The sequence below is a fragment of the Anser anser genome (genome assembly GCF_964211835.1).
Source record: "Anser anser genome assembly, contig: HAP1_SCAFFOLD_34, whole genome shotgun sequence".
NCBI lineage: Eukaryota > Metazoa > Chordata > Aves > Anseriformes > Anatidae > Anser > Anser anser.
Genome location: NW_028154129.1, coordinates 72,569 through 190,584, shown reverse-complemented (window position 1 = coordinate 190,584; position 118,016 = coordinate 72,569). Strand labels below are relative to the sequence as shown.

At 46.8% G+C, this 118,016-nt stretch overlaps 5 protein-coding genes and 3 long non-coding RNA genes across 15 annotated transcripts; all 8 read right to left on the bottom strand.

The window, feature by feature from the left end:
• Nucleotides 1–3,877: 3,877 nt before the first annotated feature.
• LOC310890742 lies at nucleotides 3,878–12,293 on the bottom strand. 2 transcript variants are annotated; one of them, XR_014577290.1, is made up of 5 exons: nucleotides 11,449–12,293; nucleotides 10,649–10,711; nucleotides 9,856–10,390; nucleotides 7,840–9,505; nucleotides 3,878–7,423 (listed from the first exon to the last, which is right to left on the bottom strand). It is a non-coding gene; the product is annotated as an uncharacterized lncRNA (long non-coding RNA). The 2 variants fall into 2 exon arrangements; XR_014577291.1 differs by lacking the exons at nucleotides 9,856–10,390; nucleotides 10,649–10,711; nucleotides 11,449–12,293 and having other exon boundaries at nucleotides 7,840–9,849.
• Nucleotides 12,294–12,458: 165 nt separating this feature from the next.
• Nucleotides 12,459–38,221, bottom strand: LOC310890739 (zinc finger CCCH domain-containing protein 11A-like). Of its 4 annotated transcripts, XM_083853064.1 has the most exons (11): nucleotides 31,691–33,155; nucleotides 30,891–30,953; nucleotides 30,098–30,632; nucleotides 28,082–29,747; nucleotides 23,569–27,665; nucleotides 23,039–23,097; nucleotides 22,700–22,831; nucleotides 15,097–15,290; nucleotides 14,758–14,877; nucleotides 13,852–13,975; nucleotides 12,459–13,407 (listed from the first exon to the last, which is right to left on the bottom strand). In XM_083853064.1, exons 8-11 carry the CDS (start codon nucleotides 15,148–15,150, stop codon nucleotides 13,304–13,306), a joined length of 402 nt encoding a protein of 133 aa, XP_083709190.1. In that variant the 5' UTR covers nucleotides 15,151–15,290; nucleotides 22,700–22,831; nucleotides 23,039–23,097; nucleotides 23,569–27,665; nucleotides 28,082–29,747; nucleotides 30,098–30,632; nucleotides 30,891–30,953; nucleotides 31,691–33,155; the 3' UTR covers nucleotides 12,459–13,303. The 4 variants fall into 4 exon arrangements, 1 of the variants encoding a protein (XP_083709190.1); XR_014577286.1 differs by lacking the exons at nucleotides 12,459–13,407; nucleotides 13,852–13,975; nucleotides 14,758–14,877; nucleotides 15,097–15,290 and adding exons at nucleotides 20,740–22,388; nucleotides 36,212–38,221 and having other exon boundaries at nucleotides 31,691–35,795; XR_014577288.1 differs by lacking the exons at nucleotides 12,459–13,407; nucleotides 13,852–13,975; nucleotides 14,758–14,877; nucleotides 15,097–15,290 and adding exons at nucleotides 20,740–22,388; nucleotides 36,212–38,221 and having other exon boundaries at nucleotides 30,261–30,632; nucleotides 31,691–35,795.
• A 2,610-nt stretch (nucleotides 38,222–40,831) lies between these two features.
• LOC310890748 (zinc finger CCCH domain-containing protein 11A-like) lies at nucleotides 40,832–47,544 on the bottom strand. The gene is made up of 5 exons (XM_083853073.1): nucleotides 44,030–47,544; nucleotides 43,469–43,662; nucleotides 43,130–43,249; nucleotides 42,224–42,347; nucleotides 40,832–41,779 (listed from the first exon to the last, which is right to left on the bottom strand). Exons 2-5 carry the CDS (start codon nucleotides 43,520–43,522, stop codon nucleotides 41,676–41,678), a joined length of 402 nt encoding a protein of 133 aa, XP_083709199.1. The 5' UTR covers nucleotides 43,523–43,662; nucleotides 44,030–47,544; the 3' UTR covers nucleotides 40,832–41,675.
• A 143-nt stretch (nucleotides 47,545–47,687) lies between these two features.
• On the bottom strand, nucleotides 47,688–53,474 carry LOC310890747 (small nuclear ribonucleoprotein E-like). Its single transcript, XM_083853072.1, is given in 6 exon segments — nucleotides 47,688–50,839; nucleotides 51,151–51,282; nucleotides 51,490–51,527; nucleotides 51,530–51,548; nucleotides 52,020–52,046; nucleotides 52,242–53,474. Coding segments are annotated over 6 exon segments (408 nt in total). The 5' UTR covers nucleotides 52,419–53,474; the 3' UTR covers nucleotides 47,688–50,824.
• A 5,520-nt stretch (nucleotides 53,475–58,994) lies between these two features.
• LOC310890751 lies at nucleotides 58,995–60,984 on the bottom strand. The gene is made up of 3 exons (XR_014577296.1): nucleotides 60,140–60,984; nucleotides 59,340–59,402; nucleotides 58,995–59,081 (listed from the first exon to the last, which is right to left on the bottom strand). It is a non-coding gene; the product is annotated as an uncharacterized lncRNA (long non-coding RNA).
• A 980-nt stretch (nucleotides 60,985–61,964) lies between these two features.
• Nucleotides 61,965–75,130, bottom strand: LOC310890750 (zinc finger CCCH domain-containing protein 11A-like). Of its 4 annotated transcripts, XM_083853075.1 has the most exons (7): nucleotides 72,336–75,130; nucleotides 71,807–71,864; nucleotides 71,468–71,599; nucleotides 63,789–63,982; nucleotides 63,450–63,569; nucleotides 62,544–62,667; nucleotides 61,965–62,099 (listed from the first exon to the last, which is right to left on the bottom strand). In XM_083853075.1, exons 4-7 carry the CDS (start codon nucleotides 63,840–63,842, stop codon nucleotides 61,996–61,998), a joined length of 402 nt encoding a protein of 133 aa, XP_083709201.1. In that variant the 5' UTR covers nucleotides 63,843–63,982; nucleotides 71,468–71,599; nucleotides 71,807–71,864; nucleotides 72,336–75,130; the 3' UTR covers nucleotides 61,965–61,995. The 4 variants fall into 4 exon arrangements, 3 of the variants coding, with proteins under 3 accessions (XP_083709201.1, XP_083709200.1, XP_083709202.1); XM_083853074.1 differs by having other exon boundaries at nucleotides 71,468–71,864; XM_083853076.1 differs by lacking the exon at nucleotides 71,807–71,864.
• Nucleotides 75,131–81,245: 6,115 nt separating this feature from the next.
• LOC310890741 lies at nucleotides 81,246–84,855 on the bottom strand. Its single transcript, XR_014577289.1, has 2 exons — nucleotides 82,846–84,855; nucleotides 81,246–82,429 (listed from the first exon to the last, which is right to left on the bottom strand). It is a non-coding gene; the product is annotated as an uncharacterized lncRNA (long non-coding RNA).
• A 2,642-nt stretch (nucleotides 84,856–87,497) lies between these two features.
• On the bottom strand, nucleotides 87,498–98,346 carry LOC310890740 (zinc finger CCCH domain-containing protein 11A-like). Its single transcript, XM_083853065.1, has 6 exons — nucleotides 97,782–98,346; nucleotides 90,664–97,470; nucleotides 90,103–90,296; nucleotides 89,765–89,884; nucleotides 88,859–88,982; nucleotides 87,498–88,414 (listed from the first exon to the last, which is right to left on the bottom strand). Exons 3-6 carry the CDS (start codon nucleotides 90,154–90,156, stop codon nucleotides 88,311–88,313), a joined length of 402 nt encoding a protein of 133 aa, XP_083709191.1. The 5' UTR covers nucleotides 90,157–90,296; nucleotides 90,664–97,470; nucleotides 97,782–98,346; the 3' UTR covers nucleotides 87,498–88,310.
• Nucleotides 98,347–118,016: the final 19,670 nt, after the last annotated feature.

Sequence of the window (118,016 nt, the reverse complement as noted above, 5' to 3'; positions counted from 1 at the left end):
CCACAATTTGGCCGTTCCTTCCCCTAACTTTGGGCTTCAACCCTTCGATTTTGGGGGGGGCTCCCCCCCTCTTATTTTGGCCTTCCGCCCTAATATTAGGCCTAACCCCTAAGAACCTTGACCCCTAAGCCTATGGCAACCACGGATCTAACCCTAACCCCTACCCCAACAAACCCTAGAAACCCTAACCCTAAAAACCCTTGCAGCCCTAACCCGATAAAATTTACCACACTAAACCCCTGAAGACTGTTCTGGGGGGTCCACATTCAATTCTGGAATTTCACACTTCCATTTAAGTGTTCTTCCCCCCCAATATGGGGGTTCGCCCACCCAATTTTGGGGGTTCCTCCCCTAATTGGGGGGGACACAACCAATTTTGGGGGGGACACAACCAATTTTGGGGGGGACACAACCAATTTTAGAGTCCCCCACCCTCCTTTTTTGGGTTTCCCCCAATATTAAGAGCTCTTCTGCTCAATTTTGGGGGACCCCACAATTTTGACGTTCCTTCCCCTAACTTTGGGCTTCAACCCTTCAATTTTGGGTGGGCTCCTCCCCTCTTATTTTGGCCTTCCGCCCTAATATTAGGCCTAATCCCTAAGAACCTTGACCCCTAACCCTATGGCAACCACGGATCTAACCCTAACCCCTACCCCAACAAACCCTAGAAACCCTAACCCTAAAAACCCTTACAGCCCTAACCCGATAAAATTTACCACACTAAACCCCTGAAGACTGTTCTGGGGGGTCCACATCCAATTCTGGAATTTCACACTTCCATTTAAGTCTTCTTCCCCCCAATTTGGGGGTTCGCCCACCCAATTTTGGGGGTTCCTCCCCTAATTTGGGGGGGACACAACCGATTTTAGAGTCCCCCACCCTCCTTTTTTGGGTTCCCCCCTAATATTAAAAGTTCTTCCGCCCAATTTTGGGGGACCCCACAATTTTGACGTTCCTTCCCCTAACTTGGGGCTTCAACCCTTCAATTTTGGGGGGGGCTCCCACCCTCTTATTTTGGCCTTCCGCCCTAATATTAGGCCTAACCCCTAAGAACCTTGACCCCTAACGCTATGGCAACCACAGATCTAACCCTAACCCCTACCCCAACTAACCCTAGAAACCCTAACCCTAAAAACCCTTACAGCCCTAACCCGATAAAATTTACCACACTAAACCCCTGAAGACTGTTCTGGGGGGTCCACATTCAATTCTGGAATTTCACACTTCCATTTAAGTGTTCTGCCCCCCCAATATGGGGGTTCGCCCACCCAATTTTGGGGGTTCCTCCCCTAATTGGGGGGGACACAACCAATTTTGGGGGGGACACAACCAATTTGGGGGGGTCCCCCCAATTTTTGAGTCCCCCACCCTCCTTTTTTGGGTTTCCCCCAATATTAAGAGCTCTTCCGCCCAATTTTGGGGGACCCCACAATTTTGACGTTTCTTCCCCTAAATTGGGGCTTCGACCCTTCAATTTTGGGGGGGGCTCCCCCCTTAGTTTGGCCTTCCACCCTAATATTGGGCCTTACCCCTAAGAACCCTGACCCCTAACACTACGGCTCCCACGGATCTAACCCTAACCCCTACCCCAACAAACCCTAGAAACCCTAACCCTAAAAACCCTTACAGTCCTAACCCGATAAAATTTACCACACTAGACCTACGCCTAAAAGCCCTAACCCTAAAAATTAAGACCCTCTAAACCCTAACCCAAAACGTAAAGATTCTCAAAGCCCTACCGCTGGAGACCCTAACCTTAAAAAAAAAAAAATAAGACCTTAAAACCCTAACCCTAAATACCTGACCATAACTAAAACCCTAAGACCCTAACCCTAAAAACCCTATCAACACTAAAACCACAAAATACTTTAAAACCTTAACACACTAACCCCCAAACCCTAACCCTTATAACTCCAACCCTAACAACCTTAAAATCCTAACCCTAAACCCTGGAAACCCTAACCCTGAAACCCAACCCTAGTGCCTTAGCCCTGAAACCTTAAAACCCTAACACCTTATTAGAAACACTCTGTAACCAATACCATAGGCTCAGGCAAGTATCTCAGTGAGGTAGCATTTTTATTCACGATTGCAATGGCAGGCGTCCCACAAGCCACCTACTAGTTCCATAACACAGTTTATATAATTTTTTTTTTCCTCTCGGTGACCAGGACCCTCCCCAGTTTCCCCATTGACTGAGTAATCCATGTTCACGATCTATCCAGTGCTTCACAGAAAATACACAGCTGCTGGCCTGTTACTAGTCAATTTTATTTTTTTCTTGACTGTTTTCCTCTTTGAGGTGGTAATGTTTCTTACACCGTGATTTCCACCCAATTGCTCTAAGGATTCTGGTTGTCTGCATTTTACAAGGTTGTCTGTTAAGCTTTCTTATCACTGCAAGCATATATCAATACCACCTTCCTTCCCTCTAAACGATGTAACTCTGTGCAAAAACATTTTTATTCCCACAACCTTGATCCCCTTACCCTAAAATCCTTATTCTCTTTAACCGTAACAACTCTAACCACAACCCTAACCCTTCATATCAACCCCCCGACGCTAATGACACTGACTAATGATCCAAACCCCAAACCCCAGGCAACCAACAAAGAAACAGACACAAAGCTGAAAACTACAAAAAAGGCAAAACCCTGGATACAGACCCCAAATCACAAACACGCTACCAAAATGCTACAGAAAAGCCCCAGACGCAGGCCCCAAGCACTACAGCTAGGCCCCAGAAGCTCTAGACACATCCCAAAGCCAAAATGCAATCCCCAAACACTACAGAAAAGCCCCCAAACACCAGACACAGGCTGCAGAAGTCTACAAGCAGGCCCCAGCCACACCCGGATGCAGACCCCAACTGTCCACAAGCAGCTCCCAACCCACCCCCCCCCATGAACTGGACCCCCCCCCCCCCCACCACCCAGATGCATGCCCCAGGCCCCAGGCCTCAGCCCCAGCCCCCACACCCCAGACTCAGGCCCCAAAGGTGTACAACCAGCTCCCAACTGCCCCCCTCAAAGGGAGGCCCCAAAGCCTGCCAGAGGACCCTAGAGCGTACAAGCAGCTCCCAACCCCCCCGGCACAGGCCCCAACCCCCCCCCAGACACAGGCCCCAAAGGTGTACAAGCAACTCCCCATCCTCCCCAGAGGCACGCCCCAAAGGTGTACAAACAGCCCCAACCCCCCAAGACCCAGACCCCTACAGCGTAGAAGCAGCTCCCAACCCCATGCCCCCAAGGCACATGCCCCAACCCCTCCCCCAAGGCAGGCCCTAACAGTGTACAAGCAACTCCCACCCCCCCCCCAGACGCAGGCCCCAAAGGTGTACAAGCAGGCCCCTACAGTATACAAGCAGCTCACAACCACCCCCCCAAAGGCAGGCCCCAAGCCCCTCCAGATGCAAGCCCAAAAGGTTAAAACCAGCTCCAACCCCCTAACCCCCCCCGCCCCGCGCAGACGCAGGCCCCAAAGGTGTACAAGCAGTTCCCAACCCCTCCAAGGCAGGCCCCAAAAGTGTACAGGCAGGCCCCTACAGTGTAGAAACGCTCCAACCCCCCCAGCTTCCACCTCGAGGGAGGCCCTCCCCCCCCAGTATACACGAAGCTCCCAACCCCCTCTCAGAGGAATGCCTAAAAAAGTATACAAGCAGCTCCTAACACCCCCCCCCCAAAAGAGGCAGTCCCCAAAGGTGTACAAGCAGGCCCTCAAATCCCTTAGGTGTACAAGCAGGCCCTTCAAATCCCTTAGCCCCTGTGCCAGCTTTATTGGCGAGCAGCGAGGCTGGGGGGGGAGGGGGGCAAGACAGCCTTAAATAAAATACAAATATAAAAAGTGTTATAAATGGCTGTTATAAATCCAAATAGGATTACAATCAAAGTTTACAATTTATTAAACGAATAGAGGCAAGCAAGCAGCGCTGGGTGCGCCGGGAGTCTCTGCTCCCCCAGGACGCACGCCTGTTACGTAAGGCGGCTGGTTTTGATGCTCCCAGGCTAATACATATTCATTACTACTTCGAGAAGAGGCAGGGTTATTAGAATTGGTTTCCGGAATCCGAAACCCCTCCCAGGGGCGCCTGCGTACCGGTCTCTGGTGGTCTCTCGGGGCTTGCTCGGGCTGAATGCTGGTTGTCTTCCTCTCAGGCTTTTGTCCTTCAATTGTCCTTCAGCTCCCCCTTCCTCCTCGTTTGGGAGCCTCTGCGCCGGATTTCAGAAACTCTAGCAACATCCCCTGCAGTAGTCAGCACTTTTCCCTAAAAACCCCTTTGTTCTCTTATCACCTAGACCCGGGCCTCGATGGTAACCCTTCAAATCCCTTAGTGACACGAATTGCTGGACCATTCCTTACAAAAGGAAGGATAAAATATGTAGAGGAGCAATGGCACCCGCGAAAGCCCGGCGCCGCGGGCAGAGGCAGCGAAGGTTGACGGCAGAACAGTGCTCGGTTTGAACACGGAGAGGGAAAGCGAGGGGAAGGTGGCCGAAGCCGGCCGCAGTCTCTGAGCTCTCCTCCTCCTGATTGTTTTCTCTCAAAGCCATTTCTGTCTGTGTGCGGGCACCCGGAGCCGGCAGAAGTCCCCGTGAAGTCCTTCGGCAGGACGGAGGGCTGCGTGGGCTCCAGTGAGAGAGGGAGTTAGGAGAATCTTATCAAGTAGAGATAGAGCGCTGACAGCGTTAAACTAGGATGCTACTTAGTGTCTTTGCTAACTATGGTGCATTGTGCCAATTAACTAAAGCAAGAAGCCTTGGGCCCCTTACCAAGGTCAGTCTCCTAATAAGAGAGTGAGCCTGTCTTAAGAAACTGGGAGAAACTGGTCTTGCAGATGGACAAGAGCCAAGGAGCAACTGAGTCTGTGCAAAGACAAGAGGTCAACTAGCGGTGACGAGGAAGAGTCATCAATCTTCATGCCCACGACCTCCCATGCTGCCCAGCGCTGAATAAACATACCTACTTTACAATCTCACTGATTGTGGAGTCCCTTTTCCGCAAGTCACTAGCAGCGGTTTCTTCCGCAGAGGTTTTCCCAGAGCCGCTTCAAAGCTCCCCTCGCGGAGCTGGGGCGTCGCAGGGGATCGTCAAAGCACGCACGCGTGCACACACACACACACACACACACACACACATACACAGGCGTTGTTGTCCAAACAGAAAGTATTTACAACAAATTCGACAAGCGGTTTTCCTCTGCCAGCAGCAAATGCCTGAGGGCCCCTACAGCTTCACAAATCATAGCACAAAGAGCCTAAAGTTCCTCTAAAATTTAGGGAAATGATTCAAAATAGATCTGCTAGGGGAAAACGATCACTGGCGGCAGGGTACACAATACACGCGAGTCTCAGCTCTCCTCCGCAGGGTCAGTGCCCACGCCCAAGTGCGACGCTGATGGCACCCGAACATTTGCTGTAGCAGGCAGCAGAGCCAGCAGCTCAGGGGAGCAATTTTAAAAACCAGGAGGCACTTAAACCAACCCTTAATTGACCCAGTTACTGCAGGAGAGTCCCGACTACTCGCCCTGGAGTCCTACTGTCACCAGCAAAAAGCACCAACCAAAGCTTGGGGGAACTTTGGTACAGCACAAGAGAAGGGAGTGGGGGTAGCGTAGCCGTATCGCAGAGCTGCTGCTTTTCACACCATTTTATCATCCCTGATAATTGAAAGTAAGGCCGGGTGGGCTGACCCCACCACCACCACTCCTGGCAGCATGTTTGGTCCACAACGCTAGAATAATTATTTTGCTCCCTCCCGCCCCTACAGCTTCATCATCTGAAAAGATTACAGTCAAAACAATGGCATACACAAATAAAAGTCAAGAGTTGACATAGTAACTCCGGGATTTGGGTATCAACTGTCCGAGAAATCAGAACACCCAGGCTTCACAATGTGCCCAACATCGAGCTGTGCCAAGGGGGGGCGGAAGGAAGAAGCTTTCCGTTTAAGCCTTCAGAGCATCGCTCCATCACTACGTCAATTCACAGCCACCACAGCGTGCCGATGGACATCTTTCTGTGCCAAAAGAAACAAGTGCTTTGTCCTCTTGATATCAAAGGTAGCCACCTATAGTTACGGAACCATGCACAAGACCTTAACTCTGACCAGCAGGAAAACTTAGGACAACTGAGTGCAGATCCTGCCAATTTCTACCAGTTCCAACTGTGCTTTAAGTCTCATTGCAAAGCCTCAGTTAGAAAAAGGATCACCTCAGGGTATCCAACAAGAAGAAGAGTTGTTTTCTTTTTTTTCTTTTTTTTTTTTTTTTTTTAATATACCATAGGACTATGCAGTTCAATCATCAATCATCTTGGAAAGCTCAAGGAGGAGGTCATCCTCATCCTTCCCTGGGTCCAAGTCGAGCTCGGCTTCCAGTATGCCGTCTGAGAGTTCCCAAAGTAGCATCTCTAAATCCTCGTCTACAGATACGGGCGCGTTGCCTGTGGAACTCAGCCGGCGTGTCCTTGCTTCTTCTAGCTGGGAAGAAGCTGAAGTCGAGCTTGAGAACTCCATTGGCTCCACGGATTCTGCCTGGCTTCCAAGATGTGCTTCAGGTCTTGGCAGAGCAAGGAAGAGAACAATCAGTATATGCCATTTCTTAATGGGAAATCCCTTTTCTGCAAACCGGCTCTTAAAACCGTAGCCAACCCCTCCTGCACTTCAATCTTACCCAGGGATTGTTATTCAATTAACCCAGGGCTACATTTAGAGCCCAATATATTAGCAGGTACATTTTTCAGTTTGGGGGTTTCTCTGTGAAGCCAGAGCACCCGGAGTCTAGCAGAGATGGTTCAATTTTTGTAGCAAGAGGCACTTTGCCACCTTGCTTAATTTTCCTGTAAAAATGTTAAGAAGTCTCCATCTGCAAATATCTGTTTACTAAGTTAGTCATTTTTCCCACGGCACACTCAGCAGAGTTTGCTCCCCACTACAGGAAGCTGATCTGCAGCCATCACTTCCCTCTGCTCTCCCTGCACTCTTGTCACCTTGTATGTTTGTTCGGGTGGCATTCTTGAGGACCAAAAGGCAGAGGACACTACTCATCATTTATCACCTCACGAGGAAGTAGAAGAACTTCACCTCATCCTCATTTAGGTATTCAGACAGAGCAAGAAGTCACTGGAAAGCTGTACCGACTTGCAGCATTTAAAGAAAGTAAGTCTAATTAAGCATTCCTGCTAGCTGCTAGAAAGTCATTTCACGTGACTTATTTATCTTATAAGATAAATAAGTGACTTATCCTCTGATGGATTTGGGCTTTAATTATCTCAGAACCCTCCTTTTTTCCCCACCTGTGACAGAACTTATGTTTCACTGGGGATATACACCGATTGAGAAAAAGAACAAGTTGTGGTCATCACCTGTTTTGGGGATTTTCTTCAAGTCTGGTGGCTGGGACGTGCTCCAGCGTGGCTGGAACAGCCTAGAAAGCAGCAAAACAGTGTTTAGGACTCATGGGTAAAAGATTCCTTGCTAGCTTTTTCCTCCATGCTGCTTCTCCTCTGGCATTGCGGAGCCTTAGCCAAAATACAAAACCAAGGTGCTCCTGAAGAAAGTTAATATTCACTTGGAGGTTACTAATGATCTTGTGTCTTTTAAGAACACAGCATTAATGGACAAAATCCTCCACACCAGAGAAATCACAGAATCACAGAGGACTAAGTAAATAGTGCCATTAATCTAATAAATATGGAAGGGTACTACAAGAATTCTGTAGGCAGCTACTGGATTTAAAAGGAAACAGAAGGCCTGTAGAACATTTGAGTTTTCCATCTTTTCTCCTAGAGGAGGGTATAAATTTTACAAGGGATCCATTTCTGCATTAGCCCCTGTCCTTACCATAGCTGCTTTTTTGGCTGGAGGTCCCATTGTGTCTGCATCGGAGGCAGTCCGTGGTTTCACAGCTGCTACAGCAGAGGGAAAACTGCCAGGTGCCTTACGTTTCAGTGCCTTCTTCTTGGGGGAAGCGACTTTCCCATCCCAAGGCTTCGCAAACATGTTAAAGTTGGCTAGAGTAAAAGGAAGAGAGAACTGATACAGTCTTGCTCTGCCTCATGAAAAATCCACGTTCTCTTCCTCATTTCCACGGCCCTTCTACACAGTTAACTGTATTTGGCCAGCAGAATTACACTGCCATTGCCTGGATTCTCAGCAATATCTTCCACATAGTAAACTCCGTCTACCAACAATCCATACAAAGGAACAAAGAAAGTGAATGGCTACAGTAAATCATAATCCAGGACGAGGGAAACTCAGACACAGAGCGATCCCAAGTGCAAGCAATACTCTAAGACGTTGTATGAAGTCTAGTAAGATTCACAAATGTTGACAGCTTTTGTATTTAAAGTCTTGCTCCCTCTAGGAAAGGAAAAGCAGCAGGTATAGTAAGACAAGAGAGTGTATGCAACTGTTGTACCAGCTTCCTCTCCCCTGCAGTGATGTCCCACAAAATTTATTAAGTTGTTCTACAAAATCCAAATTTGTAGAGTCATATTCTAGTCTCCCATTCCTGACCTAACGTCTGGCTGGCAGGAGAAGAAACGAAAGAAAGCTGGGTACTTGTTTTCTTTGTGTGTTTATTTCCTCGTGTCCCGTGAGACAGAGAGAAAGGCTACAATGTGCAGTGCATGCAGCCTTTAAGCCCTCCTTATCTCCCTCACACAATCTCATTTTACAAAGTTGATATAATCTTAACAACGAGGCCTTTGATCCTCTGTCATTTTTGACAGAAACTGGCCCCCCACATTAAGATGCTGATGCATGCTTTACAAACACATACACGTGTCAAGCTAAGCAACACATGCCAAAGAGGAAGGTGAACTTGAACTCAACACAGGGAGGACTTCATACCATAAACAGATGGCAGAAAAAAACAGAATACCAAAATTAGACTAAAAAGCCCCTCAATGTGTTAATTTTCTAGTGGGAAATACAGAATACCATCACGTAATTAACGAAAACAGACATGGTTGCACGTTCTGGCCCTTCTTTGCCTTTGAACTTTGTAGCCTTAAACTCTTTTATCCTCCGCATTGAAGGAAAAAGCAAAGCAGATCCTGAGCAAATGGAACTTGCTCAATATGGGAAGCACCTCACCGGGGCAGGTATTAAAGCATCTTATTACCTGATAGCTTTGTGTTCCATAACGATTTCTGCCCGGCTGGGGCAGGTCCAGGTTGTGCTGGGGGAGCTGGCACATTTCCTCCACTCTGCTGCATCCGCAGAGCTTTCTCGCGCTTTATTTCTTCCAGGGTTTTAACACGCACTTCTCCTTCTGGCTTGGCTTTACCTGCCGGCTCCTTCGACTGCACTTTGCTGGGCCCGGAAAGAGTGAGCACACTCTGCTTCTTGGGCTCACCCTCAATTTTTGCCCCTGCGCTGGGATCTTTGGTTTTACCATGCCATTCAGCCTGGGCTTTGGCTTGACTTTCTCGAAGAGCTCTCTCACGATGGATTTCCTCCAGTGTTTTCACATGGATCTCTCCCTTTGGCTTAGCAGCCTTCCCTGTCATCATCAAGAAATGAGAAGCACCAGCATTTAAAGAGAGTCCAACAATAGTTTAAGTCTCCAAAATTTGTCACAGTACTAAGGAAAACTAAGCCTGAGCGTTCCCAATAACCCATCTTAGGACAATAGCCTAACATTCTCCTCCTCCTCTGAGCCACTTGTTGTATTTTGAAGACCAGCCCTATCCAGAGAGAGTTGCTACACAGAAATGCTAGTTTACTTGATTACTTTTTCAGACTGCATTTCAAATTCCTGCTCCCGGCAGTGGCTCTATTCTAATTGTATATGATGGTTCACAGAAGCAGCTTAAAACCTTGACAAGGCACAAGCGGAAAATAAACACACACCTAGAGGCAGATTTCTGATAGTGGCTGTCAGAAGAGCTTCAGCACTCGAGCGAGAGGAACCAGTTCTTTGTTTTCATTTGAATTCCTTTTTAGGGCTGTATGAAAACGGTCTAAGTTCACGGAAAGGAAGAAGGAGAAAGTATATTTAATAGCCAGTTGTTACCTTTCGCAGTACTAGTCCGTTGAGAAGGTAATCCTAGTCTCTCCTTCACAGACTTGGGAACTTGAACTGCAAAACAGAAAAAGACCAAATTAGGGAGGCTGCATAAACGTCAACTTTGTGTTCACATTCGAAAACAAGGCAGGAAAGGTAACTTTGAATCCCGGTGATTAAGACCTCAGCCAACATGCAAAAAGAAACATCGCAGGAAAAGGACAAACAGAGAGCCTAAATACAAAACCCGTGAATCACATCCAGATGCCTGTTTAGTAGCTGTACCTCTCTTTGGTGCTTTGTCAGCATTTCCCGGAACCTCCACCTTCTTCCCCAGCCTTTCAGCAAGGCTGCGCTTCACGGGAAGGGCGCTTACATCAGCTTCAGACAGAGAAAACAAGGAATATTTTAAGAACATTTCTTTGCAGGAAGATTTGAGAACAGTCAACCACAAGCTTCTATTTTTCAAGCATATTTTCATAAAATTGCCTTTCAGCTGCTAAATGGTTTTTTTGCCATTTCTGCAGTCAACACAGATCTCCACTGCAACGCATTTTCCTCTCACACGTCAAAAATACTCTTCGATGCAGTCATATAGAGAAGGCGGCACCTAAATAACAGCTCATAAAAAGTTCTTACCCACGGAGGCTTTCCGTTTTCCTTGTTTCTCAGCAAGATCTAGTCGAACCACAGGTTCCTCCCCTAAAACAAAAGTAAAATTTTTCTATTTCATAGAGACCAGTAGCCAATAGAAATAGTATACTGTTAGCCCATGTCCAAAAAAACCCAGCAAGACACTGTTTTGACAGCTAAACCACACAAACTCATATTACAACTATAATTAACTTAGAAAAAGTATCCATAGTCTCAGTGTTTGCCTCAAATTCCAGCTGAATGTAGTCGAGAATGAATCTGAGTCTGCTTGACAGCTATACTTTGTGCAGAACAGAGCTGCATAAGCAAGCAGAATATTATTAGGTACCAATGCTGAGAAATATTCCTTTCTAAGGTGAATGTCTATGAGTAAAAGTACTTCTTCACTTCTTTCCCTTTCAAAGGAATTTGCACAACTCTAAACAATATAATTTATACACAGACTCCTATCGCACTACTGTCCACACGTGCCACTGTCAGCCTCTTTAAAGCTTCAGAAATTGCTTCTTACATAGCACTGTCCTCTAGAGCTCTTTCTTCTCGTTACTCTCCTGTTTTTCAGTTATCCCCCTATTTGCATACTGACACATTTTTTTCTTTCTCCTGCTACTGCACTTAACCTGAGCACCAAAGCTTTCCAGTACAACCAGGGACTTTCAGCATAAAAGCATGTTTTGAACAGAAGGCGGCAGCACCAGGAGGCTAACAGGGGTGAATTGCCTTCCTTCTTGCTTAACCTTCCAGTTTAGGAGTAATGAAATCAAAACAAAAGCATGAATTATTACCTTCCTCTGTAGACAGTGTCACAGTTCTCACCACTGTCCGGACATTTTCCTTTTCCGGAGCAGGAAAAATCATAGAATCGACGGGAGGAAGAGAAGATCTTGAAGGACCTTCTGCTCAGAGCAAGCAAAACATAAGGAAGTTTACCAAACAGAAAAAACTATCACGAAGAACAAAAAACTGTAATTATTCATTACTGTCAAACATACAGTGACCAGAGCATGCAAATAAGAGAGGTGACTAATTTGCCTCTGGTTGCCCTTGGAATTCCCATCTAGAATACCAGCTGGCTGAGAATCAGGTTGCTCGATGCCCCCAGCTAAACATGGAAGTCCATCCCTCAAGCAGCTCCCAGCCACCATCACCTGCCATTCTGAAGCCAATCAAATTTCACTTCTTTGGCAAATAGTTGGATTCACCAAAGCATAGCCAGCTACCCGGTATTACTGGAAGAATTTTTTTTTGAAAGAAAAATCATCACACAGGATGAAGGTGAAGAGGGTAAGAAAGTAGGGAATATTAACTCACCACCGTGTCTCTTAGTTTTTTCCTTCATTTTCTGCAATTTGATTTCTTCAAGTGTTTTTATTCCAAAATTCAGACCGTCCTCTGAAAACAGAAAACAGTTAATGAGACTAAGGCTTAGAGGCACTCACTGAGGACCACAGATCCTCAGGCTTCTTAGTGCTCAGGAACTTTCAGAAGTATTTAGAATAAACCCTGTCAACACTCCTCACAAGTGAAACAACCATAGAATCAATGGCATTTTGCCCCTCCTTTCACCCTTCAGGGTAAAAACTGTAGTTTTAATTTTAATCCATTTACGTGATATTAGATCCCTCTATCGTTAGATATGGCTTTCAACAGTGGTTGCCAGGCTGCACGTGCAGCCATTTAAACTCCATGCTGTGACCCTGTTTTGTTCTCCAAAAGGAAAGAAAAGGAGTTCAACTTTCTGACCCAATGGGCACATGATGGTATCAGGGAGAAATGAGATCATGGAAATAACCGAGTCCATTCAGCACCCCTACATTCTGTTGTGTTTTTACGCCACATTGCTTTTGAGTTAATTGTCAAGTTCTCCTTCCGATTTATCCTACTACAGGTGCTGGAATACCTTGTTTAGCAGTAGTAGCACTGGCTTTCCGAGTGGAAATCATCCGTAATCCATTTTGGCCTTCCTCAGCTGGTTGCTGGACGGGAGTTTTAGTTTCTTCTCCTTCCGCAGAAAGCTGGTCTGAAGGGGAAAAATCTATTCAGTTATGCATAGGCCAGATTGTTCGTGATTATGTAGCTCATGCAATGACACTTCAGTCCATGGTTCCTATAAAAAAGCTTTTTTTTTTTTTTTTTTTTTTTAATACAGCTACACTGACCTGATGAACTCGTAAGTAGACTACCCTAGGACAAAACATCTAGGACTCTAGATTCTCTCTGCAGCTTTAACTACTACACAACATATTACTCTTCAGACAAAAAAAAAGGAATTTCCTTCCTAGTTTCACATAGAGCTTTACACAACAGACCAACTAAAGCCAAGAGTGGTTCTAAGCTTTCCTCCAACATTTCAGGTTCTGTCCACTGACTGCCAGACAAAGCCACCAGTGACCTGACCAGACTGCCTGCCCTATCGCTAGTCAGACCTCAGGTCATCTGTGATTTATACATTGATTTACAGCACAAATTCCTTCCAAGAACCAAAGACTTACACAATCATTTACAGCACAAATTCCTTCCAAGAACCAAACCATGCTCACCATCATCATCTTCATCATCATCTGCAGCATTGATTACAACTGGAGGGTGTGTAGGGCTTGGGACATTTTCCGAGTTTTCCACTTTCATCACCCGCCTTAGCTATGGAGAGGGATTGGACTGGACAGAAAGTTTGTTTTGCTGCAGTGACATCTGAGCCACTTTCAAATCATCGTCCGCGGACTCAGGCGGACTTGGCAGTGTAGCTAGAGGAAGAGGAGGATCATCAGTAATATGGCAGTTTAAAACTTTGACCACAATGCACGAAGATGGTAGCTAAGGCAGATAACCTGCACAGACAATGAATTCAGCATCTCCTTTTGCCCATCCCGCCACTGTTTACACCGTGAACAATGACTTGCCTTCAAACAACAACACATCTCCCTACCACCCAGCAGAGGACGAAACAACAGAAAGCAAACTGCAAGGCAAATATCACACAAAGCAGAGAGAAGCTGAGCATGAAAGCAGAAAACAAATACCAGCAGTACAGCAGCAGTACACTCGGTTTAGCTGACCACCTAGGACTGCAGACCTTTTCCTGCACTCACAAATGGACGGTTACCTGATGTCTCCTACACTATTGGCACCCACTAAGTAATATGCAAAATTAATTCTTCAATACTTAAAGAAAAAGGACCTAAACTCACTCTTGCTTGGTGGTAAGAAGACTCCATCGATGTAACGTCCCTTTGCGTGATGAAAAGCACAGTTGGCTTTCTGACAGCCTACTGGCTGCTTCTCCCAGTAGCAGGGAATCTCACCGCGCTTTTTCTGAAGACAGAAAGAAAGACAAGCTCGTGATAACATGCACCTAAGGTTTGCAAAGAGATGCACAGTTCCAGGTCACGACAGCGATAGGGCTGTCACAATACAGTGCTGAAACATCATTCCAAAGGTCAGTTTATCACGGAAGTATAGTATTTCCGGGCATATTCACAAAGTTTGCAGAAGCTGTAACCGCTATGCACGTTTAGCCCTGTCATCATTCAGTTTGAGAAGACAGGCACTCTCAGACATCAGTTTAGGGTGGGTTAAACTAATACACCTAGGATTATACTAGGATTATTCAGAGGGAAAAAGAACATCTTAAATTGCCTACGTTAACTCTATCCAGAACTACTTCTTGGAGACTTCGTTCTTCTGCACCTTTAACTTTCCCCACTGCTTCCTAGCCCAGGCAGCTAGAACAGCATTATCTGAAGGACTCCGGGACACAAGAGACCTGATAGATCATTATCAAGCCTGCTCTCAGGAGGCTAGTACAGCCTGTTTATTACCCCCCTGCTCCAGCAGGTTTTAGCAGTCTAGTTAGCGGTTATTCTGCATCTGTTGAGACAATACTGTCGGCGTCTAATAAAAGAAAATCTTGCTAAGACATACCTAAGGCATTGATTTTATTTCCCTCTCCTTCCTCCCACCCCCTCCCCTGCTAACAGAAACCAGTGTAATTCCAAAGCAAATGACTCTATCCTGCAAAAGCACAATCAGCACACCTACAGCACTGAAAAATGCTTTTGTTGATTTATTTTGAGAACACATCTTTAGGCACTCACGTCAATTTCCATGTGTCTGAATCGGCAGACATTCCTGAAACAACGACCCTCCTGCCACAGCGTGCAGACTGTCTCGTTCCCCAGAGCAGCTTCGCAGTGGCGGAAGGAACAGTTGTCTCCCTGTAACCAAAAGGAAACCAACAAGGAAAATATAGTACAGCCTCAAAAACGTCCATGCTACTGCCTCAGGTTGCTACGATTGAATTCAGAATCTATCTGGTTATCACGTTAACCAAAGACCAGTGTGCCTCCTCCTCCTACTCTACCCCTTCCTGAAAAAAATGAAAAAAAAAAAAAACAAAAACAAAGCAAAGCAAAGCAAAAGAAACCCAGCCATACCTTGGTACAGGTAGAATAGAAATAGAAGTAGCAATCGTCTCCTTGTTTAGACATGCCGACAAGTTCTGATAACAAGCTCGGGTTCTCTCCACAGGGACTTCCTCTGCTCTTGGAGAGAGCTGTCTTCACCCTTGCTTGGGCTGAAAGTCTTCCACTGGCTTGTGATCAGTGAAATCTTCTTTTTAAAAGTAACCCTAAACAAAGTACCAACAAGTGAAAAATAATGAGTAACAAGCATTTTTCCAGCTTTCTTCTGTTCATCAAATTAGTCTCTTGAGGAGAGCAATGCCTTGAAATCAGCTGTTACGGGAACTAACACAATATTAAACTAAAGTTCTGTAAAGCTGCCAGGAGCTTTGTCAGCAAGTGTTCTCTTCCACGTCCTCAATAATATGCCTTGGAGCACACCTGGAAGCCTGAAAATGGAGTCACTTCTTCAAAAACCACCTGATCATACATGCAAGGCAATGATCAACTATGGCTACGAGTAACTTCTACAGAACGCAGTATGACGCATTAAATAGCATGTTCCAGTCACTGTGGGTCTTCGAGTTCACCTACCTGGACAACCTCAGCAAAGTTATTGATCTTCAAAGACTTCCAGTTAACTTCTCCTGGAGGCCGAACCAACACTGAATCCGTGAATTAATGATAAAGGGGTAGGAAGAATTTGCCTCTCCACTTTGCCAAGGGAACCTCTCATCCACAATTCAAACGTAGGATGTGCTTTTAAACAGCTTATAACTAATGGAGGAAGCAAGTCCATCTGAACACTCTCTCAGACTGGAGACAGCCAGGGTTAGTTAGCTCTTCAAAAAATAAAAACCAAAAAAAAACCCCCACAAAACAAAACAAAAACAAAAAAAAAACAGTGCATTTAGAGATGAACTCGTGATTCAAAGTGGCTGCAAAAATGAGGATCCATCTTCCACAGCCAGACAATTTGACTTTTTTTTTTTTTTTTTTATTCAAAATTCAGTATGTTCCAATCTCTGGTCTTCAAGATTTCTTCACCTATTAAGAAAACACTAAAACCTTTCCCCGTCTTTATTACCTGTACAGCAAAAAACACACCAGTGCATAGAAATACACAAATGTGCATACGCATACACACATATGTGTTTAGACACACACACGAGGAGTGAGTGATAGAAAGTTAGCGAGAGCGACAGTGGAAATCAGAAGTTTTGCCTTTTTGACACAGAGAGCGCGTAAAAACTCTCTCATTTTGAGGGAACTAGAAAAAAATGGAGGATCTACCAAATATTTTGATGAGTATGCCTTCGAGGCCAATGCTTTATACCATGAGTGATCTGGGGGCCAGCACACAAATATGCATACATATGTACATGCATACAGGATAAACATATCTATACACACAAGCGTGCACAGTATATGTTGTATGGTATCCATATGGAGAACAACTCGTAGCCCTGATCAGACACGTAGAGTTGCAATCAATTAACAGCAGGAAGACAGCAGATCAAGGATACAGCAAGCTTTGAGAGGCAGGGCAATGCTCACTTTGCCAGTGGCATGGCTGCATGATACCAAGAATTTTGAATTAGTTTGATTTTTTGGAAGCAATTTGTTTTCTTTCTGCGCTGTAGCAAATACCACAGGTTTGCCATCACGTGCTGTTCCCTAATCCATATATCCATCATCATCCATTGCTGCAAGATCATGAAAGGTTAGAAAAGATGACTAAGGTCCAATTTAACAGCCAATGATTTTTCAATGACCAGAGCTGCAACAGATTTTATTTAGCCACAAGCAGGTTTTTTTTTCTGATGTGAAGTCAGATATTTTGATTTTTTTTTTAAGACACTAAATGTCATAAAACCTGCAACCAGACCAGATAAAGTTCAAATTAGAGTGATTCTGAATCCTTTCATTAAAATGCTGCACATTTCTGTGCAAATTATTTCTGACTCTTCTGGACAAAAGCGGATGAAATAGTTCTTACAAATTAATAATAAAAGGTTGGAACCTTTTACTCACACAAACACTAGTGAATTTTCCAGGAAGTATTATTTTGGCAGGGAATTTTCCCAAATCTAAAGTAAAGAGGGGAAAAGTTGGGTTCTCGTATTAGTTGTTGGTTTTGACTGCTTGACAAAGGGAATAAAAACAGTAGTTAAGTGCAAGGTTTCCTTCTCTTCTTTAGTATTGAGAGGAATCGTCACTTCCGACCTTTAGCACCTTCAGAAACACGCTTAGTGCCATGCAGATTCCTCTGCATCTACTTCTAAAAATTACTGGTGCTCCTTAACATGGAAGTTGGACTTGAAATCTTTTCCAGATTGAGCTCTTTTGAATGCCCAAGGAGCTCATCATTTTGCTTGTTGCCTTCCATTTTCCTGAACAGACCCAGAACGCTGTTCAGGATATGAATGGATCTGGTCTAAGGAATGGGAAGAAAGCAAAAACCAAGGATACCTCACAGCCCTAAATGCCATAAAAAGCAGTCTCATTTTAAAAAAGATCTCCAAAGCTTTTTTTTTTTTTTTTAACTGACATCTGCCAATATGGCGATCCAAGTGCTGAACAGAAACCAACTGAACTAGCCCCTGAAAGCCTGAATAAAAATGAGTAACTCTGGTGCACTCAGCAGGTCTGTAATAGAAGTTGGCAAGAGTTTTAGATTTCTTTTTTCTCCAGGGTGCTAGTAAAGTTTTTGCGTTACGAGATTTTGAACTCTTTTTGTACAAAAGAATTACAGATGCACTACAGTCACGGTAGCTGGGGGTCTGGAAATACATGCCAACAAGTGTCATAAACTTTGCCTTTGCTGAAGGAAGATAACTAGTCCAAAGAAAACCTGTCTAGTTTGTTTTACAGGCTTGTCTTTCTCAGTATGGAACAAACTGACCTCCCTGGTCTAACTTTCCAGTTGGCTATTCTGCCTTTGTCCTGGAGAGAAGAGCAAGAAGGGAACAAAATATTTTTGCACTCCAAAAAATGCATTAGGGAAGGATTATCACACCTACCTAAGGGTAATTTCTTGTTTGTTTATAAAGCACAAAGTCTTTCTCTTGGACAGTCTCTGTTGCTGGCCTGTTTTGTGCCTTCCATTTATAATAAAGGTATTAAAGATGCTTACCCCGTTTTGGTGGTTTTTTTTTTTTTTTAGAACAGTGTAAGCAGACAGTCGGATGACAAGCAAGAAAGAACAGCATAAACTCCTTGTTGTGACCCTGCTTTTCAATCACCCAGCATCAGCCTGGCTGCAAAAGGTGCATAGGTAAACCATTCATCTTCCCATGGTCGAAGCACAGAACAGCCCCCTGCTAGCACAGCTCATCCTTGCTGTAACTGCTTTTAAACCTATTTGTTGGTAAGAAAAGAGCTCAGTACACCACCTTCACAGGGCAAAAATTCACATGGAAGAGCAGAAAAACCCAGAAGTGCTTCCTGAACTTCACGTTACCAACAGCACCATCGGATTTAGATCCTGGCCTGGCATCCAGGATGCACGGCCTGCAAGCACTGCTGCGATGTGGAAGTGCCAAGGCAGGTTTTTGGCCTGCCCTAAAACACTTTTTTTTTTTTTTTTTTTCTTTAACAAACAATACAAAGAGTGTGCCAGGTATGCTGTAATGCCCGTGTGCCAGGTCAATAGAGGATATCCAAACAACAGAGGCGCTTCTCCTAATTTCCCGCGTGAAAACACTTTCACAGCGTTCTTTTCACGAAGAAACCCCTCTCTATCTTCTCCAATGCTCCAGGACCTGCTGCAGCTGCAGCGGCTGCGCTGGTACAACCCGCATCTTTGACAAATCTTTTCAACAGTTCTGCTTTACCTCGGCACAGTTGAGGTCACTCCTCTTCCTCTTCCAGCTGAGGAAGCAGCTTGCGGGCTCTGCCACACGGTCGGTGCAGAAGCGAAAGCTGGGAACACAGCAGTCAAACTCTCACTGCTAACGAAGCCACCAGGGCAGAGGGCTGACACAGACCCGCCAGAGGCGAACCGTACCCGCTCTCCCTCCCAGCTGCGAGGCTCGCCGCAGCAGCCCCGACCCGAAGCGCTCACAGTGCTTTGCTTGGTGATGTCACCGATGAGTCAGAGTCCCCAGATGAGCATCTGCCTTGCCACTCTTTAATGTTGGTGTTGTTTTTTGGTTGGTTGTTTGCTTGCTTTTGAAACTTATGCAGGTTATGGTAAACCTTCAGGTAAACCACAGATCAATGGGGAAGAAGTCCCACACGAGGGAAGGCCGTGCTTTTCTTCCAGGCAATGGCGCATGCTTTAACATGCTGCATTCGACAAAGAAGCTCTCTCCATTTTGCGCAGTGGCAACAGGCACGACTGCAACACACGCACGTGTAGGCAGCACCTGCAGGTCCCAAACCCTTAACCAATTTTTAGATAGCACCAATTTTTTATGTAGTTGCTTTCCCTTCATCCATAACCCCTTTTTTCCTTTCTTTGTATCGGGTGGCTCTCCTCCATTGTTCTCTCTGTCATTTTCCTCCCCAGTGTCTGAGCAGGCACTGGGAATCGTTTCCAGAGGAAGGGTACTGCTGAAGCTACAACATTTACTCTCAGGGAAAAGAGAGTATGTGAAAGAATACATACTTCCTTTCTTTTTCCTTTTTTTTTTTTTTAAATCTCTGAAATCAACGCTGCGGCCTGGCAGCAAATAACTATGGGAGTAATGATGATTCCTCATCCTCACTGTAACGTTGTAGTTAATGTCATAAAGAAGCAATTTCCCCAGACAGTGGCCATTTGAGATGGGAAGGGGCAGTAAGAGGAAGTTTTCCTTAGACTAGCTCTTCCCCCAGAACACCTCGCCATCCAGCAACAAATTCAATTCACCTGCTCCGCCTGATCAGTCAAACGCGCGTCCGACTCCAGCACACGCCACAGCGGTGGTTCTGACGTGGTTTGAGAATCACCTATCCGCAGAATATCTCGGGTTTGTACACTCAAATAACGCAGTCTTTTCCAAATAAGGCCCAGAGCTCACACTCCGAGTGCAGCCTAACAACACCAGAGGGCCGGTAGGCTAAACATTCCCATCCTGGCAACAGGACTGACCCGGGCAACAGTAAGCATCCCTTCTGCACTTTCATTGTGAACATCAGCATAAGGAAACAGAGACCTCCTCGATCCAAGTTTGAAGAAACAAACACAAAGGTCACCCAAGAGGGTTGTTTTCAGCAAACTAACGGAGAAATTAAGGTGACAACCGCGTGCATCCAGAGTTAGTCAGATCCCGAAGGCAGTTCCTTTGGGAAACGCAGGAGCAGCGCGCCAGATGACGGCTACCTTACAGCGCACCCCTCAGAGGCACTGCTACGAAAGGAAGGCAGAAGGTTGGAACTCAAAATAACTCGCAAGGCGGGTTAAGGGGGAAGCTTTAATTTCCTGAGCAGAACCTCCCCCCTGAAGGCAGCCCAGGGACTCTTTGCTTCCCTCGGAAGACGGCAGGGACGGAGGGACACAGGGCCAGATGGACGGCCAGACAGCCCAAAAGGCCTGAGCAAGGGCTGCGGAGCGGGAGGGAAGGGCAGGGCAAGGGGAAGGGCGGCCCTGGGCCTGACAGGGCACCTTGGGCCTAACCCCAGGCAGCAGCTCCCCGTCTCACAGGGCCCGCGGGGGGCTGCCTGTAACAGGAGATGCGGGCAGATAAATTTTACAAGCACTGCATCACAAATACCCTGCAACACCTGAACTATTCACTGGGACAGCCTCCTTCCTCACCTCCTGAAAGCTCCAGCTGGCAAACCAAGGACAAAATGAAAGGCAGATGTGGAGGACCTCGTAAGATACTGTTTTGTTCCCTACGTGCCCACTGCTGGTGACACGTAATGCCTCCTGTTCCCAAACGACATTGGCACGTTACATCTTTACTACATGCTGAAAGGAACTCAGCAACTTGAACACAACTTAGAATTACCCATCCCGGCAGCAGGCTGTCCAGCTGAAGCTGCTTTCGCCAATCAAGTGTGTCATGCTGCCCCTCAAAGGTTTCTTCCTGGGAACGTCTGCTGTGACACTCCTGACGTATTACTTCTCGGAATGGCAGAACTGCGCTGGGTAGGCCCCACAGCAAGACTCGTATTTCTGTCCTTCCCTTTCAGGAAAGGATCTCCCACCTTGAATTTATTAATTTTCATGATGATGATACACAAATTGAAGTTTTGAAAAACTGAATGCTGATTAACAGATTTCTAGCACAGCCTGTGCATCAAAATTCATTTCTCTCCATTTAGGTAATCTTAGTTTCTGAGTTACAGTTACAGTCAAAATTTTTCTTCTTCGATTTTTTTCTTTTTCTTTTTTTTTTTTTTTTTGTGATCAGAAAAACGAGGGGACTGGCTGTCCCAAGTCAGCCGGGGAACTTCTCTTTGGTCGATGCATCAAGGAACTCAGCTCTCTTGGGGAAACTTAAATAGAAAAGACAGATCTCCAAACGGATAAAAAAAATAAATCAAATGATAAAAACCCAACCGACACATCTGATACCCCAGCTTAATGAACAGCACAAGGGTTTAATCTACAGGCTCTGTCCAAAGCAGCAAGAAGTGACAGATTTAATCTGAACCAGTTGCCCGCTCTCACTCTCTGATCTGGAGACGTTATTGGACAAGCATGCGTAGCAGTAACACTTGTAAACACTGGGTTACTGCACCACAGCCCCGAATCCCTCACGGGCCCACTAAGATACTTTTACTGACTGATCCACAATAAGCACTCCCAAAAAGATTCTCAACAAGTTAAACCCTGTTTAGAAAGAATCTGAGGAACCTGTCACTGCAGCAACAAAGGGCTGCAATTGCATGCAAAATCTCCAACACCCTCCTTAGCACCCTGCTAGCTCAAGGACTGTGTGGGGCTTCCGTGCCCTGAACGAGTCCACCCTGGCCACATAATGCAGATGTAATGGTCAAGAAAGCACATAGCGTTATCGAAACTTATCAGATCCACAGCAAAAAGAAAAGCCCACGCTTCTATATTTCTCCTCCTTCTCCATTCACAGAAGGAAGAGACTGAAAACAAGCAGATTTGTGGTTTACATTTACAGTTAATGTGAAAAATGGCTATTTGTGAAATACATCACGTATTGTTTCAAGCTACAAACAACTCGCTCCCACAAAGGAAGGACTTTTGACCTCAGCATGCAACCCCAGTTACAAATAACTTCCTATCTACCAGCGGGCCGCGTTCCCCTGGCACTCAGTCACTCCGCAGCACGGCAGCCACCTTTGTTCTAAGGATGGCAAATTCTACTTAGAAACGCTCTGTAGAAGAGTGATGCTGTCCCCTTTTAACACGATCCGGCCTGCAGCACAGAGAAGGGAAAGAGGGGATTAGAGAGAGCCCAGAACCTGAGAATAATCTCGTGTTTTCAGAAAGTGTTTCGTGTGGTTGAGCAGGGTTTTGCCCATCACGCAGAGTGCAGGCCGCCTGGTATTACACGTTTCAAAGACCAGAACTGATCTCAGGCAGGGACAGATTCTCCTTCATTCAGCAAAATCAGCAGCTCAAAAATCATCAGGGACAGAGATGTAGCCAGGAATTGCTCACTGAACTTCAACAGCAAGGCTCGTCACACGGTTGGTACCTCTCAGTGCTGCTACCTAGAAGGCTCACCCGGGCAGGTTTCAGACCGCGCGTCACTCGGGTTGCACAGACACACGACACACCCAGCTGTTTCCTTGATTTTGTCTTGGAGTGAATCTCCTCTGCGTCGTCCAGCGCCAAATTCACGTACTCGTCAAAGCCCTAGAAATCGGCAACAGTGGCAATTAGTTCAGCAACAACATGAACCATCGTCAGCTTTGCTGAGCCAGGCTGGACAATGAAGACTAATTGTTAGAGAAGCACGATTTCTTTTTTCCCTTGGGCTAGTTTTTCTTGACAAGAAAAAATAGGATTGTGAATGAGGGAAAACAAACTAACGACGTAACGTGGGGTCGTGCTGACACTCACGATGATGCAGCCTTCTATCCGCACGTTCACTTGCTCAGCCACACCTGGATCCTCGAGCTCTGCAGAACGAAGGAGGAGAGTAAATTGGAACACAAACACCGCGAGCAGTTTTGTTCTCTCTCGTGTGTTCAGAAATACCCGCTAACCATAGCCGCTAGAGCTCCCAAACACTCCAAGGAGCAACTCTCAGGGGCAGTTTCAATTAACAGTCTGACATTTTAGAGTCTTATATGACTGGGTGAATACTACACGTTTGCTGAAGGACACGTTTCCAGTCACAAGGGAACACTCCTGCACGCCCGGCTGCACGATCCCACTCCCGTTAACACGAGGGCGAAACGCCGGGCTGCGCAGCAGCTCCTTGTACCCACCAGCACGCCGCACAGCTCTCCATTCCCCACAAACCTGCCCCGAGCAACGGGTGGGAGCCGAAAACTCAGCGAGGGAGATCCCCGGACCCTCCCCGCTCCCCCCACCCCCCCCAAATCCCCATCCCCATCCCCTCCCCGTCCTCTCCCCGCGCTACTCACGCTCTGCAGGTAGCGGAAGATGAGGTTCTGGGGCGCTGCGTGAAGGGCTCAGCACGGGGACAAGAGCTCCAGGCCCGGGACAAGGCCTCAGGACAAGGCCTCAAACCCTGCAACGAGGCCCCAAGGCCCCGGGACAATGCCTCAAGGCCCGGGCCGAGACCCCTGAGGCCGGGGCCGCCCCCCACCTGCTCCCCCGTCGCTCCCCGGCCGCAGGAAGGCTACGATGGGCTGCACCATCACCTTCTGCCCCTTCTGGTCCTGCCCGCGGTACGCCATGGCTGCCGCCGCCTCGCTGCTCCCGCCGCCCCTGCTGGGCCACCTCCGGAAGCCCCTGAGGCCGGGCGGGAGCGCGCAAGGGACGCTGGGATGCTGGAGGAGCGTGGGGGGCCGCTCTAGCATGCCGGGAGGACCGCGTCTCTATGGTTGCAGGCAGGGGTCCCTGCGCTAGCTTTATTGGCGAGCAGCGAGGCTGGGGGGGGGAGGGGGGCAAGACAGCCTTAAATAAAATACGAATATAAAAAGTTTTATAAATGGCTGAGTCCCAAATAGGATTACAATCAAAGTTTACAATTTATTAAACGAATAGAGGCAAGCAAGCAGCGCTGGGTGCGCCGGGAGTCTCTGCTCCCCCAGGACGCACGCCTGTTACGTAAGGCGGCTGGTTTTGATGCTCCCAGGCTAATACATATTCATTACTACTTCGAGAAGAGGCAGGGTTATTAGAATTGGTTTCCGGAATCCGAAACCCCTCCCAGGGGCGCCTGCGTACCAGTCTCTGGTGGTCTCTCGGGGCTTGCTCGGGCTGAATGCTGGTTGTCTTCCTCTCAGGCTTTTGTCCTTCAATTGTCCTTCAGCTCCCCCTTCCTCCTCGTTTGGGAGCCTCTGCGCCGGATTTCAGAAACTCTAGCAACATCCCCTGCAGTAGTCAGCACTTTTCCCTAAAAACCCCTTTGTTCTCTTATCACCTAGACCCGGGCCTCGATGGTAACCCTTCAAATCCCTTAGTGACACGAATTGCTGGACCATTCCTTACAAAAGGAAGGATAAAATATGTAGAGGAGCAATGGCACACGCGAAAGCCCAGCGCCGCGGGCAGAGGCAGCGAAGGTTGACGGCAGAACAGTGCTCGGTTTGAACACGGAGAGGGAAAGCGAGGGGAAGGTGGCCGAAGCCGGCCGCAGTCTCTGAGCTCTCCTCATCCTGATTGTTTTCTCTCAAAGCCATTTCTGTCTGTGTGCGGGCACCCGGAGCCGGCAGAAGTCCCCGTGAAGTCCTTCGGCAGGACGGAGGGCTGCGTGGGCTCCAGTGAGAGAGGGAGTTAGGAGAATCTTATCAAGTAGAGATAGAGCGCTGACAGCGTTAAACTAGGATGCTACTTAGTGTCTTTGCTAACTATGGTGCATTGTGCCAATTAACTAAAGCAAGAAGCCTTGGGCCCCTTACCAAGGTCAGTCTCCTAATAAGAGAGTGAGCCTGTCTTAAGAAACTGGGAGAAACTGGTCTTGCAGATGGACAAGAGCCAAGGAGCAACTGAGTCTGTGCAAAGACAAGAGGTCAACTAGCGGTGACGAGGAAGAGTCATCAATCTTCATGCCCACGACCTCCCATGCTGCCCAGCGCTGAATAAACATACCTACTTTACAATCTCACTGATTGTGGAGTCCCTTTTCCGCAAGTCACTAGCAGCGGTTTCTTCCGCAGAGGTTTTCCCAGAGCCGCTTCAAAGCTTCCCTCGCGGAGCTGGGGCGTCGCAGGGGGTCGTCAAAGCACGCACGCGTGCACACACACACACACACACACACACACACACACAGGCGTTGTTGTCCAAACAGAAAGTATTTACAACAAATTCGACAAGCGGTTTTCCTCTGCCAGCAGCAAATGCCTGAGGGCCCCTACAGCTTCACAAATCATAGCACAAAGAGCCTAAAGTTCCTCTAAAATTTAGGGAAATGATTCAAAATAGATCTGCTAGGGGAAAACGATCACTGGCGGCAGGGTACACAATACACGCGAGTCTCAGCTCTCCTCCGCAGGGTCAGTGCCCACGCCCAAGTGCGACGCTGATGGCACCCGAACATTTGCTTTAGCAGGCAGCAGAGCCAGCAGCTCAGGGGAGCAATTTTAAAAACCAGGAGGCACTTAAACCAACCCTTAATTGACCCAGTTACTGCAGGAGAGTCCCGACTACTCGCCCTGGAGTCCTACTGTCACCAGCAAAAAGCACCAACCAAAGCTTGGGGGAACTTTGGTACAGCACAAGAGAAGGGAGTGGGGGTAGCGTAGCCGTATCGCAGAGCTGCTGCTTTTCACACCATTTTATCACCCCTGATAATTGAAAGTAAGGCCGGGTGGGCTGACCCCACCACCACCACTCCTGGCAGCATGTTTGGTCCACAATGCTAGAATAATTATTTTGCTCCCTCCCGCTCCTACAGCTTCATCATCTGAAAAGATTACAGTCAAAACAATGGCATACACAAATAAAAGTCAAGAGTTGACATAGTAACTCCGGGATTTGGGTATCAACTGTCCGAGAAATCAGAACACCCAGGCTTCACAATGTGCCCAACATCGAGCTGTGCCAAGGGGGGGCGGAAGGAAGAAGCTTTCCGTTTAAGCCTTCAGAGCATCGCTCCATCACTACGTCAATTCACAGCCACCACAGCGTGCCGATGGACATCTTTCTGTGCCAAAAGAAACAAGTGCTTTGTCCTCTTGATATCAAAGGTAGCCACCTATAGTTACGGAACCATGCACAAGACCTTAACTCTGACCAGCAGGAAAACTTAGGACAACTGAGTGCAGATCCTGCCAATTTCTACCAGATCCAACTGTGCTTTAAGTCTCATTGCAAAGCCTCAGTTAGAAAAAGGATCACCTCGGGGTATCCAACAAGAAGAAGAGTTTTTTTTTGTTGTTGGTTTTTTTTTTTTTTTTTTTTTAATATACCATAGGACTATGCAGTTCAATCATCAATCATCTTGGAAAGCTCAAGGAGGAGGTCATCCTCATCCTTCCCTGGGTCCAAGTCGAGCTCGGCTTCCAGTATGCCGTCTGAGAGTTCCCAAAGTAGCATCTCTAAATCCTCGTCTACAGATACGGGCGCGTTGCCTGTGGAACTCAGCCGGCGTGTCCTTGCTTCTTCTAGCTGGGAAGAAGCTGAAGTCGAGCTTGAGAACTCCATTGGCTCCACGGATTCTGCCTGGCTTCCAAGATGTGCTTCAGGTCTTGGCAGAGCAAGGAAGAGAACAATCAGTATATGCCATTTCTTAATGGGAAATCCCTTTTCTGCAAACCGGCTCTTAAAACCGTAGCCAACCCCTCCTGCACTTCAATCTTACCCAGGGATTGTTATTCAATTAACCCAGGGCTACATTTAGAGCCCAATATATTAGCAGGTACATTTTTCAGTTTGGGGGTTTCTCTGTGAAGCCAGAGCACCCGGAGTCTAGCAGAGATGGTTCAATTTTTGTAGCAAGAGGCACTTTGCCACCTTGCTTAATTTTCCTGTAAAAATGTTAAGAAGTCTCCATCTGCAAATATCTGTTTACTAAGTTAGTCATTTTTCCCACGGCACACTCAGCAGAGTTTGCTCCCCACTACAGGAAGCTGATCTGCAGCCATCACTTCCCTCTGCTCTCCCTGCACTCTTGTCACCTTGTATGTTTGTTCGGGTGGCATTCTTGAGGACCAAAAGGCAGAGGACACTACTCATCATTTATCACCTCACGAGGAAGTAGAAGAACTTCACCTCATCCTCATTTAGGTATTCAGACAGAGCAAGAAGTCACTGGAAAGCTGTACCGACTTGCAGCATTTAAAGAAAGTAAGTCTAATTAAGCATTCCTGCTAGCTGCTAGAAAGTCATTTCACGTGACTTATTTATCTTATAAGATAAATAAGTGACTTATCCTCTGATGGATTTGGGCTTTAATTATCTCAGAACCCTCCTTTTTTCCCCACCTGTGACAGAACTTATGTTTCACTGGGGATATACACCGATTGAGAAAAAGAACAAGTTGTGGTCATCACCTGTTTTGGGGATTTTCTTCAAGTCTGGTGGCTGGGACGTGCTCCAGCGTGGCTGGAACAGCCTAGAAAGCAGCAAAACAGTGTTTAGGACTCATGGGTAAAAGATTCCTTGCTAGCTTTTTCCTCCATGCTGCTTCTCCTCTGGCATTGCGGAGCCTTAGCCAAAATACAAAACCAAGGTGCTCCTGAAGAAAGTTAATATTCACTTGGAGGTTACTAATGATCTTGTGTCTTTTAAGAACACAGCATTAATGGACAAAATCCTCCACACCAGAGAAATCACAGAATCACAGAGGACTAAGTAAATAGTGCCATTAATCTAATAAATATGGAAGGGTACTACAAGAATTCTGTAGGCAGCTACTGGATTTAAAAGGAAACAGAAGGCCTGTAGAACATTTGAGTTTTCCATCTTTTCTCCTAGAGGAGGGTATAAATTTTACAAGGGATCCATTTCTGCATTAGCCCCTGTCCTTACCATAGCTGCTTTTTTGGCTGGAGGTCCCATTGTGTCTGCATCGGAGGCAGTCCGTGGTTTCACAGCTGCTACAGCAGAGGGAAAACTGCCAGGTGCCTTACGTTTCAGTGCCTTCTTCTTGGGGGAAGCGACTTTCCCATCCCAAGGCTTCGCAAACATGTTAAAGTTGGCTAGAGTAAAAGGAAGAGAGAACTGATACAGTCTTGCTCTGCCTCATGAAAAATCCACGTTCTCTTCCTCATTTCCACGGCCCTTCTACACAGTTAACTGTATTTGGCCAGCAGAATTACACTGCCATTGCCTGGATTCTCAGCAATATCTTCCACATAGTAAACTCCGTCTACCAACAATCCATACAAAGGAACAAAGAAAGTGAATGGCTACAGTAAATCATAATCCAGGACGAGGGAAACTCAGACACAGAGCGATCCCAAGTGCAAGCAATACTCTAAGACGTTGTATGAAGTCTAGTAAGATTCACAAATGTTGACAGCTTTTGTATTTAAAGTCTTGCTCCCTCTAGGAAAGGAAAAGCAGCAGGTATAGTAAGACAAGAGAGTGTATGCAACTGTTGTACCAGCTTCCTCTCCCCTGCAGTGATGTCCCACAAAATTTATTAAGTTGTTCTACAAAATCCAAATTTGTAGAGTCATATTCTAGTCTCCCATTCCTGACCTAACGTCTGGCTGGCAGGAGAAGAAACGAAAGAAAGCTGGGTACTTGTTTTCTTTGTGTGTTTATTTCCTCGTGTCCCGTGAGACAGAGAGAAAGGCTACAATGTGCAGTGCATGCAGCCTTTAAGCCCTCCTTATCTCCCTCACACAATCTCATTTTACAAAGTTGATATAATCTTAACAACGAGGCCTTTGATCCTCTGTCATTTTTGACAGAAACTGGCCCCCCACATTAAGATGCTGATGCATGCTTTACAAACACATACACGTGTCAAGCTAAGCAACACATGCCAAAGAGGAAGGTGAACTTGAACTCAACACAGGGAGGACTTCATACCATAAACAGATGGCAGAAAAAAACAGAATACCAAAATTAGACTAAAAAGCCCCTCAATGTGTTAATTTTCTAGTGGGAAATACAGAATACCATCACGTAATTAACGAAAACAGACATGGTTGCACGTTCTGGCCCTTCTTTGCCTTTGAACTTTGTAGCCTTAAACTCTTTTATCCTCCGCATTGAAGGAAAAAGCAAAGCAGATCCTGAGCAAATGGAACTTGCTCAATATGGGAAGCACCTCACCGGGGCAGGTATTAAAGCATCTTATTACCTGATAGCTTTGTGTTCCATAACGATTTCTGCCCGGCTGGGGCAGGTCCAGGTTGTGCTGGGGGAGCTGGCACATTTCCTCCACTCTGCTGCATCCGCAGAGCTTTCTCGCGCTTTATTTCTTCCAGGGTTTTAACACGCACTTCTCCTTCTGGCTTGGCTTTACCTGCCGGCTCCTTCGACTGCACTTTGCTGGGCCCGGAAAGAGTGAGCACACTCTGCTTCTTGGGCTCACCCTCAATTTTTGCCCCTGCGCTGGGATCTTTGGTTTTACCATGCCATTCAGCCTGGGCTTTGGCTTGACTTTCTCGAAGAGCTCTCTCACGATGGATTTCCTCCAGTGTTTTCACATGGATCTCTCCCTTTGGCTTAGCAGCCTTCCCTGTCATCATCAAGAAATGAGAAGCACCAGCATTTAAAGAGAGTCCAACAATAGTTTAAGTCTCCAAAATTTGTCACAGTACTAAGGAAAACTAAGCCTGAGCGTTCCCAATAACCCATCTTAGGACAATAGCCTAACATTCTCCTCCTCCTCTGAGCCACTTGTTGTATTTTGAAGACCAGCCCTATCCAGAGAGAGTTGCTACACAGAAATGCTAGTTTACTTGATTACTTTTTCAGACTGCATTTCAAATTCCTGCTCCCGGCAGTGGCTCTATTCTAATTGTATATGATGGTTCACAGAAGCAGCTTAAAACCTTGACAAGGCACAAGCGGAAAATAAACACACACCTAGAGGCAGATTTCTGATAGTGGCTGTCAGAAGAGCTTCAGCACTCGAGCGAGAGGAACCAGTTCTTTGTTTTCATTTGAATTCCTTTTTAGGGCTGTATGAAAACGGTCTAAGTTCACGGAAAGGAAGAAGGAGAAAGTATATTTAATAGCCAGTTGTTACCTTTCGCAGTACTAGTCCGTTGAGAAGGTAATCCTAGTCTCTCCTTCACAGACTTGGGAACTTGAACTGCAAAACAGAAAAAGACCAAATTAGGGAGGCTGCATAAACGTCAACTTTGTGTTCACATTCGAAAACAAGGCAGGAAAGGTAACTTTGAATCCCGGTGATTAAGACCTCAGCCAACATGCAAAAAGAAACATCGCAGGAAAAGGACAAACAGAGAGCCTAAATACAAAACCCGTGAATCACATCCAGATGCCTGTTTAGTAGCTGTACCTCTCTTTGGTGCTTTGTCAGCATTTCCCGGAACCTCCACCTTCTTCCCCAGCCTTTCAGCAAGGCTGCGCTTCACGGGAAGGGCGCTTACATCAGCTTCAGACAGAGAAAACAAGGAATATTTTAAGAACATTTCTTTGCAGGAAGATTTGAGAACAGTCAACCACAAGCTTCTATTTTTCAAGCATATTTTCATAAAATTGCCTTTCAGCTGCTAAATGGTTTTTTTGCCATTTCTGCAGTCAACACAGATCTCCACTGCAACGCATTTTCCTCTCACACGTCAAAAATACTCTTCGATGCAGTCATATAGAGAAGGCGGCACCTAAATAACAGCTCATAAAAAGTTCTTACCCACGGAGGCTTTCCGTTTTCCTTGTTTCTCAGCAAGATCTAGTCGAACCACAGGTTCCTCCCCTAAAACAAAAGTAAAATTTTTCTATTTCATAGAGACCAGTAGCCAATAGAAATAGTATACTGTTAGCCCATGTCCAAAAAAACCCAGCAAGACACTGTTTTGACAGCTAAACCACACAAACTCATATTACAACTATAATTAACTTAGAAAAAGTATCCATAGTCTCAGTGTTTGCCTCAAATTCCAGCTGAATGTAGTCGAGAATGAATCTGAGTCTGCTTGACAGCTATACTTTGTGCAGAACAGAGCTGCATAAGCAAGCAGAATATTATTAGGTACCAATGCTGAGAAATATTCCTTTCTAAGGTGAATGTCTATGAGTAAAAGTACTTCTTCACTTCTTTCCCTTTCAAAGGAATTTGCACAACTCTAAACAATATAATTTATACACAGACTCCTATCGCACTACTGTCCACACGTGCCACTGTCAGCCTCTTTAAAGCTTCAGAAATTGCTTCTTACATAGCACTGTCCTCTAGAGCTCTTTCTTCTCGTTACTCTCCTGTTTTTCAGTTATCCCCCTATTTGCATACTGACACATTTTTTTCTTTCTCCTGCTACTGCACTTAACCTGAGCACCAAAGCTTTCCAGTACAACCAGGGACTTTCAGCATAAAAGCATGTTTTGAACAGAAGGCGGCAGCACCAGGAGGCTAACAGGGGTGAATTGCCTTCCTTCTTGCTTAACCTTCCAGTTTAGGAGTAATGAAATCAAAACAAAAGCATGAATTATTACCTTCCTCTGTAGACAGTGTCACAGTTCTCACCACTGTCCGGACATTTTCCTTTTCCGGAGCAGGAAAAATCATAGAATCGACGGGAGGAAGAGAAGATCTTGAAGGACCTTCTGCTCAGAGCAAGCAAAACATAAGGAAGTTTACCAAACAGAAAAAACTATCACGAAGAACAAAAAACTGTAATTATTCATTACTGTCAAACATACAGTGACCAGAGCATGCAAATAAGAGAGGTGACTAATTTGCCTCTGGTTGCCCTTGGAATTCCCATCTAGAATACCAGCTGGCTGAGAATCAGGTTGCTCGATGCCCCCAGCTAAACATGGAAGTCTATCCCTCAAGCAGCTCCCAGCCACCATCACCTGCCATTCTGAAGCCAATCAAATTTCACTTCTTTGGCAAATAGTTGGATTCACCAAAGCATAGCCAGCTACCCGGTATTACTGGAAGAATTTTTTTTTGAAAGAAAAATCATCACACAGGATGAAGGTGAAGAGGGTAAGAAAGTAGGGAATATTAACTCACCACCGTGTCTCTTAGTTTTTTCCTTCATTTTCTGCAATTTGATTTCTTCAAGTGTTTTTATTCCAAAATTCAGACCGTCCTCTGAAAACAGAAAACAGTTAATGAGACTAAGGCTTAGAGGCACTCACTGAGGACCACAGATCCTCAGGCTTCTTAGTGCTCAGGAACTTTCAGAAGTATTTACTTCGAGAAGAGGCAGGGTTATTAGAATTGGTTTCCGGAATCCGAAACCCCTCCCAGGGGCGCCTGCGTACCAGTCTCTGGTGTTCTCTCGGGGCTTGCTCGGGCTGAATGCTGGTTGTCTTCCTCTCAGGCTTTTGTCCTTCAATTGTCCTTCAGCTCCCCCTTCCTCCTCGTTTGGGAGCCTCTGCGCCGGATTTCAGAAACTCTAGCAACATCCCCTGCAGTAGTCAGCACTTTTCCCTAAAAACCCCTTTGTTCTCTTATCACCTAGACCCGGGCCTCGATGGTAACCCTTCAAATCCCTTAGTGACACGAATTGCTGGACCATTCCTTACAAAAGGAAGGATAAAATATGTAGAGGAGCAATGGCACACGCGAAAGCCCAGCGCCGCGGGCAGAGGCAGCGAAGGTTGACGGCAGAACAGTGCTCGGTTTGAACACGGAGAGGGAAAGCGAGGGGAAGGTGGCCGAAGCCGGCCGCAGTCTCTGAGCTCTCCTCATCCTGATTGTTTTCTCTCAAAGCCATTTCTGTCTGTGTGCGGGCACCCGGAGCCGGCAGAAGTCCCCGTGAAGTCCTTCGGCAGGACGGAGGGCTGCGTGGGCTCCAGTGAGAGAGGGAGTTAGGAGAATCTTATCAAGTAGAGATAGAGCGCTGACAGCGTTAAACTAGGATGCTACTTAGCGTCTTTGCTAACTATGGTGCATTGTGCCAATTAACTAAAGCAAGAAGCCTTGGGCCCCTTACCAAGGTCAGTCTCCTGATAAGAGAGTGAGCCTGTCTTAAGAAACTGGGAGAAACTGGTCCTGCAGATGGACAAGAGCCAAGGAGCAACTGAGTCTGTGCAAAGACAAGAGGTCAACTAGCGGTGACGAGGAAGAGTCATCAATCTTCATGCCCACGACCTCCCGTGCTGCCCAGCGCTGAATAAACATACCTACTTTACAATCTCACTGATTGTGGAGTCCCTTTTCCGCAAGTCACTAGCAGCGGTTTCTTCCGCAGAGGTTTTCCCAGAGCCGCTTCAAAGCTTCCCTCGCGGAGCTGGGGCGTCGCAGGGGGTCGTCAAAGCACGCACGCGTGCACACACACACACACACACACACACACACACAGGCGTTGTTGTCCAAACAGAAAGTATTTACAACAAATTCGACAAGCGGTTTTCCTCTGCCAGCAGCAAATGCCTGAGGGCCCCTACAGCTTCACAAATCATAGCACAAAGAGCCTAAAGTTCCTCTAAAATTTAGGGAAATGATTCAAAATAGATCTGCTAGGGGAAAACGATCACTGGCGGCAGGGTACACAATACACGCGAGTCTCAGCTCTCCTCCGCAGGGTCAGTGCCCACGCCCAAGTGCGACGCTGATGGCACCCGAACATTTGCTTTAGCAGGCAGCAGAGCCAGCAGCTCAGGGGAGCAATTTTAAAAACCAGGAGGCACTTAAACCAACCCTTAATTGACCCAGTTACTGCAGGAGAGTCCCGACTACTCGCCCTGGAGTCCTACTGTCACCAGCAAAAAGCACCAACCAAAGCTTGGGGGAACTTTGGTACAGCACAAGAGAAGGGAGTGGGGGTAGCGTAGCCGTATCGCAGAGCTGCTGCTTTTCACACCATTTTATCACCCCTGATAATTGAAAGTAAGGCCGGGTGGGCTGACCCCACCACCACCACTCCTGGCAGCATGTTTGGTCCACAATGCTAGAATAATTATTTTGCTCCCTCCCGCCCCTACAGCTTCATCATCTGAAAAGATTACAGTCAAAACAATGGCATACACAAATAAAAGTCAAGAGTTGACATAGTAACTCCGGGATTTGGGTATCAACTGTCCGAGAAATCAGAACACCCAGGCTTCACAATGTGCCCAACATCGAGCTGTGCCAAGGGGGGGCGGAAGGAAGAAGCTTTCCGTTTAAGCCTTCAGAGCATCGCTCCATCACTACGTCAATTCACAGCCACCACAGCGTGCCGATGGACATCTTTCTGTGCCAAAAGAAACAAGTGCTTTGTCCTCTTGATATCAAAGGTAGCCACCTATAGTTACGGAACCATGCACAAGACCTTAACTCTGACCAGCAGGAAAACTTAGGACAACTGAGTGCAGATCCTGCCAATTTCTACCAGTTCCAACTGTGCTTTAAGTCTCATTGCAAAGCCTCAGTTAGAAAAAGGATCACCTCGGGGTATCCAACAAGAAGAAGAGTTTTTTTTTGTTGTTGGTTTTTTTTTTTTTTTTTTTTAATATACCATAGGACTATGCAGTTCAATCATCAATCATCTTGGAAAGCTCAAGGAGGAGGTCATCCTCATCCTTCCCTGGGTCCAAGTCGAGCTCGGCTTCCAGTATGCCGTCTGAGAGTTCCCAAAGTAGCATCTCTAAATCCTCGTCTACAGATACGGGCGCGTTGCCTGTGGAACTCAGCCGGCGTGTCCTTGCTTCTTCTAGCTGGGAAGAAGCTGAAGTCGAGCTTGAGAACTCCATTGGCTCCACGGATTCTGCCTGGCTTCCAAGATGTGCTTCAGGTCTTGGCAGAGCAAGGAAGAGAACAATCAGTATATGCCATTTCTTAATGGGAAATCCCTTTTCTGCAAACCGGCTCTTAAAACCGTAGCCAACCCCTCCTGCACTTCAATCTTACCCAGGGATTGTTATTCAATTAACCCAGGGCTACATTTAGAGCCCAATATATTAGCAGGTACATTTTTCAGTTTGGGGGTTTCTCTGTGAAGCCAGAGCACCCGGAGTCTAGCAGAGATGGTTCAATTTTTGTAGCAAGAGGCACTTTGCCACCTTGCTTAATTTTCCTGTAAAAATGTTAAGAAGTCTCCATCTGCAAATATCTGTTTACTAAGTTAGTCATTTTTCCCACGGCACACTCAGCAGAGTTTGCTCCCCACTACAGGAAGCTGATCTGCAGCCATCACTTCCCTCTGCTCTCCCTGCACTCTTGTCACCTTGTATGTTTGTTCGGGTGGCATTCTTGAGGACCAAAAGGCAGAGGACACTACTCATCATTTATCACCTCACGAGGAAGTAGAAGAACTTCACCTCATCCTCATTTAGGTATTCAGACAGAGCAAGAAGTCACTGGAAAGCTGTACCGACTTGCAGCATTTAAAGAAAGTAAGTCTAATTAAGCATTCCTGCTAGCTGCTAGAAAGTCATTTCACGTGACTTATTTATCTTATAAGATAAATAAGTGACTTATCCTCTGATGGATTTGGGCTTTAATTATCTCAGAACCCTCCTTTTTTCCCCACCTGTGACAGAACTTATGTTTCACTGGGGATATACACCGATTGAGAAAAAGAACAAGTTGTGGTCATCACCTGTTTTGGGGATTTTCTTCAAGTCTGGTGGCTGGGACGTGCTCCAGCGTGGCTGGAACAGCCTAGAAAGCAGCAAAACAGTGTTTAGGACTCATGGGTAAAAGATTCCTTGCTAGCTTTTTCCTCCATGCTGCTTCTCCTCTGGCATTGCGGAGCCTTAGCCAAAATACAAAACCAAGGTGCTCCTGAAGAAAGTTAATATTCACTTGGAGGTTACTAATGATCTTGTGTCTTTTAAGAACACAGCATTAATGGACAAAATCCTCCACACCAGAGAAATCACAGAATCACAGAGGACTAAGTAAATAGTGCCATTAATCTAATAAATATGGAAGGGTACTACAAGAATTCTGTAGGCAGCTACTGGATTTAAAAGGAAACAGAAGGCCTGTAGAACATTTGAGTTTTCCATCTTTTCTCCTAGAGGAGGGTATAAATTTTACAAGGGATCCATTTCTGCATTAGCCCCTGTCCTTACCATAGCTGCTTTTTTGGCTGGAGGTCCCATTGTGTCTGCATCGGAGGCAGTCCGTGGTTTCACAGCTGCTACAGCAGAGGGAAAACTGCCAGGTGCCTTACGTTTCAGTGCCTTCTTCTTGGGGGAAGCGACTTTCCCATCCCAAGGCTTCGCAAACATGTTAAAGTTGGCTAGAGTAAAAGGAAGAGAGAACTGATACAGTCTTGCTCTGCCTCATGAAAAATCCACGTTCTCTTCCTCATTTCCACGGCCCTTCTACACAGTTAACTGTATTTGGCCAGCAGAATTACACTGCCATTGCCTGGATTCTCAGCAATATCTTCCACATAGTAAACTCCGTCTACCAACAATCCATACAAAGGAACAAAGAAAGTGAATGGCTACAGTAAATCATAATCCAGGACGAGGGAAACTCAGACACAGAGCGATCCCAAGTGCAAGCAATACTCTAAGACGTTGTATGAAGTCTAGTAAGATTCACAAATGTTGACAGCTTTTGTATTTAAAGTCTTGCTCCCTCTAGGAAAGGAAAAGCAGCAGGTATAGTAAGACAAGAGAGTGTATGCAACTGTTGTACCAGCTTCCTCTCCCCTGCAGTGATGTCCCACAAAATTTATTAAGTTGTTCTACAAAATCCAAATTTGTAGAGTCATATTCTAGTCTCCCATTCCTGACCTAACGTCTGGCTGGCAGGAGAAGAAACGAAAGAAAGCTGGGTACTTGTTTTCTTTGTGTGTTTATTTCCTCGTGTCCCGTGAGACAGAGAGAAAGGCTACAATGTGCAGTGCATGCAGCCTTTAAGCCCTCCTTATCTCCCTCACACAATCTCATTTTACAAAGTTGATATAATCTTAACAACGAGGCCTTTGATCCTCTGTCATTTTTGACAGAAACTGGCCCCCCACATTAAGATGCTGATGCATGCTTTACAAACACATACACGTGTCAAGCTAAGCAACACATGCCAAAGAGGAAGGTGAACTTGAACTCAACACAGGGAGGACTTCATACCATAAACAGATGGCAGAAAAAAACAGAATACCAAAATTAGACTAAAAAGCCCCTCAATGTGTTAATTTTCTAGTGGGAAATACAGAATACCATCACGTAATTAACGAAAACAGACATGGTTGCACGTTCTGGCCCTTCTTTGCCTTTGAACTTTGTAGCCTTAAACTCTTTTATCCTCCGCATTGAAGGAAAAAGCAAAGCAGATCCTGAGCAAATGGAACTTGCTCAATATGGGAAGCACCTCACCGGGGCAGGTATTAAAGCATCTTATTACCTGATAGCTTTGTGTTCCATAACGATTTCTGCCCGGCTGGGGCAGGTCCAGGTTGTGCTGGGGGAGCTGGCACATTTCCTCCACTCTGCTGCATCCGCAGAGCTTTCTCGCGCTTTATTTCTTCCAGGGTTTTAACACGCACTTCTCCTTCTGGCTTGGCTTTACCTGCCGGCTCCTTCGACTGCACTTTGCTGGGCCCGGAAAGAGTGAGCACACTCTGCTTCTTGGGCTCACCCTCAATTTTTGCCCCTGCGCTGGGATCTTTGGTTTTACCATGCCATTCAGCCTGGGCTTTGGCTTGACTTTCTCGAAGAGCTCTCTCACGATGGATTTCCTCCAGTGTTTTCACATGGATCTCTCCCTTTGGCTTAGCAGCCTTCCCTGTCATCATCAAGAAATGAGAAGCACCAGCATTTAAAGAGAGTCCAACAATAGTTTAAGTCTCCAAAATTTGTCACAGTACTAAGGAAAACTAAGCCTGAGCGTTCCCAATAACCCATCTTAGGACAATAGCCTAACATTCTCCTCCTCCTCTGAGCCACTTGTTGTATTTTGAAGACCAGCCCTATCCAGAGAGAGTTGCTACACAGAAATGCTAGTTTACTTGATTACTTTTTCAGACTGCATTTCAAATTCCTGCTCCCGGCAGTGGCTCTATTCTAATTGTATATGATGGTTCACAGAAGCAGCTTAAAACCTTGACAAGGCACAAGCGGAAAATAAACACACACCTAGAGGCAGATTTCTGATAGTGGCTGTCAGAAGAGCTTCAGCACTCGAGCGAGAGGAACCAGTTCTTTGTTTTCATTTGAATTCCTTTTTAGGGCTGTATGAAAACGGTCTAAGTTCACGGAAAGGAAGAAGGAGAAAGTATATTTAATAGCCAGTTGTTACCTTTCGCAGTACTAGTCCGTTGAGAAGGTAATCCTAGTCTCTCCTTCACAGACTTGGGAACTTGAACTGCAAAACAGAAAAAGACCAAATTAGGGAGGCTGCATAAACGTCAACTTTGTGTTCACATTCGAAAACAAGGCAGGAAAGGTAACTTTGAATCCCGGTGATTAAGACCTCAGCCAACATGCAAAAAGAAACATCGCAGGAAAAGGACAAACAGAGAGCCTAAATACAAAACCCGTGAATCACATCCAGATGCCTGTTTAGTAGCTGTACCTCTCTTTGGTGCTTTGTCAGCATTTCCCGGAACCTCCACCTTCTTCCCCAGCCTTTCAGCAAGGCTGCGCTTCACGGGAAGGGCGCTTACATCAGCTTCAGACAGAGAAAACAAGGAATATTTTAAGAACATTTCTTTGCAGGAAGATTTGAGAACAGTCAACCACAAGCTTCTATTTTTCAAGCATATTTTCATAAAATTGCCTTTCAGCTGCTAAATGGTTTTTTTGCCATTTCTGCAGTCAACACAGATCTCCACTGCAACGCATTTTCCTCTCACACGTCAAAAATACTCTTCGATGCAGTCATATAGAGAAGGTGGCACCTAAATAACAGCTCATAAAAAGTTCTTACCCACGGAGGCTTTCCGTTTTCCTTGTTTCTCAGCAAGATCTAGTCGAACCACAGGTTCCTCCCCTAAAACAAAAGTAAAATTTTTCTATTTCATAGAGACCAGTAGCCAATAGAAATAGTATACTGTTAGCCCATGTCCAAAAAAACCCAGCAAGACACTGTTTTGACAGCTAAACCACACAAACTCATATTACAACTATAATTAACTTAGAAAAAGTATCCATAGTCTCAGTGTTTGCCTCAAATTCCAGCTGAATGTAGTCGAGAATGAATCTGAGTCTGCTTGACAGCTATACTTTGTGCAGAACAGAGCTGCATAAGCAAGCAGAATATTATTAGGTACCAATGCTGAGAAATATTCCTTTCTAAGGTGAATGTCTATGAGTAAAAGTACTTCTTCACTTCTTTCCCTTTCAAAGGAATTTGCACAACTCTAAACAATATAATTTATACACAGACTCCTATCGCACTACTGTCCACACGTGCCACTGTCAGCCTCTTTAAAGCTTCAGAAATTGCTTCTTACACAGCACTGTCCTCTAGAGCTCTTTCTTCTCGTTACTCTCCTGTTTTTCAGTTATCCCCCTATTTGCATACTGACACATTTTTTTCTTTCTCCTGCTACTGCACTTAACCTGAGCACCAAAGCTTTCCAGTACAACCAGGGACTTTCAGCATAAAAGCATGTTTTGAACAGAAGGCGGCAGCACCAGGAGGCTAACAGGGGTGAATTGCCTTCCTTCTTGCTTAACCTTCCAGTTTAGGAGTAATGAAATCAAAACAAAAGCATGAATTATTACCTTCCTCTGTAGACAGTGTCACAGTTCTCACCACTGTCCGGACATTTTCCTTTTCCGGAGCAGGAAAAATCATAGAATCGACGGGAGGAAGAGAAGATCTTGAAGGACCTTCTGCTCAGAGCAAGCAAAACATAAGGAAGTTTACCAAACAGAAAAAACTATCACGAAGAACAAAAAACTGTAATTATTCATTACTGTCAAACATACAGTGACCAGAGCATGCAAATAAGAGAGGTGACTAATTTGCCTCTGGTTGCCCTTGGAATTCCCATCTAGAATACCAGCTGGCTGAGAATCAGGTTGCTCGATGCCCCCAGCTAAACATGGAAGTCTATCCCTCAAGCAGCTCCCAGCCACCATCACCTGCCATTCTGAAGCCAATCAAATTTCACTTCTTTGGCAAATAGTTGGATTCACCAAAGCATAGCCAGCTACCCGGTATTACTGGAAGAATTTTTTTTTGAAAGAAAAATCATCACACAGGATGAAGGTGAAGAGGGTAAGAAAGTAGGGAATATTAACTCACCACCGTGTCTCTTAGTTTTTTCCTTCATTTTCTGCAATTTGATTTCTTCAAGTGTTTTTATTCCAAAATTCAGACCGTCCTCTGAAAACAGAAAACAGTTAATGAGACTAAGGCTTAGAGGCACTCACTGAGGACCACAGATCCTCAGGCTTCTTAGTGCTCAGGAACTTTCAGAAGTATTTAGAATAAACCCTGTCAACACTCCTCACAAGTGAAACAACCATAGAATCAATGGCATTTTGCCCCTCCTTTCACCCTTCAGGGTAAAAACTGTAGTTTTAATTTTAATCCATTTACGTGATATTAGATCCCTCTATCGTTAGATATGGCTTTCAACAGTGGTTGCCAGGCTGCACGTGCAGCCATTTAAACTCCATGCTGTGACCCTGTTTTGTTCTCCAAAAGGAAAGAAAAGGAGTTCAACTTTCTGACCCAATGGGCACATGATGGTATCAGGGAGAAATGAGATCATGGAAATAACCGAGTCCATTCAGCACCCCTACATTCTGTTGTGTTTTTACGCCACATTGCTTTTGAGTTAATTGTCAAGTTCTCCTTCCGATTTATCCTACTACAGGTGCTGGAATACCTTGTTTAGCAGTAGTAGCACTGGCTTTCCGAGTGGAAATCATCCGTAATCCATTTTGGCCTTCCTCAGCTGGTTGCTGGACGGGAGTTTTAGTTTCTTCTCCTTCCGCAGAAAGCTGGTCTGAAGGGGAAAAATCTATTCAGTTATGCATAGGCCAGATTGTTCGTGATTATGTAGCTCATGCAATGACACTTCAGTCCATGGTTCCTATAAAAAAGCTTTTTTTTTTTTTTTTTTTTTTTAATACAGCTACACTGACCTGATGAACTCGTAAGTAGACTACCCTAGGACAAAACATCTAGGACTCTAGATTCTCTCTGCAGCTTTAACTACTACACAACATATTACTCTTCAGACAAAAAAAAAGGAATTTCCTTCCTAGTTTCACATAGAGCTTTACACAACAGACCAACTAAAGCCAAGAGTGGTTCTAAGCTTTCCTCCAACATTTCAGGTTCTGTCCACTGACTGCCAGACAAAGCCACCAGTGACCTGACCAGACTGCCTGCCCTATCGCTAGTCAGACCTCAGGTCATCTGTGATTTATACATTGATTTACAGCACAAATTCCTTCCAAGAACCAAAGACTTACACAATCATTTACAGCACAAATTCCTTCCAAGAACCAAACCATGCTCACCATCATCATCTTCATCATCATCTGCAGCATTGATTACAACTGGAGGGTGTGTAGGGCTTGGGACATTTTCCGAGTTTTCCACTTTCATCACCCGCCTTAGCTATGGAGAGGGATTGGACTGGACAGAAAGTTTGTTTTGCTGCAGTGACATCTGAGCCACTTTCAAATCATCGTCCGCGGACTCAGGCGGACTTGGCAGTGTAGCTAGAGGAAGAGGAGGATCATCAGTAATATGGCAGTTTAAAACTTTGACCACAATGCACGAAGATGGTAGCTAAGGCAGATAACCTGCACAGACAATGAATTCAGCATCTCCTTTTGCCCATCCCGCCACTGTTTACACCGTGAACAATGACTTGCCTTCAAACAACAACACATCTCCCTACCACCCAGCAGAGGACGAAACAACAGAAAGCAAACTGCAAGGCAAATATCACACAAAGCAGAGAGAAGCTGAGCATGAAAGCAGAAAACAAATACCAGCAGTACAGCAGCAGTACACTCGGTTTAGCTGACCACCTAGGACTGCAGACCTTTTCCTGCACTCACAAATGGACGGTTACCTGATGTCTCCTACACTATTGGCACCCACTAAGTAATATGCAAAATTAATTCTTCAATACTTAAAGAAAAAGGACCTAAACTCACTCTTGCTTGGTGGTAAGAAGACTCCATCGATGTAACGTCCCTTTGCGTGATGAAAAGCACAGTTGGCTTTCTGACAGCCTACTGGCTGCTTCTCCCAGTAGCAGGGAATCTCACCGCGCTTTTTCTGAAGACAGAAAGAAAGACAAGCTCGTGATAACATGCACCTAAGGTTTGCAAAGAGATGCACAGTTCCAGGTCACGACAGCGATAGGGCTGTCACAATACAGTGCTGAAACATCATTCCAAAGGTCAGTTTATCACGGAAGTATAGTATTTCCGGGCATATTCACAAAGTTTGCAGAAGCTGTAACCGCTATGCACGTTTAGCCCTGTCATCATTCAGTTTGAGAAGACAGGCACTCTCAGACATCAGTTTAGGGTGGGTTAAACTAATACACCTAGGATTATACTAGGATTATTCAGAGGGAAAAAGAACATCTTAAATTGCCTACGTTAACTCTATCCAGAACTACTTCTTGGAGACTTCGTTCTTCTGCACCTTTAACTTTCCCCACTGCTTCCTAGCCCAGGCAGCTAGAACAGCATTATCTGAAGGACTCCGGGACACAAGAGACCTGATAGATCATTATCAAGCCTGCTCTCAGGAGGCTAGTACAGCCTGTTTATTACCCCCCTGCTCCAGCAGGTTTTAGCAGTCTAGTTAGCGGTTATTCTGCATCTGTTGAGACAATACTGTCGGCGTCTAATAAAAGAAAATCTTGCTAAGACATACCTAAGGCATTGATTTTATTTCCCTCTCCTTCCTCCCACCCCCTCCCCTGCTAACAGAAACCAGTGTAATTCCAAAGCAAATGACTCTATCCTGCAAAAGCACAATCAGCACACCTACAGCACTGAAAAATGCTTTTGTTGATTTATTTTGAGAACACATCTTTAGGCACTCACGTCAATTTCCATGTGTCTGAATCGGCAGACATTCCTGAAACAACGACCCTCCTGCCACAGCGTGCAGACTGTCTCGTTCCCCAGAGCAGCTTCGCAGTGGCGGAAGGAACAGTTGTCTCCCTGTAACCAAAAGGAAACCAACAAGGAAAATATAGTACAGCCTCAAAAACGTCCATGCTACTGCCTCAGGTTGCTACGATTGAATTCAGAATCTATCTGGTTATCACGTTAACCAAAGACCAGTGTGCCTCCTCCTCCTACTCTACCCCTTCCTGAAAAAAATGAAAAAAAAAAAAAACAAAAACAAAGCAAAGCAAAGCAAAAGAAACCCAGCCATACCTTGGTACAGGTAGAATAGAAATAGAAGTAGCAATCGTCTCCTTGTTTAGACATGCCGACAAGTTCTGATAACAAGCTCGGGTTCTCTCCACAGGGACTTCCTCTGCTCTTGGAGAGAGCTGTCTTCACCCTTGCTTGGGCTGAAAGTCTTCCACTGGCTTGTGATCAGTGAAATCTTCTTTTTAAAAGTAACCCTAAACAAAGTACCAACAAGTGAAAAATAATGAGTAACAAGCATTTTTCCAGCTTTCTTCTGTTCATCAAATTAGTCTCTTGAGGAGAGCAATGCCTTGAAATCAGCTGTTACGGGAACTAACACAATATTAAACTAAAGTTCTGTAAAGCTGCCAGGAGCTTTGTCAGCAAGTGTTCTCTTCCACGTCCTCAATAATATGCCTTGGAGCACACCTGGAAGCCTGAAAATGGAGTCACTTCTTCAAAAACCACCTGATCATACATGCAAGGCAATGATCAACTATGGCTACGAGTAACTTCTACAGAACGCAGTATGACGCATTAAATAGCATGTTCCAGTCACTGTGGGTCTTCGAGTTCACCTACCTGGACAACCTCAGCAAAGTTATTGATCTTCAAAGACTTCCAGTTAACTTCTCCTGGAGGCCGAACCAACACTGAATCCGTGAATTAATGATAAAGGGGTAGGAAGAATTTGCCTCTCCACTTTGCCAAGGGAACCTCTCATCCACAATTCAAACGTAGGATGTGCTTTTAAACAGCTTATAACTAATGGAGGAAGCAAGTCCATCTGAACACTCTCTCAGACTGGAGACAGCCAGGGTTAGTTAGCTCTTCAAAAAATAAAAACCAAAAAAAAACCCCCACAAAACAAAACAAAAACAAAAAAAAAACAGTGCATTTAGAGATGAACTCGTGATTCAAAGTGGCTGCAAAAATGAGGATCCATCTTCCACAGCCAGACAATTTGACTTTTTTTTTTTTTTTTTTATTCAAAATTCAGTATGTTCCAATCTCTGGTCTTCAAGATTTCTTCACCTATTAAGAAAACACTAAAACCTTTCCCCGTCTTTATTACCTGTACAGCAAAAAACACACCAGTGCATAGAAATACACAAATGTGCATACGCATACACACATATGTGTTTAGACACACACACGAGGAGTGAGTGATAGAAAGTTAGCGAGAGCGACAGTGGAAATCAGAAGTTTTGCCTTTTTGACACAGAGAGCGCGTAAAAACTCTCTCATTTTGAGGGAACTAGAAAAAAATGGAGGATCTACCAAATATTTTGATGAGTATGCCTTCGAGGCCAATGCTTTATACCATGAGTGATCTGGGGGCCAGCACACAAATATGCATACATATGTACATGCATACAGGATAAACATATCTATACACACAAGCGTGCACAGTATATGTTGTATGGTATCCATATGGAGAACAACTCGTAGCCCTGATCAGACACGTAGAGTTGCAATCAATTAACAGCAGGAAGACAGCAGATCAAGGATACAGCAAGCTTTGAGAGGCAGGGCAATGCTCACTTTGCCAGTGGCATGGCTGCATGATACCAAGAATTTTGAATTAGTTTGATTTTTTGGAAGCAATTTGTTTTCTTTCTGCGCTGTAGCAAATACCACAGGTTTGCCATCACGTGCTGTTCCCTAATCCATATATCCATCATCATCCATTGCTGCAAGATCATGAAAGGTTAGAAAAGATGACTAAGGTCCAATTTAACAGCCAATGATTTTTCAATGACCAGAGCTGCAACAGATTTTATTTAGCCACAAGCAGGTTTTTTTTTCTGATGTGAAGTCAGATATTTTGATTTTTTTTTTAAGACACTAAATGTCATAAAACCTGCAACCAGACCAGATAAAGTTCAAATTAGAGTGATTCTGAATCCTTTCATTAAAATGCTGCACATTTCTGTGCAAATTATTTCTGACTCTTCTGGACAAAAGCGGATGAAATAGTTCTTACAAATTAATAATAAAAGGTTGGAACCTTTTACTCACACAAACACTAGTGAATTTTCCAGGAAGTATTATTTTGGCAGGGAATTTTCCCAAATCTAAAGTAAAGAGGGGAAAAGTTGGGTTCTCGTATTAGTTGTTGGTTTTGACTGCTTGACAAAGGGAATAAAAACAGTAGTTAAGTGCAAGGTTTCCTTCTCTTCTTTAGTATTGAGAGGAATCGTCACTTCCGACCTTTAGCACCTTCAGAAACACGCTTAGTGCCATGCAGATTCCTCTGCATCTACTTCTAAAAATTACTGGTGCTCCTTAACATGGAAGTTGGACTTGAAATCTTTTCCAGATTGAGCTCTTTTGAATGCCCAAGGAGCTCATCATTTTGCTTGTTGCCTTCCATTTTCCTGAACAGACCCAGAACGCTGTTCAGGATATGAATGGATCTGGTCTAAGGAATGGGAAGAAAGCAAAAACCAAGGATACCTCACAGCCCTAAATGCCATAAAAAGCAGTCTCATTTTAAAAAAGATCTCCAAAGCTTTTTTTTTTTTTTTTAACTGACATCTGCCAATATGGCGATCCAAGTGCTGAACAGAAACCAACTGAACTAGCCCCTGAAAGCCTGAATAAAAATGAGTAACTCTGGTGCACTCAGCAGGTCTGTAATAGAAGTTGGCAAGAGTTTTAGATTTCTTTTTTCTCCAGGGTGCTAGTAAAGTTTTTGCGTTACGAGATTTTGAACTCTTTTTGTACAAAAGAATTACAGATGCACTACAGTCACGGTAGCTGGGGGTCTGGAAATACATGCCAACAAGTGTCATAAACTTTGCCTTTGCTGAAGGAAGATAACTAGTCCAAAGAAAACCTGTCTAGTTTGTTTTACAGGCTTGTCTTTCTCAGTATGGAACAAACTGACCTCCCTGGTCTAACTTTCCAGTTGGCTATTCTGCCTTTGTCCTGGAGAGAAGAGCAAGAAGGGAACAAAATATTTTTGCACTCCAAAAAATGCATTAGGGAAGGATTATCACACCTACCTAAGGGTAATTTCTTGTTTGTTTATAAAGCACAAAGTCTTTCTCTTGGACAGTCTCTGTTGCTGGCCTGTTTTGTGCCTTCCATTTATAATAAAGGTATTAAAGATGCTTACCCCGTTTTGGTGGTTTTTTTTTTTTTTTAGAACAGTGTAAGCAGACAGTCGGATGACAAGCAAGAAAGAACAGCATAAACTCCTTGTTGTGACCCTGCTTTTCAATCACCCAGCATCAGCCTGGCTGCAAAACAGTCTCCGCTGATTTACCTGCTTGTTAAAGCACCCCACAGGCTGCAAGTGTTGTGTGCTAGGTGTCAAACTATATTTAACGGTGCATAGGTAAACCATTCATCTTCCCATGGTCGAAGCACAGAACAGCCCCCTGCTAGCACAGCTCATCCTTGCTGTAACTGCTTTTAAACCTATTTGTTGGTAAGAAAAGAGCTCAGTACACCACCTTCACAGGGCAAAAATTCACATGGAAGAGCAGAAAAACCCAGAAGTGCTTCCTGAACTTCACGTTACCAACAGCACCATCGGATTTAGATCCTGGCCTGGCATCCAGGATGCACGGCCTGCAAGCACTGCTGCGATGTGGAAGTGCCAAGGCAGGTTTTTGGCCTGCCCTAAAACACTTTTTTTTTTTTTTTTTTTCTTTAACAAACAATACAAAGAGTGTGCCAGGTATGCTGTAATGCCCGTGTGCCAGGTCAATAGAGGATATCCAAACAACAGAGGCGCTTCTCCTAATTTCCCGCGTGAAAACACTTTCACAGCGTTCTTTTCACGAAGAAACCCCTCTCTATCTTCTCCAATGCTCCAGGACCTGCTGCAGCTGCAGCGGCTGCGCTGGTACAACCCGCATCTTTGACAAATCTTTTCAACAGTTCTGCTTTACCTCGGCACAGTTGAGGTCACTCCTCTTCCTCTTCCAGCTGAGGAAGCAGCTTGCGGGCTCTGCCACACGGTCGGTGCAGAAGCGAAAGCTGGGAACACAGCAGTCAAACTCTCACTGCTAACGAAGCCACCAGGGCAGAGGGCTGACACAGACCCGCCAGAGGCGAACCGTACCCGCTCTCCCTCCCAGCTGCGAGGCTCGCCGCAGCAGCCCCGACCCGAAGCGCTCACAGTGCTTTGCTTGGTGATGTCACCGATGAGTCAGAGTCCCCAGATGAGCATCTGCCTTGCCACTCTTTAATGTTGGTGTTGTTTTTTGGTTGGTTGTTTGCTTGCTTTTGAAACTTATGCAGGTTATGGTAAACCTTCAGGTAAACCACAGATCAATGGGGAAGAAGTCCCACACGAGGGAAGGCCGTGCTTTTCTTCCAGGCAATGGCGCATGCTTTAACATGCTGCATTCGACAAAGAAGCTCTCTCCATTTTGCGCAGTGGCAACAGGCACGACTGCAACACACGCACGTGTAGGCAGCACCTGCAGGTCCCAAACCCTTAACCAATTTTTAGATAGCACCAATTTTTTATGTAGTTGCTTTCCCTTCATCCATAACCCCTTTTTTCCTTTCTTTGTATCGGGTGGCTCTCCTCCATTGTTCTCTCTGTCATTTTCCTCCCCAGTGTCTGAGCAGGCACTGGGAATCGTTTCCAGAGGAAGGGTACTGCTGAAGCTACAACATTTACTCTCAGGGAAAAGAGAGTATGTGAAAGAATACATACTTCCTTTCTTTTTCCTTTTTTTTTTTTTTAAATCTCTGAAATCAACGCTGCGGCCTGGCAGCAAATAACTATGGGAGTAATGATGATTCCTCATCCTCACTGTAACGTTGTAGTTAATGTCATAAAGAAGCAATTTCCCCAGACAGTGGCCATTTGAGATGGGAAGGGGCAGTAAGAGGAAGTTTTCCTTAGACTAGCTCTTCCCCCAGAACACCTCGCCATCCAGCAACAAATTCAATTCACCTGCTCCGCCTGATCAGTCAAACGCGCGTCCGACTCCAGCACACGCCACAGCGGTGGTTCTGACGTGGTTTGAGAATCACCTATCCGCAGAATATCTCGGGTTTGTACACTCAAATAACGCAGTCTTTTCCAAATAAGGCCCAGAGCTCACACTCCGAGTGCAGCCTAACAACACCAGAGGGCCGGTAGGCTAAACATTCCCATCCTGGCAACAGGACTGACCCGGGCAACAGTAAGCATCCCTTCTGCACTTTCATTGTGAACATCAGCATAAGGAAACAGAGACCTCCTCGATCCAAGTTTGAAGAAACAAACACAAAGGTCACCCAAGAGGGTTGTTTTCAGCAAACTAACGGAGAAATTAAGGTGACAACCGCGTGCATCCAGAGTTAGTCAGATCCCGAAGGCAGTTCCTTTGGGAAACGCAGGAGCAGCGCGCCAGATGACGGCTACCTTACAGCGCACCCCTCAGAGGCACTGCTACGAAAGGAAGGCAGAAGGTTGGAACTCAAAATAACTCGCAAGGCGGGTTAAGGGGGAAGCTTTAATTTCCTGAGCAGAACCTCCCCCCTGAAGGCAGCCCAGGGACTCTTTGCTTCCCTCGGAAGACGGCAGGGACGGAGGGACACAGGGCCAGATGGACGGCCAGACAGCCCAAAAGGCCTGAGCAAGGGCTGCGGAGCGGGAGGGAAGGGCAGGGCAAGGGGAAGGGCGGCCCTGGGCCTGACAGGGCACCTTGGGCCTAACCCCAGGCAGCAGCTCCCCGTCTCACAGGGCCCGCGGGGGGCTGCCTGTAACAGGAGATGCGGGCAGGTAAATTTTACAAGCACTGCATCACAAATACCCTGCAACACCTGAACTATTCACTGGGACAGCCTCCTTCCTCACCTCCTGAAAGCTCCAGCTGGCAAACCAAGGACAAAATGAAAGGCAGATGTGGAGGACCTCGTAAGATACTGTTTTGTTCCCTACGTGCCCACTGCTGGTGACACGTAATGCCTCCTGTTCCCAAACGACATTGGCACGTTACATCTTTACTACATGCTGAAAGGAACTCAGCAACTTGAACACAACTTAGAATTACCCATCCCGGCAGCAGGCTGTCCAGCTGAAGCTGCTTTCGCCAATCAAGTGTGTCATGCTGCCCCTCAAAGGTTTCTTCCTGGGAACGTCTGCTGTGACACTCCTGACGTATTACTTCTCGGAATGGCAGAACTGCGCTGGGTAGGCCCCACAGCAAGACTCGTATTTCTGTCCTTCCCTTTCAGGAAAGGATCTCCCACCTTGAATTTATTAATTTTCATGATGATGATACACAAATTGAAGTTTTGAAAAACTGAATGCTGATTAACAGATTTCTAGCACAGCCTGTGCATCAAAATTCATTTCTCTCCATTTAGGTAATCTTAGTTTCTGAGTTACAGTTACAGTCAAAATTTTTCTTCTTCGATTTTTTTCTTTTTCTTTTTTTTTTTTTTTGTGATCAGAAAAACGAGGGGACTGGCTGTCCCAAGTCAGCCGGGGAACTTCTCTTTGGTCGATGCATCAAGGAACTCAGCTCTCTTGGGGAAACTTAAATAGAAAAGACAGATCTCCAAACGGATAAAAAAAATAAATCAAATGATAAAAACCCAACCGACACATCTGATACCCCAGCTTATTGAACAGCACAAGGGTTTAATCTACAGGCTCTGTCCAAAGCAGCAAGAAGTGACAGATTTAATCTGAACCAGTTGCCCGCTCTCACTCTCTGATCTGGAGACGTTATTGGACAAGCATGCGTAGCAGTAACACTTGTAAACACTGGGTTACTGCACCACAGCCCTGAATCCCTCACGGGCCCACTAAGATACTTTTACTGACTGATCCACAATAAGCACTCCCAAAAAGATTCTCAACAAGTTAAACCCTGTTTAGAAAGAATCTGAGGAACCTGTCACTGCAGCAACAAAGGGCTGCAATTGCATGCAAAATCTCCAACACCCTCCTTAGCACCCTGCTAGCTCAAGGACTGTGTGGGGCTTCCGTGCCCTGAACGAGTCCACCCTGGCCACATAATGCAGATGTAATGGTCAAGAAAGCACATAGCGTTATCGAAACTTATCAGATCCACAGCAAAAAGAAAAGCCCACGCTTCTATATTTCTCCTCCTTCTCCATTCACAGAAGGAAGAGACTGAAAACAAGCAGATTTGTGGTTTACATTTACAGTTAATGTGAAAAATGGCTATTTGTGAAATACATCACGTATTGTTTCAAGCTACAAACAACTCGCTCCCACAAAGGAAGGACTTTTGACCTCAGCATGCAACCCCAGTTACAAATAACTTCCTATCTACCAGCGGGCCGCGTTCCCCTGGCACTCAGTCACTCCGCAGCACGGCAGCCACCTTTGTTCTAAGGATGGCAAATTCTACTTAGAAACGCTCTGTAGAAGAGTGATGCTGTCCCCTTTTAACACGATCCGGCCTGCAGCACAGAGAAGGGAAAGAGGGGATTAGAGAGAGCCCAGAACCTGAGAATAATCTCGTGTTTTCAGAAAGTGTTTCGTGTGGTTGAGCAGGGTTTTGCCCATCACGCAGAGTGCAGGCCGCCTGGTATTACACGTTTCAAAGACCAGAACTGATCTCAGGCAGGGACAGATTCTCCTTCATTCAGCAAAATCAGCAGCTCAAAAATCATCAGGGACAGAGATGTAGCCAGGAATTGCTCACTGAACTTCAACAGCAAGGCTCGTCACACGGTTGGTACCTCTCAGTGCTGCTACCTAGAAGGCTCACCCGGGCAGGTTTCAGACCGCGCGTCACTCGGGTTGCACAGACACACGACACACCCAGCTGTTTCCTTGATTTTGTCTTGGAGTGAATCTCCTCTGCGTCGTCCAGCGCCAAATTCACGTACTCGTCAAAGCCCTAGAAATCGGCAACAGTGGCAATTAGTTCAGCAACAACACGAACCATCGTCAGCTTTGCTGAGCCAGGCTGGACAATGAAGACTAATTGTTAGAGAAGCACGATTTCTTTTTTCCCTTGGGCTAGTTTTTCTTGACAAGAAAAAATAGGATTGTGAATGAGGGAAAACAAACTAACGACGTAACGTGGGGTCGTGCTGACACTCACGATGATGCAGCCTTCTATCCGCACGTTCACTTGCTCAGCCACACCTGGATCCTCGAGCTCTGCAGAACGAAGGAGGAGAGTAAATTGGAACACAAACACCGCGAGCAGTTTTGTTCTCTCTCGTGTGTTCAGAAATACCCGCTAACCATAGCCGCTAGAGCTCCCAAACACTCCAAGGAGCAACTCTCAGGGGCAGTTTCAATTAACAGTCTGACATTTTAGAGTCTTATATGACTGGGTGAATACTACACGTTTGCTGAAGGACACGTTTCCAGTCACAAGGGAACACTCCTGCACGCCCGGCTGCACGATCCCACTCCCGTTAACACGAGGGCGAAACGCCGGGCTGCGCAGCAGCTCCTTGTACCCACCAGCACGCCGCACAGCTCTCCATTCCCCACAAACCTGCCCCGAGCAACGGGTGGGAGCCGAAAACTCAGCGAGGGAGATCCCCGGACCCTCCCCGCTCCCCCCACCCCCCCCAAATCCCCATCCCCATCCCCTCCCCGTCCTCTCCCCGCGCTACTCACGCTCTGCAGGTAGCGGAAGATGAGGTTCTGGGGCGCTGCGTGAAGGGCTCAGCACGGGGACAAGAGCTCCAGGCCCGGGACAAGGCCTCAGGACAAGGCCTCAAACCCTGCAACGAGGCCCCAAGGCCCCGGGACAAGGCCTCAAGGCCCGGGCCGAGACCCCTGAGGCCGGGGCCGCCCCCCACCTGCTCCCCCGTCGCTCCCCGGCCGCAGGAAGGCTACGATGGGCTGCACCATCACCTTCTGCACCTTCTGGTCCTGCCCGCGGTACGCCATGGCTGCCGCCGCCTCGCTGCTCCCGCCGCCCCTGCTGGGCCGCCTCCGGAAGCCCCTGAGGCCGGGCGGGAGCGCGCAAGGGACGCTGGGATGCTGGAGGAGCGTGGGGGGCCGCTCTAGCATGCCGGGAGGACCGCGTCTCTATGGTTGCAGGCAGGGGTCCCTGCGCTAGCTTTATTGGCGAGCAGCGAGGCTGGGGGGGGGAGGGGGGCAAGACAGCCTTAAATAAAATACGAATATAAAAAGTTTTATAAATGGCTGAGTCCCAAATAGGATTACAATCAAAGTTTACAATTTATTAAACGAATAGAGGCAAGCAAGCAGCGCTGGGTGCGCCGGGAGTCTCTGCTCCCCCAGGACGCACGCCTGTTACGTAAGGCGGCTGGTTTTGATGCTCCCAGGCTAATACATATTCATTACTACTTCGAGAAGAGGCAGGGTTATTAGAATTGGTTTCCGGAATCCGAAACCCCTCCCAGGGGCGCCTGCGTACCAGTCTCTGGTGGTCTCTCGGGGCTTGCTCGGGCTGAATGCTGGTTGTCTTCCTCTCAGGCTTTTGTCCTTCAATTGTCCTTCAGCTCCCCCTTCCTCCTCGTTTGGGAGCCTCTGCGCCGGATTTCAGAAACTCTAGCAACATCCCCTGCAGTAGTCAGCACTTTTCCCTAAAAACCCCTTTGTTCTCTTATCACCTAGACCCGGGCCTCGATGGTAACCCTTCAAATCCCTTAGTGACACGAATTGCTGGACCATTCCTTACAAAAGGAAGGATAAAATATGTAGAGGAGCAATGGCACACGCGAAAGCCCAGCGCCGCGGGCAGAGGCAGCGAAGGTTGACGGCAGAACAGTGCTCGGTTTGAACACGGAGAGGGAAAGCGAGGGGAAGGTGGCCGAAGCCGGCCGCAGTCTCTGAGCTCTCCTCATCCTGATTGTTTTCTCTCAAAGCCATTTCTGTCTGTGTGCGGGCACCCGGAGCCGGCAGAAGTCCCCGTGAAGTCCTTCGGCAGGACGGAGGGCTGCGTGGGCTCCAGTGAGAGAGGGAGTTAGGAGAATCTTATCAAGTAGAGATAGAGCGCTGACAGCGTTAAACTAGGATGCTACTTAGCGTCTTTGCTAACTATGGTGCATTGTGCCAATTAACTAAAGCAAGAAGCCTTGGGCCCCTTACCAAGGTCAGTCTCCTGATAAGAGAGTGAGCCTGTCTTAAGAAACTGGGAGAAACTGGTCCTGCAGATGGACAAGAGCCAAGGAGCAACTGAGTCTGTGCAAAGACAAGAGGTCAACTAGCGGTGACGAGGAAGAGTCATCAATCTTCATGCCCACGACCTCCCGTGCTGCCCAGCGCTGAATAAACATACCTACTTTACAATCTCACTGATTGTGGAGTCCCTTTTCCGCAAGTCACTAGCAGCGGTTTCTTCCGCAGAGGTTTTCCCAGAGCCGCTTCAAAGCTTCCCTCGCGGAGCTGGGGCGTCGCAGGGGGTCGTCAAAGCACGCACGCGTGCACACACACACACACACACACACACACACACAGGCGTTGTTGTCCAAACAGAAAGTATTTACAACAAATTCGACAAGCGGTTTTCCTCTGCCAGCAGCAAATGCCTGAGGGCCCCTACAGCTTCACAAATCATAGCACAAAGAGCCTAAAGTTCCTCTAAAATTTAGGGAAATGATTCAAAATAGATCTGCTAGGGGAAAACGATCACTGGCGGCAGGGTACACAATACACGCGAGTCTCAGCTCTCCTCCGCAGGGTCAGTGCCCACGCCCAAGTGCGACGCTGATGGCACCCGAACATTTGCTTTAGCAGGCAGCAGAGCCAGCAGCTCAGGGGAGCAATTTTAAAAACCAGGAGGCACTTAAACCAACCCTTAATTGACCCAGTTACTGCAGGAGAGTCCCGACTACTCGCCCTGGAGTCCTACTGTCACCAGCAAAAAGCACCAACCAAAGCTTGGGGGAACTTTGGTACAGCACAAGAGAAGGGAGTGGGGGTAGCGTAGCCGTATCGCAGAGCTGCTGCTTTTCACACCATTTTATCACCCCTGATAATTGAAAGTAAGGCCGGGTGGGCTGACCCCACCACCACCACTCCTGGCAGCATGTTTGGTCCACAATGCTAGAATAATTATTTTGCTCCCTCCCGCCCCTACAGCTTCATCATCTGAAAAGATTACAGTCAAAACAATGGCATACACAAATAAAAGTCAAGAGTTGACATAGTAACTCCGGGATTTGGGTATCAACTGTCCGAGAAATCAGAACACCCAGGCTTCACAATGTGCCCAACATCGAGCTGTGCCAAGGGGGGGCGGAAGGAAGAAGCTTTCCGTTTAAGCCTTCAGAGCATCGCTCCATCACTACGTCAATTCACAGCCACCACAGCGTGCCGATGGACATCTTTCTGTGCCAAAAGAAACAAGTGCTTTGTCCTCTTGATATCAAAGGTAGCCACCTATAGTTACGGAACCATGCACAAGACCTTAACTCTGACCAGCAGGAAAACTTAGGACAACTGAGTGCAGATCCTGCCAATTTCTACCAGATCCAACTGTGCTTTAAGTCTCATTGCAAAGCCTCAGTTAGAAAAAGGATCACCTCGGGGTATCCAACAAGAAGAAGAGTTTTTTTTTGTTGTTGGTTTTTTTTTTTTTTTTTTTTTAATATACCATAGGACTATGCAGTTCAATCATCAATCATCTTGGAAAGCTCAAGGAGGAGGTCATCCTCATCCTTCCCTGGGTCCAAGTCGAGCTCGGCTTCCAGTATGCCGTCTGAGAGTTCCCAAAGTAGCATCTCTAAATCCTCGTCTACAGATACGGGCGCGTTGCCTGTGGAACTCAGCCGGCGTGTCCTTGCTTCTTCTAGCTGGGAAGAAGCTGAAGTCGAGCTTGAGAACTCCATTGGCTCCACGGATTCTGCCTGGCTTCCAAGATGTGCTTCAGGTCTTGGCAGAGCAAGGAAGAGAACAATCAGTATATGCCATTTCTTAATGGGAAATCCCTTTTCTGCAAACCGGCTCTTAAAACCGTAGCCAACCCCTCCTGCACTTCAATCTTACCCAGGGATTGTTATTCAATTAACCCAGGGCTACATTTAGAGCCCAATATATTAGCAGGTACATTTTTCAGTTTGGGGGTTTCTCTGTGAAGCCAGAGCACCCGGAGTCTAGCAGAGATGGTTCAATTTTTGTAGCAAGAGGCACTTTGCCACCTTGCTTAATTTTCCTGTAAAAATGTTAAGAAGTCTCCATCTGCAAATATCTGTTTACTAAGTTAGTCATTTTTCCCACGGCACACTCAGCAGAGTTTGCTCCCCACTACAGGAAGCTGATCTGCAGCCATCACTTCCCTCTGCTCTCCCTGCACTCTTGTCACCTTGTATGTTTGTTCGGGTGGCATTCTTGAGGACCAAAAGGCAGAGGACACTACTCATCATTTATCACCTCACGAGGAAGTAGAAGAACTTCACCTCATCCTCATTTAGGTATTCAGACAGAGCAAGAAGTCACTGGAAAGCTGTACCGACTTGCAGCATTTAAAGAAAGTAAGTCTAATTAAGCATTCCTGCTAGCTGCTAGAAAGTCATTTCACGTGACTTATTTATCTTATAAGATAAATAAGTGACTTATCCTCTGATGGATTTGGGCTTTAATTATCTCAGAACCCTCCTTTTTTCCCCACCTGTGACAGAACTTATGTTTCACTGGGGATATACACCGATTGAGAAAAAGAACAAGTTGTGGTCATCACCTGTTTTGGGGATTTTCTTCAAGTCTGGTGGCTGGGACGTGCTCCAGCGTGGCTGGAACAGCCTAGAAAGCAGCAAAACAGTGTTTAGGACTCATGGGTAAAAGATTCCTTGCTAGCTTTTTCCTCCATGCTGCTTCTCCTCTGGCATTGCGGAGCCTTAGCCAAAATACAAAACCAAGGTGCTCCTGAAGAAAGTTAATATTCACTTGGAGGTTACTAATGATCTTGTGTCTTTTAAGAACACAGCATTAATGGACAAAATCCTCCACACCAGAGAAATCACAGAATCACAGAGGACTAAGTAAATAGTGCCATTAATCTAATAAATATGGAAGGGTACTACAAGAATTCTGTAGGCAGCTACTGGATTTAAAAGGAAACAGAAGGCCTGTAGAACATTTGAGTTTTCCATCTTTTCTCCTAGAGGAGGGTATAAATTTTACAAGGGATCCATTTCTGCATTAGCCCCTGTCCTTACCATAGCTGCTTTTTTGGCTGGAGGTCCCATTGTGTCTGCATCGGAGGCAGTCCGTGGTTTCACAGCTGCTACAGCAGAGGGAAAACTGCCAGGTGCCTTACGTTTCAGTGCCTTCTTCTTGGGGGAAGCGACTTTCCCATCCCAAGGCTTCGCAAACATGTTAAAGTTGGCTAGAGTAAAAGGAAGAGAGAACTGATACAGTCTTGCTCTGCCTCATGAAAAATCCACGTTCTCTTCCTCATTTCCACGGCCCTTCTACACAGTTAACTGTATTTGGCCAGCAGAATTACACTGCCATTGCCTGGATTCTCAGCAATATCTTCCACATAGTAAACTCCGTCTACCAACAATCCATACAAAGGAACAAAGAAAGTGAATGGCTACAGTAAATCATAATCCAGGACGAGGGAAACTCAGACACAGAGCGATCCCAAGTGCAAGCAATACTCTAAGACGTTGTATGAAGTCTAGTAAGATTCACAAATGTTGACAGCTTTTGTATTTAAAGTCTTGCTCCCTCTAGGAAAGGAAAAGCAGCAGGTATAGTAAGACAAGAGAGTGTATGCAACTGTTGTACCAGCTTCCTCTCCCCTGCAGTGATGTCCCACAAAATTTATTAAGTTGTTCTACAAAATCCAAATTTGTAGAGTCATATTCTAGTCTCCCATTCCTGACCTAACGTCTGGCTGGCAGGAGAAGAAACGAAAGAAAGCTGGGTACTTGTTTTCTTTGTGTGTTTATTTCCTCGTGTCCCGTGAGACAGAGAGAAAGGCTACAATGTGCAGTGCATGCAGCCTTTAAGCCCTCCTTATCTCCCTCACACAATCTCATTTTACAAAGTTGATATAATCTTAACAACGAGGCCTTTGATCCTCTGTCATTTTTGACAGAAACTGGCCCCCCACATTAAGATGCTGATGCATGCTTTACAAACACATACACGTGTCAAGCTAAGCAACACATGCCAAAGAGGAAGGTGAACTTGAACTCAACACAGGGAGGACTTCATACCATAAACAGATGGCAGAAAAAAACAGAATACCAAAATTAGACTAAAAAGCCCCTCAATGTGTTAATTTTCTAGTGGGAAATACAGAATACCATCACGTAATTAACGAAAACAGACATGGTTGCACGTTCTGGCCCTTCTTTGCCTTTGAACTTTGTAGCCTTAAACTCTTTTATCCTCCGCATTGAAGGAAAAAGCAAAGCAGATCCTGAGCAAATGGAACTTGCTCAATATGGGAAGCACCTCACCGGGGCAGGTATTAAAGCATCTTATTACCTGATAGCTTTGTGTTCCATAACGATTTCTGCCCGGCTGGGGCAGGTCCAGGTTGTGCTGGGGGAGCTGGCACATTTCCTCCACTCTGCTGCATCCGCAGAGCTTTCTCGCGCTTTATTTCTTCCAGGGTTTTAACACGCACTTCTCCTTCTGGCTTGGCTTTACCTGCCGGCTCCTTCGACTGCACTTTGCTGGGCCCGGAAAGAGTGAGCACACTCTGCTTCTTGGGCTCACCCTCAATTTTTGCCCCTGCGCTGGGATCTTTGGTTTTACCATGCCATTCAGCCTGGGCTTTGGCTTGACTTTCTCGAAGAGCTCTCTCACGATGGATTTCCTCCAGTGTTTTCACATGGATCTCTCCCTTTGGCTTAGCAGCCTTCCCTGTCATCATCAAGAAATGAGAAGCACCAGCATTTAAAGAGAGTCCAACAATAGTTTAAGTCTCCAAAATTTGTCACAGTACTAAGGAAAACTAAGCCTGAGCGTTCCCAATAACCCATCTTAGGACAATAGCCTAACATTCTCCTCCTCCTCTGAGCCACTTGTTGTATTTTGAAGACCAGCCCTATCCAGAGAGAGTTGCTACACAGAAATGCTAGTTTACTTGATTACTTTTTCAGACTGCATTTCAAATTCCTGCTCCCGGCAGTGGCTCTATTCTAATTGTATATGATGGTTCACAGAAGCAGCTTAAAACCTTGACAAGGCACAAGCGGAAAATAAACACACACCTAGAGGCAGATTTCTGATAGTGGCTGTCAGAAGAGCTTCAGCACTCGAGCGAGAGGAACCAGTTCTTTGTTTTCATTTGAATTCCTTTTTAGGGCTGTATGAAAACGGTCTAAGTTCACGGAAAGGAAGAAGGAGAAAGTATATTTAATAGCCAGTTGTTACCTTTCGCAGTACTAGTCCGTTGAGAAGGTAATCCTAGTCTCTCCTTCACAGACTTGGGAACTTGAACTGCAAAACAGAAAAAGACCAAATTAGGGAGGCTGCATAAACGTCAACTTTGTGTTCACATTCGAAAACAAGGCAGGAAAGGTAACTTTGAATCCCGGTGATTAAGACCTCAGCCAACATGCAAAAAGAAACATCGCAGGAAAAGGACAAACAGAGAGCCTAAATACAAAACCCGTGAATCACATCCAGATGCCTGTTTAGTAGCTGTACCTCTCTTTGGTGCTTTGTCAGCATTTCCTGGAACCTCCACCTTCTTCCCCAGCCTTTCAGCAAGGCTGCGCTTCACGGGAAGGGCGCTTACATCAGCTTCAGACAGAGAAAACAAGGAATATTTTAAGAACATTTCTTTGCAGGAAGATTTGAGAACAGTCAACCACAAGCTTCTATTTTTCAAGCATATTTTCATAAAATTGCCTTTCAGCTGCTAAATGGTTTTTTTGCCATTTCTGCAGTCAACACAGATCTCCACTGCAACGCATTTTCCTCTCACACGTCAAAAATACTCTTCGATGCAGTCATATAGAGAAGGCGGCACCTAAATAACAGCTCATAAAAAGTTCTTACCCACGGAGGCTTTCCGTTTTCCTTGTTTCTCAGCAAGATCTAGTCGAACCACAGGTTCCTCCCCTAAAACAAAAGTAAAATTTTTCTATTTCATAGAGACCAGTAGCCAATAGAAATAGTATACTGTTAGCCCATGTCCAAAAAAACCCAGCAAGACACTGTTTTGACAGCTAAACCACACAAACTCATATTACAACTATAATTAACTTAGAAAAAGTATCCATAGTCTCAGTGTTTGCCTCAAATTCCAGCTGAATGTAGTCGAGAATGAATCTGAGTCTGCTTGACAGCTATACTTTGTGCAGAACAGAGCTGCATAAGCAAGCAGAATATTATTAGGTACCAATGCTGAGAAATATTCCTTTCTAAGGTGAATGTCTATGAGTAAAAGTACTTCTTCACTTCTTTCCCTTTCAAAGGAATTTGCACAACTCTAAACAATATAATTTATACACAGACTCCTATCGCACTACTGTCCACACGTGCCACTGTCAGCCTCTTTAAAGCTTCAGAAATTGCTTCTTACATAGCACTGTCCTCTAGAGCTCTTTCTTCTCGTTACTCTCCTGTTTTTCAGTTATCCCCCTATTTGCATACTGACACATTTTTTTCTTTCTCCTGCTACTGCACTTAACCTGAGCACCAAAGCTTTCCAGTACAACCAGGGACTTTCAGCATAAAAGCATGTTTTGAACAGAAGGCGGCAGCACCAGGAGGCTAACAGGGGTGAATTGCCTTCCTTCTTGCTTAACCTTCCAGTTTAGGAGTAATGAAATCAAAACAAAAGCATGAATTATTACCTTCCTCTGTAGACAGTGTCACAGTTCTCACCACTGTCCGGACATTTTCCTTTTCCGGAGCAGGAAAAATCATAGAATCGACGGGAGGAAGAGAAGATCTTGAAGGACCTTCTGCTCAGAGCAAGCAAAACATAAGGAAGTTTACCAAACAGAAAAAACTATCACGAAGAACAAAAAACTGTAATTATTCATTACTGTCAAACATACAGTGACCAGAGCATGCAAATAAGAGAGGTGACTAATTTGCCTCTGGTTGCCCTTGGAATTCCCATCTAGAATACCAGCTGGCTGAGAATCAGGTTGCTCGATGCCCCCAGCTAAACATGGAAGTCTATCCCTCAAGCAGCTCCCAGCCACCATCACCTGCCATTCTGAAGCCAATCAAATTTCACTTCTTTGGCAAATAGTTGGATTCACCAAAGCATAGCCAGCTACCCGGTATTACTGGAAGAATTTTTTTTTGAAAGAAAAATCATCACACAGGATGAAGGTGAAGAGGGTAAGAAAGTAGGGAATATTAACTCACCACCGTGTCTCTTAGTTTTTTCCTTCATTTTCTGCAATTTGATTTCTTCAAGTGTTTTTATTCCAAAATTCAGACCGTCCTCTGAAAACAGAAAACAGTTAATGAGACTAAGGCTTAGAGGCACTCACTGAGGACCACAGATCCTCAGGCTTCTTAGTGCTCAGGAACTTTCAGAAGTATTTAGAATAAACCCTGTCAACACTCCTCACAAGTGAAACAACCATAGAATCAATGGCATTTTGCCCCTCCTTTCACCCTTCAGGGTAAAAACTGTAGTTTTAATTTTAATCCATTTACGTGATATTAGATCCCTCTATCGTTAGATATGGCTTTCAACAGTGGTTGCCAGGCTGCACGTGCAGCCATTTAAACTCCATGCTGTGACCCTGTTTTGTTCTCCAAAAGGAAAGAAAAGGAGTTCAACTTTCTGACCCAATGGGCACATGATGGTATCAGGGAGAAATGAGATCATGGAAATAACCGAGTCCATTCAGCACCCCTACATTCTGTTGTGTTTTTACGCCACATTGCTTTTGAGTTAATTGTCAAGTTCTCCTTCCGATTTATCCTACTACAGGTGCTGGAATACCTTGTTTAGCAGTAGTAGCACTGGCTTTCCGAGTGGAAATCATCCGTAATCCATTTTGGCCTTCCTCAGCTGGTTGCTGGACGGGAGTTTTAGTTTCTTCTCCTTCCGCAGAAAGCTGGTCTGAAGGGGAAAAATCTATTCAGTTATGCATAGGCCAGATTGTTCGTGATTATGTAGCTCATGCAATGACACTTCAGTCCATGGTTCCTATAAAAAAGCTTTTTTTTTTTTTTTTTTTTTTTTAATACAGCTACACTGACCTGATGAACTCGTAAGTAGACTACCCTAGGACAAAACATCTAGGACTCTAGATTCTCTCTGCAGCTTTAACTACTACACAACATATTACTCTTCAGACAAAAAAAAAGGAATTTCCTTCCTAGTTTCACATAGAGCTTTACACAACAGACCAACTAAAGCCAAGAGTGGTTCTAAGCTTTCCTCCAACATTTCAGGTTCTGTCCACTGACTGCCAGACAAAGCCACCAGTGACCTGACCAGACTGCCTGCCCTATCGCTAGTCAGACCTCAGGTCATCTGTGATTTATACATTGATTTACAGCACAAATTCCTTCCAAGAACCAAAGACTTACACAATCATTTACAGCACAAATTCCTTCCAAGAACCAAACCATGCTCACCATCATCATCTTCATCATCATCTGCAGCATTGATTACAACTGAAGGGTGTGTAGGGCTTGGGACATTTTCCGAGTTTTCCACTTTCATCACCCGCCTTAGCTATGGAGAGGGATTGGACTGGACAGAAAGTTTGTTTTGCTGCAGTGACATCTGAGCCACTTTCAAATCATCGTCCGCGGACTCAGGCGGACTTGGCAGTGTAGCTAGAGGAAGAGGAGGATCATCAGTAATATGGCAGTTTAAAACTTTGACCACAATGCACGAAGATGGTAGCTAAGGCAGATAACCTGCACAGACAATGAATTCAGCATCTCCTTTTGCCCATCCCGCCACTGTTTACACCGTGAACAATGACTTGTCTTCAAACAACAACACATCTCCCTACCACCCAGCAGAGGACGAAACAACAGAAAGCAAACTGCAAGGCAAATATCACACAAAGCAGAGAGAAGCTGAGCATGAAAGCAGAAAACAAATACCAGCAGTACAGCAGCAGTACACTCGGTTTAGCTGACCACCTAGGACTGCAGACCTTTTCCTGCACTCACAAATGGACGGTTACCTGATGTCTCCTACACTATTGGCACCCACTAAGTAATATGCAAAATTAATTCTTCAATACTTAAAGAAAAAGGACCTAAACTCACTCTTGCTTGGTGGTAAGAAGACTCCATCGATGTAACGTCCCTTTGCGTGATGAAAAGCACAGTTGGCTTTCTGACAGCCTACTGGCTGCTTCTCCCAGTAGCAGGGAATCTCACCGCGCTTTTTCTGAAGACAGAAAGAAAGACAAGCTCGTGATAACATGCACCTAAGGTTTGCAAAGAGATGCACAGTTCCAGGTCACGACAGCGATAGGGCTGTCACAATACAGTGCTGAAACATCATTCCAAAGGTCAGTTTATCACGGAAGTATAGTATTTCCGGGCATATTCACAAAGTTTGCAGAAGCTGTAACCACTATGCACGTTTAGCCCTGTCATCATTCAGTTTGAGAAGACAGGCACTCTCAGACATCAGTTTAGGGTGGGTTAAACTAATACACCTAGGATTATACTAGGATTATTCAGAGGGAAAAAGAACATCTTAAATTGCCTACGTTAACTCTATCCAGAACTACTTCTTGGAGACTTCGTTCTTCTGCACCTTTAACTTTCCCCACTGCTTCCTAGCCCAGGCAGCTAGAACAGCATTATCTGAAGGACTCCGGGACACAAGAGACCTGATAGATCATTATCAAGCCTGCTCTCAGGAGGCTAGTACAGCCTGTTTATTACCCCCCTGCTCCAGCAGGTTTTAGCAGTCTAGTTAGCGGTTATTCTGCATCTGTTGAGACAATACTGTCGGCGTCTAATAAAAGAAAATCTTGCTAAGACATACCTAAGGCATTGATTTTATTTCCCTCTCCTTCCTCCCACCCCCTCCCCTGCTAACAGAAACCAGTGTAATTCCAAAGCAAATGACTCTATCCTGCAAAAGCACAATCAGCACACCTACAGCACTGAAAAATGCTTTTGTTGATTTATTTTGAGAACACATCTTTAGGCACTCACGTCAATTTCCATGTGTCTGAATCGGCAGACATTCCTGAAACAACGACCCTCCTGCCACAGCGTGCAGACTGTCTCGTTCCCCAGAGCAGCTTCGCAGTGGCGGAAGGAACAGTTGTCTCCCTGTAACCAAAAGGAAACCAACAAGGAAAATATAGTACAGCCTCAAAAACGTCCATGCTACTGCCTCAGGTTGCTACGATTGAATTCAGAATCTATCTGGTTATCACGTTAACCAAAGACCAGTGTGCCTCCTCCTCCTACTCTACCCCTTCCTGAAAAAAATGAAAAAAAAAAAAAACAAAAACAAAGCAAAGCAAAGCAAAAGAAACCCAGCCATACCTTGGTACAGGTAGAATAGAAATAGAAGTAGCAATCGTCTCCTTGTTTAGACATGCCGACAAGTTCTGATAACAAGCTCGGGTTCTCTCCACAGGGACTTCCTCTGCTCTTGGAGAGAGCTGTCTTCACCCTTGCTTGGGCTGAAAGTCTTCCACTGGCTTGTGATCAGTGAAATCTTCTTTTTAAAAGTAACCCTAAACAAAGTACCAACAAGTGAAAAATAATGAGTAACAAGCATTTTTCCAGCTTTCTTCTGTTCATCAAATTAGTCTCTTGAGGAGAGCAATGCCTTGAAATCAGCTGTTACGGGAACTAACACAATATTAAACTAAAGTTCTGTAAAGCTGCCAGGAGCTTTGTCAGCAAGTGTTCTCTTCCACGTCCTCAATAATATGCCTTGGAGCACACCTGGAAGCCTGAAAATGGAGTCACTTCTTCAAAAACCACCTGATCATACATGCAAGGCAATGATCAACTATGGCTACGAGTAACTTCTACAGAACGCAGTATGACGCATTAAATAGCATGTTCCAGTCACTGTGGGTCTTCGAGTTCACCTACCTGGACAACCTCAGCAAAGTTATTGATCTTCAAAGACTTCCAGTTAACTTCTCCTGGAGGCCGAACCAACACTGAATCCGTGAATTAATGATAAAGGGGTAGGAAGAATTTGCCTCTCCACTTTGCCAAGGGAACCTCTCATCCACAATTCAAACGTAGGATGTGCTTTTAAACAGCTTATAACTAATGGAGGAAGCAAGTCCATCTGAACACTCTCTCAGACTGGAGACAGCCAGGGTTAGTTAGCTCTTCAAAAAATAAAAACCAAAAAAAAACCCCCACAAAACAAAACAAAAACAAAAAAAAAACAGTGCATTTAGAGATGAACTCGTGATTCAAAGTGGCTGCAAAAATGAGGATCCATCTTCCACAGCCAGACAATTTGACTTTTTTTTTTTTTTTTTATTCAAAATTCAGTATGTTCCAATCTCTGGTCTTCAAGATTTCTTCACCTATTAAGAAAACACTAAAACCTTTCCCCGTCTTTATTACCTGTACAGCAAAAAACACACCAGTGCATAGAAATACACAAATGTGCATACGCATACACACATATGTGTTTAGACACACACACGAGGAGTGAGTGATAGAAAGTTAGCGAGAGCGACAGTGGAAATCAGAAGTTTTGCCTTTTTGACACAGAGAGCGCGTAAAAACTCTCTCATTTTGAGGGAACTAGAAAAAAATGGAGGATCTACCAAATATTTTGATGAGTATGCCTTCGAGGCCAATGCTTTATACCATGAGTGATCTGGGGGCCAGCACACAAATATGCATACATATGTACATGCATACAGGATAAACATATCTATACACACAAGCGTGCACAGTATATGTTGTATGGTATCCATATGGAGAACAACTCGTAGCCCTGATCAGACACGTAGAGTTGCAATCAATTAACAGCAGGAAGACAGCAGATCAAGGATACAGCAAGCTTTGAGAGGCAGGGCAATGCTCACTTTGCCAGTGGCATGGCTGCATGATACCAAGAATTTTGAATTAGTTTGATTTTTTGGAAGCAATTTGTTTTCTTTCTGCGCTGTAGCAAATACCACAGGTTTGCCATCACGTGCTGTTCCCTAATCCATATATCCATCATCATCCATTGCTGCAAGATCATGAAAGGTTAGAAAAGATGACTAAGGTCCAATTTAACAGCCAATGATTTTTCAATGACCAGAGCTGCAACAGATTTTATTTAGCCACAAGCAGGTTTTTTTTTCTGATGTGAAGTCAGATATTTTGATTTTTTTTTTAAGACACTAAATGTCATAAAACCTGCAACCAGACCAGATAAAGTTCAAATTAGAGTGATTCTGAATCCTTTCATTAAAATGCTGCACATTTCTGTGCAAATTATTTCTGACTCTTCTGGACAAAAGCGGATGAAATAGTTCTTACAAATTAATAATAAAAGGTTGGAACCTTTTACTCACACAAACACTAGTGAATTTTCCAGGAAGTATTATTTTGGCAGGGAATTTTCCCAAATCTAAAGTAAAGAGGGGAAAAGTTGGGTTCTCGTATTAGTTGTTGGTTTTGACTGCTTGACAAAGGGAATAAAAACAGTAGTTAAGTGCAAGGTTTCCTTCTCTTCTTTAGTATTGAGAGGAATCGTCACTTCCGACCTTTAGCACCTTCAGAAACACGCTTAGTGCCATGCAGATTCCTCTGCATCTACTTCTAAAAATTACTGGTGCTCCTTAACATGGAAGTTGGACTTGAAATCTTTTCCAGATTGAGCTCTTTTGAATGCCCAAGGAGCTCATCATTTTGCTTGTTGCCTTCCATTTTCCTGAACAGACCCAGAACGCTGTTCAGGATATGAATGGATCTGGTCTAAGGAATGGGAAGAAAGCAAAAACCAAGGATACCTCACAGCCCTAAATGCCATAAAAAGCAGTCTCATTTTAAAAAAGATCTCCAAAGCTTTTTTTTTTTTTTTAACTGACATCTGCCAATATGGCGATCCAAGTGCTGAACAGAAACCAACTGAACTAGCCCCTGAAAGCCTGAATAAAAATGAGTAACTCTGGTGCACTCAGCAGGTCTGTAATAGAAGTTGGCAAGAGTTTTAGATTTCTTTTTTCTCCAGGGTGCTAGTAAAGTTTTTGCGTTACGAGATTTTGAACTCTTTTTGTACAAAAGAATTACAGATGCACTACAGTCACGGTAGCTGGGGGTCTGGAAATACATGCCAACAAGTGTCATAAACTTTGCCTTTGCTGAAGGAAGATAACTAGTCCAAAGAAAACCTGTCTAGTTTGTTTTACAGGCTTGTCTTTCTCAGTATGGAACAAACTGACCTCCCTGGTCTAACTTTCCAGTTGGCTATTCTGCCTTTGTCCTGGAGAGAAGAGCAAGAAGGGAACAAAATATTTTTGCACTCCAAAAAATGCATTAGGGAAGGATTATCACACCTACCTAAGGGTAATTTCTTGTTTGTTTATAAAGCACAAAGTCTTTCTCTTGGACAGTCTCTGTTGCTGGCCTGTTTTGTGCCTTCCATTTATAATAAAGGTATTAAAGATGCTTACCCCGTTTTGGTGGTTTTTTTTTTTTTTTAGAACAGTGTAAGCAGACAGTCGGATGACAAGCAAGAAAGAACAGCATAAACTCCTTGTTGTGACCCTGCTTTTCAATCACCCAGCATCAGCCTGGCTGCAAAACAGTCTCCGCTGATTTACCTGCTTGTTAAAGCACCCCACAGGCTGCAAGTGTTGTGTGCTAGGTGTCAAACTATATTTAACGGTGCATAGGTAAACCATTCATCTTCCCATGGTCGAAGCACAGAACAGCCCCCTGCTAGCACAGCTCATCCTTGCTGTAACTGCTTTTAAACCTATTTGTTGGTAAGAAAAGAGCTCAGTACACCACCTTCACAGGGCAAAAATTCACATGGAAGAGCAGAAAAACCCAGAAGTGCTTCCTGAACTTCACGTTACCAACAGCACCATCGGATTTAGATCCTGGCCTGGCATCCAGGATGCACGGCCTGCAAGCACTGCTGCGATGTGGAAGTGCCAAGGCAGGTTTTTGGCCTGCCCTAAAACACTTTTTTTTTTTTTTTTTTCTTTAACAAACAATACAAAGAGTGTGCCAGGTATGCTGTAATGCCCGTGTGCCAGGTCAATAGAGGATATCCAAACAACAGAGGCGCTTCTCCTAATTTCCCGCGTGAAAACACTTTCACAGCGTTCTTTTCACGAAGAAACCCCTCTCTATCTTCTCCAATGCTCCAGGACCTGCTGCAGCTGCAGCGGCTGCGCTGGTACAACCCGCATCTTTGACAAATCTTTTCAACAGTTCTGCTTTACCTCGGCACAGTTGAGGTCACTCCTCTTCCTCTTCCAGCTGAGGAAGCAGCTTGCGGGCTCTGCCACACGGTCGGTGCAGAAGCGAAAGCTGGGAACACAGCAGTCAAACTCTCACTGCTAATGAAGCCACCAGGGCAGAGGGCTGACACAGACCCGCCAGAGGCGAACCGTACCCGCTCTCCCTCCCAGCTGCGAGGCTCGCCGCAGCAGCCCCGACCCGAAGCGCTCACAGTGCTTTGCTTGGTGATGTCACCGATGAGTCAGAGTCCCCAGATGAGCATCTGCCTTGCCACTCTTTAATGTTGGTGTTGTTTTTTGGTTGGTTGTTTGCTTGCTTTTGAAACTTATGCAGGTTATGGTAAACCTTCAGGTAAACCACAGATCAATGGGGAAGAAGTCCCACACGAGGGAAGGCCGTGCTTTTCTTCCAGGCAATGGCGCATGCTTTAACATGCTGCATTCGACAAAGAAGCTCTCTCCATTTTGCGCAGTGGCAACAGGCACGACTGCAACACACGCACGTGTAGGCAGCACCTGCAGGTCCCAAACCCTTAACCAATTTTTAGATAGCACCAATTTTTTATGTAGTTGCTTTCCCTTCATCCATAACCCCTTTTTTCCTTTCTTTGTATCGGGTGGCTCTCCTCCATTGTTCTCTCTGTCATTTTCCTCCCCAGTGTCTGAGCAGGCACTGGGAATCGTTTCCAGAGGAAGGGTACTGCTGAAGCTACAACATTTACTCTCAGGGAAAAGAGAGTATGTGAAAGAATACATACTTCCTTTCTTTTTCCTTTTTTTTTTTTTTTAAATCTCTGAAATCAACGCTGCGGCCTGGCAGCAAATAACTATGGGAGTAATGATGATTCCTCATCCTCACTGTAACGTTGTAGTTAATGTCATAAAGAAGCAATTTCCCCAGACAGTGGCCATTTGAGATGGGAAGGGGCAGTAAGAGGAAGTTTTCCTTAGACTAGCTCTTCCCCCAGAACACCTCGCCATCCAGCAACAAATTCAATTCACCTGCTCCGCCTGATCAGTCAAACGCGCGTCCGACTCCAGCACACGCCACAGCGGTGGTTCTGACGTGGTTTGAGAATCACCTATCCGCAGAATATCTCGGGTTTGTACACTCAAATAACGCAGTCTTTTCCAAATAAGGCCCAGAGCTCACACTCCGAGTGCAGCCTAACAACACCAGAGGGCCGGTAGGCTAAACATTCCCATCCTGGCAACAGGACTGACCCGGGCAACAGTAAGCATCCCTTCTGCACTTTCATTGTGAACATCAGCATAAGGAAACAGAGACCTCCTCGATCCAAGTTTGAAGAAACAAACACAAAGGTCACCCAAGAGGGTTGTTTTCAGCAAACTAACGGAGAAATTAAGGTGACAACCGCGTGCATCCAGAGTTAGTCAGATCCCGAAGGCAGTTCCTTTGGGAAACGCAGGAGCAGCGCGCCAGATGACGGCTACCTTACAGCGCACCCCTCAGAGGCACTGCTACGAAAGGAAGGCAGAAGGTTGGAACTCAAAATAACTCGCAAGGCGGGTTAAGGGGGAAGCTTTAATTTCCTGAGCAGAACCTCCCCCCTGAAGGCAGCCCAGGGACTCTTTGCTTCCCTCGGAAGACGGCAGGGACGGAGGGACACAGGGCCAGATGGACGGCCAGACAGCCCAAAAGGCCTGAGCAAGGGCTGCGGAGCGGGAGGGAAGGGCAGGGCAAGGGGAAGGGCGGCCCTGGGCCTGACAGGGCACCTTGGGCCTAACCCCAGGCAGCAGCTCCCCGTCTCACAGGGCCCGCGGGGGGCTGCCTGTAACAGGAGATGCGGGCAGGTAAATTTTACAAGCACTGCATCACAAATACCCTGCAACACCTGAACTATTCACTGGGACAGCCTCCTTCCTCACCTCCTGAAAGCTCCAGCTGGCAAACCAAGGACAAAATGAAAGGCAGATGTGGAGGACCTCGTAAGATACTGTTTTGTTCCCTACGTGCCCACTGCTGGTGACACGTAATGCCTCCTGTTCCCAAACGACATTGGCACGTTACATCTTTACTACATGCTGAAAGGAACTCAGCAACTTGAACACAACTTAGAATTACCCATCCCGGCAGCAGGCTGTCCAGCTGGAGCTGCTTTCGCCAATCAAGTGTGTCATGCTGCCCCTCAAAGGTTTCTTCCTGGGAACGTCTGCTGTGACACTCCTGACGTATTACTTCTCGGAATGGCAGAACTGCGCTGGGTAGGCCCCACAGCAAGACTCGTATTTCTGTCCTTCCCTTTCAGGAAAGGATCTCCCACCTTGAATTTATTAATTTTCATGATGATGATACACAAATTGAAGTTTTGAAAAACTGAATGCTGATTAACAGATTTCTAGCACAGCCTGTGCATCAAAATTCATTTCTCTCCATTTAGGTAATCTTAGTTTCTGAGTTACAGTTACAGTCAAAATTTTTCTTCTTCGATTTTTTTCTTTTTCTTTTTTTTTTTTTTTTTGTGATCAGAAAAACGAGGGGACTGGCTGTCCCAAGTCAGCCGGGGAACTTCTCTTTGGTCGATGCATCAAGGAACTCAGCTCTCTTGGGGAAACTTAAATAGAAAAGACAGATCTCCAAACGGATAAAAAAAATAAATCAAATGATAAAAACCCAACCGACACATCTGATACCCCAGCTTAATGAACAGCACAAGGGTTTAATCTACAGGCTCTGTCCAAAGCAGCAAGAAGTGACAGATTTAATCTGAACCAGTTGCCCGCTCTCACTCTCTGATCTGGAGACGTTATTGGACAAGCATGCGTAGCAGTAACACTTGTAAACACTGGGTTACTGCACCACAGCCCCGAATCCCTCACGGGCCCACTAAGATACTTTTACTGACTGATCCACAATAAGCACTCCCAAAAAGATTCTCAACAAGTTAAACCCTGTTTAGAAAGAATCTGAGGAACCTGTCACTGCAGCAACAAAGGGCTGCAATTGCATGCAAAATCTCCAACACCCTCCTTAGCACCCTGCTAGCTCAAGGACTGTGTGGGGCTTCCGTGCCCTGAACGAGTCCACGCTGGCCACATAATGCAGATGTAATGGTCAAGAAAGCACATAGCGTTATCGAAACTTATCAGATCCACAGCAAAAAGAAAAGCCCACGCTTCTATATTTCTCCTCCTCCATTCACAGAAGGAAGAGACTGAAAACAAGCAGATTTGTGGTTTACATTTACAGTTAATGTGAAAAATGGCTATTTGTGAAATACATCACGTATTGTTTCAAGCTACAAACAACTCGCTCCCACAAAGGAAGGACTTTTGACCTCAGCATGCAACCCCAGTTACAAATAACTTCCTATCTACCAGCGGGCCGCGTTCCCCTGGCACTCAGTCACTCCGCAGCACGGCAGCCACCTTTGTTCTAAGGATGGCAAATTCTACTTAGAAACGCTCTGTAGAAGAGTGATGCTGTCCCCTTTTAACACGATCCGGCCTGCAGCACAGAGAAGGGAAAGAGGGGATTAGAGAGAGCCCAGAACCTGAGAATAATCTCGTGTTTTCAGAAAGTGTTTCGTGTGGTTGAGCAGGGTTTTGCCCATCATGCAGAGTGCAGGCCGCCTGGTATTACACGTTCCAAAGACCAGAACTGGTCTCAGGCAGGGACAGATTCTCCTTCATTCAGCAAAATCAGCAGCTCAAAAATCATCAGGGACAGAGATGTAGCCAGGAATTGCTCACTGAACTTCAACAGCAAGGCTCGTCACACGGTTGGTACCTCTCAGTGCTGCTACCTAGAAGGCTCACCCGGGCAGGTTTCAGACCGCGCGTCACTCGGGTTGCACAGACACACGACACACCCAGCTGTTTCCTTGATTTTGTCTTGGAGTGAATCTCCTCTGCGTCGTCCAGCGCCAAATTCACGTACTCGTCAAAGCCCTAGAAATCGGCAACAGTGGCAATTAGTTCAGCAACAACACGAACCATCGTCAGCTTTGCTGAGCCAGGCTGGACAATGAAGACTAATTGTTAGAGAAGCACGATTTCTTTTTTCCCTTGGGCTAGTTTTTCTTGACAAGAAAAAATAGGATTGTGAATGAGGGAAAACAAACTAACGACGTAACGTGGGGTCGTGCTGACACTCACGATGATGCAGCCTTCTATCCGCACGTTCACTTGCTCAGCCACCCTGGATCCTCGAGCTCTGCAGAACGAAGGAGGAGAGTAAATTGGAACACAAACACCGCGAGCAGTTTTGTTCTCTCTCGTGTGTTCAGAAATACCCGCTAACCATAGCCGCTAGAGCTCCCAAACACTCCAAGGAGCAACTCTCAGGGGCAGTTTCAATTAACAGTCTGACATTTTAGAGTCTTATATGACTGGGTGAATACTACACGTTTGCTGAAGGACACGTTTCCAGTCACAAGGGAACACTCCTGCACGCCCGGCTGCACGATCCCACTCCCGTTAACACGAGGGGGAAACGCCGGGCTGCGCAGCAGCTCCTTGTACCCACCAGCACGCCGCACAGCTCTCCATTCCCCACAAACCTGCCCCGAGCAACGGGTGGGAGCCGAAAACTCAGCGAGGGAGATCCCCGGACCCTCCCCGCTCCCCCCACCCCCCCCAAATCCCCATCCCCATCCCCTCCCCGTCCTCTCCCCGCGCTACTCACGCTCTGCAGGTAGCGGAAGATGAGGTTCTGGGGCGCTGCGTGAAGGGCTCAGCACGGGGACAAGAGCTAATACATATTCATTACTACTTCGAGAAGAGGCAGGGTTATTAGAATTGGTTTCCGGAATCCGAAACCCCTCCCAGGGGCGCCTGCGTACCAGTCTCTGGTGGTCTCTCGGGGCTTGCTCGGGCTGAATGCTGGTTGTCTTCCTCTCAGACTTTTGTCCTTCAATTGTCCTTCAGCTCCCCCTTCCTCCTCGTTTGGGAGCCTCTGCGCCGGATTTCAGAAACTCTAGCAACATCCCCTGCAGTAGTCAGCACTTTTCCCTAAAAACCCCTTTGTTCTCTTATCACCTAGACCCGGGCCTCGATGGTAACCCTTCAAATCCCTTAGTGACACGAATTGCTGGACCATTCCTTACAAAAGGAAGGATAAAATATGTAGAGGAGCAATGGCACACGCGAAAGCCCAGCGCCGCGGGCAGAGGCAGCGAAGGTTGACGGCAGAACAGTGCTCGGTTTGAACACGGAGAGGGAAAGCGAGGGGAAGGTGGCCGAAGCCGGCCGCAGTCTCTGAGCTCTCCTCCTCCTGATTGTTTTCTCTCAAAGCCATTTCTGTCTGTGTGCGGGCACCCGGAGCCGGCAGAAGTCCCCGTGAAGTCCTTCGGCAGGACGGAGGGCTGCGTGGGCTCCAGTGAGAGAGGGAGTTAGGAGAATCTTATCAAGTAGAGATAGAGCGCTGACAGCGTTAAACTAGGATGCTACTTAGTGTCTTTGCTAACTATGGTGCATTGTGCCAATTAACTAAAGCAAGAAGCCTTGGGCCCCTTACCAAGGTCAGTCTCCTAATAAGAGAGTGAGCCTGTCTTAAGAAACTGGGAGAAACTGGTCCTGCAGATGGACAAGAGCCAAGGAGCAACTGAGTCTGTGCAAAGACAAGAGGTCAACTAGCGGTGACGAGGAAGAGTCATCAATCTTCATGCCCACGACCTCCCGTGTTGCCCAGCGCTGAATAAACATACCTACTTTACAATCTCACTGATTGTGGAGTCCCTTTTCCGCAAGTCACTAGCAGCGGTTTCTTCCGCAGAGGTTTTCCCAGAGCCGCTTCAAAGCTTCCCTCGCGGAGCTGGGGCGTCGCAGGGGGTCGTCAAAGCACACACACACACACACACACACACACACAGGCGTTGTTGTCCAAACAGAAAGTATTTACAACAAATTCGACAAGCGGTTTTCCTCTGCCAGCAGCAAATGCCTGAGGGCCCCTACAGCTTCACAAATCATAGCACAAAGAGCCTAAAGTTCCTCTAAAATTTAGGGAAATGATTCAAAATAGATCTGCTAGGGGAAAACGATCACTGGCGGCAGGGTACACAATACACGCGAGTCTCAGCTCTCCTCCGCAGGGTCAGTGCCCACGCCCAAGTGCGACGCTGATGGCACCCGAACATTTGCTGTAGCAGGCAGCAGAGCCAGCAGCTCAGGGGAGCAATTTTAAAAACCAGGAGGCACTTAAACCAACCCTTAATTGACCCAGTTACTGCAGGAGAGTCCCGACTACTCGCCCTGGAGTCCTACTGTCACCAGCAAAAAGCACCAACCAAAGCTTGGGGGAACTTTGGTACAGCACAAGAGAAGGGAGTGGGGGTAGCGTAGCCGTATCGCAGAGCTGCTGCTTTTCACACCATTTTATCATCCCTGATAATTGAAAGTAAGGCCGGGTGGGCTGACCCCACCACCACCACTCCTGGCAGCATGTTTGGTCCACAACGCTAGAATAATTATTTTGCTCCCTCCCGCCCCTACAGCTTCATCATCTGAAAAGATTACAGTCAAAACAATGGCATACACAAATAAAAGTCAAGAGTTGACATAGTAACTCCGGGATTTGGGTATCAACTGTCCGAGAAATCAGAACACCCAGGCTTCACAATGTGCCCAACATCGAGCTGTGCCAAGGGGGGGCGGAAGGAAGAAGCTTTCCGTTTAAGCCTTCAGAGCATCGCTCCATCACTACGTCAATTCACAGCCACCACAGCGTGCCGATGGACATCTTTCTGTGCCAAAAGAAACAAGTGCTTTGTCCTCTTGATATCAAAGGTAGCCACCTATACTTACGGAACTATGCACAAGACCTTAACTCTGACCAGCAGGAAAACTTAGGACAACTGAGTGCAGATCCTGCCAATTTCTACCAGTTCCAACTGTGCTTTAAGTCTCATTGCAAAGCCTCAGTTAGAAAAAGGATCACCTCAGGGTATCCAACAAGAAGAAGAGGTTTTTTTTTTTGTTTTGTTGTTTTTTTTTTTTAATATACCATAGGACTATGCAGTTCAATCATCAATCATCTTGGAAAGCTCAAGGAGGAGGTCATCCTCATCCTTCCCTGGGTCCAAGTCGAGCTCGGCTTCCAGTATGCCGTCTGAGAGTTCCCAAAGTAGCATCTCTAAATCCTCGTCTACAGATACGGGCGCGTTGCCTGTGGAACTCAGCCGGCGTGTCCTTGCTTCTTCTAGCTGGGAAGAAGCTGAAGTCGAGCTTGAGAACTCCATTGGCTCCACGGATTCTGCCTGGCTTCCAAGATGTGCTTCAGGTCTTGGCAGAGCAAGGAAGAGAACAATCAGTATATGCCATTTCTTAACGGGAAATCCCTTTTCTGCAAACCGGCTCTTAAAACCGTAGCCAACCCCTCCTGCACTTCAATCTTACCCAGGGATTGTTATTCAATTAACCCAGGGCTACATTTAGAGCCCAATATATTAGCAGGTACATTTTTCAGTTTGGGGGTTTCTCTGTGAAGCCAGAGCACCCGGAGTCTAGCAAAGATGGGAAACCAACATGGCCTCCCGGAAGCCCAGTGTCCGAGAACTACATCTCCCGGCATGCTCTGGGAAAACAATATGGACTCCCGGAAACCCGGTGGCCAAGAACTACATTTCCCAGCACTCCCCAGAAAATTGAGCCTCGCACCTTGCCGTAGGACGCCATTTTTTGCTCTGTTACATTACCGGTTTCGTGTTTATGGAGGGTTTTCCCGCCGTTTTGGGGGGTTTCCCCTCAATTTCGGGTTTTCAGCTCTCCATTTCAGAGTTCTTCCCCGCAATTTTGGGGTTCCTTCCCCTAATTTGGTGCTTCGCCCCCCCCCCCACTTTTGGGGTTCCCCCTCCATTTTGGGGATTCCCCCCAATTCCAAGCCCCCCACAATTTTGGAGGCCCCCACCATCCTTTCTTGGCCTGCCACCCTAATATTAAGGTTCATTCCCCCAATGTTGGGGTTCTCACCACATGTTTGAGGTTCCTTCCCTTAATTTGGGGCTTAGCTCCCCGGGATCTGGGGCTTTAACCCCAATTTTGGGGGTCCCCCCCAAGTTTGGGGATTCCTCCCCAGGTCTGGGGGGGGTCCACATTCAATTCTGGAATTTCACACTTCCATTTAAGTCTTCTTCCCCCCAATTTGGGGGTTCACCCACCCAATTTTGGGGGTTCCTCCCCTAATTTGGGGGGACCCGACCAATTTTGGGGGTCCCCCCCAATTGTAGAGTCCCCCACCCTCCTTTTTTGGGTTCCCCCCTAATATTAAAGAGTTCTTCCGCCCAATTTTGGGGGACCCCACAATTTGGCCGTTCCTTCCCCTAACTTTGGGCTTCAACCCTTCAATTTTGGGTGGGCTCCTCCCCTCTTATTTTGGCCTTCCGCCCTAATATTAGGCCTAACCCCTAAGAACCTTGACCCCTAACGCTATGGCAACCACGGATCTAACCCTAACCCCTACCCCAACAAACCCTAGAAACCCTAACCCTAAAAACCCTTACAGCCCTAACCCGATAAAATTTACCACACTAAACCCCTGAAGACTGTTCTGGGGGGTCCACATTCAATTCTGGAATTTCACACTTCCATTTAAGTGTTCTGCCCCCCCAATATGGGGGTTCGCCCACCCAATTTTGGGGGTTCCTCCCCTAATTGGGGGGGACACAACCAATTTTGGGGGGGACACAACCAATTTGGGGGGGTCCCCCCAATTTTAGAGTCCCCCACCCTCCTTTTTTGGGTTTCCCCCAATATTAAGAGCTCTTCCGCCCTATTTTGGGGGACCCCACAATTTTGACGTTTCTTCCCCTAAATTGGGGCTTCGACCCTTCAATTTTGGGGGGGGCTCCCCCCTTAGTTTGGCCTTCCACCCTAATATTGGGCCTTACCCCTAAGAACCCTGACCCCTAACACTACGGCTCCCACGGATCTAACCCTAACCCCTACCCCAAAAAACCCTAGAAACCCTAACCCTAAAAACCCTTACAGTCCTAACCCGATAAAATTTACCACACTAGACCTACGCCTAAAAGCCCTAACCCTAAAAATTAAGACCCTCTAAACCCTAACCCAAAACGTAAAGATTCTCAAAGCCCTACCGCTGGAGACCCTAACCTTAAAAAAAAAAAAAAAAAGACCTTAAAACCCTAACCCTAAATACCTGACCATAACTAAAACCCTAAGACCCTAACCCTAAAAACCCTATCAACACTAAAACCACAAAATACTTTAAAACCTTAACACACTAACCCCCAAACCCTAACCCTTATAACTCCAACCCTAACAACCTTAAAATCCTAACCCTAAACCCTGGAAACCCTAACCCTGAAACCCAACCCTAGTGCCTTAGCCCTGAAACCTTAAAACCCTAACACCTTATTAGAAACACTCTGTAACCAATACCATAGGCTCAGGCAAGTATCTCAGTGAGGTAGCATTTTTATTCACGATTGCAATGGCAGGCGTCCCACAAGCCACCTACTAGTTCCATAACACAGTTTATATAATTTTTTTTTTCCTCTCGGTGACCAGGACCCTCCCCAGTTTCCCCATTGACTGGGTAATCCATGTTCACAATCTATCCAGTGCTTCACAGAAAATACACAGCTGCTGGCCTGTTACTAGTCAATTTTATTTTTTTTCTTGACTGTTTTCCTCTTTGAGGTGGTAATGTTTCTTACACCGTGATTTCCACCCAATTGCTCTAAGGATTCTGGTTGTCTGCATTTTACAAGGTTGTCTGTTAAGCTTTCTTATCACTGCAAGCATATATCAATACCACCTTCCTTCCCTCTAAACGATGTAACTCTGTGCAAAAACATTTTTATTCCCACAACCTTGATCCCCTTACCCTAAAATCCTTATTCTCTTTAACCCTAACAACTCTAACCACAACCCTAACCCTTCATATCAACCCCCCGACGCTAATGACACTGACTAATGATCCAAACCCCAAACCCCAGGCAACCAACAAAGAAACAGACACAAAGCTGAAAACTACAAAAAAGGCAAAACCCTGGATACAGACCCCAAATCACAAACACGCTACCAAAATGCTACAGAAAAGCCCCAGACGCAGGCCCCAAGCACTACAGCTAGGCCCCAGAAGCTCTAGACACATCCCAAAGCCAAAATGCAATCCCCAAACACTACAGAAAAGCCCCCAAACACCAGACACAGGCTGCAGAAGTCTACAAGCAGGCCCCAGCCACACCCGGATGCAGACCCCAACTGTCCACAAGCAGCTCCCAACCCACCCCCCCCCATGAACTGGACCCCCCCCCACCACCACCCAGATGCATGCCCCAGGCCCCAGGCCTCAGCCCCAGCCCCCACACCCCAGACTCAGGCCCCAAAGGTGTACAACCAGCTCCCAACTGCCCCCCTCAAAGGGAGGCCCCAAAGCCTGCCAGAGGACCCTAGAGCGTACAAGCAGCTCCCAACCCCCCTGGCACAGGCCCCAACCCCCCCCCAGACACAGGCCCCAAAGGTGTACAAGCAACTCCCCATCCTCCCCAGAGGCACGCCCCAAAGGTGTACAAACAGCCCCAACCCCCCAAGACCCAGACCCCTACAGCGTAGAAGCAGCTCCCAACCCCATGCCCCCAAGGCACATGCCCCAACCCCTCCCCCAAGGCAGGCCCTAACAGTGTACAAGCAGCTCCCACCCCCCCCCAGACGCAGGCCCCAAAGGTGTACAAGCAGGCCCCTACAGTATACAAGCAGCTCACAACCACCCCCCCAAAGGCAGGCCCCAAGCCCCTCCAGATGCAAGCCCAAAAGGTTAAAACCAGCTCCAACCCCCTAACCCCCCCCGCCCCGCGCAGACGCAGGCCCCAAAGGTGTACAAGCAGTTCCCAACCCCTCCAAGGCAGGCCCCAAAAGTGTACAGGCAGGCCCCTACAGTGTAGAAACGCTCCAACCCCCCCCGCTTCCACCTCGAGGGAGGCCCTCCCCCCCCAGTATACACGAAGCTCCCAACCCCCTCTCAGAGGAATGCCTAAAAAAGTATACAAGCAGCTCCTAACACCCCCCCCCCCCCCCAAAAGAGGCAGTCCCCAAAGGTGTACAAGCAGGCCCTCAAATCCCTTAGGTGTACAAGCAGGCCCTTCAAATCCCTTAGCCCCTGCGCCAGCTTTATTGGCGAGCAGCGAGGCTGGGGGGGGAGGGGGGCAAGACAGCCTTAAATAAAATACAAATATAAAAAGTGTTATAAATGGCTGTTATAAATCCAAATAGGATTACAATCAAAGTTTACAATTTATTAAACGAATAGAGGCAAGCAAGCAGCGCTGGGTGCGCCGGGAGTCTCTGCTCCCCCAGGACGCACACCTGTTACGTAAGGCGGCTGGTTTTGATGCTCCCAGGCTAATACATATTCATTACTACTTCGAGAAGAGGCAGGGTTATTAGAATTGGTTTCCGGAATCCGAAACCCCTCCCAGGGGCGCCTGCGTACCTGTCTCTGGTGGTCTCTCGGGGCTTGCTCGGGCTGAATGCTGGTTGTCTTCCTCTCAGGCTTTTGTCCTTCAATTGTCCTTCAGCTCCCCCTTCCTCCTCGTTTGGGAGCCTCTGCGCCGGATTTCAGAAACTCTAGCAACATCCCCTGCAGTAGTCAGCACTTTTCCCTAAAAACCCCTTTGTTCTCTTATCACCTAGACCCGGGCCTCGATGGTAACCCTTCAAATCCCTTAGTGACACGAATTGCTGGACCATTCCTTACAAAAGGAAGGATAAAATATGTAGAGGAGCAATGGCACACGCGAAAGCCCAGCGCCGCGGGCAGAGGCAGCGAAGGTTGACGGCAGAACAGTGCTCGGTTTGAACACGGAGAGGGAAAGCGAGGGGAAGGTGGCCGAAGCCGGCCGCAGTCTCTGAGCTCTCCTCCTCCTGATTGTTTTCTCTCAAAGCCATTTCTGTCTGTGTGCGGGCACCCGGAGCCGGCAGAAGTCCCCGTGAAGTCCTTCGGCAGGACGGAGGGCTGCGTGGGCTCCAGTGAGAGAGGGAGTTAGGAGAATCTTATCAAGTAGAGATAGAGCGCTGACAGCGTTAAACTAGGATGCTACTTAGTGTCTTTGCTAACTATGGTGCATTGTGCCAATTAACTAAAGCAAGAAGCCTTGGGCCCCTTACCAAGGTCAGTCTCCTAATAAGAGAGTGAGCCTGTCTTAAGAAACTGGGAGAAACTGGTCCTGCAGATGGACAAGAGCCAAGGAGCAACTGAGTCTGTGCAAAGACAAGAGGTCAACTAGCGGTGACGAGGAAGAGTCATCAATCTTCATGCCCACGACCTCCCGTGTTGCCCAGCGCTGAATAAACATACCTACTTTACAATCTCACTGATTGTGGAGTCCCTTTTCCGCAAGTCACTAGCAGCGGTTTCTTCCGCAGAGGTTTTCCCAGAGCCGCTTCAAAGCTTCCCTCGCGGAGCTGGGGCGTCGCAGGGGGTCGTCAAAGCACACACACACACACACACACACACACACACACACACACACACACAGGCGTTGTTGTCCAAACAGAAAGTATTTACAACAAATTCGACAAGCGGTTTTCCTCTGCCAGCAGCAAATGCCTGAGGGCCCCTACAGCTTCACAAATCATAGCACAAAGAGCCTAAAGTTCCTCTAAAATTTAGGGAAATGATTCAAAATAGATCTGCTAGGGGAAAACGATCACTGGCGGCAGGGTACACAATACACGCGAGTCTCAGCTCTCCTCCGCAGGGTCAGTGCCCACGCCCAAGTGCGACGCTGATGGCACCCGAACATTTGCTGTAGCAGGCAGCAGAGCCAGCAGCTCAGGGGAGCAATTTTAAAAACCAGGAGGCACTTAAACCAACCCTTAATTGACCCAGTTACTGCAGGAGAGTCCCGACTACTCGCCCTGGAGTCCTACTGTCACCAGCAAAAAGCACCAACCAAAGCTTGGGGGAACTTTGGTACAGCACAAGAGAAGGGAGTGGGGGTAGCGTAGCCGTATCGCAGAGCTGCTGCTTTTCACACCATTTTATCATCCCTGATAATTGAAAGTAAGGCCGGGTGGGCTGACCCCACCACCACCACTCCTGGCAGCATGTTTGGTCCACAACGCTAGAATAATTATTTTGCTCCCTCCCGCCCCTACAGCTTCATCATCTGAAAAGATTACAGTCAAAACAATGGCATACACAAATAAAAGTCAAGAGTTGACATAGTAACTCCGGGATTTGGGTATCAACTGTCCGAGAAATCAGAACACCCAGGCTTCACAATGTGCCCAACATCGAGCTGTGCCAAGGGGGGGCGGAAGGAAGAAGCTTTCCGTTTAAGCCTTCAGAGCATCGCTCCATCACTACGTCAATTCACAGCCACCACAGCGTGCCGATGGACATCTTTCTGTGCCAAAAGAAACAAGTGCTTTGTCCTCTTGATATCAAAGGTAGCCACCTATACTTACGGAACCATGCACAAGACCTTAACTCTGACCAGCAGGAAAACTTAGGACAACTGAGTGCAGATCCTGCCAATTTCTACCAGTTCCAACTGTGCTTTAAGTCTCATTGCAAAGCCTCAGTTAGAAAAAGGATCACCTCAGGGTATCCAACAAGAAGAAGAGGTTTTTTTTTTTGTTTTGTTGTTTTTTTTTTTTAATATACCATAGGACTATGCAGTTCAATCATCAATCATCTTGGAAAGCTCAAGGAGGAGGTCATCCTCATCCTTCCCTGGGTCCAAGTCGAGCTCGGCTTCCAGTATGCCGTCTGAGAGTTCCCAAAGTAGCATCTCTAAATCCTCGTCTACAGATACGGGCGCGTTGCCTGTGGAACTCAGCCGGCGTGTCCTTGCTTCTTCTAGCTGGGAAGAAGCTGAAGTCGAGCTTGAGAACTCCATTGGCTCCACGGATTCTGCCTGGCTTCCAAGATGTGCTTCAGGTCTTGGCAGAGCAAGGAAGAGAACAATCAGTATATGCCATTTCTTAATGGGAAATCCCTTTTCTGCAAACCGGCTCTTAAAACCGTAGCCAACCCCTCCTGCACTTCAATCTTACCCAGGGATTGTTATTCAATTAACCCAGGGCTACATTTAGAGCCCAATATATTAGCAGGTACATTTTTCAGTTTGGGGGTTTCTCTGTGAAGCCAGAGCACCCGGAGTCTAGCAGAGATGGTTCAATTTTTGTAGCAAGAGGCACTTTGCCACCTTGCTTAATTTTCCTGTAAAAATGTTAAGAAGTCTCCATCTGCAAATATCTGTTTACTAAGTTAGTCATTTTTCCCACGGCACACTCAGCAGAGTTTGCTCCCCACTACAGGAAGCTGATCTGCAGCCATCACTTCCCTCTGCTCTCCCTGCACTCTTGTCACCTTGTATGTTTGTTCGGGTGGCATTCTTGAGGACCAAAAGGCAGAGGACACTACTCATCATTTATCACCTCACGAGGAAGTAGAAGAACTTCACCTCATCCTCATTTAGGTATTCAGACAGAGCAAGAAGTCACTGGAAAGCTGTACCGACTTGCAGCATTTAAAGAAAGTAAGTCTAATTAAGCATTCCTGCTAGCTGCTAGAAAGTCATTTCACGTGACTTATTTATCTTATAAGATAAATAAGTGACTTATCCTCTGATGGATTTGGGCTTTAATTATCTCAGAACCCTCCTTTTTTCCCCACCTGTGACAGAACTTATGTTTCACTGGGGATATACACCGATTGAGAAAAAGAACAAGTTGTGGTCATCACCTGTTTTGGGGATTTTCTTCAAGTCTGGTGGCTGGGACGTGCTCCAGCGTGGCTGGAACAGCCTAGAAAGCAGCAAAACAGTGTTTAGGACTCATGGGTAAAAGATTCCTTGCTAGCTTTTTCCTCCATGCTGCTTCTCCTCTGGCATTGCGGAGCCTTAGCCAAAATACAAAACCAAGGTGCTCCTGAAGAAAGTTAATATTCACTTGGAGGTTACTAATGATCTTGTGTCTTTTAAGAACACAGCATTAATGGACAAAATCCTCCACACCAGAGAAATCACAGAATCACAGAGGACTAAGTAAATAGTGCCATTAATCTAATAAATATGGAAGGGTACTACAAGAATTCTGTAGGCAGCTACTGGATTTAAAAGGAAACAGAAGGCCTGTAGAACATTTGAGTTTTCCATCTTTTCTCCTAGAGGAGGGTATAAATTTTACAAGGGATCCATTTCTGCATTAGCCCCTGTCCTTACCATAGCTGCTTTTTTGGCTGGAGGTCCCATTGTGTCTGCATCGGAGGCAGTCCGTGGTTTCACAGCTGCTACAGCAGAGGGAAAACTGCCAGGTGCCTTACGTTTCAGTGCCTTCTTCTTGGGGGAAGCGACTTTCCCATCCCAAGGCTTCGCAAACATGTTAAAGTTGGCTAGAGTAAAAGGAAGAGAGAACTGATACAGTCTTGCTCTGCCTCATGAAAAATCCACGTTCTCTTCCTCATTTCCACGGCCCTTCTACACAGTTAACTGTATTTGGCCAGCAGAATTACACTGCCATTGCCTGGATTCTCAGCAATATCTTCCACATAGTAAACTCCGTCTACCAACAATCCATACAAAGGAACAAAGAAAGTGAATGGCTACAGTAAATCATAATCCAGGACGAGGGAAACTCAGACACAGAGCGATCCCAAGTGCAAGCAATACTCTAAGACGTTGTATGAAGTCTAGTAAGATTCACAAATGTTGACAGCTTTTGTATTTAAAGTCTTGCTCCCTCTAGGAAAGGAAAAGCAGCAGGTATAGTAAGACAAGAGAGTGTATGCAACTGTTGTACCAGCTTCCTCTCCCCTGCAGTGATGTCCCACAAAATTTATTAAGTTGTTCTACAAAATCCAAATTTGTAGAGTCATATTCTAGTCTCCCATTCCTGACCTAACGTCTGGCTGGCAGGAGAAGAAACGAAAGAAAGCTGGGTACTTGTTTTCTTTGTGTGTTTATTTCCTCGTGTCCCGTGAGACAGAGAGAAAGGCTACAATGTGCAGTGCATGCAGCCTTTAAGCCCTCCTTATCTCCCTCACACAATCTCATTTTACAAAGTTGATATAATCTTAACAACGAGGCCTTTGATCCTCTGTCATTTTTGACAGAAACTGGCCCCCCACATTAAGATGCTGATGCATGCTTTACAAACACATACACGTGTCAAGCTAAGCAACACATGCCAAAGAGGAAGGTGAACTTGAACTCAACACAGGGAGGACTTCATACCATAAACAGATGGCAGAAAAAAACAGAATACCAAAATTAGACTAAAAAGCCCCTCAATGTGTTAATTTTCTAGTGGGAAATACAGAATACCATCACGTAATTAACGAAAACAGACATGGTTGCACGTTCTGGCCCTTCTTTGCCTTTGAACTTTGTAGCCTTAAACTCTTTTATCCTCCGCATTGAAGGAAAAAGCAAAGCAGATCCTGAGCAAATGGAACTTGCTCAATATGGGAAGCACCTCACCGGGGCAGGTATTAAAGCATCTTATTACCTGATAGCTTTGTGTTCCATAACGATTTCTGCCCGGCTGGGGCAGGTCCAGGTTGTGCTGGGGGAGCTGGCACATTTCCTCCACTCTGCTGCATCCGCAGAGCTTTCTCGCGCTTTATTTCTTCCAGGGTTTTAACACGCACTTCTCCTTCTGGCTTGGCTTTACCTGCCGGCTCCTTCGACTGCACTTTGCTGGGCCCGGAAAGAGTGAGCACACTCTGCTTCTTGGGCTCACCCTCAATTTTTGCCCCTGCGCTGGGATCTTTGGTTTTACCATGCCATTCAGCCTGGGCTTTGGCTTGACTTTCTCGAAGAGCTCTCTCACGATGGATTTCCTCCAGTGTTTTCACATGGATCTCTCCCTTTGGCTTAGCAGCCTTCCCTGTCATCATCAAGAAATGAGAAGCACCAGCATTTAAAGAGAGTCCAACAATAGTTTAAGTCTCCAAAATTTGTCACAGTACTAAGGAAAACTAAGCCTGAGCGTTCCCAATAACCCATCTTAGGACAATAGCCTAACATTCTCCTCCTCCTCTGAGCCACTTGTTGTATTTTGAAGACCAGCCCTATCCAGAGAGAGTTGCTACACAGAAATGCTAGTTTACTTGATTACTTTTTCAGACTGCATTTCAAATTCCTGCTCCCGGCAGTGGCTCTATTCTAATTGTATATGATGGTTCACAGAAGCAGCTTAAAACCTTGACAAGGCACAAGCGGAAAATAAACACACACCTAGAGGCAGATTTCTGATAGTGGCTGTCAGAAGAGCTTCAGCACTCGAGCGAGAGGAACCAGTTCTTTGTTTTCATTTGAATTCCTTTTTAGGGCTGTATGAAAACGGTCTAAGTTCACGGAAAGGAAGAAGGAGAAAGTATATTTAATAGCCAGTTGTTACCTTTCGCAGTACTAGTCCGTTGAGAAGGTAATCCTAGTCTCTCCTTCACAGACTTGGGAACTTGAACTGCAAAACAGAAAAAGACCAAATTAGGGAGGCTGCATAAACGTCAACTTTGTGTTCACATTCGAAAACAAGGCAGGAAAGGTAACTTTGAATCCCGGTGATTAAGACCTCAGCCAACATGCAAAAAGAAACATCGCAGGAAAAGGACAAACAGAGAGCCTAAATACAAAACCCGTGAATCACATCCAGATGCCTGTTTAGTAGCTGTACCTCTCTTTGGTGCTTTGTCAGCATTTCCCGGAACCTCCACCTTCTTCCCCAGCCTTTCAGCAAGGCTGCGCTTCACCGGAAGGGCGCTTACATCAGCTTCAGACGGAGAAAACAAGGAATATTTTAAGAACATTTCTTTGCAGGAAGATTTGAGAACAGTCAACCACAAGCTTCTATTTTTCAAGCATATTTTCATAAAATTGCCTTTCAGCTGCTAAATGGTTTTTTTGCCATTTCTGCAGTCAACACAGATCTCCACTGCAACGCATTTTCCTCTCACACGTCAAAAATACTCTTCGATGCAGTCATATAGAGAAGGCGGCACCTAAATAACAGCTCATAAAAAGTTCTTACCCACGGAGGCTTTCCGTTTTCCTTGTTTCTCAGCAAGATCTAGTCGAACCACAGGTTCCTCCCCTAAAACAAAAGTAAAATTTTTCTATTTCATAGAGACCAGTAGCCAATAGAAATAGTATACTGTTAGCCCATGTCCAAAAAAACCCAGCAAGACACTGTTTTGACAGCTAAACCACACAAACTCATATTACAACTATAATTAACTTAGAAAAAGTATCCATAGTCTCAGTGTTTGCCTCAAATTCCAGCTGAATGTAGTCGAGAATGAATCTGAGTCTGCTTGACAGCTATACTTTGTGCAGAACAGAGCTGCATAAGCAAGCAGAATATTATTAGGTACCAATGCTGAGAAATATTCCTTTCTAAGGTGAATGTCTATGAGTAAAAGTACTTCTTCACTTCTTTCCCTTTCAAAGGAATTTGCACAACTCTAAACAATATAATTTATACACAGACTCCTATCGCACTACTGTCCACACGTGCCACTGTCAGCCTCTTTAAAGCTTCAGAAATTGCTTCTTACATAGCACTGTCCTCTAGAGCTCTTTCTTCTCGTTACTCTCCTGTTTTTCAGTTATCCCCCTATTTGCATACTGACACATTTTTTTCTTTCTCCTGCTACTGCACTTAACCTGAGCACCAAAGCTTTCCAGTACAACCAGGGACTTTCAGCATAAAAGCATGTTTTGAACAGAAGGCGGCAGCACCAGGAGGCTAACAGGGGTGAATTGCCTTCCTTCTTGCTTAACCTTCCAGTTTAGGAGTAATGAAATCAAAACAAAAGCATGAATTATTACCTTCCTCTGTAGACAGTGTCACAGTTCTCACCACTGTCCGGACATTTTCCTTTTCCGGAGCAGGAAAAATCATAGAATCGACGGGAGGAAGAGAAGATCTTGAAGGACCTTCTGCTCAGAGCAAGCAAAACATAAGGAAGTTTACCAAACAGAAAAAACTATCACGAAGAACAAAAAACTGTAATTATTCATTACTGTCAAACATACAGTGACCAGAGCATGCAAATAAGAGAGGTGACTAATTTGCCTCTGGTTGCCCTTGGAATTCCCATCTAGAATACCAGCTGGCTGAGAATCAGGTTGCTCGATGCCCCCAGCTAAACATGGAAGTCTATCCCTCAAGCAGCTCCCAGCCACCATCACCTGCCATTCTGAAGCCAATCAAATTTCACTTCTTTGGCAAATAGTTGGATTCACCAAAGCATAGCCAGCTACCCGGTATTACTGGAAGAATTTTTTTTTGAAAGAAAAATCATCACACAGGATGAAGGTGAAGAGGGTAAGAAAGTAGGGAATATTAACTCACCACCGTGTCTCTTAGTTTTTTCCTTCATTTTCTGCAATTTGATTTCTTCAAGTGTTTTTATTCCAAAATTCAGACCGTCCTCTGAAAACAGAAAACAGTTAATGAGACTAAGGCTTAGAGGCACTCACTGAGGACCACAGATCCTCATGCTTCTTAGTGCTCAGGAACTTTCAGAAGTATTTAGAATAAACCCTGTCAACACTCCTCACAAGTGAAACAACCATAGAATCAATGGCATTTTGCCCCTCCTTTCACCCTTCAGGGTAAAAACTGTAGTTTTAATTTTAATCCATTTACGTGATATTAGATCCCTCTATCGTTAGATATGGCTTTCAACAGTGGTTGCCAGGCTGCACGTGCAGCCATTTAAACTCCATGCTGTGACCCTGTTTTGTTCTCCAAAAGGAAAGAAAAGGAGTTCAACTTTCTGACCCAATGGGCACATGATGGTATCAGGGAGAAATGAGATCATGGAAATAACCGAGTCCATTCAGCACCCCTACATTCTGTTGTGTTTTTACGCCACATTGCTTTTGAGTTAATTGTCAAGTTCTCCTTCCGATTTATCCTACTACAGGTGCTGGAATACCTTGTTTAGCAGTAGTAGCACTGGCTTTCCGAGTGGAAATCATCCGTAATCCATTTTGGCCTTCCTCAGCTGGTTGCTGGACGGGAGTTTTAGTTTCTTCTCCTTCCGCAGAAAGCTGGTCTGAAGGGGAAAAATCTATTCAGTTATGCATAGGCCAGATTGTTCGTGATTATGTAGCTCATGCAATGACACTTCAGTCCATGGTTCCTATAAAAAAGCTTTTTTTTTTTTTTTTTTTTTTTTAATACAGCTACACTGACCTGATGAACTCGTAAGTAGACTACCCTAGGACAAAACATCTAGGACTCTAGATTCTCTCTGCAGCTTTAACTACTACACAACATATTACTCTTCAGACAAAAAAAAAGGAATTTCCTTCCTAGTTTCACATAGAGCTTTACACAACAGACCAACTAAAGCCAAGAGTGGTTCTAAGCTTTCCTCCAACATTTCAGGTTCTGTCCACTGACTGCCAGACAAAGCCACCAGTGACCTGACCAGACTGCCTGCCCTATCGCTAGTCAGACCTCAGGTCATCTGTGATTTATACATTGATTTACAGCACAAATTCCTTCCAAGAACCAAAGACTTACACAATCATTTACAGCACAAATTCCTTCCAAGAACCAAACCATGCTCACCATCATCATCTTCATCATCATCTGCAGCATTGATTACAACTGGAGGGTGTGTAGGGCTTGGGACATTTTCCGAGTTTTCCACTTTCATCACCCGCCTTAGCTATGGAGAGGGATTGGACTGGACAGAAAGTTTGTTTTGCTGCAGTGACATCTGAGCCACTTTCAAATCATCGTCCGCGGACTCAGGCGGACTTGGCAGTGTAGCTAGAGGAAGAGGAGGATCATCAGTAATATGGCAGTTTAAAACTTTGACCACAATGCACGAAGATGGTAGCTAAGGCAGATAACCTGCACAGACAATGAATTCAGCATCTCCTTTTGCCCATCCCGCCACTGTTTACACCGTGAACAATGACTTGTCTTCAAACAACAACACATCTCCCTACCACCCAGCAGAGGACGAAACAACAGAAAGCAAACTGCAAGGCAAATATCACACAAAGCAGAGAGAAGCTGAGCATGAAAGCAGAAAACAAATACCAGCAGTACAGCAGCAGTACACTCGGTTTAGCTGACCACCTAGGACTGCAGACCTTTTCCTGCACTCACAAATGGACGGTTACCTGATGTCTCCTACACTATTGGCACCCACTAAGTAATATGCAAAATTAATTCTTCAATACTTAAAGAAAAAGGACCTAAACTCACTCTTGCTTGGTGGTAAGAAGACTCCATCGATGTAACGTCCCTTTGCGTGATGAAAAGCACAGTTGGCTTTCTGACAGCCTACTGGCTGCTTCTCCCAGTAGCAGGGAATCTCACCGCGCTTTTTCTGAAGACAGAAAGAAAGACAAGCTCGTGATAACATGCACCTAAGGTTTGCAAAGAGATGCACAGTTCCAGGTCACGACAGCGATAGGGCTGTCACAATACAGTGCTGAAACATCATTCCAAAGGTCAGTTTATCACGGAAGTATAGTATTTCCGGGCATATTCACAAAGTTTGCAGAAGCTGTAACCACTATGCACGTTTAGCCCTGTCATCATTCAGTTTGAGAAGACAGGCACTCTCAGACATCAGTTTAGGGTGGGTTAAACTAATACACCTAGGATTATACTAGGATTATTCAGAGGGAAAAAGAACATCTTAAATTGCCTACGTTAACTCTATCCAGAACTACTTCTTGGAGACTTCGTTCTTCTGCACCTTTAACTTTCCCCACTGCTTCCTAGCCCAGGCAGCTAGAACAGCATTATCTGAAGGACTCCGGGACACAAGAGACCTGATAGATCATTATCAAGCCTGCTCTCAGGAGGCTAGTACAGCCTGTTTATTACCCCCCTGCTCCAGCAGGTTTTAGCAGTCTAGTTAGCGGTTATTCTGCATCTGTTGAGACAATACTGTCGGCGTCTAATAAAAGAAAATCTTGCTAAGACATACCTAAGGCATTGATTTTATTTCCCTCTCCTTCCTCCCACCCCCTCCCCTGCTAACAGAAACCAGTGTAATTCCAAAGCAAATGACTCTATCCTGCAAAAGCACAATCAGCACACCTACAGCACTGAAAAATGCTTTTGTTGATTTATTTTGAGAACACATCTTTAGGCACTCACGTCAATTTCCATGTGTCTGAATCGGCAGACATTCCTGAAACAACGACCCTCCTGCCACAGCGTGCAGACTGTCTCGTTCCCCAGAGCAGCTTCGCAGTGGCGGAAGGAACAGTTGTCTCCCTGTAACCAAAAGGAAACCAACAAGGAAAATATAGTACAGCCTCAAAAACGTCCATGCTACTGCCTCAGGTTGCTACGATTGAATTCAGAATCTATCTGGTTATCACGTTAACCAAAGACCAGTGTGCCTCCTCCTCCTACTCTACCCCTTCCTGAAAAAAATGAAAAAAAAAAAAACAAAAACAAAGCAAAGCAAAGCAAAAGAAACCCAGCCATACCTTGGTACAGGTAGAATAGAAATAGAAGTAGCAATCGTCTCCTTGTTTAGACATGCCGACAAGTTCTGATAACAAGCTCGGGTTCTCTCCACAGGGACTTCCTCTGCTCTTGGAGAGAGCTGTCTTCACCCTTGCTTGGGCTGAAAGTCTTCCACTGGCTTGTGATCAGTGAAATCTTCTTTTTAAAAGTAACCCTAAACAAAGTACCAACAAGTGAAAAATAATGAGTAACAAGCATTTTTCCAGCTTTCTTCTGTTCATCAAATTAGTCTCTTGAGGAGAGCAATGCCTTGAAATCAGCTGTTACGGGAACTAACACAATATTAAACTAAAGTTCTGTAAAGCTGCCAGGAGCTTTGTCAGCAAGTGTTCTCTTCCACGTCCTCAATAATATGCCTTGGAGCACACCTGGAAGCCTGAAAATGGAGTCACTTCTTCAAAAACCACCTGATCATACATGCAAGGCAATGATCAACTATGGCTACGAGTAACTTCTACAGAACGCAGTATGACGCATTAAATAGCATGTTCCAGTCACTGTGGGTCTTCGAGTTCACCTACCTGGACAACCTCAGCAAAGTTATTGATCTTCAAAGACTTCCAGTTAACTTCTCCTGGAGGCCGAACCAACACTGAATCCGTGAATTAATGATAAAGGGGTAGGAAGAATTTGCCTCTCCACTTTGCCAAGGGAACCTCTCATCCACAATTCAAACGTAGGATGTGCTTTTAAACAGCTTATAACTAATGGAGGAAGCAAGTCCATCTGAACACTCTCTCAGACTGGAGACAGCCAGGGTTAGTTAGCTCTTCAAAAAATAAAAACCAAAAAAAAACCCCCACAAAACAAAACAAAAACAAAAAAAAAACAGTGCATTTAGAGATGAACTCGTGATTCAAAGTGGCTGCAAAAATGAGGATCCATCTTCCACAGCCAGACAATTTGACTTTTTTTTTTTTTTTTTATTCAAAATTCAGTATGTTCCAATCTCTGGTCTTCAAGATTTCTTCACCTATTAAGAAAACACTAAAACCTTTCCCCGTCTTTATTACCTGTACAGCAAAAAACACACCAGTGCATAGAAATACACAAATGTGCATACGCATACACACATATGTGTTTAGACACACACACGAGGAGTGAGTGATAGAAAGTTAGCGAGAGCGACAGTGGAAATCAGAAGTTTTGCCTTTTTGACACAGAGAGCGCGTAAAAACTCTCTCATTTTGAGGGAACTAGAAAAAAATGGAGGATCTACCAAATATTTTGATGAGTATGCCTTCGAGGCCAATGCTTTATACCATGAGTGATCTGGGGGCCAGCACACAAATATGCATACATATGTACATGCATACAGGATAAACATATCTATACACACAAGCGTGCACAGTATATGTTGTATGGTATCCATATGGAGAACAACTCGTAGCCCTGATCAGACACGTAGAGTTGCAATCAATTAACAGCAGGAAGACAGCAGATCAAGGATACAGCAAGCTTTGAGAGGCAGGGCAATGCTCACTTTGCCAGTGGCATGGCTGCATGATACCAAGAATTTTGAATTAGTTTGATTTTTTGGAAGCAATTTGTTTTCTTTCTGCGCTGTAGCAAATACCACAGGTTTGCCATCACGTGCTGTTCCCTAATCCATATATCCATCATCATCCATTGCTGCAAGATCATGAAAGGTTAGAAAAGATGACTAAGGTCCAATTTAACAGCCAATGATTTTTCAATGACCAGAGCTGCAACAGATTTTATTTAGCCACAAGCAGGTTTTTTTTTCTGATGTGAAGTCAGATATTTTGATTTTTTTTTTAAGACACTAAATGTCATAAAACCTGCAACCAGACCAGATAAAGTTCAAATTAGAGTGATTCTGAATCCTTTCATTAAAATGCTGCACATTTCTGTGCAAATTATTTCTGACTCTTCTGGACAAAAGCGGATGAAATAGTTCTTACAAATTAATAATAAAAGGTTGGAACCTTTTACTCACACAAACACTAGTGAATTTTCCAGGAAGTATTATTTTGGCAGGGAATTTTCCCAAATCTAAAGTAAAGAGGGGAAAAGTTGGGTTCTCGTATTAGTTGTTGGTTTTGACTGCTTGACAAAGGGAATAAAAACAGTAGTTAAGTGCAAGGTTTCCTTCTCTTCTTTAGTATTGAGAGGAATCGTCACTTCCGACCTTTAGCACCTTCAGAAACACGCTTAGTGCCATGCAGATTCCTCTGCATCTACTTCTAAAAATTACTGGTGCTCCTTAACATGGAAGTTGGACTTGAAATCTTTTCCAGATTGAGCTCTTTTGAATGCCCAAGGAGCTCATCATTTTGCTTGTTGCCTTCCATTTTCCTGAACAGACCCAGAACGCTGTTCAGGATATGAATGGATCTGGTCTAAGGAATGGGAAGAAAGCAAAAACCAAGGATACCTCACAGCCCTAAATGCCATAAAAAGCAGTCTCATTTTAAAAAAGATCTCCAAAGCTTTTTTTTTTTTTTTAACTGACATCTGCCAATATGGCGATCCAAGTGCTGAACAGAAACCAACTGAACTAGCCCCTGAAAGCCTGAATAAAAATGAGTAACTCTGGTGCACTCAGCAGGTCTGTAATAGAAGTTGGCAAGAGTTTTAGATTTCTTTTTTCTCCAGGGTGCTAGTAAAGTTTTTGCGTTACGAGATTTTGAACTCTTTTTGTACAAAAGAATTACAGATGCACTACAGTCACGGTAGCTGGGGGTCTGGAAATACATGCCAACAAGTGTCATAAACTTTGCCTTTGCTGAAGGAAGATAACTAGTCCAAAGAAAACCTGTCTAGTTTGTTTTACAGGCTTGTCTTTCTCAGTATGGAACAAACTGACCTCCCTGGTCTAACTTTCCAGTTGGCTATTCTGCCTTTGTCCTGGAGAGAAGAGCAAGAAGGGAACAAAATATTTTTGCACTCCAAAAAATGCATTAGGGAAGGATTATCACACCTACCTAAGGGTAATTTCTTGTTTGTTTATAAAGCACAAAGTCTTTCTCTTGGACAGTCTCTGTTGCTGGCCTGTTTTGTGCCTTCCATTTATAATAAAGGTATTAAAGATGCTTACCCCGTTTTGGTGGTTTTTTTTTTTTTTTAGAACAGTGTAAGCAGACAGTCGGATGACAAGCAAGAAAGAACAGCATAAACTCCTTGTTGTGACCCTGCTTTTCAATCACCCAGCATCAGCCTGGCTGCAAAACAGTCTCCGCTGATTTACCTGCTTGTTAAAGCACCCCACAGGCTGCAAGTGTTGTGTGCTAGGTGTCAAACTATATTTAACGGTGCATAGGTAAACCATTCATCTTCCCATGGTCGAAGCACAGAACAGCCCCCTGCTAGCACAGCTCATCCTTGCTGTAACTGCTTTTAAACCTATTTGTTGGTAAGAAAAGAGCTCAGTACACCACCTTCACAGGGCAAAAATTCACATGGAAGAGCAGAAAAACCCAGAAGTGCTTCCTGAACTTCACGTTACCAACAGCACCATCGGATTTAGATCCTGGCCTGGCATCCAGGATGCACGGCCTGCAAGCACTGCTGCGATGTGGAAGTGCCAAGGCAGGTTTTTGGCCTGCCCTAAAACACTTTTTTTTTTTTTTTTTTTCTTTAACAAACAATACAAAGAGTGTGCCAGGTATGCTGTAATGCCCGTGTGCCAGGTCAATAGAGGATATCCAAACAACAGAGGCGCTTCTCCTAATTTCCCGCGTGAAAACACTTTCACAGCGTTCTTTTCACGAAGAAACCCCTCTCTATCTTCTCCAATGCTCCAGGACCTGCTGCAGCTGCAGCGGCTGCGCTGGTACAACCCGCATCTTTGACAAATCTTTTCAACAGTTCTGCTTTACCTCGGCACAGTTGAGGTCACTCCTCTTCCTCTTCCAGCTGAGGAAGCAGCTTGCGGGCTCTGCCACACGGTCGGTGCAGAAGCGAAAGCTGGGAACACAGCAGTCAAACTCTCACTGCTAATGAAGCCACCAGGGCAGAGGGCTGACACAGACCCGCCAGAGGCGAACCGTACCCGCTCTCCCTCCCAGCTGCGAGGCTCGCCGCAGCAGCCCCGACCCGAAGCGCTCACAGTGCTTTGCTTGGTGATGTCACCGATGAGTCAGAGTCCCCAGATGAGCATCTGCCTTGCCACTCTTTAATGTTGGTGTTGTTTTTTGGTTGGTTGTTTGCTTGCTTTTGAAACTTATGCAGGTTATGGTAAACCTTCAGGTAAACCACAGATCAATGGGGAAGAAGTCCCACACGAGGGAAGGCCGTGCTTTTCTTCCAGGCAATGGCGCATGCTTTAACATGCTGCATTCGACAAAGAAGCTCTCTCCATTTTGCGCAGTGGCAACAGGCACGACTGCAACACACGCACGTGTAGGCAGCACCTGCAGGTCCCAAACCCTTAACCAATTTTTAGATAGCACCAATTTTTTATGTAGTTGCTTTCCCTTCATCCATAACCCCTTTTTTCCTTTCTTTGTATCGGGTGGCTCTCCTCCATTGTTCTCTCTGTCATTTTCCTCCCCAGTGTCTGAGCAGGCACTGGGAATCGTTTCCAGAGGAAGGGTACTGCTGAAGCTACAACATTTACTCTCAGGGAAAAGAGAGTATGTGAAAGAATACATACTTCCTTTCTTTTTCCTTTTTTTTTTTTTTTAAATCTCTGAAATCAACGCTGCGGCCTGGCAGCAAATAACTATGGGAGTAATGATGATTCCTCATCCTCACTGTAACGTTGTAGTTAATGTCATAAAGAAGCAATTTCCCCAGACAGTGGCCATTTGAGATGGGAAGGGGCAGTAAGAGGAAGTTTTCCTTAGACTAGCTCTTCCCCCAGAACACCTCGCCATCCAGCAACAAATTCAATTCACCTGCTCCGCCTGATCAGTCAAACGCGCGTCCGACTCCAGCACACGCCACAGCGGTGGTTCTGACGTGGTTTGAGAATCACCTATCCGCAGAATATCTCGGGTTTGTACACTCAAATAACGCAGTCTTTTCCAAATAAGGCCCAGAGCTCACACTCCGAGTGCAGCCTAACAACACCAGAGGGCCGGTAGGCTAAACATTCCCATCCTGGCAACAGGACTGACCCGGGCAACAGTAAGCATCCCTTCTGCACTTTCATTGTGAACATCAGCATAAGGAAACAGAGACCTCCTCGATCCAAGTTTGAAGAAACAAACACAAAGGTCACCCAAGAGGGTTGTTTTCAGCAAACTAACGGAGAAATTAAGGTGACAACCGCGTGCATCCAGAGTTAGTCAGATCCCGAAGGCAGTTCCTTTGGGAAACGCAGGAGCAGCGCGCCAGATGACGGCTACCTTACAGCGCACCCCTCAGAGGCACTGCTACGAAAGGAAGGCAGAAGGTTGGAACTCAAAATAACTCGCAAGGCGGGTTAAGGGGGAAGCTTTAATTTCCTGAGCAGAACCTCCCCCCTGAAGGCAGCCCAGGGACTCTTTGCTTCCCTCGGAAGACGGCAGGGACGGAGGGACACAGGGCCAGATGGACGGCCAGACAGCCCAAAAGGCCTGAGCAAGGGCTGCGGAGCGGGAGGGAAGGGCAGGGCAAGGGGAAGGGCGGCCCTGGGCCTGACAGGGCACCTTGGGCCTAACCCCAGGCAGCAGCTCCCCGTCTCACAGGGCCCGCGGGGGGCTGCCTGTAACAGGAGATGCGGGCAGGTAAATTTTACAAGCACTGCATCACAAATACCCTGCAACACCTGAACTATTCACTGGGACAGCCTCCTTCCTCACCTCCTGAAAGCTCCAGCTGGCAAACCAAGGACAAAATGAAAGGCAGATGTGGAGGACCTCGTAAGATACTGTTTTGTTCCCTACGTGCCCACTGCTGGTGACACGTAATGCCTCCTGTTCCCAAACGACATTGGCACGTTACATCTTTACTACATGCTGAAAGGAACTCAGCAACTTGAACACAACTTAGAATTACCCATCCCGGCAGCAGGCTGTCCAGCTGAAGCTGCTTTCGCCAATCAAGTGTGTCATGCTGCCCCTCAAAGGTTTCTTCCTGGGAACGTCTGCTGTGACACTCCTGACGTATTACTTCTCGGAATGGCAGAACTGCGCTGGGTAGGCCCCACAGCAAGACTCGTATTTCTGTCCTTCCCTTTCAGGAAAGGATCTCCCACCTTGAATTTATTAATTTTCATGATGATGATACACAAATTGAAGTTTTGAAAAACTGAATGCTGATTAACAGATTTCTAGCACAGCCTGTGCATCAAAATTCATTTCTCTCCATTTAGGTAATCTTAGTTTCTGAGTTACAGTTACAGTCAAAATTTTTCTTCTTCGATTTTTTTCTTTTTCTTTTTTTTTTTTTTTTGTGATCAGAAAAACGAGGGGACTGGCTGTCCCAAGTCAGCCGGGGAACTTCTCTTTGGTCGATGCATCAAGGAACTCAGCTCTCTTGGGGAAACTTAAATAGAAAAGACAGATCTCCAAACGGATAAAAAAAATAAATCAAATGATAAAAACCCAACCGACACATCTGATACCCCAGCTTAATGAACAGCACAAGGGTTTAATCTACAGGCTCTGTCCAAAGCAGCAAGAAGTGACAGATTTAATCTGAACCAGTTGCCCGCTCTCACTCTCTGATCTGGAGACGTTATTGGACAAGCATGCGTAGCAGTAACACTTGTAAACACTGGGTTACTGCACCACAGCCCCGAATCCCTCACGGGCCCACTAAGATACTTTTACTGACTGATCCACAATAAGCACTCCCAAAAAGATTCTCAACAAGTTAAACCCTGTTTAGAAAGAATCTGAGGAACCTGTCACTGCAGCAACAAAGGGCTGCAATTGCATGCAAAATCTCCAACACCCTCCTTAGCACCCTGCTAGCTCAAGGACTGTGTGGGGCTTCCGTGCCCTGAACGAGTCCACGCTGGCCACATAATGCAGATGTAATGGTCAAGAAAGCACATAGCGTTATCGAAACTTATCAGATCCACAGCAAAAAGAAAAGCCCACGCTTCTATATTTCTCCTCCTCCATTCACAGAAGGAAGAGACTGAAAACAAGCAGATTTGTGGTTTACATTTACAGTTAATGTGAAAAATGGCTATTTGTGAAATACATCACGTATTGTTTCAAGCTACAAACAACTCGCTCCCACAAAGGAAGGACTTTTGACCTCAGCATGCAACCCCAGTTACAAATAACTTCCTATCTACCAGCGGGCCGCGTTCCCCTGGCACTCAGTCACTCCGCAGCACGGCAGCCACCTTTGTTCTAAGGATGGCAAATTCTACTTAGAAACGCTCTGTAGAAGAGTGATGCTGTCCCCTTTTAACACGATCCGGCCTGCAGCACAGAGAAGGGAAAGAGGGGATTAGAGAGAGCCCAGAACCTGAGAATAATCTCGTGTTTTCAGAAAGTGTTTCGTGTGGTTGAGCAGGGTTTTGCCCATCATGCAGAGTGCAGGCCGCCTGGTATTACACGTTCCAAAGACCAGAACTGGTCTCAGGCAGGGACAGATTCTCCTTCATTCAGCAAAATCAGCAGCTCAAAAATCATCAGGGACAGAGATGTAGCCAGGAATTGCTCACTGAACTTCAACAGCAAGGCTCGTCACACGGTTGGTACCTCTCAGTGCTGCTACCTAGAAGGCTCACCCGGGCAGGTTTCAGACCGCGCGTCACTCGGGTTGCACAGACACACGACACACCCAGCTGTTTCCTTGATTTTGTCTTGGAGTGAATCTCCTCTGCGTCGTCCAGCGCCAAATTCACGTACTCGTCAAAGCCCTAGAAATCGGCAACAGTGGCAATTAGTTCAGCAACAACACGAACCATCGTCAGCTTTGCTGAGCCAGGCTGGACAATGAAGACTAATTGTTAGAGAAGCACGATTTCTTTTTTCCCTTGGGCTAGTTTTTCTTGACAAGAAAAAATAGGATTGTGAATGAGGGAAAACAAACTAACGACGTAACGTGGGGTCGTGCTGACACTCACGATGATGCAGCCTTCTATCCGCACGTTCACTTGCTCAGCCACCCTGGATCCTCGAGCTCTGCAGAACGAAGGAGGAGAGTAAATTGGAACACAAACACCGCGAGCAGTTTTGTTCTCTCTCGTGTGTTCAGAAATACCCGCTAACCATAGCCGCTAGAGCTCCCAAACACTCCAAGGAGCAACTCTCAGGGGCAGTTTCAATTAACAGTCTGACATTTTAGAGTCTTATATGACTGGGTGAATACTACACGTTTGCTGAAGGACACGTTTCCAGTCACAAGGGAACACTCCTGCACGCCCGGCTGCACGATCCCACTCCCGTTAACACGAGGGGGAAACGCCGGGCTGCGCAGCAGCTCCTTGTACCCACCAGCACGCCGCACAGCTCTCCATTCCCCACAAACCTGCCCCGAGCAACGGGTGGGAGCCGAAAACTCAGCGAGGGAGATCCCCGGACCCTCCCCGCTCCCCCCACCCCCCCCAAATCCCCATCCCCATCCCCTCCCCGTCCTCTCCCCGCGCTACTCACGATCTGCAGGTAGCGGAAGATGAGGTTCTGGGGCGCTGCGTGAAGGGCTCAGCACGGGGACAAGAGCTAATACATATTCATTACTACTTCGAGAAGAGGCAGGGTTATTAGAATTGGTTTCCGGAATCCGAAACCCCTCCCAGGGGCGCCTGCGTACCAGTCTCTGGTGGTCTCTCGGGGCTTGCTCGGGCTGAATGCTGGTTGTCTTCCTCTCAGACTTTTGTCCTTCAATTGTCCTTCAGCTCCCCCTTCCTCCTCGTTTGGGAGCCTCTGCGCCGGATTTCAGAAACTCTAGCAACATCCCCTGCAGTAGTCAGCACTTTTCCCTAAAAACCCCTTTGTTCTCTTATCACCTAGACCCGGGCCTCGATGGTAACCCTTCAAATCCCTTAGTGACACGAATTGCTGGACCATTCCTTACAAAAGGAAGGATAAAATATGTAGAGGAGCAATGGCACACGCGAAAGCCCAGCGCCGCGGGCAGAGGCAGCGAAGGTTGACGGCAGAACAGTGCTCGGTTTGAACACGGAGAGGGAAAGCGAGGGGAAGGTGGCCGAAGCCGGCCGCAGTCTCTGAGCTCTCCTCCTCCTGATTGTTTTCTCTCAAAGCCATTTCTGTCTGTGTGCGGGCACCCGGAGCCGGCAGAAGTCCCCGTGAAGTCCTTCGGCAGGACGGAGGGCTGCGTGGGCTCCAGTGAGAGAGGGAGTTAGGAGAATCTTATCAAGTAGAGATAGAGCGCTGACAGCGTTAAACTAGGATGCTACTTAGTGTCTTTGCTAACTATGGTGCATTGTGCCAATTAACTAAAGCAAGAAGCCTTGGGCCCCTTACCAAGGTCAGTCTCCTAATAAGAGAGTGAGCCTGTCTTAAGAAACTGGGAGAAACTGGTCCTGCAGATGGACAAGAGCCAAGGAGCAACTGAGTCTGTGCAAAGACAAGAGGTCAACTAGCGGTGACGAGGAAGAGTCATCAATCTTCATGCCCACGACCTCCCGTGTTGCCCAGCGCTGAATAAACATACCTACTTTACAATCTCACTGATTGTGGAGTCCCTTTTCCGCAAGTCACTAGCAGCGGTTTCTTCCGCAGAGGTTTTCCCAGAGCCGCTTCAAAGCTTCCCTCGCGGAGCTGGGGCGTCGCAGGGGGTCGTCAAAGCACACACACACACACACACACACACACACAGGCGTTGTTGTCCAAACAGAAAGTATTTACAACAAATTCGACAAGCGGTTTTCCTCTGCCAGCAGCAAATGCCTGAGGGCCCCTACAGCTTCACAAATCATAGCACAAAGAGCCTAAAGTTCCTCTAAAATTTAGGGAAATGATTCAAAATAGATCTGCTAGGGGAAAACGATCACTGGCGGCAGGGTACACAATACACGCGAGTCTCAGCTCTCCTCCGCAGGGTCAGTGCCCACGCCCAAGTGCGACGCTGATGGCACCCGAACATTTGCTGTAGCAGGCAGCAGAGCCAGCAGCTCAGGGGAGCAATTTTAAAAACCAGGAGGCACTTAAACCAACCCTTAATTGACCCAGTTACTGCAGGAGAGTCCCGACTACTCGCCCTGGAGTCCTACTGTCACCAGCAAAAAGCACCAACCAAAGCTTGGGGGAACTTTGGTACAGCACAAGAGAAGGGAGTGGGGGTAGCGTAGCCGTATCGCAGAGCTGCTGCTTTTCACACCATTTTATCATCCCTGATAATTGAAAGTAAGGCCGGGTGGGCTGACCCCACCACCACCACTCCTGGCAGCATGTTTGGTCCACAACGCTAGAATAATTATTTTGCTCCCTCCCGCCCCTACAGCTTCATCATCTGAAAAGATTACAGTCAAAACAATGGCATACACAAATAAAAGTCAAGAGTTGACATAGTAACTCCGGGATTTGGGTATCAACTGTCCGAGAAATCAGAACACCCAGGCTTCACAATGTGCCCAACATCGAGCTGTGCCAAGGGGGGGCGGAAGGAAGAAGCTTTCCGTTTAAGCCTTCAGAGCATCGCTCCATCACTACGTCAATTCACAGCCACCACAGCGTGCCGATGGACATCTTTCTGTGCCAAAAGAAACAAGTGCTTTGTCCTCTTGATATCAAAGGTAGCCACCTATACTTACGGAACTATGCACAAGACCTTAACTCTGACCAGCAGGAAAACTTAGGACAACTGAGTGCAGATCCTGCCAATTTCTACCAGTTCCAACTGTGCTTTAAGTCTCATTGCAAAGCCTCAGTTAGAAAAAGGATCACCTCAGGGTATCCAACAAGAAGAAGAGGTTTTTTTTTTTGTTTTGTTGTTTTTTTTTTTTAATATACCATAGGACTATGCAGTTCAATCATCAATCATCTTGGAAAGCTCAAGGAGGAGGTCATCCTCATCCTTCCCTGGGTCCAAGTCGAGCTCGGCTTCCAGTATGCCGTCTGAGAGTTCCCAAAGTAGCATCTCTAAATCCTCGTCTACAGATACGGGCGCGTTGCCTGTGGAACTCAGCCGGCGTGTCCTTGCTTCTTCTAGCTGGGAAGAAGCTGAAGTCGAGCTTGAGAACTCCATTGGCTCCACGGATTCTGCCTGGCTTCCAAGATGTGCTTCAGGTCTTGGCAGAGCAAGGAAGAGAACAATCAGTATATGCCATTTCTTAACGGGAAATCCCTTTTCTGCAAACCGGCTCTTAAAACCGTAGCCAACCCCTCCTGCACTTCAATCTTACCCAGGGATTGTTATTCAATTAACCCAGGGCTACATTTAGAGCCCAATATATTAGCAGGTACATTTTTCAGTTTGGGGGTTTCTCTGTGAAGCCAGAGCACCCGGAGTCTAGCAAAGATGGGAAACCAACATGGCCTCCCGGAAGCCCAGTGTCCGAGAACTACATCTCCCGGCATGCTCTGGGAAAACAATATGGACTCCCGGAAACCCGGTGGCCAAGAACTACATTTCCCAGCACTCCCCAGAAAATTGAGCCTCGCACCTTGCCGTAGGACGCCATTTTTTGCTCTGTTACATTACCGGTTTCGTGTTTATGGAGGGTTTTCCCGCCGTTTTGGGGGGTTTCCCCTCAATTTCGGGTTTTCAGCTCTCCATTTCAGAGTTCTTCCCCGCAATTTTGGGGTTCCTTCCCCTAATTTGGTGCTTCGCCCCCCCCCCCACTTTTGGGGTTCCCCCTCCATTTTGGGGATTCCCCCCAATTCCAAGCCCCCCACAATTTTGGAGGCCCCCACCATCCTTTCTTGGCCTGCCACCCTAATATTAAGGTTCTTTCCCCCAATGTTGGGGTTCTCACCACATGTTTGAGGTTCCTTCCCTTAATTTGGGGCTTAGCTCCCCGGGATCTGGGGCTTTAACCCCAATTTTGGGGGTCCCCCCCAAGTTTGGGGATTCCTCCCCAGGTCTGGGGGGGGTCCACATTCAATTCTGGAATTTCACACTTCCATTTAAGTCTTCTTCCCCCCAATTTGGGGGTTCACCCACCCAATTTTGGGGGTTCCTCCCCTAATTTGGGGGGACCCGACCAATTTTGGGGGTCCCCCCCAATTGTAGAGTCCCCCACCCTCCTTTTTTGGGTTCCCCCCTAATATTAAAGAGTTCTTCCGCCCAATTTTGGGGGACCCCACAATTTGGCCGTTCCTTCCCCTAACTTTGGGCTTCAACCCTTCGATTTTGGGGGGGGCTCCCCCCCTCTTATTTTGGCCTTCCGCCCTAATATTAGGCCTAACCCCTAAGAACCTTGACCCCTAAGCCTATGGCAACCACGGATCTAACCCTAACCCCTACCCCAACAAACCCTAGAAACCCTAACCCTAAAAACCCTTGCAGCCCTAACCCGATAAAATTTACCACACTAAACCCCTGAAGACTGTTCTGGGGGGTCCACATTCAATTCTGGAATTTCACACTTCCATTTAAGTGTTCTGCCCCCCCAATATGGGGGCTCGCCCACCCAATTTTGGGGGTTCCTCCCCTAATTGGGGGGGACACAACCAATTTTGGGGGGGACACAACCAATTTTAGAGTCCCCCACCCTCCTTTTTTTGGGTTTCCCCCAATATTAAGAGCTCTTCCGCTCAATTTTGGGGGACCCCACAATTTTGACGTTCCTTCCCCTAACTTTGGGCTTCAACCCTTCAATTTTGGGTGGGCTCCTCCCCTCTTATTTTGGCCTTCCGCCCTAATATTAGGCCTAACCCCTAAGAACCTTGACCCCTAACCCTATGGCAACCACGGATCTAACCCTAACCCCTACCCCAACAAACCCTAGAAACCCTAACCCTAAAAACCCTTACAGCCCTAACCCGATAAAATTTACCACACTAAACCCCTGAAGACTGTTCTGGGGGGTCCACATCCAATTCTGGAATTTCACACTTCCATTTAAGTCTTCTTCCCCCCAATTTGGGGGTTCGCCCACCCAATTTTGGGGGTTCCTCCCCTAATTTGGGGGGGACACAACCGATTTTAGAGTCCCCCACCCTCCTTTTTTGGGTTCCACCCTAATATTAAAAGTTCTTCCGCCCAATTTTGGGGGACCCCACAATTTTGACGTTCCTTCCCCTAACTTGGGGCTTCAACCCTTCAATTTTGGGGGGGGCTCCCACCCTCTTATTTTGGCCTTCCGCCCTAATATTAGGCCTAACCCCTAAGAACCTTGACCCCTAACGCTATGGCAACCACGGATCTAACCCTAACCCCTACCCCAACAAACCCTAGAAACCCTAACCCTAAAAACCCTTACAGCCCTAACCCGATAAAATTTACCACACTAAACCCCTGAAGACTGTTCTGGGGGGTCCACATTCAATTCTGGAATTTCACACTTCCATTTAAGTGTTCTGCCCCCCCAATATGGGGGTTCGCCCACCCAATTTTGGGGGTTCCTCCCCTAATTGGGGGGGACACAACCAATTTTGGGGGGGACACAACCAATTTGGGGGGGTCCCCCCAATTTTAGAGTCCCCCACCCTCCTTTTTTGGGTTTCCCCCAATATTAAGAGCTCTTCCGCCCTATTTTGGGGGACCCCACAATTTTGACGTTTCTTCCCCTAAATTGGGGCTTCGACCCTTCAATTTTGGGGGGGGCTCCCCCCTTAGTTTGGCCTTCCACCCTAATATTGGGCCTTACCCCTAAGAACCCTGACCCCTAACACTACGGCTCCCACGGATCTAACCCTAACCCCTACCCCAAAAAACCCTAGAAACCCTAACCCTAAAAACCCTTACAGTCCTAACCCGATAAAATTTACCACACTAGACCTACGCCTAAAAGCCCTAACCCTAAAAATTAAGACCCTCTAAACCCTAACCCAAAACGTAAAGATTCTCAAAGCCCTACCGCTGGAGACCCTAACCTTAAAAAAAAAAAAAAAAAGACCTTAAAACCCTAACCCTAAATACCTGACCATAACTAAAACCCTAAGACCCTAACCCTAAAAACCCTATCAACACTAAAACCACAAAATACTTTAAAACCTTAACACACTAACCCCCAAACCCTAACCCTTATAACTCCAACCCTAACAACCTTAAAATCCTAACCCTAAACCCTGGAAACCCTAACCCTGAAACCCAACCCTAGTGCCTTAGCCCTGAAACCTTAAAACCCTAACACCTTATTAGAAACACTCTGTAACCAATACCATAGGCTCAGGCAAGTATCTCAGTGAGGTAGCATTTTTATTCACGATTGCAATGGCAGGCGTCCCACAAGCCACCTACTAGTTCCATAACACAGTTTATATAATTTTTTTTTTCCTCTCGGTGACCAGGACCCTCCCCAGTTTCCCCATTGACTGGGTAATCCATGTTCACAATCTATCCAGTGCTTCACAGAAAATACACAGCTGCTGGCCTGTTACTAGTCAATTTTATTTTTTTTCTTGACTGTTTTCCTCTTTGAGGTGGTAATGTTTCTTACACCGTGATTTCCACCCAATTGCTCTAAGGATTCTGGTTGTCTGCATTTTACAAGGTTGTCTGTTAAGCTTTCTTATCACTGCAAGCATATATCAATACCACCTTCCTTCCCTCTAAACGATGTAACTCTGTGCAAAAACATTTTTATTCCCACAACCTTGATCCCCTTACCCTAAAATCCTTATTCTCTTTAACCCTAACAACTCTAACCACAACCCTAACCCTTCATATCAACCCCCCGACGCTAATGACACTGACTAATGATCCAAACCCCAAACCCCAGGCAACCAACAAAGAAACAGACACAAAGCTGAAAACTACAAAAAAGGCAAAACCCTGGATACAGACCCCAAATCACAAACACGCTACCAAAATGCTACAGAAAAGCCCCAGACGCAGGCCCCAAGCACTACAGCTAGGCCCCAGAAGCTCTAGACACATCCCAAAGCCAAAATGCAATCCCCAAACACTACAGAAAAGCCCCCAAACACCAGACACAGGCTGCAGAAGTCTACAAGCAGGCCCCAGCCACACCCGGATGCAGACCCCAACTGTCCACAAGCAGCTCCCAACCCACCCCCCCCCATGAACTGGACCCCCCCCCACCACCACCCAGATGCATGCCCCAGGCCCCAGGCCTCAGCCCCAGCCCCCACACCCCAGACTCAGGCCCCAAAGGTGTACAACCAGCTCCCAACTGCCCCCCTCAAAGGGAGGCCCCAAAGCCTGCCAGAGGACCCTAGAGCGTACAAGCAGCTCCCAACCCCCCTGGCACAGGCCCCAACCCCCCCCCAGACACAGGCCCCAAAGGTGTACAAGCAACTCCCCATCCTCCCCAGAGGCACGCCCCAAAGGTGTACAAACAGCCCCAACCCCCCAAGACCCAGACCCCTACAGCGTAGAAGCAGCTCCCAACCCCATGCCCCCAAGGCACATGCCCCAACCCCTCCCCCAAGGCAGGCCCTAACAGTGTACAAGCAGCTCCCACCCCCCCCCAGACGCAGGCCCCAAAGGTGTACAAGCAGGCCCCTACAGTATACAAGCAGCTCACAACCACCCCCCCAAAGGCAGGCCCCAAGCCCCTCCAGATGCAAGCCCGAAAGGTTAAAACCAGCTCCAACCCCCTAACCCCCCCCGCCCCGCGCAGACGCAGGCCCCAAAGGTGTACAAGCAGTTCCCAACCCCTCCAAGGCAGGCCCCAAAAGTGTACAGGCAGGCCCCTACAGTGTAGAAACGCTCCAACCCCCCCCCGCTTCCACCTCGAGGGAGGCCCTCCCCCCCCCAGTATACACGAAGCTCCCAACCCCCTCTCAGAGGAATGCCTAAAAAAGTATACAAGCAGCTCCTAACACCCCCCCCCCCCCCCCCCCAAAAGAGGCAGTCCCCAAAGGTGTACAAGCAGGCCCTCAAATCCCTTAGGTGTACAAGCAGGCCCTTCAAATCCCTTAGCCCCTGCGCCAGCTTTATTGGCGAGCAGCGAGGCTGGGGGGGGAGGGGGGCAAGACAGCCTTAAATAAAATACAAATATAAAAAGTGTTATAAATGGCTGTTATAAATCCAAATAGGATTACAATCAAAGTTTACAATTTATTAAACGAATAGAGGCAAGCAAGCAGCGCTGGGTGCGCCGGGAGTCTCTGCTCCCTCAGGACGCACGCCTGTTACGTAAGGCGGCTGGTTTTGATGCTCCCAGGCTAATACATATTCATTACTACTTCGAGAAGAGGCAGGGTTATTAGAATTGGTTTCCGGAATCCGAAACCCCTCCCAGGGGCGCCTGCGTACCAGTCTCTGGTGGTCTCTCGGGGCTTGCTCGGGCTGAATGCTGGTTGTCTTCCTCTCAGGCTTTTGTCCTTCAATTGTCCTTCAGCTCCCCCTTCCTCCTCGTTTGGGAGCCTCTGCGCCGGATTTCAGAAACTCTAGCAACATCCCCTGCAGTAGTCAGCACTTTTCCCTAAAAACCCCTTTGTTCTCTTATCACCTAGACCCGGGCCTCGATGGTAACCCTTCAAATCCCTTAGTGACACGAATTGCTGGACCATTCCTTACAAAAGGAAGGATAAAATATGTAGAGGAGCAATGGCACACGCGAAAGCCCAGCGCCGCGGGCAGAGGCAGCGAAGGTTGACGGCAGAACAGTGCTCGGTTTGAACACGGAGAGGGAAAGCGAGGGGAAGGTGGCCGAAGCCGGCCGCAGTCTCTGAGCTCTCCTCCTCCTGATTGTTTTCTCTCAAAGCCATTTCTGTCTGTGTGCGGGCACCCGGAGCCGGCAGAAGTCCCCGTGAAGTCCTTCGGCAGGACGGAGGGCTGCGTGGGCTCCAGTGAGAGAGGGAGTTAGGAGAATCTTATCAAGTAGAGATAGAGCGCTGACAGCGTTAAACTAGGATGCTACTTAGTGTCTTTGCTAACTATGGTGCATTGTGCCAATTAACTAAAGCAAGAAGCCTTGGGCCCCTTACCAAGGTCAGTCTCCTAATAAGAGAGTGAGCCTGTCTTAAGAAACTGGGAGAAACTGGTCCTGCAGATGGACAAGAGCCAAGGAGCAACTGAGTCTGTGCAAAGACAAGAGGTCAACTAGCGGTGACGAGGAAGAGTCATCAATCTTCATGCCCACGACCTCCCGTGTTGCCCAGCGCTGAATAAACATACCTACTTTACAATCTCACTGATTGTGGAGTCCCTTTTCCGCAAGTCACTAGCAGCGGTTTCTTCCGCAGAGGTTTTCCCAGAGCCGCTTCAAAGCTTCCCTCGCGGAGCTGGGGCGTCGCAGGGGGTCGTCAAAGCACACACACACACACACACACACACACACAGGCGTTGTTGTCCAAACAGAAAGTATTTACAACAAATTCGACAAGCGGTTTTCCTCTGCCAGCAGCAAATGCCTGAGGGCCCCTACAGCTTCACAAACCATAGCACAAAGAGCCTAAAGTTCCTCTAAAATTTAGGGAAATGATTCAAAATAGATCTGCTAGGGGAAAACGATCACTGGCGGCAGGGTACACAATACACGCGAGTCTCAGCTCTCCTCCGCAGGGTCAGTGCCCACGCCCAAGTGCGACGCTGATGGCACCCGAACATTTGCTGTAGCAGGCAGCAGAGCCAGCAGCTCAGGGGAGCAATTTTAAAAACCAGGAGGCACTTAAACCAACCCTTAATTGACCCAGTTACTGCAGGAGAGTCCCGACTACTCGCCCTGGAGTCCTACTGTCACCAGCAAAAAGCACCAACCAAAGCTTGGGGGAACTTTGGTACAGCACAAGAGAAGGGAGTGGGGGTAGCGTAGCCGTATCGCAGAGCTGCTGCTTTTCACACCATTTTATCATCCCTGATAATTGAAAGTAAGGCCGGGTGGGCTGACCCCACCACCACCACTCCTGGCAGCATGTTTGGTCCACAACGCTAGAATAATTATTTTGCTCCCTCCCGCCCTTACAGCTTCATCATCTGAAAAGATTACAGTCAAAACAATGGCATACACAAATAAAAGTCAAGAGTTGACATAGTAACTCCGGGATTTGGGTATCAACTGTCCGAGAAATCAGAACACCCAGGCTTCACAATGTGCCCAACATCGAGCTGTGCCAAGGGGGGGCGGAAGGAAGAAGCTTTCCGTTTAAGCCTTCAGAGCATCGCTCCATCACTACGTCAATTCACAGCCACCACAGCGTGCCGATGGACATCTTTCTGTGCCAAAAGAAACAAGTGTTTTGTCCTCTTGATATCAAAGGTAGCCACCTATAGTTACGGAACCATGCACAAGACCTTAACTCTGACCAGCAGGAAAACTTAGGACAACTGAGTGCAGATCCTGCCAATTTCTACCAGTTCCAACTGTGCTTTAAGTCTCATTGCAAAGCCTCAGTTAGAAAAAGGATCACCTCAGGGTATCCAACAAGAAGAAGAGTTGTTTTCTTTTTTTTTTTTTTTTTTTTTTTTTTTAATATACCATAGGACTATGCAGTTCAATCATCAATCATCTTGGAAAGCTCAAGGAGGAGGTCATCCTCATCCTTCCCTGGGTCCAAGTCGAGCTCGGCTTCCAGTATGCCGTCTGAGAGTTCCCAAAGTAGCATCTCTAAATCCTCGTCTACAGATACGGGCGCGTTGCCTGTGGAACTCAGCCGGCGTGTCCTTGCTTCTTCTAGCTGGGAAGAAGCTGAAGTCGAGCTTGAGAACTCCATTGGCTCCACGGATTCTGCCTGGCTTCCAAGATGTGCTTCAGGTCTTGGCAGAGCAAGGAAGAGAACAATCAGTATATGCCATTTCTTAACGGGAAATCCCTTTTCTGCAAACCGGCTCTTAAAACCGTAGCCAACCCCTCCTGCACTTCAATCTTACCCAGGGATTGTTATTCAATTAACCCAGGGCTACATTTAGAGCCCAATATATTAGCAGGTACATTTTTCAGTTTGGGGGTTTCTCTGTGAAGCCAGAGCACCCGGAGTCTAGCAAAGATGGGAAACCAACATGGCCTCCCGGAAGCCCAGTGTCCGAGAACTACATCTCCCGGCATGCTCTGGGAAAACAATATGGACTCCCGGAAACCCGGTGGCCAAGAACTACATTTCCCAGCACTCCCCAGAAAATTGAGCCTCGCACCTTGCCGTAGGACGCCATTTTTTGCTCTGTTACATTACCGGTTTCGTGTTTATGGAGGGTTTTCCCGCCGTTTTGGGGGGTTTCCCCTCAATTTCGGGTTTTCAGCTCTCCATTTCAGAGTTCTTCCCCGCAATTTTGGGGTTCCTTCCCCTAATTTGGTGCTTCGCCCCCCCCCCACTTTTGGGGTTCCCCCTCCATTTTGGGGATTCCCCCCAATTCCAAGCTCCCCACAATTTTGGAGGCCCCCACCATCCTTTCTTGGCCTGCCACCCTAATATTAAGGTTCTTTCCCCCAATGTTGGGGTTCTGACCACATGTTTGAGGTTCCTTCCCTTAATTTGGGGCTTAGCTCCCCGGGATCTGGGGCTTTAACCCCAATTTTGGGGGTCCCCCCCAAGTTTGGGGATTCCTCCCCAGGTCTGGGGGGGGTCCACATTCAATTCTGGAATTTCACACTTCCATTTAAGTCTTCTTCCCCCCAATTTGGGGGTTCACCCACCCAATTTTGGGGGTTCCTCCCCTAATTTGGGGGGACCCGACCAATTTTGGGGGTCCCCCCCAATTGTAGAGTCCCCCACCCTCCTTTTTTGGGTTCCCCCCTAATATTAAAGAGTTCTTCCGCCCAATTTTGGGGGACCCCACAATTTGGCCGTTCCTTCCCCTAACTTTGGGCTTCAACCCTTCGATTTTGGGGGGGGCTCCCCCCCTCTTATTTTGGCCTTCCGCCCTAATATTAGGCCTAACCCCTAAGAACCTTGACCCCTAAGCCTATGGCAACCACGGATCTAACCCTAACCCCTACCCCAACAAACCCTAGAAACCCTAACCCTAAAAACCCTTGCAGCCCTAACCCGATAAAATTTACCACACTAAACCCCTGAAGACTGTTCTGGGGGGTCCACATCCAATTCTGGAATTTCACACTTCCATTTAAGTCTTCTTCCCCCCAATTTGGGGGTTCGCCCACCCAATTTTGGGAGTTCCTCCCCTAATTGGGGGGGACACAACCGATTTTAGAGTCCCCCACCCTCCTTTTTTGGGTTCCCCCCTAATATTAAAAGTTCTTCCGCCCAATTTTGGGGGACCCCACAATTTTGACGTTCCTTCCCCTAACTTGGGGCTTCAACCCTTCAATTTTGGGGGGGGCTCCCCCCCTCTTATTTTGGCCTTCCGCCCTAATATTAGGCCTAACCCCTAAGAACCTTGACCCCTAACGCTATGGCAACCACGGATCTAACCCTAACCCCTACCCCAACAAACCCTGGAAACCCTAACCCTAAAAACCCTTACAGCCCTAACCCGATAAAATTTACCACACTAAACCGCTGAAGACTGTTCTGGGGGGTCCACATTCAATTCTGGAATTTCACACTTCCATTTAAGTGTTCTGCCCCCCCAATATGGGGGTTCGCCCACCCAATTTTGGGGGTTCCTCCCCTAATTGGGGGGGACACAACCAATTTTGGGGGGGACACAACCAATTTGGGGGGGTCCCCCCAATTTTAGAGTCCCCCACCCTCCTTTTTTGGGTTTCCCCCAATATTAAGAGCTCTTCCGCCCAATTTTGGGGGACCCCACAATTTTGACGTTTCTTCCCCTAAATTGGGGCTTCGACCCTTCAATTTTGGGGGGGGCTCCCCCCTTAGTTTGGCCTTCCACCCTAATATTGGGCCTTACCCCTAAGAACCCTGACCCCTAACACTACGGCTCCCACGGATCTAACCCTAACCCCTACCCCAACAAACCCTAGAAACCCTAACCCTAAAAACCCTTACAGTCCTAACCCGATAAAATTTACCACACTAGACCTACGCCTAAAAGCCCTAACCCTAAAAATTAAGACCCTCTAAACCCTAACCCAAAACGTAAAGATTCTCAAAGCCCTACCGCTGGAGACCCTAACCTTAAAAAAAAAAAAATAAGACCTTAAAACCCTAACCCTAAATACCTGACCATAACTAAAACCCTAAGACCCTAACCCTAAAAACCCTATCAACACTAAAACCACAAAATACTTTAAAACCTTAACACACTAACCCCCAAACCCTAACCCTTATAACTCCAACCCTAACAACCTTAAAATCCTAACCCTAAACCCTGGAAACCCTAACCCTGAAACCCAACCCTAGTGCCTTAGCCCTGAAACCTTAAAACCCTAACACCTTATTAGAAACACTCTGTAACCAATACCATAGGCTCAGGCAAGTATCTCAGTGAGGTAGCATTTTTATTCACGATTGCAATGGCAGGCGTCCCACAAGCCACCTACTAGTTCCATAACACAGTTTATATAATTTTTTTTTTCCTCTCGGTGACCAGGACCCTCCCCAGTTTCCCCATTGACTGGGTAATCCATGTTCACAATCTATCCAGTGCTTCACAGAAAATACACAGCTGCTGGCCTGTTACTAGTCAATTTTATTTTTTTCTTGACTGTTTTCCTCTTTGAGGTGGTAATGTTTCTTACACCGTGATTTCCACCCAATTGCTCTAAGGATTCTGGTTGTCTGCATTTTACAAGGTTGTCTGTTAAGCTTTCTTATCACTGCAAGCATATATCAATACCACCTTCCTTCCCTCTAAACGATGTAACTCTGTGCAAAAACATTTTTATTCCCACAACCTTGATCCCCTTACCCTAAAATCCTTATTCTCTTTAACCCTAACAACTCTAACCACAACCCTAACCCTTCATATCAACCCCCCGACGCTAATGACACTGACTAATGATCCAAACCCCAAACCCCAGGCAACCAACAAAGAAACAGACACAAAGCTGAAAACTACAAAAAAGGCAAAACCCTGGATACAGACCCCAAATCACAAACACGCTACCAAAATGCTACAGAAAAGCCCCAGACGCAGGCCCCAAGCACTACAGCTAGGCCCCAGAAGCTCTAGACACATCCCAAAGCCAAAATGCGATCCCCAAACACTACAGAAAAGCCCCCAAACACCAGACACAGGCTGCAGAAGTCTACAAGCAGGCCCCAGCCACACCCGGATGCAGACCCCAACTGTCCACAAGCAGCTCCCAACCCACCCCCCCCATGAACTGGACCCCCCCCCACCACCACCCAGATGCATGCCCCAGGCCCCAGGCCTCAGCCCCAGCCCCCACACCCCAGACTCAGGCCCCAAAGGTGTACAACCAGCTCCCAACTGCCCCCCTCAAAGGGAGGCCCCAAAGCCTGCCAGAGGACCCTAGAGCGTACAAGCAGCTCCCAACCCCCCCGGCACAGGCCCCAACCCCTCCCCGGACACAGGCCCCAAAGGTGTACAAGCAACTCCCCATCCTCCCCAGAGGCACGCCCCAAAGGTGTACAAACAGCCCCAACCCCCCAAGACCCAGACCCCTACAGCGTAGAAGCAGCTCCCAACCCCATGCCCCCAAGGCACATGCCTCAACCCCTCCCCCAAGGCAGGCCCTAACAGTGTACAAGCAGCTCCCACCCCCCCCCAGACGCAGGCCCCAAAGGTGTACAAGCAGGCCCCTACAGTATACAAGCAGCTCACAACCACCCCCCCAAAGGCAGGCCCCAACCCCCTCCAGATGCAAGCCCGAAAGGTTAAAACCAGCTCCAACCCCCCAACCCCCCCCGCCCCGCGCAGACGCAGGCCCCAAAGGTGTACAAGCAGTTCCCAACCCCTCCAAGGCAGGCCCCAAAAGTGTACAGGCAGGCCCCTACAGTGTAGAAACGCTCCAACCCCCCCCGCTTCCACCTCGAGGGAGGCCCTCCCCCCCCAGTATACACGAAGCTCCCAACCCCCTCTCAGAGGAATGCCTAAAAAAGTATACAAGCAGCTCCTAACACCCCCCCACCCCCCCAAAAGAGGCAGTCCCCAAAGGTGTACAAGCAGGCCCTCAAATCCCTTAGGTGTACAAGCAGGCCCTTCAAATCCCTTAGCCCCTGCGCCAGCTTTATTGGCGAGCAGCGAGGCTGGGGGGGGAGGGGGGCAAGACAGCCTTAAATAAAATACAAATATAAAAAGTGTTATAAATGGCTGTTATAAATCCAAATAGGATTACAATCAAAGTTTACAATTTATTAAACGAATAGAGGCAAGCAAGCAGCGCTGGGTGCGCCGGGAGTCTCTGCTCCCCCAGGACGCACACCTGTTACGTAAGGCGGCTGGTTTTGATGCTCCCAGGCTAATACATATTCATTACTACTTCGAGAAGAGGCAGGGTTATTAGAATTGGTTTCCGGAATCCGAAACCCCTCCCAGGGGCGCCTGCGTACCAGTCTCTGGTGGTCTCTCGGGGCTTGCTCGGGCTGAATGCTGGTTGTCTTCCTCTCAGGCTTTTGTCCTTCAATTGTCCTTCAGCTCCCCCTTCCTCCTCGTTTGGGAGCCTCTGCGCCGGATTTCAGAAACTCTAGCAACATCCCCTGCAGTAGTCAGCACTTTTCCCTAAAAACCCCTTTGTTCTCTTATCACCTAGACCCGGGCCTCGATGGTAACCCTTCAAATCCCTTAGTGACACGAATTGCTGGACCATTCCTTACAAAAGGAAGGATAAAATATGTAGAGGAGCAATGGCACACGCGAAAGCCCAGCGCCGCGGGCAGAGGCAGCGAAGGTTGACGGCAGAACAGTGCTCGGTTTGAACACGGAGAGGGAAAGCGAGGGGAAGGTGGCCGAAGCCGGCCGCAGTCTCTGAGCTCTCCTCCTCCTGATTGTTTTCTCTCAAAGCCATTTCTGTCTGTGTGCGGGCACCCGGAGCCGGCAGAAGTCCCCGTGAAGTCCTTCGGCAGGACGGAGGGCTGCGTGGGCTCCAGTGAGAGAGGGAGTTAGGAGAATCTTATCAAGTAGAGATAGAGCGCTGACAGCGTTAAACTAGGATGCTACTTAGCGTCTTTGCTAACTATGGTGCATTGTGCCAATTAACTAAAGCAAGAAGCCTTGGGCCCCTTACCAAGGTCAGTCTCCTGATAAGAGAGTGAGCCTGTCTTAAGAAACTGGGAGAAACTGGTCCTGCAGATGGACAAGAGCCAAGGAGCAACTGAGTCTGTGCAAAGACAAGAGGTCAACTAGCGGTGACGAGGAAGAGTCATCAATCTTCATGCCCACGACCTCCCGTGCTGCCCAGCGCTGAATAAACATACCTACTTTACAATCTCACTGATTGTGGAGTCCCTTTTCCGCAAGTCACTAGCAGCGGTTTCTTCCGCAGAGGTTTTCCCAGAGCCGCTTCAAAGCTTCCCTCGCGGAGCTGGGGCGTCGCAGGGGGTCGTCAAAGCACGCACACACACACACACACACACACACACACAGGCGTTGTTGTCCAAACAGAAAGTATTTACAACAAATTCGACAAGCGGTTTTCCTCTGCCAGCAGCAAATGCCTGAGGGCCCCTACAGCTTCACAAATCATAGCACAAAGAGCCTAAAGTTCCTCTAAAATTTAGGGAAATGATTCAAAATAGATCTGCTAGGGGAAAACGATCTCTGGCGGCAGGGTACACAATACACGCGAGTCTCAGCTCTCCTCCGCAGGGTCAGTGCCCACGCCCAAGTGCGACGCTGATGGCACCCGAACATTTGCTGTAGCAGGCAGCAGAGCCAGCAGCTCAGGGGAGCAATTTTAAAAACCAGGAGGCACTTAAACCAACCCTTAATTGACCCAGTTACTGCAGGAGAGTCCCGACTACTCGCCCTGGAGTCCTACTGTCACCAGCAAAAAGCACCAACCAAAGCTTGGGGGAACTTTGGTACAGCACAAGAGAAGGGAGTGGGGGTAGCGTAGCCGTATCGCAGAGCTGCTGCTTTTCACACCATTTTATCATCCCTGATAATTGAAAGTAAGGCCGGGTGGGCTGACCCCACCACCACCACTCCTGGCAGCATGTTTGGTCCACAACGCTAGAATAATTATTTTGCTCCCTCCCGCCCTTACAGCTTCATCATCTGAAAAGATTACAGTCAAAACAATGGCATACACAAATAAAAGTCAAGAGTTGACATAGTAACTCTGGGATTTGGGTATCAACTGTCCGAGAAATCAGAACACCCAGGCTTCACAATGTGCCCAACATCGAGCTGTGCCAAGGGGGGGCGGAAGGAAGAAGCTTTCCGTTTAAGCCTTCAGAGCATCGCTCCATCACTACGTCAATTCACAGCCACCACAGCGTGCCGATGGACATCTTTCTGTGCCAAAAGAAACAAGTGTTTTGTCCTCTTGATATCAAAGGTAGCCACCTATAGTTACGGAACCATGCACAAGACCTTAACTCTGACCAGCAGGAAAACTTAGGACAACTGAGTGCAGATCCTGCCAATTTCTACCAGTTCCAACTGTGCTTTAAGTCTCATTGCAAAGCCTCAGTTAGAAAAAGGATCACCTCAGGGTATCCAACAAGAAGAAGAGTTGTTTTCTTTTTTTTTTTTTTTTTTTTTTTTTTTTTTTTTTTTAATATACCATAGGACTATGCAGTTCAATCATCAATCATCTTGGAAAGCTCAAGGAGGAGGTCATCCTCATCCTTCCCTGGGTCCAAGTCGAGCTCGGCTTCCAGTATGCCGTCTGAGAGTTCCCAAAGTAGCATCTCTAAATCCTCGTCTACAGATACGGGCGCGTTGCCTGTGGAACTCAGCCGGCGTGTCCTTGCTTCTTCTAGCTGGGAAGAAGCTGAAGTCGAGCTTGAGAACTCCATTGGCTCCACGGATTCTGCCTGGCTTCCAAGATGTGCTTCAGGTCTTGGCAGAGCAAGGAAGAGAACAATCAGTATATGCCATTTCTTAACGGGAAATCCCTTTTCTGCAAACCGGCTCTTAAAACCGTAGCCAACCCCTCCTGCACTTCAATCTTACCCAGGGATTGTTATTCAATTAACCCAGGGCTACATTTAGAGCCCAATATATTAGCAGGTACATTTTTCAGTTTGGGGGTTTCTCTGTGAAGCCAGAGCACCCGGAGTCTAGCAAAGATGGGAAACCAACATGGCCTCCCGGAAGCCCAGTGTCCGAGAACTACATCTCCCGGCATGCTCTGGGAAAACAATATGGACTCCCGGAAACCCGGTGGCCAAGAACTACATTTCCCAGCACCCCCCAGAAAATTGAGCCTCGCACCATGCCGTAGGACGCCATTTTTTGCTCTGTTACATTACCGGTTTCGTGTTTATGGAGGGTTTTCCCGCCGTTTTGGGGGGTTTCCCCTCAATTTCGGGTTTTCAGCTCTCCATTTCAGAGTTCTTCCCCGCAATTTTGGGGTTCCTTCCCCTAATTTGGTGCTTCGCCCCCCCCCCACTTTTGGGGTTCCCCCTCCATTTTGGGGATTCCCCCCAATTCCAAGCCCCCCACAATTTTGGAGGCCCCCACCATCCTTTCTTGGCCTGCCACCCTAATATTAAGGTTCTTTCCCCCAATGTTGGGGTTCTCACCACATGTTTGAGGTTCCTTCCCTTAATTTGGGGCTTAGCTCCCCGGGATCTGGGGCTTTAACCCCAATTTTGGGGGTCCCCCCCAAGTTTGGGGATTCCTCCCCAGGTCTGGGGGGGGTCCACATTCAATTCTGGAATTTCACACTTCCATTTAAGTCTTCTTCCCCCCAATTTGGGGGTTCACCCACCCAATTTTGGGGGTTCCTCCCCTAATTTGGGGGGACCCGACCAATTTTGGGGGTCCCCCCCAATTGTAGAGTCCCCCACCCTCCTTTTTTGGGTTCCCCCCTAACATTAAAGAGTTCTTCCGCCCAATTTTGGGGGACCCCACAATTTGGCCGTTCCTTCCCCTAACTTTGGGCTTCAACCCTTCGATTTTGGGGGGGGCTCCCCCCCTCTTATTTTGGCCTTCCGCCCTAATATTAGGCCTAACCCCTAAGAACCTTGACCCCTAAGCCTATGGCAACCACGGATCTAACCCTAACCCCTACCCCAACAAACCCTAGAAACCCTAACCCTAGAAACCCTTGCAGCCCTAACCCGATAAAATTTACCACACTAAACCCCTGAAGACTGTTCTGGGGGGTCCACATTCAATTCTGGAATTTCACACTTCCATTTAAGTGTTCTTCCCCCCCAATATGGGGGTTCGCCCACCCAATTTTGGGGGTTCCTCCCCTAATTGGGGGGGACACAACCAATTTTGGGGGGGACACAACCAATTTTGGGGGGGACACAACCAATTTTAGAGTCCCCCACCCTCCTTTTTTGGGTTTCCCCCAATATTAAGAGCTCTTCCGCTCAATTTTGGGGGACCCCACAATTTTGACGTTCCTTCCCCTAACTTTGGGCTTCAACCCTTCAATTTTGGGTGGGCTCCTCCCCTCTTATTTTGGCCTTCCGCCCTAATATTAGGCCTAACCCCTAAGAACCTTGACCCCTAAGCCTATGGCAACCACGGATCTAACCCTAACCCCTACCCCAACAAACCCTAGAAACCCTAACCCTAAAAACCCTTGCAGCCCTAACCCGATAAAATTTACCACACTAAACCGCTGAAGACTGTTCTGGGGGGTCCACATCCAATTCTGGAATTTCACACTTCCATTTAAGTCTTCTTCCCCCCAGTTTGGGGGTTCACCCACCCAATTTTGGGGGTTCCTCCCCTAATTTGGGGGGGACACAACCGATTTTAGAGTCCCCCACCCTCCTTTTTTGGGTTCCCCCCTAATATTAAAAGTTCTTCCGCCCAATTTTGGGGGACCCCACAATTTTGACGTTCCTTCCCCTAACTTGGGGCTTCAACCCTTCAATTTTGGGGGGGGCTCCCCCCCTCTTATTTTGGCCTTCCGCCCTAATATTAGGCCTAACCCCTAAGAACCTTGACCCCTAACGCTATGGCAACCACGGATCTAACCCTAACCCCTACCCCAACAAACCCTGGAAACCCTAACCCTAAAAACCCTTAC

What these genes read in the sequence shown, in the direction of transcription:
- LOC310890739 (XM_083853064.1), bottom strand. Translation starts at nt 15,150, where the DNA reads ATGTCTAAACAAGGAGACGATTGCTACTTCTATTTCTATTCTACCTGT. An exon ending in TCAGACACATGGAAATTGAC is followed by an intron (nt 13,976 to 14,757) that starts GTGAGTGCCTAA and finishes TTCTGTCTTCAG; the next exon opens with AAAAAGCGCGGTGAGATTCC. An exon ending in CTTCTTACCACCAAGCAAGA is followed by an intron (nt 13,408 to 13,851) that starts GTGAGTTTAGGT and finishes CTCTTCCTCTAG; the next exon opens with CTACACTGCCAAGTCCGCCT.
- LOC310890748 (XM_083853073.1), bottom strand. Translation starts at nt 43,522, where the DNA reads ATGTCTAAACAAGGAGACGATTGCTACTTCTATTTCTATTCTACCTGT. An exon ending in TCTATTCTACCTGTACCAAG is followed by an intron (nt 43,250 to 43,468) that starts GTATGGCTGGGT and finishes TTTTGGTTACAG; the next exon opens with GGAGACAACTGTTCCTTCCG. An exon ending in CTTCTTACCACCAAGCAAGA is followed by an intron (nt 41,780 to 42,223) that starts GTGAGTTTAGGT and finishes CTCTTCCTCTAG; the next exon opens with CTACACTGCCAAGTCCGCCT.
- LOC310890750 (XM_083853074.1), bottom strand. Translation starts at nt 63,842, where the DNA reads ATGTCTAAACAAGGAGACGATTGCTACTTCTATTTCTATTCTACCTGT. An exon ending in TCTATTCTACCTGTACCAAG is followed by an intron (nt 63,570 to 63,788) that starts GTATGGCTGGGT and finishes TTTTGGTTACAG; the next exon opens with GGAGACAACTGTTCCTTCCG. An exon ending in CTTCTTACCACCAAGCAAGA is followed by an intron (nt 62,100 to 62,543) that starts GTGAGTTTAGGT and finishes CTCTTCCTCTAG; the next exon opens with CTACACTGCCAAGTCCGCCT.
- LOC310890740 (XM_083853065.1), bottom strand. Translation starts at nt 90,156, where the DNA reads ATGTCTAAACAAGGAGACGATTGCTACTTCTATTTCTATTCTACCTGT. An exon ending in TCAGACACATGGAAATTGAC is followed by an intron (nt 88,983 to 89,764) that starts GTGAGTGCCTAA and finishes TTCTGTCTTCAG; the next exon opens with AAAAAGCGCGGTGAGATTCC. An exon ending in CTTCTTACCACCAAGCAAGA is followed by an intron (nt 88,415 to 88,858) that starts GTGAGTTTAGGT and finishes CTCTTCCTCTAG; the next exon opens with CTACACTGCCAAGTCCGCCT.